The 144,179-nt window shown below is 39.2% G+C and overlaps 3 protein-coding genes across 6 annotated transcripts; 1 reads left to right on the forward strand and 2 right to left on the reverse strand.

The window, feature by feature from the left end:
- The first annotated feature begins 4,159 nt into the window (after positions 1-4,159).
- Positions 4,160-75,330, forward strand: RB1 (RB transcriptional corepressor 1). The gene is made up of 27 exons (XM_085059902.1): positions 4,160-4,370; positions 4,552-4,669; positions 14,606-14,718; positions 16,746-16,880; positions 17,792-17,830; positions 18,575-18,642; positions 20,123-20,233; positions 22,374-22,522; positions 23,260-23,337; positions 26,843-26,952; positions 27,433-27,510; positions 30,077-30,164; positions 30,584-30,700; positions 31,390-31,446; positions 31,535-31,566; positions 31,645-31,721; positions 31,957-32,159; positions 67,188-67,306; positions 67,695-67,840; positions 68,547-68,692; positions 69,255-69,359; positions 70,385-70,498; positions 70,583-70,749; positions 71,629-71,662; positions 71,980-72,125; positions 72,368-72,417; positions 73,401-75,330. Exons 1-27 carry the CDS (start codon positions 4,282-4,284, stop codon positions 73,472-73,474), a joined length of 2,763 nt encoding a protein of 920 aa, XP_084916028.1. The 5' UTR covers positions 4,160-4,281; the 3' UTR covers positions 73,475-75,330.
- LPAR6 (lysophosphatidic acid receptor 6) lies at positions 45,407-48,375 on the reverse strand. Its single transcript, XM_085059899.1, has 2 exons — positions 48,043-48,375; positions 45,407-47,969 (listed from the first exon to the last, which is right to left on the reverse strand). The coding sequence occupies exon 2, from the start codon at positions 47,722-47,724 to the stop codon at positions 46,702-46,704; it is 1,023 nt and encodes a 340-aa protein (XP_084916025.1). The 5' UTR covers positions 47,725-47,969; positions 48,043-48,375; the 3' UTR covers positions 45,407-46,701.
- Positions 75,331-76,315: 985 nt separating the features above from the next.
- Positions 76,316-108,120, reverse strand: LOC146444737 (RCC1 and BTB domain-containing protein 2). 4 transcript variants are annotated; one of them, XM_085059910.1, is made up of 14 exons: positions 107,972-108,058; positions 103,407-104,037; positions 99,814-99,877; positions 97,699-97,857; positions 97,083-97,233; positions 95,491-95,657; positions 94,652-94,810; positions 93,487-93,594; positions 91,866-92,008; positions 89,958-90,148; positions 86,893-87,019; positions 83,751-83,887; positions 82,997-83,127; positions 76,316-79,953 (listed from the first exon to the last, which is right to left on the reverse strand). In XM_085059910.1, the coding sequence occupies exons 3-14, from the start codon at positions 99,853-99,855 to the stop codon at positions 79,813-79,815; spliced, it is 1,656 nt and encodes a 551-aa protein (XP_084916036.1). In that variant the 5' UTR covers positions 99,856-99,877; positions 103,407-104,037; positions 107,972-108,058; the 3' UTR covers positions 76,316-79,812. The 4 variants fall into 4 exon arrangements, with proteins under 4 accessions (XP_084916036.1, XP_084916032.1, XP_084916038.1 ...); XM_085059906.1 differs by lacking the exon at positions 103,407-104,037 and having other exon boundaries at positions 107,972-108,119; XM_085059912.1 differs by lacking the exons at positions 93,487-93,594; positions 103,407-104,037 and having other exon boundaries at positions 107,972-108,120.
- Positions 108,121-144,179: the final 36,059 nt, after the last annotated feature.

Raw genomic sequence — 144,179 nt, forward strand, 5'->3', positions numbered from 1 at the left:
AATGAACTGCTCTGCAGAGAGGTCACAGGATGCCCTGCACCCATCTGGGGCAGAATGTACCCAGGGTTTGAAGAGCTTTGCCTGCTGGAGACACAAGGTAGTCTTGTGTAGTACCTGTGACAGCCATTCTGACAGAGAACAAGAAATGTGGAAGGTCCTTATAGGTAGATACGATTTTTTATAAATAGATAAATACAACTACCTGAGTAAAAAGAGAAAAAATGATACTCAAGTCTGAAAACTTTGATCAATGCAAAACTTCTCTGTTGGGCAAGCAAGAGAGCTTGAAGTATCTAGGAAGAGTTGAGGTTTTGCACATTGGCATCATTTACATGCAGCCATTTCTCCATCCAGTAACAACAGTCATCATGTCCTATAAGATCCCATTGGCAGTTTGGTCAAATGCTTTATTGATGGAGATCCATGCCTTAACTCATCACTGCAGTGCTGAGTTCAGTGGTGCCCTGTGTAATGCCCTGTGGAAGAGCAAGCCACAAATGTGTACAACTGCAGAGTGAAAAATACTCTTCTTATTAATAATGTCAGTGTACAGAGAGAGGCCTTGAACTGTTAGAAGAGGCAACATCTAACAAATACGTCTCAGCTTAACGGGTTGAGGTTTGTTATGGTCCCAAAAGATTTTACATCACTGACATTAGGGTCAGGCTCACCACCACCAAGGGGCACAACCAGTCAGCTTCACCCCAGTAAATCCTTTCCAGCTTCAAAGGCAGAGCTAATGCCAACGCAATCACAGCGTTTCCAGGGGAGGTGATGCTGGGAAGTGGAAAGGGCCTGTTCAAGCCCTGGCCTGAGTGTCCCTGAGGCACTCTGGCAGCAAGACTGTCACTTAGGTCTGTCTACTGCGCCACATGCTTCTCCAGCAAGGCTCTGTTTAAGGCCTGGGGCCTGTAGGGCAGCAGCTGGTGAAAAGTTGGCCTGCAGGTCTGTCACCTCCTTGCTCCTGTTAGCACTTGCGCTGGGGCTTGAGAGGGACAGCTGGGCTCCAGGTGACACTGATGGCAGGGGGCTGGGGGCTGCTGCACAGTGCAAGGAAAGTCCGTGCACAGAACAGGCTGGCCAGGAGAGGCTATGCCCCCCCCCCCCGGTTAATTCTGCCTGTTATATGAAGGGAAATGGGTGTGATTCAGGCAGACATCTTTATCATTTATACATTTTACAGCCTATGGGCTTTACTCAAGCAAAAATTCTGCCAATATTTAGTATTTGGACTAATCCAGAAGCTCCCAATTTAGTGGATTTTTAAATGCATACATTTCAGTCATGCAACTTCAGAAGAACTGATTTTACTATAATTGAGATAATGGCTTTTATTCCCACTGGCAATTACCACGAAACTATAGCAACAGTTTTAAGTGAAAAAATTAGGATAATAAAATTACCTAAGGTTGTGTAGGAGCTGGAAACAATGAGTCAGGACTGCCTGACTGGACAATGTTTCACATATGTCTATGACCTATACTCTAAAAGCAGTTGTAGCAAGACATTTAGAATAAAGATTTTGACAAGTCAGATGCAAAAAGTATCATTAATACTTTATTTGACCTTGCAGTGTTCCCTTTTTTTTTTCCCAGTAAGAGCTGATTTTTTTTCTTTCCTTTGTAATTTTATTGAAAAGTCTGAAGGCTTCATTTGAAAGATGTTTTAGAATACAGGATTAAAACATTCAAATCAGTACAGCTAAAAAGGAGGAGGGAAAAAAAAGTGCAGCAATTTAAATATGGTTTTACACAAGCATGTGCCTTTCTTTGGAAGTACATAAATACATGCTAGCTCCTCTTACTGCAGTTTGGATGTAGTTACTATATCTGAGGCTTTGAAATGGACAATTAAAGGTTATCGTTGCTTGATTCATCTGCTGCCTCCCTTCATCTCCCTCCAGTTGTAACTTGAAGCATTCTGAGATTATATTTTGGTTTTACCTGCTTATGGAGTGGAGCACTAAGAGCTTTGCTTGATGAAAAAGCACATAAAATTTGACTCAAGAAGGTGCTTCACACACTAACAATTTTAGAAAATTACTATTTACACTGAGGCTGGTTTGTGAACTCTTTAAAAGGAGCAATGCACAGAGGGCCATGAGACAAACTCTTTGCCTGCCATCTGGATGATCCAGGGCCTGGCTCTCACAGCATATTAAAGCAGCTGTGAGGGAACGACCCAGGAGGGTGTGTTTCCTTCTTGCTGACAGCTGGCAGGCTCTCCACTGGCTGTGACCAAGTTTTCTGAGATGCTTTGCTCTCATTTTAAATTCTTTTGTTCTCTTAAAGCCGGTTGTGAGGACAAGGCAATGGAGTCAGCTGTGGTTTAGGAGTTTAGCTTACTTTTCCAAGCTGGTAGATCTGTCTGCTTGTTTGCGGTTCAGCTGTAGATGACAGACAGTCCTAAACGCCAGACCTTCCACAGCATCTGGTATCATCTGAATGCAAGAAGTATTTAAATGTGCTGAGAAGCAGGGTAAAGTTATTGCCACAGTTTTACTAGAATCATAATAAGGAATGTCTAAATCCCACAACAGTCTACAACTCAAACATTTAATTTGGAGTTGATCTACTTCGATTCGTTCTGTATTCACCTTTCTGTAATTGGTTTAATTCTAATCATAATGCAGAAAGCCAGACTGTTCTCCTGTTTTAAGTTAATGAATATAAAGGAAAAGCCTGAACAAATTACTAAAATGTATGAATGTAGAAATACTAGTGAATTTTAATTATATAATATAGTAATGCTCATGTTGATTTTTATTTGGGTTTTTCTTAAATCCAGAGTTTTGACAGCAATCTCATTAAAAGTAGTTGCTTTACAGGCAAATGATAAATAAGAATCTTTACATACAAATGTAGCAAGAATCCTTACATACAAATATTTTTCCTTTTCTTTGAAGTTGTCATATAAATCTGAAAATAAATGTGCTTGTTTGCAGCAGAGATTGGTCTTCTAAATGTGAGTATGCAGAAAACAAAGCAGATTTTTAAGATCTTTGAATCAGGGCTCTGGGGATTTCAATCTCATTGCCTCAAAATCCAGGAGATGCCCACAGCCTGAACTTCTTATAATACGTGTGATTTTACTGCACAGTGTTAAAGTAAATTTCAATAAGGACTTGGATGAAGGTCAGATTGAAAGATCACCAAATCACTGAATTATTTAGATCAGAAAAGACCTCTGAGATCGAGTCCAACCTTTGACTGGTCGCCACCTTGTCAACTATGGCACCAAACGCCACCATGTCTGGTTGTTTCTTGAACACCTCCTGTGATGGTGACTTCACCAGTGCCCATGGGGCAGCCCATTCCAGTGTTTAACAACTCTTCCCATGATGAAATTCCTCTTGATATCCAACCTAAACCTCCCCTGGTGCAGTTTGAGGCCATGTCCTCTTGTCCTGTCACTTGTAACCTATGAGAAGATGCCAACCCCCCCTCACTACAGCCTTTGCTCAGGGAGTGGTAGAGAGCAGTGAAGTCTCCCCTGAGCCTCCTTCTCCCAGGTCAAACACACCCAGCTCCCTCAGATGCTCTGCACAGGACTTCTGCTACAGACCTTCCCCACCACCGTTGCCCTAATTTGGACTTTATTGTAGCTAAGAACTGGACACAGGACTCGAGATGGGACTCCACCAGTGCCAAGTACAGGGAGACAGTACTGCCCTGGTCCTGCTGGCCACACTATTGCTGACCAGGCCCGGATGTCACTGGCCTTCTTGGCCACTCTGGCTCATGTTCAGCTGCTGCTGACCATCACCCCCAGGTCCTTTTCCCCTTGGCCACTTCCCAGCCACTCTGTGACCAGCCTGCAGCGCTGCCTGGGGTTTTTGTGGCCAAAGTGCAGGACCCGGCACTTGGTCTGGTTGAACCAGTGGTCACTAAGGATCTGCAATTCCTGCCCTGCTCTGCCCTGCGTAGTTATCCGTATACACAGGTCTGAGCGTCTTCCCGCCTCACGGACAAGCTGTACGGGCTGCCGGGGCTTGCTGAGCACCCGAAGAGCCAGCCGGGGCGAGCTGCCGTCCCTGTGGCGGCCGAGGCTCTGTGAGGCTCTGCGAGGCTATGCGAGTCTCTGTGAGGCTCCGGGAGGCTCCGTGAGGCCATCCGCCCGCGCCCTCAGCCCCGCCCCGTGCCCGGCCCCCGGCGCGGAAGTGACGGAGGGTGTCGGTGACGCCGTTTTCCCGCGGTTCGGGCGGCGGGCGGGGGCCGGGAGCGGGAGCCGGAGCCGGCGGCCCCTCGTCAGTGCCGGGCGCTGCCGGCAGCCGCTCCCGCCATGCCGCCCAAGCCCCCGCGCAGGGCGGGCGCCGCCAGGACGCAGCGCTCCAGCCCCGACGGCGGCTCCGCGCCGCCCGCCGCCCCCCGGTAAGCGCCGCCGGGCCGGGAGCGGGCTGGGGGCGGGCGGGCCGCCCCGGGGCTCTCCGTGCCCGCGGGTCCGGGCTGCGCGGTGCTGTCACCCTGGGGCGGCTCCGCTGCGGGTGCTGTGGGTTGCCCGGTCGCCTCGCGGTCCGCTGTCCCCGCTGGCGATGTGCGATGCTTTTCCTAGGCTCGAGATCGGCGAAGCGGACTTCGTCGTGCTCTGCGATGCGCTGAAGGTGTCGGAGAGTGTGAGGGAGAAAGCGTGGAAGACGTACGAGAGCTTGTCGGCAGCGGATGGAGCTCTGGTGAGTACCTGCTGCTGGCACATCGCTCTGTGCTGGTGTCTGTCCCGTTCCCCAGCTCAAACACCGAGCCCTAACTTGCGGCGGCGGCCCAGTGTCCCCCAGGCTAAGCTCATACAGTGGGAAAGAGCTTTTTTCGAACGAAATAGACTGAAGTTGGATGTTGCCGTGTTCGTGTCCGTGTGAACTGGCTTCTGTAGCTTGCCCTTTTATGTTTTGTAATAAAGGTACCTGAATCCTTCTAGATTACTGACAAATGACAGTAGAAAACAGCACCATGTGATCAGCTAATTCTTCGAACTGCAAGTTATTTCAAGTATGTCTTAGTCAGCTTTGTACAGGTCATCTCATTGTGTGTTTCTGTGTATTGTTTTCCCTCTGCCTCTTTCATGAGGCTGCAGAAAGGGTATGGAGAAGACTATTGCAAAGACAGGAATGTCTGTATGTTACACTTCTTTTTTTCTGTTGCATAATGTTAACTGTGCTTATCATTGAGGCATTTCCGTTCAAAGTTAGTCATTGGGCATGTGTAAACAGATTAATAAAATGTTAGGCCCTTTCTTGATTTTTGCTTTTTCTTCTCCTCAGTATGATTGCTGTGTCAATAAGCTGACTCAGACAAGAGCTATAATACAACTAAATCATGTTGTATTGTTATAGAGTCCAGATGTAGTTTTATAATATCTAGCTGGGGTATTATTCCCACTGTGTGGACTTGCATTTATGTACTTGTTGTGACTTCTGCTTGCCCTTCTGCAGCTTGAGGTGACCTGCCACAGCCATGCTGTCGCTACTTGTTTGTTGTCTGTGTGCTTTTTGAGCTGCAGTGTGGATATACCAGCTCTTGATGCATTCATATCACAGTGTAATAATAGCATGGGAGGGACACAGTGCACAGCTCTTTCAGTAACAGATACAATTTCTGGCCATGGATGTTCATGGGAAGCATTTACCTAAACGCATAGTCGAGTTCCCCTATATGAATGAAAACAGGAGTAGCCAGTTTCCTTGACTGAAGAAAAACAAGGCAGGTTTCATTATAATTCTGCAAATTTCATTTACAGGTAAAGTTTTGTTTTCACTGATGATTACCTAGCCGTGGCCAGATCAGATACACGGTGTTTGAAACCTTCCAGCATCTGAAGATTGCTTTCTTTACCTATTCAGAGCCAGACCTTCATTATGATATATAGCTAATATCTGTTGCCTTGCAATTAAAACTGATCCCTGAGAGCCTTTCAATGTACTCAAAAAAGAATCTACATTATATTGTGTTTCAATCCAAGGTCTTTTCCTCAAACTTGCAGATGTATCTGCAGGGTGTTGAAATGAGGAAGCTGGCAAGTGTGTGCTTCCATGGGGATCTGGAAGGCACTGGAGTTGTTACTTCTAGCTGAGAGCAGGCTTCACCTGACTCTGAAGTCAAGCGAATTAACTGCCTGGCTAATTGCTGCTTCTTTTCCCAAGTCAGTCTGTTTCCATGGTGAGCCTGGCTTCTCAGGGTGGCTCTCTAGTTCAAGATGCAGGGATTCAGGACGAGGTTGCTCTTTCTCTTCTCTGGTAAAGTTACTAGGTTGGAGAGGCGGTTCCAGGGTTTGTCCTGGAAGCACCAACTGCTTGTGTTTTAATCAGTGGGGTTCAGTACTTGTGTGTTCAGTTCTGACCTGGAACAGAAGCTGTGTAGTAGCTTTCTGTTCTCAAGCAAAGAGGGAAACAGCAGGCCACCAGTCAAGACAAATATTTACCAGAACACTTCTGTTTAACAATATAGTTGGTTTGACTTGAGGAACCTTAAATCATCAGGCCATTGATGGAAATAGAGGTAGTATCTAAGAATCCCCCTCTCAAGCCTTTACAAAGTACAAAGACCTGAAACCTTACCTTTCTTGGCACACTGGCCTTGTTCTTTGTGGTTGATACTAGAATTGTGCCTGCCAAATTTTTCAGGATGTGAAGGGCACTTGTAGTGCTAACTAGGAAGCAGCGTGGCCCAGACCTTAGGTACTGTGGTGACTGGCAGATATTCAGGGTGCAGATGTGGTTTGGATGTAGTCTGAACATCTGCTGTATCTTTGCTCAATGAATATTTAGTGACTGGAAGTGAAAACATCTTGTAGTATTGTCCTTTGGGAGTCACTTAGGGTGCATGTGCAGGGACTCTGCAAAACAGGTACATGCAGCCTAAAAGTATAAAGTGATTATTTTGGCAGGCATATACCAAAAATTGCTAGAATGTGCCAGTGCTTCAGTGAGACACTTTACTGGCCAGGCAGGCATCAACCAGGAGGAGAGAACTTATCTGCTGCTCCCTGGAACGAATGCCTGCTGGAGCTACTGCTTTTTTCCCTTTGGGATGTCACACCTTTCCACACTGGTATTTTTCCTTTTGAGCATTTGAGCTACTAGTGATGATACTTCTCTCTGAAATTTCAGCTTTCTTCTCTTGCACTTTCTGTGCACTGTAGCTTTCCTTGCAGTGCTCTCAGCTTATCTGTTTCTGCAGTGTGTGAATCAAGTGTATACAGCTGCACCCTATTGCAGCTGGGCCTTGAGTCCTTGAAACAGCTGAACCTCTTTGAGAGGCCTGGAGAAGGAGAAAGGTGACAAGAGAGAGATGGTAACACAACCTTTCTGGAAAATGTGCCTGACCTGTAGTTAAAAGAACTACATCTGCAGAGAGGGATTGCTCAAAAGCACTACAGCTGTCTGTTAAATATGATGGTGTTTTCCTTCGTAGTGGGAAAACCTTAAAGCTTTCCTCTGTGATGGCCAGAGTTTAATGACACTCTTCTACAATAAAATGGTAACTCAAAATCTCTTAGAGCCCCAAACTCTGGTTCCAGAGATGTTGTACTGAATCAGTGCTCTTGGTGTATGGGGTGAAGGAAGGTGTCTGATGTGTGATCAGAAAGATACTTTCTTTTTGAATTCTTTTGATACTGGTGAACTCCCACACAAGCTTCCTGTTAAGACAGTTTTTGCATTAGTGTCATACAAATATTTTTGTCTTCTCTGTCATTTCTCTTCTTTACCAAACCAAGCTACCTAGGTAAATAGAATGTTTTAGAGTTGTAGTTTTACTGTCTTAATTTCAAAACTGTTACACACTGATTGTTGTTGGCTTAACAGCTGGCTCTGGTACTTGCTTCTCTTGTACTCTTAGTTTTTTTGTAACTCTCCTGAAATCTGTATTATGAACCAATAGTGTCTGTAAATTCTAGATGGTGTGAATAGATTTATTGGAATTACTAATGTACTTTGGTGAGCACAATGTTATTGTTGGTGTAAGAGATATTAGAAGTAGTCCAGGAAGCCATACTGATATTGTTATGAAAAAGCTCAGGGAGTTTGTTGTATTCTTCTACTGTTTGTTTTGGTAGAGAACAACAAAATGAGAATCTGAAGTAGAATATGGGGTGATAAAAGCAGAGGAAAAAAGCTGGAGCAAATTGTTGCTGAATATATTGGAAAGAACCCATGTGAAGAACAGATGACAGTGACTAAATTGAAACCAAACTTCTGCAAAGAGAATTGAAGTAATTTAGGAAACTGATAGAAATTGGAGTCTGCCAAGGACCTTATGGCATAGGGTCTGGTGTGTTTCAAGCTCATCAGCTTAGTTGGCCGTAATACATGGTGTGTGGGTAGGAGCTCCATTTTTTTGTTGGCTGTTCATAGCACTGTTTGGGAAACGTGGCTCACTGTTCTCCTGCTGCAGCTCAGCTGTTCACACTCAGGAATTCCTGAGCCATTTTTATCAAGTAATTGTCTAACCCGCTATTAAAAAATTGTCATGGTGAAAGATCTGCATAGTTAGCTTTTCCTAGTTTAGCTTTCTTTGCCCATGTATTTTTTCCCCCAAGTACTGTACTAATTTGTTTGTGTTATAGTTCAAGCCAGTGGTGTAAAATTCTGGACCAGCCTAGTCTATACTCATTTGACTGTATTAGTGCTGCCTTTTCTGTTCCCTTAGAAAGTCTCTAGCATCTGAAGACATTTTAGGCATTTTTTCTTGTTTCTAATTACTTATCTTACATTCTGAAGTTCTGTCCAACCAGTGACTTACCCTGTTATGCAGATGCTGCAAAGCACTTGATTTGTGCAAGAGTTGGACTACTTTCTTAGTGAAGAAAACGTACAAGGTAAACTGTAGCTTAAGTTGAGAAATGAGATAATGACTTCTTAGGTATGGAAGGCTGGTCTATATGGACCAAAGAGTTGTTTTTCAGCAGGCCAAGTGTCCCCAGTCCATAAAATTTCACATTTAAATTAAATCAATTTCAATTAAATTTAATCTTCTGGTTGTGGTTTCTTATTAAAAAGAGACATTTTAATTGGTAAGCCACCTCATCGTCATGTTAAAAGACACAGAGATCTCTTGCTTTTAGCAAAAGCATGAAACACATGTTAGCTAATAAAGTGTTTTCTGTCTAGACTTTGTTGTTAAATTATAGAACTGCAGCTGAACTGAACCTGAATCCACTGAAGCTTTGGGTGGATGAGCAAAATCACAGGTATTTTAGGATCCTCTGTTATTAAAAAACAAAGAGCTACTGAAAGTCCCAAAACAAACAAATCATCACTGTGGCCTCTTGCTGATGATAGTCAGTTATCTAAGCAGCAGATGCATTGCTTGTATGTGCCCTTGCACTTTAAAAGCTTGGGGGATTGGAATAGAGCTTCTTTTTAACTCATCTTCTGCCTATCCTGGGGAAAGACTGATGTCTCCTCCAGTCCTGCTACATGGAAAAGTGTAGTGGGAATTTTGCATATTAGATGAACTGTTTTCACCAGTTCAGTACTTTCCATTGACTTCATTACTTTTAGCTTGTGTTATATTTGAATTTGTTCTAGTCTGTTGACATTAATAATAATATTCCATCCCAGACAATATTCAACAGAAAATTTAAAACTGGTATTGCTGGAAAATGGAGGATCTAACTGTCTTTACTCAGAACATCTTATATGTAGGTAGTGAGTATAATGGGCACTATCAGAATTTTTTTTTTCTGGGATATTTTTCCTGAAGGTTTTTATTCTGAACAATTTTCTATTGTGAGTGTTTCTTGAGTCTATTCTCCAGTCATTTTCTACCCAGTATAATCACAGACATGTAGAATCAGAATGGTTTGGGTTGGAAGGGGCCTTTAAAGGTCACTTCATTCCAACCCCCTTGCCATGGGCAGGGATGCCTTCCACTAGACCAGTTTGCTCAAAGCCCCATCCAGTCTGGCCTTGGACAGTGTCAGGGATGGGGTATCCTTTCTGGGCCATTTGTACCTTTGTCTCACCAGCCTCACAGTAAAGAATTTCTTCTTAATATCTAATCTAAACCTGCCCTCTTTCAGTTTAAATCCGTTCCCCCTTGTCCTATCGCTATATGCCTTTGTCAAAAGTCTTTCTCCACCTCTCTTACAGCCCTCTTTAGGCACTGGAAGGTGTTGTAAGATCTCCCTGAAGCCTCCTCTTCTCCAGGCTAAACAACCTCAACTCCCAGCCTGTCTTCATAGGAGAGGTGCTCCAGCCCTCTGATCATCCCCATAGCCTCCTTTGGACTCACTCCAACAAATATCTGTGAATGTTTCTTGTACCATCAAGCTAGTTCTCTATATTGATGGGAAAGTAGTAGCTGAGATTTCAGTAAGCCAAGTTCTACATCTTCCTCTTCAAAAATCAGGTGCTTGGTATTTACAGTGAGACATCCTCTATCCCATTTGATTCAAATACCCATCTGTGTTTGCATGTTTCTCGTGTACGTTTCTCTTGACCTTCTTTTATACAACTTCATTTGAAGTTTCTATTCCTGGATCACTTTTGTAGGCTGTCACCAAAATAGTTATCAGTGCTGGCAGAAGAGTAAACATCTCTAACTCCATACTCGAGCTGAGACTTCCTGTGACTGTTTCCTCCTAGGAACTGGTTTAGCACTGGAGAACCTCTTGAGGCAGAGAACAGAAGTTATTTCTGTTAGTGCCTTTAACACCTTGCAGCCACATCTGGAAAGAAGAGAGGCAGGAATCCCATTTCACAATAGTAGGTACTGGATGAGTGTTTTAAGCCCATGACTTCTCTAGGTTGTTTTCACAAAGTTTAAGTAAACTACTCAATTGCTAAGAACCAGGTCAAATTCTAGTACTAGTAAGTCTAGAATGAGAAATAAATATTTTGAAAGAATTTACATGAGTTTTAGATCTTTTCTTACAGAAAACTAAATTGATTCAACAGAACTGATCTATATTGCCCAAAGTTACAGCATTGGTTCCTTGGAATCCTAAATAAAAGATGATAAAAAGAGAAGGAAATCTGTGTAGACTATGAGGTGTTAAATAATCTTTGGGCTAGTGATTGGTAGGTAAGCTTTGCTTCATGGTGAGTTTAATTAAGGTCACTGGAAGTCATCTTAATGAAGGACAGCCAAAGGCAGATGTTGAGCTTTTTGTCCTGCCCATTTTCTGTAGTGGTGGCGTATCAACAAAGATCTTGAGTCTGATTGGTGGAGAAGAAAACCCTCAGAAATTAATTTATGGCTATGAATTTGTCTTCATTTCATTCCCATGCATTCAAGTCCATCTGAGATGAATCATCCATTTTGGCTGTAAATAAAGCAAAATAGTTGGAAGGAGTGATGCTGCTATGTTTTTGTTCAGCAGTCAGCTTTAACTCATTTGTGTAGGAAAGAAGTGAACTTTGGGAGGGAAGGAGTGTGAAGAGGAGAGTACTTCTGAGTGTGACTTGCCAGGAAGACATCTCTTTATCTCTTCTCCCCTTCTCCCACTAGATGATGTTTATATTTGTTCTGGCTTCAGCTGGAATAGAGCTAATTTTGTTCCCAGTAGCTGGTATAATGCTGTGTTTTAGATTTAATATGAGAATGTTGGTAGTACTGGTGTTTTAGTTGCTACTAAGTAGTGCTTGCTCTAAGTCAAGGACTTTCAGGTTCTCATGCTCTGCCAGTGGGCATGTGCACAAGAATCTGGAAGGAACATGGCCAGGACAGGTGTTCTGAAGTGGCCAAAGGGATATTCAATACCATAAAACATCATGCCCAGTGTATAAACTGCTGGAGCTTGGCTGGGAGCTGCTGATTGCTGCTCAGGGATGGACTGGGCAGTGGTCAGTGTGTGATGAACAAATGTACTGAGCATCACTTGTTTCTGTTGGGTTTTGTGCCTCTCTCTATCTTTCATTTCTATTGCAATTATTATTAATGTTGTTGTTGTTATTATTGTTGCATTTTATTTTGTTCCAGTTATTAAAGTGTTCTTTCCTCAACCCATAAGGGTTGGTTTCTGATTCTCCTCCCCACTGCAGGGTTGGGAAGTGAGCAAGCAGCTTTGTGGTACTTAGTTGCCAGCTGGGGTTAAACCACAACAATACTTATGGAGTGATTTACAGTCACTGAAATCTTCATACGTGGCTATAGCAGATACCTTTTTTTTTCTGGGAAAACTGCTGTTTACCAGTGTCTTTGGTTGTTTTAACCAGCAGTAGCTGGTGGGATAATCCCAGTCTGGTGTTCTTCCACATTTCCCTATCCTTCCTCCCTCAGCTATGTTATAAGGCAGGTGTGCTAAGGTGCTGCTCACCTTTTCTTTGCTACTAGAAAAAGCCCTCCAGCCCATAATCTATCTTGGGCTGTGTGTAATTTTTCTTGTTAGGCCAGCAGTCATACAACATCTTGTGTTGAGCAGAAGGTGTCCAAAGCATCTTGTACCATCAGTGATGGGTGTGGGAGTAGCCCTGATACTGGAGTTTGACTCGCTGGTTTGAATCCTGAGCATTGCTAGGCTGCCTCTGTTACTGCCTTCTTGATTAATGGTAGAAACAAATGAGTTGTTACCCCAAACCATACTGGACAAGGAGTTAAAAGGTCATTCTTGCAAAACCAGACCTCACTCCTGTCAAATAAACCATTGCTATAGCCTTCTAGCATTCATCTTCCCAGAGCTGAGCTGGGCTGCCCAGGAAAGTTAGGCTTGTTTGGACAGGCAGCAAACCAGGATTTCAGCCCTTGGTAGCACTCAGTCGTCCTGCCCTACAAGGTATTGTATTTACAGGACAACACTGTGGTCTGAGTTTGCAGGAGCGTGAAGTGAAGGGAACTTACGTATCAAACAAGGTCAGCTGACTCCAGGGGCAGTGGTGTGCTGAGCCAGTGAGTAGTTATCCTTCTTGGTAGTTCACTAGCTAGCCTTAACCTTAAAAATTTTTTACATCCCTTTATATATCAATAAATTAATCTCAGTCTGTTAATAGCTTATTTCAAAATAATTTTCTTTTGTGCAAGGAGTCGTGATTTGTAGAAACACTCAAATAGGAGTGCAGGAAGAAAGTAGTGATAATTAAATAATTGTAGTTAATTGTAAGTTACCCCGTTGTTGAGGGTGACTGGTTACTTTAGCATTCCAGCCTGCTCAGTAACTCTTAACAATTGCACAAGCCAGTGAAACTTTTTTTTCTTTGGAGAAGACCCCAAGCCAGTCTTCCCTGATGTATAAACACTATTCCCAAGAAAGACACAGAACAATTGCAAAAAAATTATATGTCGTTGTTGGCACTGTTATTGAAATTATATCATTTATGAGCACAGCAGGTTATTGGCCACAGTTACGCTGCTGACTAGCAAGGACATGAATGGGTGCTGAGGGTGCAGAGGATTTCTGAGTAGGTTTGGAAGACCACATAAGATGGAGTGAGCTGGGTCTGGTGCAGTTTTACTCCTGTTGCCTTTGGGGAGCATCTTCTAGAGTGAGCAGCCCACTGCAACTCTCACTGGTGTTGTCTAGGAGGCAACTAGGTGGAGTGATCAGGGAAAGGGTAAAAAAGTAGGCCAGGGAGTGGTCTAAAATGAAGCAGTGTGGAAGAGCAGGAATTCAGTGTTCCCATTCACTTCTGGTGCTGTGTTTCAGCTCTTTCCTCCAACAGATGTCATGTCTGACCTAGAGCTGCTGAGAGATGTGCTCAGATCCTGCTCCTTTGCCCTGGGCTTGGGTGGTGATGTAGTTTTATTTACAAGGATGCTGGATGTCCAGAAAGTATGTTACAAGTTTGCTGTTTCTATAGTCTTGCAGGGCTGCATCCACATCTAGTTTGGTCTTCAAAATAGCTTTGTTTCCAAAATCTGGGGTATACCTGCTTAGGGTTTTTCTTTTCCATGCCTCTACAAATCATTGTTCTTCATAGGTTTTCCACTGAGATGCTGTTTTGGTGGAAGGGTATTGGAATCTTAAGTGATGCCTGTCTGGCTCCAAGTGAGTGGCTTGTAAACCATCATCAAGGGTTCCAATCCATGTGGATGCCATGTCTGTCATTGTGGGTTGGCTTCTTTTGGTGAAGGATGATTGGTTATAACTTGCACCTTCTGAGTAGCAGAAGGCAGACCGTAGATGTAGATGTATGGTAGGAAAATGGCTGGAAGGGTTTGTTACTGTCACGCTTTGCTAAGCAGAGATGGGTTTGTGGTTCAGCAGTGATGAGTGGCTGACACAGCTGTACTCAGTTATCAGTGTTTATTGCCTGTCATTGTAAAGATTTTAATTTTTTTTTTTTTTTTTTAATGGCTTGGCTTCTTATTCCTTAACCTTCAGTGTCTTGTTATGGTGAAATATGGTTACTTAGAGGGGAAAAAAAAATCATGGCTTCTGCTTTGCATAAATGCTCCATGGAACCAAAACTTGTTTTTTGAAGCTTTGCTGAATTATATGGGTAAAATTGATACTGTGTTGTAGAAATAAGAGTTGAAGTCCTTGGTCTTTCCACCTGTTTTGTAAAACCTGGAATGGTTTTCCATTGCCAGATAATTGGCTATCATAGTCAAATGTTTGTTTGATGATGTTTTGTTTAACCACTTCTAATCATGTTTGGACAAGTTAAGGCTTGCCATGCATTATCCATTTTCACTGAATAATAAAAACTGTTTCCTCTCTTTTTTTCTGAAAGGCTTGTAACAAAAAGAAAAAGGAAACATGGGGAGTATGTATCTTTATTGTAGCAATTGATCTGGATGAAGTGACATTTACTTTCACTGAGCTTCTGAAAAGTATAAACATAAGGTGAGTTTAAGTATGTGAATTTAGATTTCAGTGACTAACTCGTCAACATTTTCATCTGCCCATTATAAAGAGACTGTTTTTAAAGCACAGTGAAGCTTTATGCATATCAGACTAGTTAATTTTACAAGGTTACGTAAATTCTTTTGAAGGTTATGTAAATTCTGAATGTATTGATAAACTAAAGGTCTTGCTATCATTTTTTAATTGAGGGAGCAGTGATACTTGTTTGATTCATCTGTGGTTGGCTTTGGCTGTATCACTCAGTTCATTGTTGTTCTTGCTTATTCTAAAGTATTCGTCAGTTTAGGTTGGTGAAAATTGCACTTAAAACATTTCTTTCTTTCCCTCTATGAAGATTTTCCGTAAAACCTTTTTCCCAACATTAGACTGAGGCTAAATGAAGAAGTGGGGAAAGGAAATGTTACTCTTCAAATAATTTGCCAGCATGCTGGCAAACTTTTTCAAACATTCTAATGCCAGTCTAAACTTTGTACTTTCATACACGCTTTTTGATAGGGGAGTGTTACTATTATATTGTTATATTGTATATTAACTAAGTTCATAATACAGAAGTTAAGATTATAGTGTCTGCTTTTGAGGTAAATTTAAGTGGCAACAGCAATAGGTGTACCTTGTTTTGGATTCATCTAAGGAAAGAATTCCAGTGCCATCTGCCTATTAACTATGGAAGCATACACAGGAGCAGAGCCTCTCGATGCTCTAGGGCAGGAGGCTAAGTCCTGGCAATAACCTTGTGCTTGGGCCAGAATATCCTTTTCCTTGAAGTCATCTGTTATGATTAGACTCCTCCATGTCCCCTTTTACCTTGCATCATCTTTCAGAGTAGTGTCAGGGCCAATGTTTTGACTCAATCTCTTCAGTGTTGATTGCTTTGGAACCATGTGGCTGAAAGCCAATTGCATTTGTGCAGCGACATTCAGCATGTTCCATCCAAGTTCCACAGACCAACTTGTGCTGAAAACTGAGAGGCTTTTTCCCTTAGGGTTTCCAAGAGTAAGCTGTTAACTGCTGATCGTGATTTTCGCAATACTCAATTGCTTGTTAGCCCTGGGCTTTTTGTCAGCTGTAAGGCCAAACTGGAAGAGATTTCTACTAGTCATCTTATCCTCTAGAGCCTACAGATTTACTGAAAAGATCTTTTATTCCATGATAAAAGAGTTCTTAAATGAGCTTCTGGTTTTGTATCTGACTGGTTTTGTATCTTGCTTCTTTAATCTGACAAAGATCAGAAAGTCTCTCAGAATATTATATTCTGATAAAGATTCAAAATAATTTGATACAGCTAAAATAGTTGAATGTATTTGATAGCTTCCTCCTCTTTAATTTTTAGCAATCTGCTCATTTTAGTTATGAACATAACAAAATGCTTCCTTGCTGGCCATAACATTACATGGGTGAGTAGGGAGAACTTTGATCCCCTGTGTAATAATATTTCCAAAGGGTGGAGATGTGCTTGCCTCAATACCTGTTGAAAGACTTGAGATTCCGTATAATTCCATGCCTTCATCTCGGATTTCATTCCTAGGTCTTTCTTTAGCATGGATGGAGCCAAGGTTCATGTTCTTAGAATAGTAGGAGCATTTCTAAAGCAGAGCAGGAGAGTTGAGAAGTGTTTGTTGGATATTTGTGGTATTACCTGCAGAGCAAGAACAAAGGTGTGTCTAGTTAGCAAATTCTGACTTCCAAAGATAATATCTGTGCTAGGCAAGAAAATTTTCCTCCGGTAGTAGAGCCTGTATCGTGAGATACCTCTGGTGCCTAGTTGAACAGTATTCCTGTGTCTGGAAAATGAAAAGGTGGGGCTCAAGGTAAACAAGTAGTTTCCCAAGGCAAAGTCTCAGTCACTGGTGGGAGTAGTAAGAACATGCTGGAGTCTAGTGAAGTGAGGCAATGGGTTTTAATGAAAATGTGTTTTTATTTTCTGCTTTTTAAGAGCTATTTCACAGCTCATACTTGTTCTCAGAGTTATGATAACGTGTCATCTTTTATTTTTTTTCTTTTTTCAGTGTATGCACATTTTTTCAGTTTCTGAAAGAGGTGGATGTTAACATGGATACTGTAAGCACTAAAGTTGATAGCACTGTATCAAGGCTGAAAAAGAAATATGATGTATTATTTGCACTATACCACAAGTTTGAAAGGTAGTGTATGTTTTTTCATTTTGAAATTGATTTCTTTGTCAACATTTAAGTATTTGAATTTTTCAAACTGTGTATTATAGGATCCTATTTAGACTCTGTGTGCTAATATTTGCAGAACAGTGAAACTGAGCTGTTTACAGGCATTAAATAAACACCTCTTACATTTCACTCCATAACTATCACAATGATTTGTTAAACAATCCCCTTGTTGCAGTACAAATAGTAGTAAGAGTAGCATAACAAGTGATTGCTACTCACTTCCAAGCTTTTTACAGATATAAAGAGGATTGGTTTACTATTCGAATTTTTTTTTGTACTTAACATTTTGCCTTCCAAATCACAGCAGACTCTCAAATATCCCTCAAATATCCCCTTTGAAGAGGGTAGGAGATCACCCTTTGGCAGTTTATAGAAGGAAGGCATATATATCCTATTTTGTTTTTGCCTAAACTGAATTTTTTCTTGTAATTATATATACCTTGAATGATTTGGAAGCAAAATTACAACACAAGGCTTGCAGTGACACTGAAGAAATACTAAAGATCTTAAAATGCCCTTTTATAGAGTGTTTTGTGCGGCTGTAGCACACTTAGCTGTGTTGTACAAACGACTGAGTTACAATGTATGTACAAATCTTGTCTTTCTGGAAGAAAGCAATTTTATTGTACCAAATTGAAAGTGTTTTGCAGTCTAAGCTTTGACATAAATATGCAAACAACAACATTATTTCAGGCTTGGCAGGGCCATAGTTGATTTGTTGTCCATCTGTTCTTTGAGTCAGCTTTTTTTTAAATAAGTTACAAAAACGTTTTGTGAACTGGTGTATTTTTTAACTACATTGAAGTCAAAGATATTGCATAGTTTGCTTGCAGACGCATGTTTGAAAATAAGAATTTATTTTGATTTTCTAGGACTTGTGGCCTTATTTATCTGGAACAACCTAGTAGTGAGTAAGTTTGATTTTTTTCTAAATTGTTTGTCAAGATAAGATGTAAAACATGATGGCATTTTTGTCTTTTAACCCTTCAGGACTGACCTAAGTCGTAGTATATCATGTGTTTACTTTAGATTTAGTGTAGACTTTGAATTTTAATGAAATTACATGTTATATATATTATGTAAAAGTATGTTTTTGTATAATATATAATATTTCTGTATAAGTAAATAGAAATTACATATATAAACTATATATAAGCATATATATATAATATAAATAAGTATGTACATATATATATCTCCTCCATGAAGTATTGCCACCCAAAGGCATATGTCTCAGCATGGTGGAAGTGAACATTTGGATGGAGAGTGAGCTTCCTAATCACAGCAACAAATGAGTGTACTAAAAGATGCCTTAGCAACTCCCAAATGAGCTTGAGTCCATGCTGTAGCTGGAGAGTAGGGAATTAGTCAAAGGCACAAGAGAAAACAGCTCGTAGCAGTTCTGTGAATTGTCTACATTCACTTTCTTTTCTGAGGATGATACAGATATTTCCTGATCTTTGAATGGCTTTACAGGGACTTAAGTTTTTCAAATGTGTAATCATAATTACAAAGGGAATAGAAAGAGAGTTTTGGTAAACTTAACTAAATGGGAAATGTTGCATGTTGTTAAGTAGTTCCATAGACTGAACCATGTTTTCAAACATTGTAAATCATTACAGAGCTAGCAATGCAAAGTATTTTTGTTTCCCTAGGATTTCTGCTGAACTCAGTTCTGTATTAGTCCTAAAAAATTACTGGATTACTTTTTTGCTGGCAAAAGGTGAGTTTTGATTAAAACACAGTAATTTTGATGAATAGTTTAGAAGTGAGTTTGTTTTACATGTCCAACGTGAGACTAGTATCATTATTACACATAAGCTTTGTACAGACCCAGAATGTTTTGATTGCCTGGTTTTTGTAACTATTCACTAGTATTTCTTTTTATGCAGTTTGGCTGTTCTTTTCACTGATATACTCTGTATATAAACCTAGGTATTTAAACTTTCTAAAGGTTGTAATTCTGTATTTAAGTATATTCTGAGGTGCTTTGTAGAATGCCAGCATTTTAATAGTAGATAATTATTTTAAAAGACTGGCAGATTTTTAAAAATAGGCTTGTATATATTATAAATATATATAATTTAAATGGAAAAAAATCAATAATAAGGTATTATAGTAAGTCCCTGGCAGCATGTCCTTTGAATGGTACAAATCTTTCTTGAAAAGGTGTAAGTTACAGTTAATGTTGAGTGATGAAACACTTATAATAGTCCATGGTGTCCTGACTCGTTGTACTTCTCCTACTAAAAGGAATGAATCATATTTCTTAAGTGCTACTTACTCCAGGTGTGTGTTGTCAGTGAAGTGTACACATCTCTGTGAAGTGTACACATCTCTGATACCAAAATTGGACTTGGATCAGCTGAGTTTTGTGGAGCTTTTTCTCTAGAATTCCCCAAGGATAAACATAAAGCAAAACCCACCACAGTATTTTTAGCCTGCCTTTTCTTGAGACCAAAGAAAGCTAAAATTTACTAGAAAATAGTTAGAACTTCAGAAGACCCTGGGTGATGCTTGCTACTTCTGATGGAAAATAAACACAAAAATTGCATGTGTAAGTAGAGCACAAGTAGTGATCTGTAGCTGTTCAAAATCACTATCAACTTTCTAAATTTTTGTGGCCATGCAGGCTGTCTTGCAATGGCTCTGTAGATCTTCTCTGGCATATGAATCATAATTGAGGAAAACTGGAATAATGCAGCTTTAAAAGTGCTCTTCATGCTACTACTTGTGGGACTTTTAATTAATTTTGTATAAATTTGATCGGCTGAGCATACAGGGTGATAGCATGTTTTGAATTTCTCTTCACTGTATACTAGCAGTACCTACTTTCTGGATATTTGGCAGCTTTCAAAAAGCTCGTATAAGATCACAAAAAAGAAAACAGGGAGGAATTACACAGAAGTAAGAGGTAATTCCTTTGCAATAAAATTAAAAAGAAATCAAGACTGAGCACTGAGGACAGGATTTTGTGCACAGTAATTTTATTTGTGTGTATGCTAAAGCCATAAACTTCTTAAGAGTCATGATTTTTAGAATCAATATCCTTTAAAGAACACTGGCATCCTGTATGGTGCTTTCTGAATTCTAGTGGTAGTGTTTTACTATGTGAACTTCTAAATATTTGTTTTTCAAAATTACTTCTAAAATTAAGTCAAACATGTCAAAAAGGTTTTCTTTACCCTTTTAAATATTTGCAGGTAAAGTGTTGCAAGTAGAAGATGACCTGGTGATTTCTTTCCAGTTGTTGCTGTGTGTTTTAGATTATTTTATCAAACTGTCACCTCCTGCTATGCTCAAGGAACCATACAGTAAGAATTTTAGTTTTTTGTTCATTGAAGTAGAAAGTAAATTTATTAAGTTTCTATTAGTCATGCTAACATTCATAATTAACACAATAAAAAACTTCTTAGGTTTATTAAAATGCGTATTTTCCTGTTTTAGTTCAATGTAGATGATAGTGAACTTGAATTCAACTACCTGAATGTGGTGGTGTATTTAATATAAGTTTTGCTATGTCCTCTGCCCATACAAGTTGTTTAGGGACTCGTTAAAACAGCAGATTTAATTTGGTAGAAGAATTTAGGTTCTGGATAGATTATAACTGAGAACTCTTATTTAGGTTTGTCTTGTTCCAAAAGGAAAAGGTGGTGCTATGACTCCAATTTCATTGATGCATAACAGTATGACAACAGCAGAAATGTACAAGATACTGGACTATACAGATATTTAAAACAAATGTACAGTGGATAGCTGCTCAAAATAATAGTAGAGGTAAAATGCAGACAGGTTTGCTTTCATTATATCCTGTTCATTATTGCAAGTATCACTATTTTACGTAAAAATATGAGTCTTCTCCATAAAAACGTCTATTCAGCAGTAAGCTTTTATCCATTAAGTTTTTATACCTAAAACTTGGAAAACCTCATTGAAAAGGTGAAGAAAGTAAATGTTTGTAGCAACTTTCAAAGATGGAATTCTTATTGAGTTAACTATTTTCTTCAGCAAGCTGTGGAATTGGTACGTGGACATATTTGGAGCCACAGGATGTGACTCACAATTTATTTTTTTTTATACTAATTAGTTTATCCTCTGCTGGGTTAAGATTCAGCCCTAGTATTTTTAGTCTAAATCTATTTGCTTTATTTCTTTCTTTGGCAAATAAACACCCACTTAGGTTATAATGTCATAGTAGATAAGGTATTCACTGCTATAGTCTTTGAATTCCATGTTTTGGAGGATACTTATCTGACCTAGTAATTATTTGTTGCAGGTAAGAGCAAATAACCTTACTTTTATTCTAATGTGAGTGTGAGTAAAGGGTGGGAAAGGATGGACTTAGGGTAAGCATTGTTTCAGATGTTTTAAAGCAGATCCTTTCAAAAACCCACTGAATTGACACCATCTGTTTTGGGATTCTTTGTTCACACTGATTTATTTTCTTGTAGTGATACTCTGCAGAATAGGAGCTCATTATTAGAAACATCATATCTTAAAAAAAAGATGCTGCCACTTGAGACTAAATGACAGATATGGGTATCACTGTCCTAAGTGCAAAACATTGGGTGTCTAATGTGAAGCTGTGTATGAGCTGTCAAACAGCTCTGCTGTTTTCTTTGAGAAAATAACACAATGTATTGTTCAGACCCTTGTGACCAAGAGGCTTTGTGTTGTGCAAAATGATGTCAGGCTTTATGATCTAAGGGTGGGGGGATTAAGATGCAACCACCCCAACAGTGTAGTTTGTCAGAGTTTCTCAGAACAGTTGTCAAATACAAATGAAGTTACCTGTGAGAACAGCATGCTGATTAGAGTGTCAGGTTTAAACCAACAGTATTTAATCATATTAATGTATGTTATTAATATGATTCACATATTTCAGCCATTGAAGACATCTGTTTTGAGTTTAACAAAATGAAATATTTTTACCTCCCTTGTATTAATGCTTTTTGATTCTTTCTTCAAGGTATTTGTTTGTTTCTGCTTGTGTGTCTGGGGGTATTTGTGGAAAGGAGGAATTCCCACCAGGACCATATTCCAGGCTCCCACCAGCACTTAAATCCTGCATTGATTTATTGTCCTTCAGCTTCTTGTTTTATACTTTTGTAAAAATGGAGAAAAGAGTTACTCATCTGTCAAAAGATAAGGCTTTCCTAGCTGTGCAAAACAGATGCTCATTTAAAGCTACTTGCAGAAGGTGCTGTTATGTTCTGTGTAGAGTAGCTTCTTAAAAAGTCCAAATAGTGATACAGGAATTTAAAAATTACTTTCTTTTTGGGTATATTTTCTGCAGAGTTTTCTTAGCTAGCCTGGACAGATGAAAAGGAAAATCTATTTAAAGGGAAGATCTGAAAAAGTATATAAGAAATAGAATCTTCTAGATTTAATAACTTATGTTTCTTCTTTCTTAAGATGCCTCTAACCTTGTGATGGTCCTGAATATCTTTCCAGAGTCTTCTGTCTCTGCAGTGACTGTAAATGGTTCAGCTCGCACCCCAAGAAGAGGTCAGAACAGGAGTTCACGTACTGCAAAGCAGCTTGATACTGATACAAAAATTATCGAAATCCTTTGTAAAGAGCATGATTGTAACTTAGAGGAGGTAATGCCTGTGCTTTAAAGTCTGATAGATCTTGCTGCTAGACTCCATCTGGAATATGTATTTATTTAAATGGTCTTTTTTTCAAATGTCAGCATTTCTGCCAGCTTAACTGTTCTGTCAAGTAGTTACCTTCAGGTGTGAAGGTATTCTACCATGCTATAGTTTCTCTTATCAGTAGTTTAAAAATAAAACCAAACAAAAAACACCCAAAATAAGCACTTTGGTATGGGTGATAATTTTGCCAGGGAAACTGAATTGTGAAGAATACAATATGAAGTTACAGGCTGATCACAGCATGTAGCATGTGGATACAGGGCTGCTTTGATGGGGTTTCACAGCTTCATTCCATGATGAGAAAATGTATGCAAAAAGCTCATTGCTTCTGTGGGAGACATTAAAAGACCCCATTTGCCTTTTCCTCTGCTGATAAATCTATTTCTGTGTAAAAAGGACTGATTTTTGAATATCCAGATGGATGATGGAAGCAGAAATGTGAGAGGGCTGGAAAGACTGCAGCTCTTTTCCAGTTTAATCACTTAATATTCCAGCAAAGAATTGTATTTGCATGCTTTACATATCACTGTGTTTTGGATATATTACAAGTTTCATTCTTGCTTTATTGAAAACAAATCACAGTGCATTACAAAAATGTCTCAGTTTCTTGATTTAAAGATGCAAAAGCAATGCATGTATGGCTGACTCTCTACCTTGCTAATATTACTTTTTATTTATTTAAGGTCAAAAATGTGTATTTCACAAGCTTCATTCCTTTCTTGAATTCTGCTGGTATTGTAGCTTCAAATGGACTTCCTGAGGTAAGTGGAGGAATTTAGGATGTTTTGGTGGGTAGACCCCATCTGGGTGCCAGACACCCACCAAAGCCACTCCATCACTTCCCTCTGCAAGGGTACTGGGGAGAGAAAATAGAACAGAAGTTTCATGAGTTTAGAAAATGATGGGAGAGAGATCACTCACCAAATACAGTCACTGGCAAAACAGACTCAACTTGGGGATGTTTATTGAATTTCTTGCCAACAAAATCAGAGCAGGATAATGAGAAGTAAAGAAAAAATAGTTAAAAACATCTTCTCCTCACCCCTCCCTCCTTCCCAGGCTGTACCTCCTCCCCATCAGCAGTGCCAGGAGATGGTAGTCAGTTCATCACATGTTCCTGCCACTGCACAGGGAGACGAGTCCTTCCCCTGCTCTGGTCTGGGGTCCTTCCCCTGGGATACCATCTTCCATGAACTTCTCCAACATGAGTCTGTTCCACAGGCAACACTTCTTCATGAGCAACTCCAATGTGGGTCACTGTTTCACAGGGTGCAGCCCTTCAGGCACCTGCTCCAGCATGGGCTCCTCTCTCCATGGCTGTTCCAGCATGGGCCTCCCACAGAGTCACAGCCTCCTGTCAGGGATCCATCTGCTCCAGTGTGGGTCTCCTCCACAGGCTGCAGGTGGATCTCTGCATCCCTGTGGTTCTCCATGGGCTGCAGGGGCACAGCTGCTTCACCACAGCTGCACCAGGGGCTGCAGGGGAACCCCAGCTCCAGCACCTGGAGCACCTCCTGCCCACTTTTTTCCCCCTTCTTAATTTATGTTATCACAGAGGTGTTACTATCATTCCTGGTTGGCCCAGCCTTGGCCAGTGGAGGGTCTGTCCTGGAGCTGGCTGGCTTTGGCTCTGCCAGATGTAGGGGAAACTTCTGTCAGCTTCTCACAGAAGCCACCCCTGTAGCCCTGCCCTGGCTGCCAAATCCCAGTTTATCATGCAAATCCAATACCAACAGTTGAATAACTGTGTTTTTTACTTCATGCCAAATTGCTTAAGATTCACTTTACCCACTGATGAACTGATGAAGTTCTAATAACTTCTTCTAAAATCATCTAGCAAAATGAATGTTTTTCAGGAACGTGGGTTAGCAGGGATTCCAGTATTCATAAAGTATATTTAGCTTATACATTTGAATTTAATAAATGAATCTCCTGAGGCTAATTTAGGCTTTGCTCAAAGCAAAAAGCTTCTGCTCAAAGCAAAACATAGGAGTTGCATATCCATGACCTTGATAAGGTTGTTCATCTAAAATACATTGGAACATTACAATGTTACGTCTCTGAAGTCACTCTATAAATGCTTAAAGTCTTAAATTACACACCTTAATTTAAATATAAATGAGCCATGTTACTGCAGTGTTGTTGGAAAGATATCCAAAAGGTTAGTCTCAGTTTCACAACTTGGCAGAGTTTGGTCTGTTGTGTCTGTGCAGAATTACTTTCATCTTGCTGAGCTGTAGCCTGGATGCAGCAGTCTACCTCTCTGCAATTGCATCCAGGGTGCATTTTAATAGGTAACTTCTTTCCATGTGTTTATGTTCATCATTCCTAAAAGAATAAGTTTAGCTGTGTGTCACCAATAGATGTGGTAACCTGAAAATAGGCAGCTCTGAAGCTGATCAGAGCAGTAAGTCTGCAGGGTTCAGCCAAGCATGTTTTCAGTTTCATAGTGTGCTGGGTGGGGAACAAAGTACAGGACTCACTGAAGATCTTAATCTCTTCCTAAATTAATTTCAGGCTATCAGTAGCCTTTTTAGACTTTTTAATTTATAGTGTGTATGTATAGTTAGGAAACCCTATGTGAACTTCCATTCAAAGGTCATTATACAGCTTACTCTGAAATCAGAGGGTTTTCATCCAAGGCTGCTCAACTTAAGCATAATATCAAAATTACTAGCCTAAGACTTGCTAGTGAAAATTTATAAAAATTATGCATTTGAAGAAAAATCTAGTCATGTGATCCTTGCCTCTTAAACTTGAGTGCCAGAGCAGAAAGTTAGAGCTGTATTTCAGAGGTAGTCAGTTTATACATGTAATCAGCTAACCAATAATCATGGATGAGATCATCTGTGCAATAGCTAATAATATGACACATTTAAATTGACTTTCATTTTAATAAAAAAACACTGAGCTTTTGATAAATTTTAATGTCCCTTCCAAAGCAAGAAAAGCTTTTGAGACTTAATGTTGGTATTTTGTTTGTCTGTATCATATTTTTGCTGGTCAGGCTTTATGCACCAATGAATAGATTGATATAGAACTCTTATTTTTGACTGAAGGTTTCTTCCAAGTTAGCCTAGTACAGCTGTCTTGTCTAAGAGCTGCTGGTTTTTTTAGAAGTTTATGAAATACTGGAATATTTTAGATTAAATAAACACATAAGCCATTAAGATGATAACGTAAATTGAAAATATAATTAAGTTTTTAAATAAAAAGAATAATGATAATGAGATTCAAATTATAATCTTTGGTTTAATAGTCCTAATCTCAAAGTTTAACTGTGAGATCAGTTTGCAGCAAATCCATTTCGCAAAGGTAAAGAAGAGGGTGAGAAGCAAAGCTGTGGAGGAGGTATTTGCAACTTTCTCTCTTGGGACTGAGAGTGGACTAATTTGGGTTCATAGGCACTGTTGCCTGTTTTTCTAGCAGGAATTTGCCAGAGCACAGCATCATTTAATATGTTTAAGGGCTCAGGGAGCAGATAATTGAGGTGGCTGCCTACTTCTGCAGGACCACAGCAGCAGATTTGATGTAGAGGCCCAGATAAAAAAATTGCAGACTTCTAGTTAATGTTAGTCACTGAAAGTAAAAATTTTTAAAAAGTAATTAAAAAACCCATTCAAAAAAATCCAATAAATTTTTCCATGCTAAATGAAGTCATATCAATCTGGGATTTAGTCAATTATGAAACTTTTAAGTTATTAATAAAACTACAGTGTGGGTATGAAATAACAAGTCAATTTTTGTTGCAATAGGTGTGTTTCTTAAGAGCTACTTAAGTGCAAATATATTAATATGAGGAAACTCCTACTGAGAAAAAGAAGGTTTGAGTTTAAGTCTTGTCATCCAAACCAGCAGAGACAGGGACTGAGCCAATTGCCTGACAGCGGTTCTGTGAACAAACATTTTACATTTCCTGCTCTTGGAAACACCCCTTTTTCTGGAAGGAAAGAGTTAAAAATGTGATGTGGCAATGTTAGATTGATTTGCAGGTCTGTTTCCTACTCTAACTATCTTCACAGTTTCAAGACCTACATTTAAAAAAAAGAAATCTTACGATATGGGATTGTTTTCTCTTATAAACAGTAGTTTTCCTCTGCATATGTTTCAGCTGTTGTATTAGAAGTAACTTTGTGAGCTCCAAGGTCATTCTTTTAGCATTTCAGCATTGTAATAATGAGGTAGGACTAAGTTAAATTATTCAGTAAATTGTCAAACTTGCTCCTGTAAAATAAATGCGTGGTTTTTTTTCAATGTCTTTTTGAGGTTGAAGTTATCTTGAAACAGTATGATGAGCTCTATCTCAAAAACAAAGATATAGATGCCAGACTATTTCTGAATCACGACGAAACTCTGCAGCCTGACGTCATTGCATGGTAATATTTCCATTTACTGCTTTCATTCTGTGATAGAAAATGCCAACTTGTGTTGCTTTCTGCCCCCTTGTGTTATAAATGGAGATCTCTGTATCCCACTGGCCTATGAGGTCTGTAGTTCAGCTAAGGTATTTCTGGCATCGCCCGTCTTGCTTTGCATCATCACTTAAATTAGTAATAAAAAATAAAATAAATAAATAATAATTACAATCTCTATATATACATTAAACTGTAAACAGAATTCTAGAAAACAAACAAAGCTTAGAAGGAAACTTTATAGGTTGTCTAGTCCAACATCCTGCTCAAAGCAGATCTGCTTGGAATTTAAATTACATTCTTTAAACAAGTGGAGTAGTTGGACATCTAGATCTTCTAAAAAATCTGTTACACATTTTTCTCTTCAGATTAATAAGTCTTTGTAGAAAACGTTGTCTTTTGAATTGCATTAGTTCATCATAAGTTGGTTTTCTATTTCTGTAGCTCACAGTTGGAGAGGACACCACTGAAAAACAATCCAGATGAGGAAGTCAATATCATACTTCCACAGACTCCTGTTCGGTATGCGTTTATCTCTTAAATGTGTTCTTCTGTTTAGTATCATAGCTAGAAATATTCATCTTTAGAATAAGGTTTTTTATTTTTAAATTTTTAAGGAACTGCAGGCTTGGTTTTGTTTTTTTGCATAAACCATAGTGTGGTTCTGATCATTGGTGAGTGGTGAGTGTGTACTAAGGGGTGCTGAATGCCCTCAGTTCCTGGTGAATTGTTGGAAAACAGAGCTTTTTTGCTGAGTTGCCTAAGAATTGCAAGATGTCTGTAAAATAGATTACTGTGTTTGTTCTTATGAGAATGCAATTTCATTCTCACCTGGTATTACTTTTGTCCACTATACTTCCATCTTCCTTTCCTGTCTTTTCCCTAGCCCTGTATCTTCTGGCTTCCTTTCCTTATTCCAAATTGTATGTGCACACACTTTCCTTCTCCTGAGGAGAGAAATACTACTACAAATTAGTATTAATTTTTTTTTTCTGCATGGGAAGATTTAGCATTTCTGAGTACTTCTGATATTTCTCCTGTGTTGAGAAGATGAACATTGCGGGGTGCCAGCATACTTTGTTCTGTTGGGAAAATGGAAAGATGTATTAGAAATACATTAGAAATTGTTATTAATTGGAGATTATTTGATTTGCAATCAAAGGCAGAAAAACTGCAAGCTTGAATTAAGTCAAGCAAAGGAAAGGACATCTGCATTTACTCTTTTTCCTATGTGCTGCAAACTCTTTTGACAAAATCAGTATCAGTGCCTAGAAATTCCTGGACACAAGAAACAATCAGCAGTGTGACTGCAATGCCATGTGCTGTGTAGGCAAGCAGTGACCTCAGAGGCAGTTATTCTTAAGATGTCAGGTTTAAGGAAATCAAAGAGTGAATTTTTGCTCTGTGCTTCATGTATGAATGCCTTTCATTTTAGCATGTTGTAGAGAAGGTAAAATTTTGTACCCTTTATTATTACTTCATTTTTCTCAAATGAGTAAAACTATTTTTGTTTTCATTAATAACGCTTTTGCAGTGTTTATATGAAGAAGTGAGTTGTACTCAGGGTTTGTGCATCCACTAAATCTACTCAATGCCATCTGCAGAAACTGTTTTCTAGCCAGCAGAGCAGCAAAGTTCTGAACAATTTCTTCGTAAAAAAAAAAAAAGAAAAAAAGGAGACATGCAGCTGAGATAATTATTGATCAGTATAAGACTTTTAATTGCCTATGACTGAGAAATTTTATTTGATTGCCTTGTTGTCCTTTTTAGTCTTATGCTTCAATTTTTTAACTGCTAGTGATGGTTTTTAGCCATAAAGGCATCAGTTTTCCTTTTGATTCCCAGAATGAATGTGCAATACTAGAAACTAGATGATCTATAACATCCGTTGTATTCAACAAGAAGGTCATGGACAGCAAATCCCATTTTTTGCAAATATAGATTACCACTGACACTCTGCATTTTCAGTAGAATTAACGTCCTCTGACAGTGGCAAAAGTGCTTCATAAATTTCTTGCCATTAGGAAAGTCCAGGAGTGCGAAGCGTCTGCATTGCTAAAAATTTGAAATGTGCTAAACCAATTTTGATCTTGAGAGGAAGTCTACTTGAGATATATAGATTCTCTTCATCCACATCTGTGTTTTGCTCCATGTTTTTCAAAACAAATGCTATTTAAGGCGATTCCTGTGTAGGCCTGTTCACCAGCACTGATTTTCTGTAGCATCTGTTTTTCATGAAGCTTCAGAAGCGTCAATAGATGGCAGCAAACCTTTGATCACCAGCATAGATTGGGAGGTGTATCATTAACTTTGCCTGAATTAAACAGAACGCCTTATAAGCACAGTGCTTTCAGCATTGCTTTGAATTACCTTACAATGTTGTATTTCTGGACTTATACTCACAGGATCTGCTTTAAAGCCCCCTGAAACTGGAGAAAATCTAATAATTTTTATCAGTGGATTTGTATCTGGTCATATATATAGAAATCAGTACATAAAAATGGCGTAAGTACTAGTTGAGAGCATAATGAGAATGGGTTGTACATTTTCATTTTATGTTTTTTTCCAGTGTCCTTATGCTTTTCCTTATCATTAGTAGAGTTCTGGCAGAAGTGATTTTTTCCAATACTTTATAAAAAGTAGGTTAAAGAAAAATGCCTTTTTGCACGGCTACAGCTGTAATGATTAAACACAGTTTTCTTGTTTTTTCACTTAATTGACTGGTAATATGGGCCAAATTCAGGTTAAATTACACACAACAAATACACAAAACTCTACCAAAAACCATAGTGAAAAAATCAGATGGTAACAATGCCATGGGAAGAATCAACCTGTTTCTTAGGTGTTAAGCTATTCTTTTGGTTATTAAAATTATTACAATCCATATGTAAATAATTAGATACATTGCATTATTAGGATTCATAATAGTTATTAACACAGTGCAACAGCTTTTCCCAACAGTTTTTTTGATAACGGGAGTGAGAACTGAAATCATAAATTTTTTTTTGTGTGTGGATTTGTTGTTCAGTTTCTGGAAACTGTCAAGCCAACCTTAATGCTTATTATGTATTTTATTGTATTTTTCCAGAACGGCAATGAATAACATTCAGCAATTGATTATGATTTTGAACTCAGCAACTGATAAACCATCAGATACTCTCATCAAGTATTTCAATGTAAGTGACTACAAAGAAGATTTGTCTAAGTTTTTTGGGATTATACAGCTGTAGATCTGATGCACATATTTTTGAAGTGCATTTTTATTGGATTGGTTTAAATACAATCTCATGTTTTACAAGGCATGTCTCTCTAACTGTTGTGTCCTTTTCAGTGCTTAAATACTTCTGTTACTGGGCTAAATATTAAAATTAATTTGTGTGTATTAAATGAAAAAAGAAAGTGGTACAAAAGGAAAACAAAGAAGAGAAAGATATACTGTGCTCTTTTAAATACCCCTTTTTTATTTATGCTGATAACCTGAGAGATGTTACAAAGTGAAGCAGGACTAATGTGATTAAATGATTAAAATGTTTTTGAAGTAAAATGCCTTTTCTTTGCCTTTCCTTCCCCTGCTTTGCTTCCTGTACTTTATTAGAATTGCACCGTGAACCCTAAGGATAGTATCCTGAAAAGAGTGGAAAGTTTTGACCTCATCTTCAAAAAGAAATTTGCTGAAGCAGTTGGACAGGGATGGGCTGAAATTGGCTCACAGGTAAGTATTTGGGTTGAATATCACTTGTTTGAACTCTGCTAGTTATCACTATCTAGTGTGAGACCTGATTTACTGACTGTCCTCATTCAGTGCAGATAAGTAAAGGTAAAAAGTAACAGTATTCTTTTGAAATTGAAGCTCTGTAAAGATAGTATTTAACAAATTCCTCTTAATATATAAGAAGTAATAGGAACTGGGTGGAAATATGTTGGAAGTACTTTACTGAAGAATGGGGAAATTGCTGGCTAAAATACATTAAGTGAAACATATATTTGCATTCATTAAGCTAACTTGGCTTAAAACTGCAAAAGGTGACTCACTTCCTTATAAAATCAGAAGGGCAGCTGTGCTTTCAACAAGGATTTTGGAAAATAAATCCAACCAAGTTTGTACTCGACAGTCTCCTTCCTGTCTGTCAGCCCTGCTCTTTATCCTGTTAGCTGTGAATCAACATGAACACAGTTCATGTTGCTACACTTGGTTAAGTCTTCATGTGGTTGGGGTAATCACACACCTTAGTAACCCTTGAGGCCTCTCCAGTATTACTGGGAGATGGAACTGGGGACAGTAACTTTTTTATAGTGGCTCTGTCAAAAACTGGAATGTTCTAGATTGTTAAAACATGAGACTCTGCCTGTTGTAGTCTGTTAAAACTTCATGTAATATTCTTGAATTTCTCATTCTAACAGAGGTACAAGCTTGGAGTGCGTCTCTATTACAGAGTAATGGAATCCATGCTGAAGTCTGTAAGTTTAGAACAGCTCTCTTAGTACTGGCAGTACATCTAGAAGTACTAAGAATATTCACAAGTTTGGTCTGGTTTATTTATTTCAGGAGGAAGAGCGCCTCTCAGTGCAGAATTTCAGGTACTTGCCCCTAACTTGTTATTGAAGTCTGCTATTTTAAGTCTTGGGACACATACTAATAACTTCCTTTTTCTTCAGCAAACTTCTGAATGATAACATCTTCCACACATCTCTTCTGGCGTGTGCTGTTGAGGTTGTCATGGCTACATATGGCAGTAAGTTACACCTAAAGTCCTTGATAGCATCATTACTCATTGATGATTATTGCCATCTGTTCTAATATATAAACTAGAGTAAACAGCGAAAAACCACCCCAAAACAACCCCAAACAAGAAAATCAGCTCACTGAAATGTCTGAGCTAGCAATGATTCAGTATATTCAAAAAGGAAAAAACATGAAAAGTGTAAGAATGTTGAATTTGTGATAATTTTAGTCTGTTTTCCCTTCAGGAAATGCTTCACAAAGTGACAGTAGCGGTGCTGAAACAGACTTGTCTTTCCCATGGATTCTCAATGTATTTGATTTAAAAGCTTTTGACTTCTACAAGGTGATTGAAAGCTTCATCAGAGCAGAGCCCAGCCTAACCCGGGAAATGATAAAGTATCTAGAGCGCTGTGAACATCGAATTATGGAGTCTCTCGCTTGGCAATCTGTAAGTAACACTTTAAAGTAGTATTTGCCCTTGTATAACATGCTTACCTAGAAAAAAAGAAGTCACACCCAACTCTATAGAATAAGTTGTGGTGTTGCTGAGATTTAGTTCTAGAAAAACAAATTACAAGAGCAAAACAGGGTTAGTTTTGGCATGTCTTCAGTTTAGAAAAAAGGAGTATATCAGAGGAGGAAGTCAGCATAGCTCTGCTGATTTATGTGAATGTAAACCCAGCATCATCTTACTTGTCTGGCACAAATCATAAGGGTAATACCCTGAGCTGTGTTTTGGTACCAAAGTTGGCTATATATTCTATGCTTTTATTTGGAAGTTAATTTTTATCCAGTTGCTATTCCTACTTGGCAATAGGGCCTCAGTCCTGGGCATCTGATATATTTGTTAATTGTACTTAAAGTATTGTTTTGCATTGTCCTTTGCACTTCTGTCACCTTGGTATTTTTGGATGCCGTTAAAATAAATTGCTGAAAGGTTGAGTTGTTTTTTTAGGCTGTGTTTCAGTAAATCAAACATTGTGTCTTTTCATTGTTTGTTACTTATAAACTAGAAATCAGCTATTTATGCCACAAAGCAGGAGACTGTAGAGACTGGTAATTTTGATCAGAGAGACACAAAGCAACCATTTTAGAACCCATCCCATATCCTTTAGTTCTGGAGAAGAACGGGTATTTTAAGAGGCAGGCAGTATTTTAGGGAACTTGCAGGCACGTAGAAGGTGTTTGAGAATTGTAACCTTCAGGCATCAAAAGACAGAGATAGAGATACCCAGGTTCAACTCTCTGAGCAAGAAGTGGCTTCTGCCTTCTACAAACCAGCTTGAAGCCAGCTTACTGATAAGGAATACACCATATCTATCTGTTTCTACCCAGTAATTCCAACAATGCATGCAGGATAATCTAATTTAGACCTGGAAATTTCAGACTGGAAAATCTAAAGAGTTGTGTTTTCAAACATTATGGGTGTTGCAGGCTTTTGTGAAAGAAATGATGTCATCAACAAGCCCAAGAGTTTGGGCTGAAGAGTTACTTCAGTTTGAGTGCTCTGCTTGAATGTAATATAATGTTTTGACTCTTCTTGAGTTTCTTGAGGGACATGTTTGGTACTGTTTTGGGGTGGCTGATTTGAGTGTTAACAGCATGGAATAGCTCAGTTGGAAGGGGCCTACAAGGGTCATGTAGTGCCAGAGAAGTATGTGGGGTGGGGCCCAGTGGAGAGGATGAAAAGAAGTGCATGACATGTATCGAAGGGCCCTGCTGCTTCATTGACCTCCATATCAGCTGGCTCCAGACTGTGGGTGTCTCCTGTTGTTGGAGGCTTGGCACCAGAGGGCACAGCAGGTTTCCCTCAAAAGCTGAAGGCAGCTGTGGCAGCCAGGACAGGCACCCTGAGATTTTGTTTTGGCCTCCCATTGCCTCCTCTGGCTGCCCATGAGGAAGGGATCTACCCCTTCCTCACATCTAAATATTGTCTGGTTTTGCATGAAAAGTGTAACTTATCAGAAATGGGGGAAAATACTTCCCTGGCTGACTCGGGAGGCTGTTGAGGTGTCCCAGAAGGGCTTAGCTAGTGAACAAAAGAATATTCTTCTGCAGTTTCTTATCTAGGTATTGTCTCCCTGCAATGGTGTACAAGGTTTACAAATGTCTGCTTAATTAGCAATTCCCTCAAGAATGGGCAGGGAGTTAGAGAAGTGTAGTTCATACCAGTAAATACCTCTGAACCTCCAAACACTTGATAAAGGTGGAGAGAAAAGCCAGATGCCACCTTTTACTCATAAAGAATGTCTCACCATAAGTGGTTGTTTTGGGTTAATTTTAAACAGTCTGAGAAAGGTGGAATCTCAAGAAGGTTCAAGTTTCTTCATATGGGTAGAGCAGGTTTTTTTGTTTTTTGGGGGTTTTTTTGGTTTTTTTTCAAAAAGTGTTAGAATGAAGAAGAAAAGCATGGAATGAGTAAACCTTATGCAAAAAAAATCTAGGTTGGTGAAAAAGAATAGAAACTTTTGGAAAACATTTGGAAAACAAATATTTGTATAATCCAACTTTGTTTCCCACACTTACTTGCTATGTATTCTTGTTTGGTTCTTGCCTCCTCCACCCTCCCAGGTATTGCATTTGGTTACAAGTCTTGTCTGCTTCAGTCTTTCCTCATTCTCCTTACTGCTTCAAGAAGCAGGACTTCAATAAGAGATTTAAAAGGATTGAGCAATTTAATATCGAATAGCTTGAATTTATTGTAGTTTTACTTGTCACAGAGCTTTCGTGAGGAAAAATGCCTTGTATAATTTCTCCGGAAAAAAAGTCTCGAGTGCATCTGATCTTTACCTGACTTTGGAAGCTCTACCAAGTCAATGTAAAAAATGCTGTTTTTTACTGGTTTCTGAAGATAATACATTACTCTTTAGCTAGTCATTGTGAATATGTTTATTGCTTTTGCATAGCTAGCTGATTTAGGAAGGAAATGAAACTTTTCTAGGTCATCCTTTCTTTGACCAAAAAAAACAAGCATAGCTAGACAAACAAAATAAAGGGTGGAAACCAGTTGAAGGTTCTTCTCAATAGTCCTTAATTTTAAAAAGGAGCACGTATGTACTGACTAAGTCATGTGAAAAGTACTTCCTTTTTCTTAAATCTTTATTGAACCCTGTAAGGAAAAGTCCCATTTAACCACTCAGATATTTACCAGTGAGGTTATGATGCTTCCAGATGAAGATTGTCTGGAGATCAGCTTAGAATATGTTAATAATGCTGCATAATTTTATTTGCAAAATAGAAATACACTGTACAATATTCTTTATTTTGAGTTTGTGCTCACAGTATTTTGACGCTATTTTGATTTCGTAACTTTAAAGGGAACTGAAATTACTTTAGACTCAAAGATGCTGAATATTTTTTGCTTTGTTTTTATCATACGTACAGAAATACAATTTAAACTCTTCCATAGTTAAAATCTGTTTACTATGTTACCTTCTTGTTACCTGCCAGCCTGGGAGTTGGTGCTCAGCTTTTCCATAATTCTATCAAGTCGGCCTCCCTTGTCGCCACCCTGAAAAGTAATTGTTTTGAATATCTCAAATGAGGGTTTTGTGAACAAATTCCACAATATCTGGATTTCCCTTAGAGAAAGCCCTGTCAACTGCCAGCTTCATCTGTGACTGAAATGTTGTTGTTTGCTGCAATTTGTTTGGAATAAACAAAGATCAGGTTTTTGGTGCAGGCAAATCAAACACTAAGTCTATCAGTTTTCAATCGATTTTGAGTGAAATACCTGTGGGAGTTTTTTGGTTTTGCTGTGCTATTCAAGGAGGTAAATGACTATGGAGTATATTTGTTAAGTGTGTCTGCAAAGTAATCCAGCTGTATTTCCCTGCCTCTCAGCTTCCATTCTGCTCACAAGCTCTGAATGAGGAGCAACAAGGAAGATACTACATTTTTCATGCTGCTGCTTAGAAAATGTGCTTCCTGCAAATGCCCTTTTACATGTTCAGTACTGGGGTAGTGAGAGAGTCTTGTGCTGCTGCCCTGGAGTTGCAGGCCAGCTGCAGCCTTATCTGAAGATAAAGCAAGTTAGAGAAAGGAACACTCTGGACTTCCCTGGTTAGCTCTACAGACCATAGTGTTCTGTTGTTAACTAACTCATCCATGTGAGCACTAGGAGTATTCCAAGGGGTATTTCTCTTAGGACTGCAGTTTTAAAAGGTTGTGTGATAGCTCTTTCTGTTAACTAGGATCAGGATCAGCTGCATCACCACCTGCAACCCTCCAACAGCTCAGAACAGAATGTGAAGGTTCATTGTGGCAGCCTAAGGGGAGTTCATTCACAGCCTGATTTGGCCTGGTAGCTACAGCTGTGGTTTTGATGTATGTTTTTGTGTGAGTAACAAACAGATGTGCAGCCAAACCAGTGCATTGCACTGCAGCTATTGACACTGTAGCCTTCTTTGGCTGTATTGCTCTTTAATACTTGACTGTCCTAATTAGTGTTTGTATTTTTTAAAGGAGGAAGGAACACCAGTATTGATATGTGTTGTGATTTGGAGTTGCAATATGTTTTGGAGTTTTAATGACTGATGCAAGATCATGATGGCTCCACGAAGTTACTTCTCTTAATGGTTAAAATATGATCAGATGTAGACAAGTGTGCTTTATTTATAACTTCTTTCAAGTACCATTGCCTAAACTGTGCTCCATAATGCTTCTCCTTTTTTAGGTTCTTCTTTTCTGTGGTTTCTATTGTCAATTCAACATTTGCAATGAAATCTGCAGTATTGTTTTATCATGCATTGTTGATTTAACATAACTCAATGTTTGCAATAAGTATTTGTCAACTAACTGTATAGTCTGTGTTTGTACTTAAGTACCTCATCCCACACCAAAGACTTCTGTTGGTTTTAAATTATGCAGCTCACTGCGGCAGAAGTGCCTTTGTGCTCAAAACCATGTATTCCCAAAGAATATATTATTGTATTAATATGACAGACTCACTGAGCTGGAATAACAGCAGGCCTACTTTGATTATGCATTAAGAAGAAAAATATTAAGTAGTTATGTTTAAGATTTGCGTAAAAAGCATTAGACAACTTCAGGTCAGGGTAAGCCTGTGAGCAGCTACAGGTCAGCTTTGGAATAGCACAGGCTTAGCTATGCAGCTAAGTACTTTGGAATAGCACAGGCTTAGCTATGCAGCCTCCTGGCCTTTAACTGTACAAGGACAGTTATTGTGGAGCTCACTGTACTCAAGTGCTTAGTGGCTGTTTCCTTAGATGCAATGTTCAATTTCAAATTAGATTTCTGGGCTCTTTGTAAGGAGGAATTGAGCATCTAGAAGGGGAGTTAAATTATTTTCTTTTGGTTTGTATCCTTCTAGGTAGGGATTTCTGTTAGCTGTCTTAGGTTCTTCAGCTCCTCTGAAGGTAGATGTCTACATGCAGTTTAAAGTCCTCTTTGATTTTGACATCTTAAGTGATTCCTGTTAAAACAGGAAGAAGTAGGAATGGGCACACTGTTAACATTTTATACATTAGGTTACTGGATAAGTTACGGGATAAGGATCAGTTGCATCACCACCTGCAACCACCCAATGTCTCAGAACTTCAGTTTACTGTTGTGCTAAAAGAATGAATCTAAAATCTTGTTGATAATCAGCCAAATAAGGCCAGGCAGCAAGGGCTGGGTGTTTGGGGCTGAGTCTGTACTACTGGCCTCCAGGGGACAATAGTTTGGGTTTAAGTATTGCCCCACAGTCATCAGTGGCATTTCATCAGTAATGTGCTCCCTGGCCTGTTCTGGCATTTGTCGGCTCTCCTCTGGACAATGCCTAGGCAAGATTTGGGGCATGATGCAGCTCAGGGACTATTTTCAGCTGCTGGTGCAGATTAGCAGTGGAGAATGTGTAGTTATGTGGGTGCAAGCTGCACTTTGCCGCTTGCCCTTGAGGCTTTAGGACAGGCTGTGGCTCGCTGTGTTACCAACCACAGATGTAGTCGTGGGTTCAACCACGAGTGACTTCAGTGCTGGCAGATGAGTCACGCGTTCCTGTGCTGTCTGCCCCCTGGGCTGCAGGACCCAGACACATTTCTGCACAGCAGCTGGCTTCTCTTGGGAAAGCCAGTCTGTGTCAGGCGTACTGCTTTCATGCCTGCTAAATTTTGCCTTTCCTCAGATACAGGAGTACCTAATTTGTGAATGGTGCACAGCCTTAGGCTCAAAACAAGTGCTGAGCGTATCCAGAATGACATCATCTGCAAACTTGCTCACTGGCAGGATATAGTTTACCAAGGGAGCTTCACTGGTGTAAGACAGGCACCTCAGGAACTGCAGGCAGCAGATTGCTCATGCAGACATCACTCATGCCCTGTAGGCTTCTGGATTTTAGGCACCTAGTATCTTGTCTCATCTTGGAAGTTGCAGTGGGCAGCGATTTATAACATGGAATTTTCTAGGGCTTTTCTTGTAGGGGACAAAACATGCTAAGGGTCACCAAACGATGGTTTGTCATCTGCTCACCATGCTCCTTTCGACAAAGTTACATTCGGAGTGTGCAGCTTTAACCTTCAAAAAGGAACTGAGAACATATTTGAGGTTTTCTGTCTGTACATACTAAATATATTTCTGTGTGCATCATGAGTGTGTTCCAGAAGCATGTGGGATGAGAGGTCACGACCACCGCTGCTCCTTGGCGTGATAGTGCTAAAGGCTCATACTGCTTTTGCTGCATGTGCTGTTAAAAATGTTTTCAAGGTTATGACATTTCAGTCGTCACAGCTGTGGCTGGAAAGCCTTCTGTGACTTTGCCTTTATCATACAGGGTACATTTTTTGGAGTATGTAAGATAATTGCTTTTTGGATATTTGTGAATATACCACATAGTGGTATATATGAATATGTTTATATGCTTTTGTATTTTGAGCATAGGTACACACACTCTTTAATAAATCCTTAAATAAAATAGTTAACAGTGTTTATCCTATGCCTTTCTAGTACTTCTGAAGAGTTTCCTTTAATAAAAATCATGCTGTGCTTTTTGAGGCTTCAAACTTTTATCTGCCTGAACAGCTGAAGGCAAATTGAAAAACCAGGAAGAATAGCGAATTATAGTCTTCACTGTCTCTCCCAACACTTTGAAAATCTTCCTTGCCACTCCTATTTATCGTGAAGATGAGTCAAGCTGTTATTCATGCTTGGGTGTTACCATCTGAGCAAATCCTCCAGGCTGCTGGAAGAGAAGCCAAAACATTTTAGGCTGAGGTCCTGTGTTTCCTGCTTTTGTCTGTGTTGACAGTGTGTTCACTTCTTGGTAGGCACTCACTGAGGAAGTGTACAAAATACTTACTAGGACTGGGAGATCCTGGTTATGTTAGCACAGTGTTAACAGGTTTATCTGTTGCAGGTATACCAAGTCAGCCCAACCCCTGAGATGCTCTTGATTCAAGTACAAACATGACCAAAGGAATTACCTAAGACACAGCAACTATGCAGAGTTTTCATTCTGTGAAATTTAGATGCCATTCTTGATTAAGATTTTAAGTTTTTCCCCTACTGCATCAACTGCTTTAAAGTACAGAGTTTCTCTCATTAGGGGGATATGAGTCCTACTTCTGTAACTTAGAAGCAGTTCTATTTATTTTGAATAGGTATTTTAGAATGGGATTATTCACTTCCCACCGTCATCTGTCTCAATGGCAAACCTAAACTAGATCTACTGTGTATATTTGTTAAGGTTAGTGGAAGCAAATCATATGCTTAATTCTACTTTCCATAACTTCCTTAAAGCATGGAGGAGTGATTAGCAAGAGGTGGTTATGTAATTATAACCTAGATACTGCTTTAGGTGGCTACTTGTGCTGTGTATCTTGCCTGTAGTTACTGCTGTGTTTTCACATGGACGTCATCTACCCAGGCTGTGTCAGCATCTCTCTGGTTATAGATTTACAGCTCTTAACAGGAAGCTGGGGTTTATAGGCTGTGCTCAGTGCAGCTGCCAGCTCTGTTGGTGCAGCATAAAGTTATCTTGCTTGTCTGTACACCAGTACCAAATACAGAGCTAGTCACAAAAATAAATGCATTAACATGGTAGACTTTTCTTTAGTCCGTTTTTCTTTAAGGTTGCCTGATTATAAGCAACAAGGATAAGTGAAATAGTTTACTAGGAATCCTTGCTTTTCAAGCTGTTGGGGGGGGGGAGGTTAATTTGGTTTTTTTTAAATATTGTCCAGTGTTTTGGTGGTCATATTACAGTTGTAGGATTTTGATTTTAATCCTACTATGTTTCCAGGTAGTTTGAACTTCAGCTTTTCGTCCTGCAACACTGCTATATCTGCACTGTAAATACTTTGCAGGAATGCTTAAAGGTTGCTCATGAGGGGAAAATATATTAGAATTCAGGGAGATCTATTTGCAGTTTCTCAGTTTTGTAAAATGTCACTGAATTGCGGCGAATTTGATGTGACTGTCTCCTTAAATACAAAAGCAAATAAAGCTTGGGTTGAATTCTGTGACTGTATCCCTGTTGCTCCTTCCTTGGATGGGACTATGCTCTCCAGCTTTGTAGTTTTATAAATCTCTGTAGTGAAACAAAACAGGTGAAATGAATAGAATGAAGTTTTGGTTGGGTTTTGGGGATTTGTTTTGTTCTTTGGTTTTGGTTTTTTGTTTTGATCTGGCTTATTTTATCTGAGCCATAGTCCTGAATATCTGTCATAAGCTTTTATTACTCTTTCTTTCCTTATTGCTGTGTCATTGGACTCATTCTTTTGGTAACTTTTCTGTGGAGGATAAAATTAGCTTCTGTTAAAAAGCAAAGTAGGTGCCAAACAAACGTTCTAATGTGAAGGTTTTGGTTTTTTTCCCACCTGTGTGCTCAATTTTCAAGGTCTTAAGGTGATACCAGTATTGTGTCAAACTGTCAAATAATATATTATTGCAAGATGTTTTTGTTGCTTTGCTTGCTGCACTTTCTTTAAGTTATTGAATGTGTAAAAGCTTGGGGTTAGTTTTGAGTTGCTTGGGTTTTTTTAAGGCCAAATAAGTGCTTTTGTGCCTGGTTTATACTATATAAGTATATGGTATGTCAGTTATATATTTGTATCACCACCTTACAGTAACTTTCCAGTAATAAAAAGCCCTTGTCAGGGTTGTGGATCCCCCTGTTCATAGCTGTTTAGTGGGCATAGTGTTCCTCATCCTCCAGAAGGGCAATCCCTCTAGGTTTTGTGGGAGCTTTTCCTTTGGGGTGGGTTTGCCTGTCAGAATGGGTACAGCAGAGTGTGGAGCCTCTGTAGCTGCATGCTTGGTGTTCTCCTGAAACCCTGAGCAGAGGCTTGAGGCTCACCCAGGCACACTCTGCCTGCTCTGAACTTGGCTCAGGGAAGTACCTGAACTGCCAGTGCCTTGTCCTTTCCATTTGGGAGTCACCCTGCCCAGACCAGAGCCCGTGCTTGGCATGTTTTCTCTGTGCCTGTTGCACCTTCCAGCAGCTGGGAGGAACTCACAGATCTTATCTGGACAGCAGGAGGTACTGATTTTTTTTATTTGCATTTACTACCCACAGGAGCATGTGAAATACAATAGTATGCAGTATATGTGGTAAGCTTCCTTTCACACATAAGAAGTGTGAAATAACTCATGTATACAGGTAGACCAGCAGTTTTTGCATTTGATTTCATTAATGGAACATATTTTTTGTTAGGCTGAAAAGGCAGATACTTTGGTACTTGCTTCACCGTCTTTATTCTCATTTTTGTCTGTGTTTTGCTATGTACTTAACAAACTTTTCCAATTTAGTTCCTTTCATAAAGCAGCAGTACTTGCAGAATTCATCTAAAAAGCAGAGGAGTTAACCTAGCCACAGTTGTTTCCATGTGAGATAGACTTTATATTATTCCCAAGATGACAGCATTAATTTTGTGTGTCTCCTGTTGCTAGCATTGTTATTTAAGAATTTTGTTCTTTAAGGCAGGAACTCACTGTTAAAAAAGGTAGAGTAAGGGCAAATATTAAAGCTCTGTGTGTGGAAAAATATTCTTTTTATCTCATCATAAAAGGGTAAGAACTTCTTGCTAGGAGCCTTCCTTTGTCATTGCTTGTGGTTTGATTCTCCTGTTTAAACTGTAGAAAATGTAGCCCTTATTGCTGGACAGCTTTTAGTTTTGATAGAGCTAGAGTGGGCAGACTGCTTCTTACCTGGAAAAAAAGAACTATTTAAAATCTAAATTCTCAGCTCTGGAATTTTTAGTTTTCCAACAATGTGGTAGGTTTTATAGAGGACCAGAAGATGTGTGAAGGGTTCTTTTTGTTTTAATTTTGTGGTAAGTTCAGTTTTCTTACGGGAAAAACTGGGCTTGTTTTATAAGCAGCTGTATGACAGGAACTGGATGGGGGGTGAGGTGATAAGTCTGAAAGGCTTCAGTATCAAAGCAAAACTTCTCCATCCAGCTTCTTGCAGAAGTATTAGACTGTGCAAGCTTGGCTTTCTGAATTTGGCTCATCTTAGATGAGCCCTTATTGAGTACATTCTGTGAATGTGCTAATGCAGTCATAGTTGTGTTTATACAATGTTTTCAACGTTCTGGTAATTGGATAACAAATGCAGCCCAGGCATTTCTGTCTTCTAGATTTAGAATCATTCTGATTTACGTTTTGCCTTAGCTTTTGAAATGTATCCTCTTTCATTTTGTCAGTGGTGCTCAAATGCCAGAACCCCTGAGGTCTGAATGATAATAGTCTAGCAAAAAGGGGAACTTGTCAGGATTTACAGGTCTGCCTAGATGCAGGAACCTTATAATATTACTTTTACTGCTGGAAAAGTATGAGCAAATTGCTCTGCATTGATAAAACTCTTAGAGAATAACTTGAAAATAACTGTTAGAAAAAAACTTGAAAGAATAAATAAGGCTGTGCTCACAATAAGATACTGTGCTCAGGTGGGATTTTCAGTTACCAGTCTCAAAGTGAGTCTCACTGAGTTCTCTAATTTTAGCTGAGTTTTCTGTGTTATTCTAGAAATCTCATCTTCGGTTATGATGGTGCTTGAAATTATAAATGAAAATCACTTTCTCATTTGTGAGAGATGATGGAAGGCTGTCTGATCAGGAGTGATAGGGACAGACTGAATGAGAGTCTGCCTCTTTCAAAAGAAATGAAAGGGGCACTAATGAAACTCATGCATTTGAAACAAAAGGATGTTTGGGTTTCTTAGTTTTGTTCCCCCTACGTGCACACACACACACACACACACAGTGTGAACCTTCTACTGCTGTAAATGTTAAAAACTTTATGCACATTTGAAGACAGAACAAGCTCACAGAAGAAAAATTTTTGCTGAGCACACAAATATATCTGACCTAGAAAGTCCTGAGGTATGACTGATGAAGTGGGACAGCACTTCAGAAAGCCTTGTGTGCCTCTCCTGCTCTTATCTTCTTCCCCAGGCATCCAGCCTTGTTTGCCATTGGAGTCAGGATTGTAGATTAGCTGCATGTTTGGGGTCTGATCCAGTACAGCCATTCTTATCTTTTACCTGGTCTCAAGAGCTCTTTTTGGGTTTTTCCATTTCTGTGACTGAGGTTACTTCCTTAAGAAACAAAAGCTTGGAGGTTGATTTCAGTTAAGGATTCCTTACCTGCCTGGACTATCTTCTATAGGGATTTTTTACACGCTTTTAGATGTGCTATTTGACTTGGTGTTGGTATTTCTTTAAATGTCGAAGACTTGTATACTGAGGTGAAAAAAAAATTGCCTGGCGTTCTGTTCTTGCAAAAGCCAGAAATGAAAACTGCAACCTGAATATAGAAAGTATAAAATAGGACATCTTTTGATTTTGAAGTAGTGATATGTTGAGGTAAATCTGAGGTGTTTATAGGATTTTTTTTTTTTTCTTTTTTCTTGTCTTCTAAAACTGCTGGTTAATTAACTAGTTATCAATATCTACCTGCCTTGATTTAGATCAAAAACTTGCTCAGAATCAACTAAATTTGCCCTGCTTTTATTTTTATAGGAAGTTTGCATTTTCTGCACTCTGCAGATGAAGAAACCACACTACAAAGAGCAATTTTCTAAGTTTTGATCCTAAAACTGAGCTCCTAACTCTCCCCATGTCAGCATATTAGTAAAAATGATGCACTTTTAGGAAGAACTGGTTGCAACACATTCAGATCCTTGGGAGTTCTGACAATGTAAACCCTTTTTTATTTGAGATGTCTTGGCATGACTTAGAAACATAGCTTCTCATCTAGATTTTCATTTAAATTTTGGCATAAGACCTTACCAGAGAGACAAAGAGTTGGTATCAAAGTCAAGAGCAGAGAGAGGGAGTGCATCTCTTCAGGAATGTACCAGTGAAAGCATTGCTCCATCCACAGCTCTCAAGGATAATCTTGTTGCAGAACCAGAAAAGGTGGAGAAAACCTCATCCAGTCCTGAATAGCTGGTACCCTGTCTTTATATCAGCTTGTTGTGGGAGGTACAGTTTTACTCCCCCTCTTTCCCCATCAGTCAGACCAGGAATTTTTCAAGTAATGGTCTGATTCTCAGCATTACAGATGATGCTTTTTTGACTGTGTTGGGTTTTGTGTTAGGGTGTATGTTGGTGGTTGGTTCTTTTTCCTGTGGAAGAGTCAAAATGTTTAATAATAAAAAATACAAAGTTTGCTCAAATAGCTTCTGGACATTGAGCTATGAACTGATCAGAAAGCTATTGTACTGTGTTGCCCTGTGCTTCTTCAAAGAACAGAAGCTGCTGCCCTGGAGAATGAGTGCAAGGCAGAGAGAGCTACTGTCTGTGCTTTTCCAGGCTACTTGAGGTAATACACCAAGGAAAGTTTGGCTTAAAGGGGAGTACTCATATACGTGACTTTGTCTGCTTGTTCTGCTTTTAAGTCAGTGATGGGTTTTTATTTTTCCCCTGCAGTTTTGTAATCTCAGAGAGAGTAGCTTCTCTTTACGAGGGTGGGGCTCTGGGGTGCTCACTGCTCTAAGGCAGAGGGGTGTTGCTGAACAAGTTGTCACTTGATTAACAGCTTTGACAAGCTCAGGGGAGTAGTACCCTGGAAACATAGTCCAGCAGTGACATTAGGGGCTTTTGTCTCACTTTTCTTGGAGGGAGTCTAATATTAAACAGACTCCTTAAAGAGAGAAGCATTGAGACCTTAGATATGCATATCTGGTTTTGGACTTTGGATTTCTCAGTGGCATATGCAAAACGTACGGAATTTTTACTCATGCTGAGAGTTTTGTGCATTTTTTGAAGTTGAATATGAATCAGAAGAGCTCAGGATTCCCAGTGAAGATAATTGCTTATTTTCAGATGTTATGTGGACATTTATATCTGTGCTATCTTTGTAGCTTAAGCCCATAGTATTTGAATTTTCCTTTCATAAGTTATGTGGATGAAGACTGAAAATGCTGTTAAATTTAAAATTCAATCAACACTGGTTCCTAGCGGTCACTGAGTAACTTGGTTTCCCAGTAGTAGGAGGCAATGTATGGTTGATTAGTAAGAATTAAACAGAAGCTTTGCAAAGGGAAATAAACTCATCGAAATAACAATATATTGTATAGTTTAATGGCTCAACATGCATTTTCTCCAACATTGATTCGCTCCTCTGTATAAAGCCCTGGCATAAAAATTTTTCAGTGCTGTATCTGTGTTGCAGCTGACTGCCCTAAATCTTAAAGTCGTTTAGACTCAGTTCTCATTCTTGACTATTGTTTTTGGGGAAGAAAAAACAACACTTATTTTATCTTTTATATTTTTATTTTACAGTGATGTTAAATTAATTCTGAGGAAAATGTACACAGTGTTCTAGTAGCTGGGAAACATATATAGCAGGATGTTTCAAAGCAGTTTTGTTTATGTATTCCTGTCTGTAATACTAATATATGTAGATTCCTCCTTTTACATGGTGGTGACTTTTTCAAAGTGTCTTGGTTAATTTTGCCAGCACATAGCCCCAAGTACTTTATTTTTATACTTTTAAAAGTTTAAAGAAAATAGAATTTAAAGTTTTAAATACTCATGTTAAAAGTATTTCTAGGACACAAAAATTGAGAGGAAATTGCACTCCAAAATTACTGCATCTTGAATTTCTTTATGGGACACCAAATAGTTTCCTGGAAGAAATAATTGACTTGATGCACATGTTCATTTCTAGTTAGAAAAGGTCTTGTTTTTCTAAGAAACTGTATGTTGAGATTGAATTAACTTATTCAGAGGATGTTATTTTCCTCAAAAGTCATATTGAATTGAAGAACTTCTCACAAAAAGTTTAATAAAGTGATACTGTATCTAAAGCATTAACTTCACTCATCACAAGTTACTTTGTTTTAATTACACAGGCTTCTGAGAGAGAGGTGAGAAGAAAAACCAGTTTGGCTGAGACATTTCCAAATGCCCTAAACTACCAAAGACTTAATTGCTTTATGGGGGCCAGGCCTGTGGGGAGAGCATATATTTTTATCAGATAAACCTGGGAGAAAAAAAGTTCTTGTAACCCATTGATTGAAGCCTCCTGTGAACATAATGGTCCCTAAGAAGGAAGGTGCAGGAAAAAAGACAGTAGGGGAGGAGTAAGAGAGACAAGGGGAAATGCTGCAGCAGGCACAGTAGCTGAAGTGATATGACAATATGGGGCAGTTTTCCTGCAGTGTAAAGCAAGTAGCTTCACCCCCATCCTCAGTAGCTTGGAAACTGATATAATTATCTAATTGAGCATGTGTTTTAATTCAGGAAGGAAAAATAACCTAATTTTCATTTGTGTTTGACTTGACAAACAGTCTTTGGACTTTGGTTAACCTCATCTAAACCCAAAAGTTCCTTTCTAACGTATGATCTGTCAGAACAGACCTTTGACATAAACTTTTAATATTCTTTTCCTGTGTGCTATTATGGTTAACACTTTTACAGCCCTGTAACAAGCTTTTCAGACACGAAGGAAGCGCAACCTTTACATATCAGAACATATGTCCACAGCTGAAGAAATGTGCAGGCTTCTAATTCCAGTTTAGTCCCAATAGTCTTTTAATATAGTTTATATTGTAGAGTCACCATCAAATATTTTCATTTTTATGGTCTGAAGGCTGTGTTGAATGAAGTTTTCTGAAACTGGCCTCTCAGAGAATCTGACGTCCCGTGGTCTGGTGGACCGATTCTTTTTTATGGAATTTTGAATGGTATCTGATGTGAAGTAATAGACTATGGGGTCAAAACAGCAGTTTGAAACAGCGATGCACAGAGTGATGGGGTACATAGTCCTGACTGCTGTCACCACTGAGCAATTGACCCAGGTCTGCGTTCTCATAAGGGAGTAAAGTATTAAGGTAACATTGTAAGGCACAAAGCAGAAGCAGAATATCAGCAAATGGACAAAAATCATTTTGAGTACCTTTTTCTTGCTTACTTTATTCCGGCTTAATGTAAGCGGTTTATTCAAAGTCCGTAGGACCATAGTGGAGCAGGTCACGTTCAGGATGAGCGGGATGAAAAACCCAACGGTTTCAATGAAGATCACAATCCGGGATAGGTAGGTTTTCCAAGTGTCCTCTGAAAAGTTTTCAAAGCACGTCCTTTGCTCTGTATTGTTCCGGAGGTTTGTGGACCGGAAAAAGCTTGCTGGTGTGCTGCCTGCTAGCACAGTTATCCATACTGCAACGCAGACAATCTTTGCATTCCTTTTGGTGCGGAGAGTCTTGGATCGGAAGGGGTGTACTATGGCTAAAAAGCGATCTACGCTGATGCAAGTCAGAAACAAAATGCTCCCGTACATATTTGTGTAAAACAGGCTGACAGAAATCTTGCAGAGAATGTCTCCAAATGGCCAGTTTCTGGTTACAAAGTAATAAATCCTGAAGGGTAATGTAAACACGAAAAGCAGATCTGATATGGCTAAATTAAGCATGTAAGTTGTCGTCTCGTTTCGCACTTTTAAAGTACAAGTGAAAATGTAGATCGCAACACAGTTTGCTATGAGGCCAAGAACGAACACCATGCTAAAGATACACCCATACAAAGTATATTTAAAGGAGTCCTCAGTGGAACAATTAGAGCTTACCATTATAATGGTATGTTAAAAATTCCTGTGATTTGGAGGTTTCTCTGGTATGTTTATTGCCACTTTTTTGAAATTCCAGGAGAACTTGCAGGTCAGATGTATTTGAACGGTGTGCTGTGGCAAGTTTGTTACGCTGTGATCCTTCAGGGAAGGAAGGTGAGCTCTGTGGTAGGGGAGTCCATCTCCAGCAGTAATCACCAGGAGGTCACTCTTCTCTGCCGAGTGCTATTTGTAATCACACAGCCAGTCTGCAAAAGTCAGAAAATGCATCATTTGTGGCAGATGAGGTCGCCCCAAAGCTTGCTTAGTTCCATTTCCCACCTCGATTCAATGAAGCCATTGTAGGACTTTCTGCCTTACTCTTGGCTGCAAATATGCCGGCGAAGCCTTGTCCATCCGAGTGTACTGGGAGCGTGTGCTTTAGGAAACGATTTCCTGGACGCTGCGAGGTGTCGGCACTTGCATTTCCCCCTCTCCCTTCTCTCTGTACAGCAAGTTTCTCGGCTTGCTGGCTGGCCCCATGGGGCGGGAAGCAGAAGCAGAAGGGAGCTGCTTGCCAGGGCAGAAACCGAATTCCAGAGCGTGTTTGTTCCTGCAGCCCACAGCCCTCGGCAGCTCTTGCCAGCCCAGCTCCCTCTGGAGAGCAGAGCAGAGCGCCAGGCAATTTGTAGCATGACATCACAGGAAGAAGAGGCCGGGCGCCGGAGAATGGTTTCAGTTTGGTTTGTTTGCCTTCCCCTGTCTTTTCTGTACCTTGCAGATGTAGCTTGCAGAATGCTGCAGCTGCCTCTGAACTCTTTCCGTGCTCCCTGAGAGGTCCTTAGTCAATGTTGCTGGGGTCCAAAAACCTTTCTTTTCAAGTTATGACAAGACTTTGCTGTGTCTAAATAACACTCACGCCCTTAAGTTCCTGTTTTTCTTTGGAGATAGTAGTAATTGTGGGATTTTATACAGGACTGGACTATCATTATGCCTTTTGTTAATAGGTTTGCCTTGTAATAGAGAATACATTAATCACCAGAAATCAGCAGAGTAGCTCTGTCTAAATTCCCCCAATACACCAGTACAAACCTCAGGAGGGAAAAAATCATTGATAAGTAATTAAATAATTGCACCAAATAATTACTGAAAAAGAGAGGGATATTCACAGGACTGAGATGTGTTTCAGTGGGAGGAGAGATTTTTATTTTTTACTTGTTCCATACTAGAAAGCACACCCCAAGCTTTATTTCTCATCAGAAAAGTGGTTCTTTAAAAAAAAAAATTGACTCCAGTGTTTTTTTTAAATGTTGTGATGCAGAAAGAATTTTGTTGAATATGTAAACACAGAATTAATACAACAAAATACGTATACTGTACTGTGCAATTGTTTCTGGTAATTTAAAGGGGGACAGTTGCACAAAATACTCCTATTAGTCGCTGATAATTGAAACGAAAACATGTTGTAACTAATTACATTGTTAAGTAAATATTAAAAAAAAAGCGGCTCTTACTGCCTTTAGGGGCAGATATGAGATAACTCTCAGTTTAGACAGACTCATTTATTAAACAACAACTTGGATAGACTCACTTCTGGCATCAGACCCAGTCTATTTAGAAGTCTTACAATAACAAATCTCTTCATATCTGGCTGGGTGGCATGGTTCTTTTGAACTGGATTTTAATCAGTTGCACCTAAGCAAGGCTTTGGGCAAAACCTTTCTAGTCTGTTGTAAAGGAGAGTAAATAATAGTGCTTCACAGGATTTTGGCATAGGTTCTTGATGTAAGGTATGTCAGACAAAATTCAGAAGCATGCAAAAGTGGGTCTTGCTTATTTTAATTCAAGTTTTCTTTATAGTTTTCTGTGAAGCATTTTCTCCTCCATTTTGAGGTGAAATCAAGCAGTTTAACTTCAATAGGCTATAACCACAAAAAACCTCTTTTGACTATTCTTGAAATTCCTGCTTAAATGTAAAGCATAATGCATCTTGGACTTCTAAGTTAGCTGGAAATGAAAAGGTGAGCTTGGCAGAGTCTCTCATGTGTCCAACTTAACATGTACCTTAGCATAAAGCTGCCTTACCTGGCTTCCCTCACAAAAGAAGTCATCACACACTAAATTTTGTTTCTGTTCCTGGCAACCTGGCATGGTGAAAGAAAGGTTTTCCTGCAAAAGTTTGGCATCAGGCCATGGAAGCTCTGCTCTCAGTGTTATTGCTCCAGCTTTGTTTGCATAGGAAAATGTGTGGGGCAGGCTTCGTTACCAGAACAAAAATTTGAAATAGAAATTTGATATCACATGTCAAAGCCCCAAGCAATAATTCATGTTTAGAGAGAAGAACTAATGGAAATGAGTGTGTATCTCACTGATCAGTACTTTGGCATTTGGACAAAGGTATGGGTGCACAGAGGCAGGGTTGGATGTCTGTTCCATTTTGCCTTTGTAGAAGTGCTTTAGAGCAGTTGTAAAGGTGCATCCTCAGCCTTTGCTCCATCCATCAGAGCCTCTGCCTTGCTGTGGTGTTGCTGCTCCTGTTACAAGCAAGGACACTACTCAGAGCTGTATTTTAGGGTGATGTCTGTATGCTTGTGTTGTCTTTAGGACTCTGTTGCCCCTGTAACCTTCTGGTTCAGTACAGTGCATGCACTTTGCACTAATTGACGACCTAAGTGATATTTGTAAATGTCCAGAAATAGCATTCAGCTACAGCGTTTTTCCACCTGCTGATGACAATGTGAAACCCCTGAATTTACAGGTTTTTCCTTCCCTGCCTGTTTCAGCGAGGAGAGTTATGACTGAGCAGGCAGGCTGAGTCATTTCAGTGTAAAAGTGTGAACAGTGAAGGTGAATTGTGTACCCACCTAATTTAGATGTAGCTGATTGTTGCCAGGCAGTTGTTTTAATTTGTGTGAGCTTGCCCAAGCTGAAGAACCTGTGTTGGGGCACTGGGAGCTGTTGGGAGTCAGGAGTGGCCTCCCTTCTGGCCAGGCTTGAGCATGAACAGGGGGGAAGCTTCATTTCGCCCTCTCCTTTTGTTGGGTCATGTTTTAAGATGTTGGGCTTCATGCCGACAGGTTCGAAAAAGACTTTAGTAGCCCCCAACACCTTAAATTTTAAGAAGTTTACTAGTTATAGAGGAAGAATTGATATGGTAATGGCCTTGCTTATACTCTTTCACCACAGGCAGTTTTCCTTTAGGATGGGAAGGAGGGGGTAGGCAGGAGGAAGCAGCTGCAGGGCGGGTCTTGTACACTGAGGGGTTTTTTGTCTCCAAAGGAAACAATGCTGTTGCTGCAGGGAAATGCATATAAGTCTGCTTTTCTGCATCAGAGAGGGGAATGAGTTAGGACCTGTCACTTGTTGCTGGATGAGCAGAGCCTGCATTTCCATCAACAGGCTTCCTGTGGCTCTTGAAAAGGCACCAAAGGCAAAGTGAGCATGGGCTCCTTAAAGCCAAGAGCTGATGAGATGCTTGAGATCTCACTTCAGCAGCAAACAGGTTTTGTTCACTGCTTCAGTCACTTACCACTTAACTCTGCTTCTCTGAGTTTCAATACCTATTTAAGCAAGCTTGGATTTGTGTGGCAAACCTGTTCCACCACAGGGGGTCAGAAGGGAAAACACTTAAAACTTGGAGAGTGGCTGTGGCTGTGGGACTCTGCTCCTTACTCCCTGAGATGCCACAGAGTTGGATACTCACTCTCATTTAGGACATGGGGGCAGGATCCCTTAAACTCAGAAGTCCAAGTCGAGTGGTAAAGAAATATTTCACTGAAATAAAACAAGTATTTGAAGGCTTTCCAAGCCTTTGGAGTTGTGCTGACCAGTGTTGTAAGTTCCTCTGGTGGTACCCTCACCTACAGTGCTGGAATTAAACAGAAGTTGTGCTCAAAGATGAAATGCTTTTGAACTTGTCTAATGTACTACATTCAGTCTGTGGTGATGCTACTGCTAGCAGCTCTTCAGAGGAAAAAAAATCAACTTTAACATTAGTAGCATTGTAATAAATTCTTACAATGTTTCTGAGGTCAGAAACTGTTAAATGAGGGTTGTTGCGGTTGCTCAAAACTGTGCTGTGTAAGACCATTATTCAGTAACTACTGTTACTGCTTTTAGAAGCACACCTGTGTCATGGTGCAGACATTTGTTTTCACTTGGATTAAGCAATCTTATTGCAGAAGAGCTTGTGCTGTCTGGTGCAGTGAAGACAAATCCTGGCAGGACAATATTTTCTTTGCCCTGAGTGTTGTTATTTATCTACTTATTTTGATGGGCTTCAGCTTTTTTTTTTTTTTTGTCTGTTTACTGGAGTTTCTCTTTGAACATGTGTATGGACAGGAAAGAATTTATTATGGTTGAGAAGTAGGGCTGAGAGCCAGGAAGTCTCTTTCTGCTGTGCCTCAGATTTTCTGTTCCAATCCTGGCAAAGTTTCCTCTAACTTTCTACTCTACTTTCCCTCCACATAAGAGCTCATTCACTTCCACACTGGGATGTGAGGCTGTCTTAGTTGCTAAATACAGTTTGAAACCCTTGGATGGAGAGTCCTCTATTAAATATGATCTTGAGATAATTACAGTGGCTAGTGAATGTGTAAAAAATATAGAAAGGTAAAATTTTGTGCTTTTATATTAGATTCCAGCCAAGGCAAAGGATCTTTTAGGAGACTTCATTTGTTTCACCTCTGTAAGTGTCTGGAAAAGTAGGTATAGAGGAAGCAGGGCTGGGCATTTTGACCTTCTCAGCTGTCTTTTGGGAGCTGCCTGCTCAGCCTAAGTCACTATAAGACTGTTTCTGGGAAGTGGCTCACTGCCATCTTAAAATGCAGTGATGATGTCCACCTACGCAGATAGTGCAAAGCTGCTGTGGCACTGAAAATTCCTTTTTCCCCTCCTTTAAAAATTTCAGGTGTGGCAGGAAAGTCTTCAAATGAACATTATAAAGCCGTTAGCTTAATGCCTGTGGAATCACACATACAAATTACAAGGCAGAGTTGTGTAATTGCTTAAAAAGGCAAAAGGAAGCTCAGAATAAAACTCTGGACTTCTTCCTTCTTGTGCATTTGAAATGCTTCTCTTTTCTTTTTAGAATTGTTTCGGTTTCCTTTATAATATAGAGACACAACTGCTCCTCTCCTGCTTGTAGAAAGAGGAAACAATTTCTCTCCTTCTGTATGAGTTTTCAGGCTGCTAGAGTCCTTTGTTTCCCTCCCTCTACTCTTGGGTTGATGGAGTAAGTCTGGTTGATCTCATGGTAGGCAGGTAGAGGTTAGATAACGTGAAATCTTTTTGACCTTTAATCTGTAGATTGGTTGGTTAAAAAGGGATGGGCTAAAAAATGAAGGAAAGGATCACAGAGATTAAACACTTGAAAGGTGGATGTTGACATTCATCAGAAAGAAGAAAAAAGGAAGAAAGATTGTTTATAATCTTAGCAACATAATTTTCAGTGGATAGGAATAGAATGAAAGGAATCTCAAAATGTCAGGTAGGAAGAGAAATGCCTTAAGTAGAACAAAATACTTGAGTTCCTAAACTCTCATTTACATTTTTTTTAACTTAAAAAAAAAAGTGTTTATTCAGTTAGTCTGCAAGCATGATTGAAATAACATCAATACTTGAAATTTCTGCCTGCTGTAGATGCAGGAAATAAGTTAAATGCCTTTCCCAAACACTGTGACAAGTTCTGGCTCTACTCATTCTTATACTAAGTCCCAGGATTAGAAATTCAAAATTTAATTTGAGTTGGCAGAAATTTGCCAGATGTTCCATGGCAAAATTTTTTTACTTAAAATACTTTTCAAGTACAGAACACGACTGTTATAAAAAACCTAAAATCAATTTTAAAATAACTTGGTATAGTAAGCACATATTAGAAATTATAGGAAAGAAGAAGCCTCATGAATTATTTTGGAAACTATTCCAAGCATAGGGTGTGAAATGGTCAGGGTAACAGATTTTGTAGAAAAACATCTGTAATTTGTGTAGTTCTAAAGCAATTACTTCCTATTTTTTATGTCTTTAGTTTAAGTTTTTGCCCAACACATGTTCTCTGGGCAGGATCAAGGTGGTCTAGTTCTGTGTCAGGATTACTGGTGTTGCTGCACTGGTTCTTGAAGATATATTTTACTTTCATGCCAAATTACTTGCAAATACTGCATCCTATGTTTACAACTCTTTCAGTTTTGGCCAAATGGAGGCCTCTGACTTTATACAAAGGATTTTAATCTCTGCTTGTCAGAGGCAACACAAAGCCCACAGTCACATTCCTATACTTTTTTTAATAAAGTGTAACATTATGAAGCTATTGAAGGAATTTGCCATAGTCATTTGTTAAGATTTATGTGAGTTCATATTGTTTTAAAAAACCCAAACCCCATGATACTAATTTGGTTTCCTTCACAAAACCAGAATGTAAGAAGTTAAGGGAGGGGAATGAGGATAAAAGTTTCATAAGAATTATTCAAGCTCGTGAGCTAATTAGTTTGGGTAAATACTGACATGAAAATGCTTGTCAGGGGAGAACTGCTGCCAAAAAGCAGAACTTGGGTTTGATTAATGTGAAGAACTATTACTTTCTAAGTGTGTAAGTCAGCAAATAACCTCTTTAAATTCTGCATGATAAGATCACTTAAATGATTATTTAGCATATCATTAGTACTGGTAAACAGCAATTACAAATACTTCAGCTGACTTTCCCTTACAACTGCTCTTTCCTTCCAACCCATATCCTGAAGTTTTATGAAACCAATTTGGTACTTTATGAACCATTTTATTACACTGTTCACCACATTTAGCAGTTGCTTTTTCAATGAGGCAATCAGCTAATACCTAGAAGGTAAGAAAGGAAAGGTCAAAACGTTCTGGATGGACAAAGGTCATGCTTCTCATGTGATAAATAAATTTTTTCTACTGCAGTCTTGGAGAAATGGAGTGATGCTCTCAAATGCAAAACGTAAATGATTCAATTTTGTTGAATCTCTGTTAATAATCTTCCTGGAAGTGGTAAGGTGTTTGTGTGGGAGGCATTGGTTTGACCCTGGCAGGAGAGGGGAGGCTGGAACCCATGTCTCATACCCTGAGCAAGTGCTCTTGTTGTAAGGGATTTTCATCCTTAGCTGTAAGGGAGTGAGTCCTCTGAAAGAAAGGTGCTCCATCTGTGGAAGTATTCAAGCCCATGGGGGAATGGGGCTTTGAGCCACTTGGTCTAGGCAAGGGTGTCCCTGCCTCTGGTGAGGGTTTTAGAACTAGATGATCTTTAAGGTCCTTTTCAACCCAAACCATTCTGTGGTTCTGTGATAATGTACTTAGCGTCAGAAAAAGTCACTACGCTGTGCAGCTGCAGTTCCCAATGAGATATCCACACAATAAATATTTTGCTCCCTCAGTGGAGGTGGTGGAGGAAGCTCCAGATAGTGCTGTGCAGCATACACAGTCCTGCACACCCCTTACTCAAGTCTCTGGATTTTGTCAAACTTCCTGAGCTGTTTTCTGTGGTGGTTGAGTTGGTATGAGGTACCTGTTGTTGTGGAAAGATCACAAAGGTCCTACTTCTGCTTACAAATATTACCTTCACTTTCTTTGTACTTCTTGAATTCCTTGGGTTCTGATACAGTTTTTATGGTTGATTTAAACAGTTTAAATGTGGGCTGTTGCTCGAAGTAATCCTACTGCTGTCCATTTAAGCCTCTCTGCTTCTTCCCGTGTGCTGTGTGTACATATGCACTCAGCAAATGAGGACAACTGTTTGGTTTAATCCTAACAAATACATGATTTGCAGTCATAGCTGTGCTAATGCTAAAGCAGGGAACGAGACAAAAAGTGCAGCTGTGTAACTTGGAGAAGGACCAAGGCACTTAAACTGATTTGAGCCAGTAGTGAAACTCTGCTAAAAGTATTGTGGCAGTGTTAGACTTCGAGGCTTTCAGATCTGTATTGTTTTGACTCTTGGCTGGGCATTAGCCTGGTGTTTGGCTGTGTGAGGTTTACAAGCCTCATCTAAGCTCAAGAGTGAGATCTGTGCTTCTGGTCTGCTACCCTGTAATTTATTTTCATGTAAATGGTTTGAAATAATAATATTTATAACATAATAAAAGAAAGCCATGTATGCCTAATTGATTTATCCACAAAGCAGGATAAAAATGAACAGTAATACTGACATAGTATGCATAGTCATGCTTTTCTGTATAAGATTAATGGGGGTGATAAAGGATGACAGCTTTGTAAGGCAAATATCCGATCCAGAATGCATTGAAAATGCTGTAAGTTTTCTTACTGACTTCAGGGTGTTGGATGCTTTGGGCCAGCTGTCTTCACTATTAATACTAGTTTTCATTGTCATGCTATTGCCCAAAGACTCAGACCAGCCAGTCTGGAGAGTTAGAAAACCACAGACAAATATGCTACAGGGGCCTCATGTCACCTGCAGTTGAAATATAAAAAATAGAGAGTCAGGTAGCAGGGAGATGGACTCAGGCTGAGATTGTAATTTGTGGGTCTAACCTCAGAAATGCATTTATTTGCAGCCTCTTATTTCCTTGGAAGTAGATGGTAAAACATGTTTTGTTTTTGCTGTGGCTCAGTCATTGGTTTCTATGGTCCGGAGCTTCTATAGAAAAATGCCCACTGAATGACAAGTAAGGAACCTGTTAGATACTTAAGAAAAAGTAATAGATCAGTCTACATAGCAGAACTCCTACTGGATTGAAGTATCTTAGTTGAGGTGCCTTGTACGAGCTTTTCTTAAACGAGACATTTATGTGTAAGGCTTCTGGCTGCTGTTCTGCTGTGCTATGTGGGCTCACTTTGGGTTTTGGTTTCTCCATGAGTTTGACATCAGTATATTTGTGGTGAAAGCAGTGGAGCTGCCAATAACATCCCACATTAACCAAAAGCATTTTCCTTACAGTGAGAGTAAAGATAGCAGAGTAAAAGTGCATTCAAATCAAAGTAACTCCCTTAAATTTGACCACTGTTTCTGTGTGATCTTCACCTATCTTCCTCTGAAATATCAGAAGTGTATATATAGATGCACAGAAAAGCTTAGTGTATATACCTAAGTCTGTGAAAATGGTCTGTTTCCTTACCAGAGGCAATGTAGTGAAATTTCAAGGTCACCTTGTGTTAAGTCTTCCTTTTCTTCTTTATATTTTCTGGGGCAGGCAGGTTTTCCTGATGAAAATGCACCATAAATTTATTAGAGTTATGACTTCTTAATCTCATGTGAAAGTATGTGAGAGGCAAGTTTAGGAGAAATGGCTGAGCTGCAGTTCAGGTTTGGTTTTTTTCTAGAGCAAATATGAGAAGCTGTAAAATTCAGCAGAACTTGGAATTGACATTATTGTCTATCTAATATGAGAACTTTACACTCTGGAATTTGAGAGCTAAAGGGAAACATTTTAAGAAGCTGATTAGGTTTTCCTTAAATTTAAGGGAGAAAAACTAAGATGAAAAGACTTTAGTTTTCTCACATTAGGATGTAGAGCATAGTGGTTGCCTCAGAAACATTGAACTTGGGTTTTGTTTTGTTTACAAATGACCAAGAGTTTCTCACAATAGAAATGCTGCAGAGCTTTAATAGAAAAGCAGATTGTTAGTGGAGGATTTCACATTTTCCATTTGTGTTTTCCAGCAGGATATTTATAATTTAATGAGATCAGGGAAAACATTTGTTTTGATCATTTAGTAGTTGAATGCACCTTGTTGCCTAAGTCAGTTTTACTATTTTGTTGATATGTGCTCTTCATGTATTGCCCAATCTCATTGCTTTATTGCTCCAGGGAGAGTCTCATAAGTTCTTTATTTGTACATGGTGCAGTTTTTAATTAAATGTCAATAGAAGTACAACATAAGGGTAAGTGATGAAGGAGCAAGTGTTTCACAAAGGAAGTAGAGAGCAGAGGCCATGGAATTTTCTTGTTTTTCGTACACACATCCACAAAGAAATGAAGGGCATCAATTCTTTTACAAACTTTCAAATCCTTTCTTTTGAAATGTTGTGATTTTAAAAGGAGACTTGGCTTCTTTATTATCTTTGTGGAGGCCCAAGGCCCACATGCCTGTGCCTTGGCTGGGCAAGCTTTTGCTTTTTAGTCCCCAGCTGAGTGTGTGCTTCTCAGCATGGCTTTTGCAGAGCCTCTCTGAGGTAGCTGGTTGCACTCATGGGTTTTGCACAAAGCCTCTAACCCAAGTTCTGGCTTCAGATTCCAGAATGGGCGGGCAGAGGGGCTGCAGATGGGATGCTGAGAATGGATCTTTCACTGCATCAATGTGTAGCACAACATTCCTGTGAGGAGGGGAGGTTTTGCATTGGTGCTATTCAAATGTGAAGGAGGGGGACAGATCTGGTTTGTGGTGTTTTGGAAAAAGCCCAACCAAACGTGATCTTTATCTTTTTATAGTTGACAATTTTAAAACTTGAAGAAAATAAATGTTGCTTTCCTAGATCCCTGTGAAGTCATCCAAATAGAAATGCACTGGGTTTTAAACAACCTGCTTGAGCAGGGAGGTTGGACAAGATGCCCCACTATGGTCCCTTCCAACCTTAACCATTCTGTGGTTCTCTAATATCCCACATGGTTTTGCTCTAAATATCTGAGGGGGAAATGTTGTGCCTTCCAATGTGTTTTTCCAGAGCCTGAGCTGGCCACCACTGATCAGTCTTCATTAAAGATTCTTGTGTGGCCATGAGAAAAGGCACTCAATATCACATCTTACATTACTTTCTGAAAAATACCACCGGCCTAGTGTGCAGAAATGTGAGCTCAAACTTCTTGCAGATGTTAATGTGGTCCAAGTGTGGTCTGCATTTACCACATCCACAGGCTCACTTAGATCTCAGATACATTGTTTAGGGTTTGTGCACCTTTTTATTGTTTTTGCCCTTCTTTGCTAGTTCAGCTAAATTTTTGGTCTTAGAAAAAAATTAAAGGAGATATATTGCATTGTTTTAAAGTTTCTTTAGTCTTCTTTTTAAGGATCCTAGAATAACTTCATGGATACTCCACATGTTTTAGTGTAAGATACTTCTGACTCCCATAATTTACTAAAGGGTACTCTTACATTTGATAAAACTAGTTAAAATTTTTCTCTGCTTCAGATCTATGCAAAGCTAATGCTGGCACAGTAATTCTGCTGGCATAGCAATTCTTGCATTGTTTCTCATATAGTTATACAAATTTACAGTTTGTAGTTGTGGAAGCCAACTAATGTTGTAGATCAGTGAAATTACACTTGAGAGGAGTGGTGGGAAGTGAAGGAATAACCAGGAAAAAGCTGAGGTGGTAAGGAGAGCAGCATTATTTCTTTCTTTTCTTTGTAGAAAGCACTGTGGTATCTTTTACCCCTTTTAACAAGGACATGTAGTGACAGGACAATGATTAATGGCTTTAAACTGAAAGATGTTGGGTTTATATTACACATTAGTAAGAAATTCTTTACTGTGAGGGTGGTAAGGCACTGGAACAGGTTGTCCAGAGAAGCTGTGGATACTCCATTTCTGGAAGTGTTCAAGACCAAGTTGGATGGGGCTTTGAGTAACCTGGTCTAGTGGAAAGTGTCCCTGCTCATGGCAGGGAGTTGGACTAGATGATCTTTTAAGTCCCTTCTAGCCCAACTCATTCCATGATCTGCCTCAGAATTAGCTGCAACACTTTAAGAGAAAACAGAGAGAAAAAACATTTAGTAATTGTTAAAATAATAGATTTATGGAATTACTAAAAAGTGAATATGAAACAAATATAACATTAAAAAAATGTAGGTACCAGTGCTTTCCAAGTTTTTGTTTCGGGTCTCTTTAGACAAGTTATTGAAAAGTTTGTGATGTTTTTAGTGATTTTTATGCTCTTCTGTATCACATTGACAAAATTCAATTATTTATTTTCAGTTTGGGAAGAATGTTTTATGGGTTTTTTTAAATGAACTCTAAATAATAGCCCAAGATCTTTTTTAACATTCTCCTGTTAATTTGATTTCCAGGGCAGTCTTCCTTATCTCTATTATACTGCATTTTGGCTGATTGTTAAATAACTGCTTGTAAGGCAGAAATGTTTAATTGGACATACCTTCCTAAATTCTGCCAACTGAGCACTCAGAAGCTCTGCATGTTTCTGCTTTGAAAGCCAAGCACAGCAGGGTGACTGCCAGGTCTTGTCTGCCTTGGGCTCATACCAAGGGATAGACCAACTGAGCTTGAGATATCCCATAATGATTGTCATAAAAGTATTGGTTTAAATTGAGATCAAAACTCTTCTCAAAGAGGGAATGGGTTCTTCTCAAAGGATGGGCTTCTTCCCAAAATGTTGTGACACTGATAGTTTTGTTACAAATTCAGGTTTTTCTTTCTTCTTTGTCATGTGTAGTTTTCTTAATATTGAAATGCCTTCAGGAAATCGTTGATAATTCCATTGCATAAAATGGTTTTCATGCTCATGTTGTCATGTTTTGCCATAAAACATGACTTACTGGTTTTGGAACTCCAATTTCTCTGTGCTATTTTTCTCTTTTAGATTATATGAAGTACACTGCAAGATATTTATAGTCCCTTTTTCTTTTAACTATCACAGGCAGTCTGCTCCTAATGGTTTCAAGATTTGTACCAGCCCCTACCTAGTAGTACTTTTTCTGGGAAATTGCTCTTTCTGTGCCTACAGCTCACTCACATCCTCTGCAGATTATGTTATATCCTTTTTTGTTCAATTCATAATTCATAATTCATTGACTCCTGAGTTACATTGGAAAAAGATAATGTCCTGCTCTTTCCAAAACTGCTGTCTGCGAAGTTTCCTGGCACACTTACCACTTTCAGGTTGATAAGAGAATTGTTAGTGGTACATTGTACTTAAATTTGTCCAGCTAATGAGAAATTGGAAGGAACACAAGACTTGAAACTGAATCACAGGCTTTAACCGAAAGTCTCAGAGGCACTTCATTGTCGTGTTTGCACTTGTACCTGTGAAAATATTTCCCAGAACCACTCTTAGTTGTTGTTCTGGGAACTGGGACTGTATAAGTCAAGTAGAAATGAAACTGATAAAAAATGTGATACTGTGACAATTTGATTGTTAGAATAGTAATTATATAAATAAATTCTTTTTACCAAGATAGCCATTTTGTGACCCAGAAGTTCCTCTGAAGAAAGTAAGTGCTTGATTGCTGTTTTGCTCCCTGGTGTAAGAATTTTTCACACAGAAAAATAACTATAGAACTGTCATTTCTAGTACTGTGTGGCGTTAGTTAACATAATGGTCCCTTAAACATCTCTACTACCTGTGCTGAAAATCTTTACACTCTGTAGTGTTCTTCCAGTTTGAAGTTGTTGCTATAATTCTCAACCTCAAGATTTTTTTCAGGACTGTCTGTTACTGGTTTCTATATTGTTATTTCCAGCAGTCAGATGGTTCACGTCATGTGTGTTTTGGTTTATTGTACACAATTTCCTGTGTGGAGAGTGGCAGGAAACTGGTATTGGTTTAGTTGTCCTTGAGACCTTTGCCTCTTGACTAAAAATCTTGCGATTTGTCCAAGAATTAGTCATACTGAGGCCTGGCTGCCCTGGGGGGCTAGATAATAAACTTGCTAATTACTTCAGATACAGATTGTTTCTGCAGCAGCACTGCCACTGCAGAACACAGAACCCTCTGGAAGATGCTCATTGCAATTGCTTCAGGGAGAAAACTATGTGGCAAACGAGCCTAAAATGATATTTTCATGGATAATGTTCAGCAAAAAATAGCAAGGGTTATTGTATTTTGTAGTGCTTTCTGTACTGCATGTGCAGTTGTATGAGTTAAGCAGAAAAACCACTGAAGTGCAAGAGCTGCAAACCTTGTAGTAGCAGCCTGCCCACGGTCATCCTGAGCAATTTAAACAGAACAGTTGTGTAAAAGTGTAGTTCTGCTTGTAGACTGTTTCTCAAAACTCCTTTCAAAGTGACTTTTTAAAAGTTAGTCTCACAGGCTTGGCAAACAGGAGCAGTCCTAATGACCAGGGTTTGTTTTTTCCCTTCAGTATTCAACAGGTGATTGGTGGCAGAGCTACAAAGCAATAACTGTGTTAGAAGTTTCCCTATTTGCCAAGGATTATCACTGGTCTGTGTAATATTTTTGAATGTAACCACTAGTTTTAGTCACTATGTTGACACAGAAGGTCTGTCATCTTTATGGGTAAGAACTGTGTTCACAGAATTCCTTCTGTACTGCTAGGAAGGCTATTTTGATGATGCTCTTGTACTGCTCTTGTGCAGTGAGGTGGGTAAGAGACCCTGTTAAACATAGAGAATTGGTTAATTGGTCTTCATTTGGTGAAGAGCAATTTCAGGAGTGGAGGGGCTGAAAACTGTGGTATTGATTATTCTGAAATAATATCCACTTGCTAACAAGATTTTCCAGGTCTCTCCAGAGACTGAGGAGGAAGAGTAGATTATTGCAAAGCTGTGAGGAGAATGGATTTGCAGCATCATTTAAAGCAACACAAGTGTAAGATGTGTATTCAGGCTGTGGTAGCCTGGCAAATCTCTGGAGAGATTTGAACTCCTTTATCACTAGATAAAAAATGAGATCCTCACAAAGCTGGATGACTCTATTAGTTGATCTTAAATGCTCAAGATGAGTAGGATTGGAATAGGACTTGTATTAAACATACATACACTGTAAGGAGTTAAAAGCAGATCTGTCAGTATTCTTATATGAATTAAACTATTAACACTGTAGTTAATGTTTTTCTTTATAAATTTTGTAAGAACAAGTCCCAGTAGGAACGTAATTTATATAACACAACTCGTGTGAAATTAAGATGTGATCCTTAATTTTGTCAGTTTTTTTCATGATCAATACTATTTCAATTTAGCCTGTGAAGTCTACTTTGTTTTAGCAGGTCTGAATTATTTCAGAATTCGGGTAACTAATTGTCACATGAAACTTCTGAAAACACAGTTCCAAGCAAAAGCCAACTTTCTGGGCATGCAATTCTCCCATGGGAAAGAGGGTTGGGAAATGGCTTGTGCTGATCAGTCCTTGCACTTCCATTCCAAAGCTGTCAGTTCCAAACTGGCTTTGTTTTGCCTTGCAAAATCACAGCCATCTTTTATCACATTATGAAGAAGAGTGTTTCTTAACATTATGTGTTGTATTGACTGATTCAATTATTTGAAAACAAGCAGAAGTAAAAAAGAAGCCCAAGGCAAAAAAAAAAATAAAATCCAAGGGACCTTGGCATTAAGGTATATAGATAGTTAAGTGCTAAGTACTGCATTAAAATTTAATGTGAACAGGTAACTAAAACCTGAAAATATATTAGGAAACTATTGCCAAGAATAAAAACATAAAGCACATAGAAAACAAAGAAAAAAGCAGGTTTTTTATTAGTGAACTACTGCTAGCACTGTTTAGAGTAAAGCTGCTGAGGGCTTTCCTATGTGGTCAGTGGAGCACACCCAAACCGCAGGGTAGCTCTTCTCCGTATTTAAGGATTTAGATCTTTTGTTTAATCTTTTCATGGAAACCAAAGTCCAATTAAACATGTAGTTGGGTTAGAGCAAATACAAAGATTGGGAAGCTGGGAAGCACCTGTGTATCCTGGAGTTTCACTGTAGCCAAATAAAGAGTAGCAAATTAGAAATTCTGCCTGTTTTGTCCATAAAAGGAGCTTTCAGATGGGGAATAAAATTGCTGCAGATGCTTGTGATAGAGGCATTGCTTCAGGGAAGCATCCTGCAAAGCTTCTCTTAACAAAGCCCCACTTAATTCACAGAGTTTATCCTTGGAGAGTTAGTTAGCCCTGGGTATTGTGAGAGGGAACTGAGTCAAATTTCAGTCTTAGTCTTCATTCTGATGCCAGGGGCCTTTTGACCCTGAGAAATTTTAAGTCTTCATTGCTTTCTTGCTTTTTGCACTAATGAAATGGGGCTTCTGTAGCCATCACAGGGAAGTCTCAAACAAAAAGCAGCATTTTGCTTAATTAGTGAAAATAATTCTGTGGCTGCATCTAGTAACATTAATCACTTACTGAGCATTAAATTAAAGTAAAAACTTCAAATCTCCTGTCATGTTAAAGGAATGCGTTGGAGGTGACCTATTCACCTTAAGTGCTGCTTGAAAGCTTTAAAAAGCAATATAAAATTTGTAAAAAGATAGCATGAATAACATCACTTTAGAAACAAATTCCTGATAAACATTCCTGTTCGATTAAGCTGGACCTGGGGGTTAAAGTTCTTTTGTGACTATTACTTAGAGGACTGGTAATTGCCTGGTTAATGATGTTATGTTTCTCTCATTTGAGTGTTGAATATCAAACAGTGGGACTGAAGCCGAAGTTTGCCCTGATAAGCTTGAAAACGCCCTGCAAGCTGCAGAATGCACTTTGAATCCACTAAATAGAAGGTTTTTTCATGTTTAAGTATAAAGAAAAGAGACAGGGCTGTAATTAAACCCATCAGTTCTGCAGCGTGGGGGGTAGTTGCACTTGAGAAACCCTGCCTGTGTGTTTTTACATTGTGGCACAGAGGTTATTTTGTGAAGGACCAGTCTTGTCAGTGCAGCACTACTTCTCCAGCCATGCATTTGAAAAGGTATCAGTGAGAGTGTAGGGGTCCCTGGGGAAAGAGCACAGAGAGCTGCACCTAAAGTCTGAGGAAGGTGGAAATGGTGATCAGCAAAACACCCACTGTCAACGTCACCAGGCCTGAAAGCTAAATAACCTCTTTCTGCTCGTGCAGCCGCAGGGCTGACAGGTTTGTGCAACCAGCACAGGTGACACAGCTGTGGTTTGCCCAGGGGCACACACTGAATGAGCTCTCTCACATCCTGCCATTGCCTGGGTTGCAGCACCCTGTTTGTCTTGCCACATTTTTAACCACAGCCTCAATTAATGTCTGTGGGAACCAAAAGAAATGCATTGGACTCACTGCATCGTGCTGTTTGGTCTCCATGGGTAGATGTTTCTACATAAAAAATACCTTCTTGCTTGACTGTAGCTCATAAAGCAGCAGTCAGTTTTGTATAGTCCTGTTGGACAAAATTCCACTTGCCAGTCGGGTTATGGAATAGGTTGTTGTCAGTAAATGCACCATATCTTGTACTTTGTTTTCTCCTCTTTTGTGCTCTGCTCCCAGCTTTTGTGGTGTGGCTGCCCTGTCCTTACTGCGTGTTCTGACTCTGTGATTCTCTGCGGGGTAGACTAAAATCTGGATTTGCTTTCTCTGTTAACTTTCTGATGGCTTAGTGCCTCAAATTGACTTATGTGAAGGTTGGCTGATTGTTGAGGCTGGCAAGTGGAAGAGGAGTGGAAATGATGCAAAAACAGGCAGATCCCTTTCATGTGTAGCAAACTGCTGTGTCCCCATACCTTATCTAATGAAATCACACTCACTGTGAGCAAAATTGGAGCAGGGGTGAGCAAGGACCTGGAACTGCTGGTCTCAAGTGCTAACTCAGGAATTGTAACTTTTGCTTCTGTTTCTAGACCTCTCATTTGCTTTTATCAACCCAACCTCTTTCATCCTTCGTTAAAAGCAATACTTCTCCAGTAATAAGTCACTAAAATGTGAATTTAATGAAGCAGGGTTCATTCTTAGTAAAGATATCTCAACAATGGTTGCTCTGGGAAAGAAATTTGGATTCTTCAGAGCAAAGTGAAGTGCTGGTGGGAATAATAGAAAAGGAAGAGGCCAAGTGGCCAGAAGAATGAGAAATAGAGAAGGTAAAGTGTCTGTGTTTCCAGCAAGGGCAGCACTGAAAGAAACAAGTGAGAAGGGTGTGCACTCCTAAATGGAGGGAAAAATGATGCAAACCAGCCCAAGAGCTGAACTGGTTGAGAAATGATGGAGAAATAACTTTGTGGTTATGAATCAGAAACTGATGGTTTTTCTGCTATGCATGAAACAGCTCCAGTATTGCCAAAATCATAATTTAAAAATTGTGCTGTGTGAAAAATTGTAAATCTCATCACTCTCATCTTGTTACTCTGAATTATTTGATGCACTTAAAAAAAAGTGTTCTTTTTTTAGAAATGTCTAAATCATGAATGTTTTAATGCTAGTTTTAATTCTAGTAAATCTAGTCTAGTTTTACTAGGCCATTTTTTATTGCCTTAGCCAGGTGATGTTGCATGCTTTCCATACATGCTGTGCTCTTGGTCGTAGCTGCAGATTTGTCATCTGTGCCATTGCATTTTAATGTTGAAAATGTGCATTTAGAGGATCAAACAGACCATGGCCCATCAGACAGTTCATTGTGTACAAAGCAATGAGCTGACAGATCTTACTGTAGTCTTTTGGGGAGATCACTTGGGGAAAATGGTGCATGTTTGGTTTTGTCCACTTCATCCTGAGTCTTATGGACATTGCTTCCCCTGCCTCCCACCTTCAAGACAGCTATTAGTATTTGCTAATAAAATGTTCTTCTGTGGCTTCAAGAGCTCTGATACTGCACTGTTGAGAGGCAACATTGTGCTCAAGGATGAGTCTCCTGTTTAAAGAATTTAAAACAAACAGAAGCCATTAACCCTGTGCTTTCAAATTTATTTATAAATATGGTGCCAAAATATTTTCCCATGCAGTCTTGCTGTCTCAGCATAATTCTACTGTGTGTGTGTCACACAAGCTGGCTGTGATTTTGTTTCTGCAAGACTGCTGTTTATTACTAAAGTCAGCAGAAGGGCTGATGTGTTTTCAGCCAGAACCTTCTTCATTCCACTTACATTCTCTCTGCACCACCACCTACCTCGAGCTCTTAGTTTCAGATGTATTCCAGAGGACTTGTTTAAAGTACTGATAGTTAGCCTCAAATCAAAACAGGGTTTGCTTTGGGCTATGAGGGCAGAGAATTAATGTATCCAGAGTCACCCTAACTCTTTCCAGAGGTGGCTCTGGAACGTGATATTGCAGAGACTAAATAGTCCTCAGTGCAGTTAAGTGACTGTGGTTTATATATTATCAAATGTAAAATATTGGGTAGATGTTATAGCAGAAATGGATTGACAGTGGGTACAGCAGTAACTTTAAGTCATCAATAGGTTGAGGTTTCATCCAGCTGGTTTTTGGTGGGATTTTTTGGTTGTTGGTTGATAGGTTTGGTTTTGGGGTTTTTTGGGTTTGGGAGGGTTTTTTGGAAGAAGGTTTGGGATTTTTGTTTGTATTGGCTTGTGTTTTTTGAAATGTGACCTTTTATGTGTTTTCTTGTATAGATTACTCTTCTTTTCAGAAATTACTTCAGTAGGAATTAGTAAGGGACTTTCAAATACAACTAATACAACTATGTCTCAAATCTACAGTTTGCTGTTGAAACAGGAAGAAAGTGTTTGATGTATTTAATAGCTCACAGTTAAATGGTTTAAATTTATCTTCCAATGTATGAGTGTTCTGAAGTACTTCAAAGCTTTAATCTTCTGTTGAGGATCACATTTGGAGTTTTGTTTTAGAGAGGACGGAACAAAATTCATTCAGAGTGGTTGTCTATTCTTAGTGTAATGTTGGATTCCTGTAATATTTCTAGGGGTCTCCTCTGTTTGATCTTATCAAGCTGTCAAAAGAACGAGAAGGGCAAACTGATCAGCCTGAGCCCCCTTCGAGTCTCAATGTGCCTCTCCAGCATAACCACACTGCTGCAGACCTGTAAGTAAATGCCTGGGGTCTAGGAAAATGTGAAGTTGATATCACCCTTAATATCCAAACCCACCTGTATTCTGTTTTCCTGCTTGTTAGGCTTGGTACTTAAGTTTTGTTAAACCATTTTATTTGCAGGTATTTATTATGCAAAAAAAAAAAAAATTATTAAAATGCTGAAATATTTTTCCCCCCAACCCTATCAAACTTGTAATTGCAAACTGTTGCATTACTTCCCTAGGAATAAATAAGTTCCTATATCAGGTATTGGGGATAACAGGTCACAATAGCAATTTCTTCTAATGGGGAAGAGGGAAGAGTTCCTGCAAGTTTTATTCATATAGAATTGTTCCTTTATCCTGTGATGTTAAGTGCTCAATATATGTTGAATCTCCAGCTATCTTTCTCCTGTGAAATCTCCTAAGAAGAAAGCATCTGGACCTCCTCCAAATGCTACTTCCACTCCAGATGGTCAACCTACTGTGAACCCCCAAGCACAGAAACCACAGAAATCTACCTCCCTCTCTCTGTTCTACAAAAAAGGTTTGTTCCTTCTGTATGTGCTGACATTGCAAAGTTATCTCTTGTTCTTCATCCTTTTTGGGTTTTGGTGTCAGCATTTCTGAAAAGTTTGTTGCAGAATCTGTAGTGAACACCATGCAAACCTCTGGAAGAATGGGCAGAAGGGTGCCATCAGGGTGGTTACTGTGTGTTCACTCTGCACACTGCAAGGTCCAGCTGGAAACTGACCTGTCCTGGCTTTAGGAGTCACCATGTGGGCTCAGATGGAGAGTTCTTCTCAGATGGAGAGCATCCTTTTCCCAGCAGTGACCATAAATAGATGTCATGGGAAGCTGAATAACTGGGTGAACATAGATAGTGCTTCCCCTGGATGCTTTTCCAGGCTTGAACTTTGTCCAGCTTGGTGGCTTTCTGACCTTGTTGTGCTGTGTCTGCTTAGTAACTCTCAGCAGATTCATGTTCCAGGTGCTTGTTCAGACTCTTTGAATTGTCATGGACACACACTTGAGGCATTCTTTGGTGTGCCCTTCCATGTGTCCACTATCTCTTGTGTGAAAATCTTCTCCATTTATTTTAAACCTGCCTTCTACTACCTTCACTTGATGTCTGGTGGTTTTTGTAGTTAGAGACAGTGAATGATGCATTGCTGTCGTTCCTCCATTGCATTCCTTTTATTTTGAATACTCTTGTTCTTACAATGTCAGTTTGTTTTCCTTTGTTTCTGAAGTGTATCTACTGGCCTATCGTCGACTCCATACCCTGTTCCTTCACCTTCTCTCTGAACATCCTGAACTGGAGCCCTTGATCTGGACCCTCTTCCAGCACACACTGCAAAATGAGTATGAGCTAATGAGAGACAGGCACCTGGACCAGGTAACAGCAACAAAAAAGTTTCAAAAAGTTTAAAAAGACTGTCCTGAACAAAATGTTCCCTATACATACTTTAGCCATTAGAAATTGTACTCTGAGTTTTCAATTATCTATTGACCACTGAAAGGAGGATTTAATTTAACTGAACTCTGTCATCTCAGTTTTTTAAGCACTGGCAATTACTTAGTGTGACACCTTCAAATACCATTTTCAGCTATTTTCAAAGTAATGAAGACAGACCACAGTTTCTAATAATTAACATAAAATATAGTGATTTTCATTGAGAAGACAACATGTGTGGCTTATAAATGTTTTGTTATTCTACCCTAAAATTGAAGCATGTGGTATGAGTTTGAGAAAATACATTCAGCTCAAGTTAGTTGTTTGTCACATAGAAATTGAAGTTGCAATAGTTGACTTATGTTCTGGAAGTTCTTATGAAGTTGAATTGCCTGCTAGTTTCTAGAGCACAATCAGTAATAGAAAGCTTATTTCTTAACTTAAAATGAAGAAGCTGAATTAATTTTCTGCATTTTCAGTTGTCTTGTCTTTTTTTTTTTAATAGATCATGATGTGTTCCATGTATGGCATATGCAAAGTAAAGAATGTAGATCTTCGATTTAAAATAATAGTTTCTGCATACAAGGAGCTTTGCAACACAAATCAAGAGGTATGGAAGTTCTTAAATGTTATTCCTGCACAAAAATCTTATAAACTAATTATTTTCCTCTGAAATCAAAATAAAACAAACTACTTGTACATACAAAAGAAACCTTCTGCTTCACTGCATCTCCATTTTGTTGAGGCATAAACTGACTCTAATACTAAATATCTCTTAAACATCTTGCATAAATAGTTTGGTAACTCCTCAGAAAACAAATTTCATTCCATGTTTTGAAAGATACTAAATAGTGGTTTATGATTCTGTTTGGCATCTAGATGAAAAATTTGTGTCTAGAGCTAGTAGGATTTTCAAAAGTAACACAATTTCCATTAAGAGTTGTCCAGCTTCCATGGAGCGTTAAAGTAAGAGAAGCAAATTTCTTTCTACAGAAGCTTTTAACAGAAATACAGTTTGATACCAAATACAGATGTATGGCTATATATCAAACAGCTGTGTATGTATTAAAATTACAAGCTTAATGCTAACATGAAGAAGTTCCTTTCTTCACAGGAGCTTTAATGTACTGAAATTTTTGCACAGCACAGTAATGAAATCAATAGAAAAATCCTCACCAGTTAATGGAACTGTAGCATCCTTTCAGTAGCAGAATTTCTCATAGTATATTTGTGGATCTTGGCTAAACTCCCCACTTTTGTCTCCAAGCCTATAGAGCTGTTTTATCCCCATCAGGTCACTAATGAGTTTTTTAGCCTTCCAAGGCATGCCCAGTAGTCTAGACTTTTTGACACGTGTGTGTGAAAGCAAATTGTTCTTTAATTTGGAAAATGTTAGAACTGTGTTCCCACCAAGGGGCTGTGCCAGTTAATGAAGAAGGTGCTTGTAGTGGTGTTCATACATGTTTGGAAAAATCCTCAGCAGTTTAGAGAAGTTACAATGGCTTGCATACACTCCACATGTCATCCTGGCTCTTAATCTAACACAGACTTTGAGTGACTTTATGAGTTTGTCAAATGTATAATTTTCATTCCTTGTTTTTTAAAATCTGTGTATGATTTTCTCACCCTGTGTAGACTTTCAAACGTGTTCTTATCCGGGAAGAACAATATGACTCCATCATCGTCTTTTACAACTTAGTGTTTATGCAGAAGCTGAAAACAAACATTTTGCAGTATGCTTCCAGCAGGGTAAGCCTTTAGCTCTGTTCATTATTCAATAGACTAGAAAAATAGAGGCAATAAAACCTTATGATTATTTTATTGTTTTTATAGCCTCCCACCCTGTCACCTATCCCACCCGTTCCTCGTAGTCCTTACCAGTTTTCCAGCTCTCCTCGGCGTGTCCCTGCTGGCAATAACATCTACATCTCACCTCTGAAGAGCCCATACAAGTTCTCTGATGGGTTTCAGTCACCCACAAAAATGACTCCAAGGTCTAGGTATGTTGTTGACAAGCATTTCTTTGATTAAATTGAAGGTATTTGGGGGATTTTAGTGGAAGGAAATTGGAAAACTGCACAGTCTAGTTTGTCAGTAGTCTGTGGCTGTCATAGAATTTCTGGTTAATAGTTTTTTTCCTGTGTTTGGAATCTTTCTTCATCATTCAGTGCTTTTCTGTTTTGCTCAAGGAGTTTTTTGTTGGTTTCTTTCTCCTATTTTTTTTTTACCCCTTCAAAAGGAGTTTCTAGACCTGGTTGCTTAAATATTGTTGGCTTTGACCAACTGCATCACACTCCAGAAAAACATAGATGAGCTTTGTAAGCTTGTTTAAAGGGAAAATACTTTTTTGCAGCAAAAATGTTTGTTTAGCTGGCTGAACAGAACATTTCAAACTGTTGGTCAACTAGTTCTTAGCAGATGAGGATGACAGCAAACATACCAGTTTCCAGCAGCTTTTCAGACTAGGATCAAGTGAGTCCCACTGTGCACAAAAGTTTAAATGTTACTGTGTATTTTAGGTTGAAGTCCTGCATGATCTTGATTAGCAAGCACCTAAAGGTAAAGATGAGAGGATCATTGTCTGGGTACCCAGCACTGAAGGGTCTTCCTGCTAGTAAGGGACAGACTATGGGGGCCTCTGATCCTTTCAAGCCACAATTTCATTTCTATCTGTGCAATTCAGTTCATTTGGTGATTCAGCATTCACTGGCTCCAAAAGAAATGTCTCAACACAGTAAAGCACAGTATGGATTTGCAGTGTTAATGCAGAGAGAGAGAGAGAGACCTTGTTAATGCCTTGTGCTAAGCTGTGCATCCAGATTAGTGGATGCTTCTGTCATTGTTAAATGTATCTTAAACTTCTCTTCTTCATTTGGCAGAATTTTGGTGTCAATTGGAGAATCATTTGGGGGGGTAAGTTTTAACATTTTTAATATCTGTTCTTAAATGCATATAACTTTGGGAGGGAGAGCCTGCTCACATCTCTAGAGCCAGCCAGTGAGCATGTCTGATTTAATATAGTAATTACAGGGAAGTTCTGTTAACTCCTTTCAAATATCCAGACTTCACTTTTAAAATGTGTTGCATTTTATTGTAGTTGCTTTGGCACAAGATAAGAGTTCTTAAAACTCCAGAGTTTTATAACTCCTAATTTTTGGGGGATTATCTGGAAAGTTGGAGTGGTTTCAGGATTTACTGGTAATTCTTTCCCTATTTTCTTGTCACTTCAGACTTCTGAAAAGTTTCAGAAGATAAACCAGATGATGTGCAACAGTGAGGACCAGCGGAAGCGCAGTGCAGAAGTAGGTGCTGCTGCCCCGAAGCCACTGAAGAGGCTGCGCTTCGATATAGAGGGGCAAGACGAGGCAGATGGAAGGTGAGAGATTGTCCTGGGATTTTCAGAAATCTTGTTTATCAGGGCCTTCAGCCTAACTTCTTCCCCATCTCCTGTCTTGTGTTAATTCATGAACTTTAGCAGCTGTATCAAATGAGAGATGGTAGCATGAAGCTCCTCAGTTACATTCTTTGATGTCAGAAGCAACTCCTCTTGATTTAAAGTTTAGATTATGAGGGTAAAAGTTATTTTTATTAACTTAATCTTATGCTTTCTGTCTGCAGCAAACACCTACCCCAGGAGTCCAAGTTCCAACAAAAGCTTGCAGAAATGAGTGAGTATTACTTTTCCCATCTGCACAGCACTGAGTGCCTCAGATAAAACAGTTTGGGCCACTCACATGAAAACATTGCTCAACACCAATGTGATTTGGGTAACTTGCTTAGCTTTTGTACTTGTTGCATTTTATCTTGAAAATGCAGGTTACAAAATGGAAATTTATGTACACAGGAAAACCATATGTAGTTTTATTGTTGCTTTCTTTTATACTGAAATGTCTGAGACAGTTTTTTCTTCTACTGTGGGTTAGCATTTCTTTCAGGTCTTATGGGATCACTTTTCTGTTTTAAAATGAAACCCAAGTCTAGCTCATGAAAAGCAAAATGGCTCCACCCCCACATCTGAGTTGTATTTTCCACTCATGAGAAGGAGCACACTTGGCCTAGCCAGGCATTCTCACTCTCTGGTGGAATCTGAGCTCTGCAGCTGAGCAGATTTGCCCATTAAAAACTTCCCTTGCCCATCAAGACAGGTATGCATGTGAATCTAGTTACCTCTCCTTTATTTTGAGGTAGGGAAGATGTTTCAGTGTTCACTTACAGGAGAGGTTAAGAAGGAGAGTTCTGTCTCGTGTCCAGTGGTGTTAGTGTGTGCCACTGAGGAGAAAAGGAATTTCCTGGGCAGGCTGTCTCTGGGATGTGGGCACTGCTCAGCCCACAGCATTTGCCTGGCTACAAGGTGAAATTCCTGATGTGATATCTGCCTTCCTGGAGGATGGAAACAAACACAGCAAAGGTACAGAGACAATGAGAACTGCAGAGAACAGGTGGAAGGAATTTTATAAGATGTGCAAGACTGAGCAAGAATTGCTGGAACAATGCAAACTAGGTGTTTATCCTATAATGAGGGATTTGGTTTGTTTGCAATAGAATAATGTACTTCTACTCCTTGTGTCATTACAAATTTTTTCCAATAATCAGTCCAAAGTAATTATGAACAAAATATCTCATTGTTTTTGTTTGTTGGGGTTTTTTGTAGCATCTACTCGTACAAGAATGCAAAAGCAGAAGCTGAATGATGGAAATGATACCTCAGCCAGTGAAGAAAAGTGAGATTCTTCTCAGGACCAGGGGCTGCACCGCCAGCCCTCTTAAGATTGTTTTTGTTTTACAGCCTTCATTAATAGAGTTGCTTTTTTTAGTTGCTTTTTATTCCAAACTGCTAGTTGAAAGCATTTGTACTTTTAAAATTGTTAAATGTTTTCCAAGATACTTTGCCTTATGATGTAGCATATATACAATGTAAGCCACTGAATTTAATTTATATATTTTTTGAGGATTTTTAAAAAGTCTTGGAAAGAATCTTAATTTCCTGTTGCAGCATTACTGATTTAAGCCAGTTCAGTCTTGGATTGAATTTATGTCTAAAGATGAAAGTTAGCTAGAATGATTTGAAATGCACTAATTTTGTTTCTTAGATTTGATTTTTAGATTTTCATTACTTGCAAATTTTGAAAATGGTGGGCCATTTACTGCAAAGATTTCTGTCTCTGTTCATAATTGGCACATCAAATTCCCATTAAATTAAACTGGATAGCAGTCAGGGGGCCTTGCAGAGTTGGCGCCTCACCTCAGGAATACAACCTGAATTCCAAATGAACTCCTTTCATAGCCTTACTACTGAAACCAGCACTTAGCATTTTGTAGTTTTGCTTCCCCAGTGTAATTTCAGAGACTGTTCATCAGTTGGAATTTCATGCAATATGAAACCCACAGAGATTCATCCCAGAATCCCACACAGAATCTTCCCAGAAGGTGAAGCTTCTTTGCATATGCAGAGTAATTGACGTGCCCTTTCTTATCTTGGGAAATCTCAAGTATGAAAGAAAAATGAAACAAAACGACAAAGCTAAACCATACCTGCTACACAGATTTCAAAATTCTAATGACGTAGAATTTTCTTGATTTCTTCGAATTTTCCCCTATCTGTAGCCAAGCCAAACAGCTTGAGAAATAGCTGGAAGCTGAGTGTCTCCAGTCGGATTCCAGGTAAGAGTAGCCTGGTCTCTAATAGCACAGGGAATTTCCCGTTGGCCTTACTGCAGCATCTGCAAAAACCTGAACGTGGTGGGTGAACCATGTTGGGAAAATCAATCTGCCTTACTTTACTGCAAAGGCAGTTAGCTGGGCAACTTGTGAATGGTTGCAACTAGCAAAAAAACCCAGAGAAAAACATCCAATGCTTTTTTTCATCTTTTGTATTTGGAAGTTACTGATTCAGATACTGGAATTTCTCTCGCAACAACAAAGTGTTGTAAAATAGCCAATTAACAAAAGCACATGTTTTACTTCCAGTTGATTAAAATAAAAGCAAATAAATTGTCTTACTGTAAAACTACCCATTTTTGTGACATTTAGCTTTTGCAGCTATTAAATTAAGAACAGGTACAGTAGAAAAGCATGTTATTCATGACACAAACACTTTAAACCAACATCTTCTTCCAGGCAGCTTATTCACAGATTTTGTAGCTGATCTTAGAGTACTTATAATAGGAAGTTTTAATGATCCATTCTTGGGTTTATTCAAAGATAACTCTAGAGCCACTAAAAATTCTATGAGCAGCAAACTAAACTCAATATGGCTTCAACTTTCTTATGGAAAAAGGTACAGAAGTTTCAAGAGTACCTTATGCTTATTTTCTCTCTTTTTTTTTCCAATTTTACAGACAGGATATATGTTAACATTGGAGTACACTGACTGTATGCTCTGTTACAGCAGTCAAGGCTCTTCCTTTGGCTAGAGGGATGATACAGAGTCCAGTATCTGAACAAATTCATTATTTCTTTACTGTGACAATGTATTTTTTTGGTTAAAACAGACTGAAGGCTTTACATGAAATGTACAATACTATTTTATACAACTAATCAGTTTCTTTCCTTTCAAGATAAATAAAATAGCTTTTAAAGGATTTAGAGTCAGTAATTTTCTTACATTAGATAGGTGATTCCATATGGTACCTATGCAAATAAATCTGTATTGAAACCAATGGCTTTTTATCAGATATGGAAATCTTACTGTGTTTGACAGCACTTATCTTAGAGCAAGACCTTGCTGTACTAAAAATGGCCTGGAATATTGAAACTGTTCCAAGAAAAAGGAAAATTAGGAATCACAGCAGAAGCTGGACACAACATGTGATGGCTATTTTAGGTGCCTAACAAGCAGCATCCATTTCTGTCCATTGGTGCTTAAGGGAATTTTATCTATTGGCTTGGCTGTGTAGCCATCTGAAGGTGGATAAGCTGACTCCCAGCCTCTTCATTTGATGTTTTACACCTTAATCTCTTTGTGCTGTCCACTGTTTCCAAATACTGTTTGTTCTTTTATGTCAGAGGGACTTATTTTTCCTCCCTGCCTTTTGACTTGCAAGAGAAGAATTTCATGTTTAGGCAGTGCCAGTGCAGAGGGGCTGTACTAACCAGCAAGTTCCTCATGGGTACTGAACAGCCTCAGGCAATGTGTAAATGCACATTTCCAAGCACAGGAGTGGCTGCAGGAAGAGACCTGTATCAAATGTGAGGCAGCTGGAGAAGATTATGGCTGTGTGATACCAGTGCACAGTACAAGCTCAAATATTTTAAAATGTAAGAAGCTGGTTATAATGTGCATTTGCTTAAGAAACAATGATTGGTGTTCTGAGGACCATTTTATTAATCACAATTTAAGTCACTAGGGCATTAATTTCTTTGAAATTCTTGCACATTCTCCAGCTTACCTATGTGTTATCTGGTGGCAGTGATTTCCTGAAGAACATAAAATAGCCTTTAATGTACCTCTGTGAAATACTATCTGGTTTATTTCTTTTTCCCCCCCCACACAGTCACCTCAGTCTACAAGCATTAGACTTTCTTCATTTTTACTGAAAAGAAAGGAAAAAAATCTCACTCATAATCTTTTAAGTATTATGGCATTTTTATTAATGATCTATTAAACCAGGTAAGTTTGTAACAAAACAAAAAATTGTTTATGTTCAGGCTGTAAACTTTCTACATCATTGGGTTGTTGCCAGTGACTCCTGTCTCTTTGGGGCAAACAAATGCTTTATTTTAAAAGGAAAGCCCATGGTAATTGTTCAGATCATATAAAAAACAGCAGTTTACATAGTTACCAAGCATTGTAACAAAACTGTACAGGTGGGTATGAGATGACAATGCAGTGCTGGCTTTTAGCTTCAGTAACTTAGGAGAACCTTTGAGTGACCCTACCCAGCTAATTTCTTTTTCTTTCCATTTGACTCCTTTCTGGAAAGTGGAACACTGCTCTTTATTTAAACCCCAGACACAGTTTATGCTTGACCACATATTCACTTCTTAATAAATACCTTCTGTCTTATAGTATCCTGAAACAGAACAATACTTTATCAAGTATTTAACCTGCAAGATCCAGAAACACAAGGTGATTGCAGACTATCTCACAATGATAAATGCATCCCTAATTTCTTCTGAAATGTCCCATGTTTGGGTTTCAACCACATATTTACATCCATGCACCCACATTTAACCAGCTAAGCCAGTAAGTTTGTTGTTTTTTTTTTAAACGCTGACCTGAAAATGCATGCAACAAAAATTAAAATATTAAATAAATAAACGTCTCTATGAATGTAACACTATCACATCCAGGTCAGATGACACAGATGGCACGAATAAAAGCCAATGGTGACACACTGGATCTTTAGAATCACCCTCATTTAGTCCAGAGATGCTTTTTCTCAAAATTACAGGCTTTGTCAATTATTCTGAAATTGCAGGAAGGCTTTAATGTGTATGGTTGGTTGGAAATTATGAGCACGAAGGAAATAAACTGGGAAAAAACTGACACTTGGTTATATTAAGCTAAAAATGCCTTGTCCCAAGCAGCATGCCATTTCAGCTGCAATAACTGTTCAACTATTTTGTTACGAACTTGAGCTAGTGCAGGAGAGTGGTGTCCCTCTCCAGGGCTATCCTTCCATGCCCTAGTGTCTCCAGAGAGACAGAGAATGTTTCCATTCAGATACTGAGTCAAAAACCTCCCATCATTTCACATTTATAATTTTTGTTTGATTGTTTTGAGTAAAACAACAGAAACATGGAGAAACCATTTATAGTATACACCTTAGGAAAGCTGGAGTGACCCCTGGAAAGCCAGTAGCAGGGATAGAGGTGCCCAGCTGGTTCCATTTCCCAGTGGGAGTGGGTGGATGCCATCGTGATGCCACCAGTGCAGGACAGGGCCTGGTGCAAGCTGTTACCCAAAGGCTGGGATGGGGTTGTACACCCTCATTCTGCGCACTGCTACACTTAAGGAAATGCTGGCAGGTAAATCTGGCATCCCAGGCTGAACCAGGGATAAGCAGCCTTGGCTTACATAGAATCCCTTGTGTCCATGCTTTGCTATGATCAGTGCTGAGCTAGAGCACACAGGCTTGGCAGTAAAGTTGTGCCCTACCATGACACTTTTACTGTCTGTGTTATCCTCTCTCTGTGTGCTGGTGTCAAGTGCTTCTCAACACAAACTTAACAAAACTGATCTCCTCCCCCAGCCAAACTGTGGTTTTGATGAATCTGCATTATGTACTGGAAAGGTTTTGACCACTTCTGTTTGAACACAAAATACTGAGACAGCTGCTAAGAACGGACTTAATGCTGCTGGAGGAAGTCATACTTGTCACTGAGGGGGTGGCAGAAGGTGCTTGTTAGCAGTAGATGATCCAATATATTTCTAGTGAGAGTCTGAGGCAAATGTCTCAAACACAAATATTTACCACAGCATTTTCCAAAATATTTGCTCATCGCTCTCTTCCTAAGTAAATTCTGCTGCCTGGGATTGAAGAGGGGCACTACTCACTACTCTCTTTCTGAGTGTGGGCTGCTCCTTTTCCTCCTACTGTTCCTCAAAGAACAGGATTGTTTGAGAAATGAGTCTCCAATATCGTAAAGAACAGCTATTTCCACCTTAGAAATGAGAGTGTGGTAATTTAAGGGAATTAAGTTCTTCGAAACCACATTTGAGGGTTAGAAAAAGACATTGAAAGATTCTGTGGCACAGCAGGGACCTGCAGGAAGGTTGCATGACTAATTGTATAATTAAATTAGTGTACTGAGCCTGGTCATCCAGCTTTTTGTCTTCCCCATTTGTAAAATACTGCAGAAGGCACTTGAAGTCACTTCACTCAGTCAAAATTTAAAGAGAAATTATTTCTCAGGGTTAATTCACAGTCACCTATTAGAAAATTCAAGTAAATGCTCCATGAGCTCCACACCTTCTGTGATGGGGCAAACCTCCCTCTGTGCAGCACTGGGTGGGGTTTTCACCTTAACTCACTTCAGCCCGTTAGAAATGAAGCATCTACTCCACCTTAGCCACAATGATCAGTGCTGAGAGAGAGGTGTGGCCAGAGGGCAGCTTCTCTCCTCAACAGCCCTGAAAGGAAAGTGGTGTGGTCACCTCACAGCTCTGACCACAGGAGAATCTGAAACGCTGTATTTGGACGAGATACCTTTATCACTACCTGGAATACAGTCAGTTCACTCTTACACTTGAATTGTAAGGCCCATGTTACCACTTCAAAATCACCTTTTTCTCCATTTTTCTGAGGTTGGTATATCTGGGGAGAGATAGCAAGAGGGGAATAAATAAGCCTCCTTTTCTTGAAATCTTGTTTGGTGGTTTTCTGCACAGTAAAACTCAGAGCATGACAATTCACTCATCCAGACAAACACGGTGAGTGCTTCCATTGTGGTGCCAGGGACCATGCCTGGTGTAATGGAAAGGGAGATTCATTTCCTTCTGGCTAAACAATGAAACAAGTGCTGGGAACTCAAAACTGCAATATCCTGCTGAAGCTCCTCAGAAAGGAACTCCAAATAAACCCAAGTGAGACATATCCACCTACAAATCAGAAAGCCTCTCATCCTAGAAAACTTACATTATTTTACCATACATTCAGAAAAACAAGTTTGTATCTTCACTGGATTATAATCAGACAAAAAGAAGCCCACTATGGCATAGTAACTGAGTTTTGAGACAAAAGTACACTATGAAAGTTTTAGCAGCAAACAGGTCACTGGTTCCACAAAATCCAGAGACTGTTTAAAAAAAAATTAGAAAATTAGACAGACAAGATAATGACAAGCTTAGTTTGCTTGACTTTGAGTGGGAAAGAGTAGTTACTGCATTAGATTTTTGTGTTAAATTCTGGCTGTTGGCAATGAACAGTCACCACACATCTACACTGTAGCCATCCTTACAAAGCCTACATGTTAGTGGACTTCTACACACTCCTATGCTGATGGACACCGAGCCTTTCCTTCCGAACCATTGCACATTCTGACCAAAGAGAAGTTCTCCAAAGGAGAAGTATTTCCAGGAGGGAAGAGGATGTGCTCTTCAACTTGGTGGCAGTTAGACCTCAGTTTCGGAATGCTCCCACTCTGCTGGCTTTGCTAATGAAGTTTTTCAGGAGGTCATGGTCCATTTCTGCAAAGCCTTGAGTTTGTGTAACAACAGTCAAATGGTTTATGCAAAATCTGAAGCAAAATTCTTCCAAATCCTAGGAAGAAATTGAAATAATTTGTAATATGAATGACTGATAAAATTATTATAATTTTTGTTTCAAATCTGTCATTTAATTAGCAGAGCATATACCGGATAGTCCACATTATCAATCCCTTTTCTGATTCTTTTGATGAGATCACAAATGATAGGATGAAATTTATTCATACAAATGATTCAATAAATCCACTTCAAGAAAACCAGAGGAGCCACCTAAATCAACTCTAGAACTCCATCACATTTACTAGAATTTACAACACATTCATTAGAAAAGTTACTTGCAAGTGAAGCCATCAACTTTCCCCACACAGAACTACTAGAGCATCAATAACTCCTCTCTTTTCCTCCCTGCACTGAATTCAGTAGTGGTCATGTGAAAAATAGCAAATATCCTAGTCATGCTGAAAACAAAAGCAAAATATGATGAAAAATGTGATGATGCTTGCTGAACACAAACTGGATGTTAGGATATATGTGTCTTTTGTGGCAAACCTAGCAGCTGGATCCCTCTGTCTCATGGGATTTCCAGACAGCACAAAAGGTTCTGTCTCAGGATGGGTACAAACCATCAAGCCATACAACCAGGATTTCACACAGCAAGTTCTATCCACCCAAACTCCTCACAACAGTGGCAATCCTCTCCACGCACTGGGTCAGTCTCCTTTAGCTGGGTCCCATCCAGCAATGTGCTGTGAAGCAAAATGAGTTATCTTGTGCAGCCAGAGCTGGAGCCAGCAGCATGGAAGTCAGAATTGATCCATAAGCTATAAACTCTTCTAGGGTTACAGCAAAAAGAGGTCTCTTAACCCATGCCCATTTAACTCTATGTTAACTACACAGGCATTGCAGCCTGGGCTTAATAGTAGAAAGATACTCAACAGAATACATGTGAATTTCCCTTTGAGAATTTTTCCTTAGATTCCATGTTTCAAGATGTAACTAAAGCTTTAACTGAAGTACAAAATGCCCTTAAAGAAGAAATATGGTATAGCGACGGTATACAGAAGTAAATTTTATCTCTCATCAACAAGTACTGGGAAAGTAAGAAAAGGAATGGGAATAGAAGAAGCAAAAAACCAGAAGAAATAAAAAATGCAGACAATCAGTGACAGCTGAAGTTCCAGCAGACCTGTGAAATGGTACTGTCAGAACCTGAGCTGCTTTATGGTCAATGTGTGAACTTTTACACTAACTAAAATGAGCAGCAGCTGCCTTTTCTGGTGCTGGTATGAAGAGGACCATGGATTATAGAGAATCCTGGTCACTCATTTTGCAGTTTCAAGAAATATCGTCTTTTTTATTGTTTTATAGAGATGATAAGTCTAAAATTTGCTACAGTATGTATGAGAACTGTGCTTTAAAATAACTTGTAGCAGCAACTCTTTGTATTTGCTGAGGATAGGAAAAAATATTTTCAAGCATTTTAAGTCCTAACAGATGCATATAGTAGTCAAGTCAGTCTGCATTTAATTTTCCATGTGAATGGCATATCACACACCACTATAATCTTTCACTTGCAGTGTTCACATTTAGTGATAAAAAATTTAAATTCTATCTTCTCAGACTTTCAAAATATGAGGCCTCTTTCACAATCCTTCTTTTGAGTTTTCTACAGAAGTCCTGACACACTGCACATTCTCAAACCAGGAGTTACTATATTACTGTAGTACACTAAAAGATTCTGGCTTATTCCACAGCTTCTTAGACAGAGGTTATCCCATGTCTTTGATAAAAAAATCTTTGCTGCACTTCTCCAAAGCCATTCTACTCCATCCCTTTCTGTGGGTGTAGGGAGGAGAGCAACAAGGCACTCCTGAGTTTGGCACAAGGTGAGCCAATCCATCATCTGACAATGGTGTTAAACTGTTACATGTTTTGAAAGAGTGAAACACTGAATCATAGAAGGAAGAGGAGGATAAAATGTATTTAGTTATCCAGCCAATCCCTTTTATTGTGTCTCAGCCATTAAGAACTCTGGTACTTTGTCCAGGCTAGTTTTACTACTTCACAACCCACCTAAATATATCTTGAACTACTCTTTCACTACTTCCCTGGATACAGATTAACTAAAAATACTTCTGCTTTGAAGATGTTAAAAAATTTTGAAAGGCTTGTAAGAGGAAAAACTACAGAATAAAACTCCAATGAAAAATCTGCTGTTAGGAGAACCAAATCATTGGGTCATGCCTTCCTGTAGAGTCTTCCCTGCTATGCTGGGCTTGTGCCAGCACAGCACACCAAAAGCACAACTCCTCTCTGCCCCAGCCATCCATGCCCTCTGTTACTGATACCTGGCTTACAAATGCCTTGTACCTGGCAGCTGGTGAGCTTACTGCAGACTTTTTGAATAATAAAACCCACCACATTGTTATTTCCACAACACTACATCACAACACTAAGAAGATGAGAAAAGGAAAACTCCTTTGAAAGTATTTGTTTACCAAAAAAGCACTGGCAACAGGTTGAGTACTAGTGACACATTCCAGAATCAAGGGCAGACCAGATGACAGGATATGGGGAGAGTAATAACAATAGGTAATTTGTTGTATGTCAGCACAATTCATTGTGAACAATACTTCAAAAGTGGATCTTTTTATATAAACACAAGTGTAAATAGGGAGGGACTTTACAGGTAAATTCTCCCACTTCCTGTAACATTTAGTACCAGAATGACTGTACCAGACACTGGCAGACAAAATTATCAGGTGGAGAACTCAGGGAGTGAAAGACAGGGCAAAATCCAAAGGCAGAGATGTAAATGGCAGTGAGAAATTCATGCCAATCACTGCCATGTCACATGACAAGGAAGGAAGCAGATTAAGAACCCTGACTCACAGGTGCAAGCCAAAAGGGCAGGAAGAAAACACTAAACTGGGTGTTTTTTAATTTTGATTTTACAGCTTAATAAGGGGAAAACAAACATCTGGAAAGCCAGAAAGGGAAGTTACAGTAATCATGCCTCATCAGTTCAATAAAGTCATGTTTATATTGGGTAGCTTCATTTCTCAGAAAACAACTCTTACCTGAAGAGAAGTTCTTACCTGAGCTTCGTACTTGACAGCGGCAGAAAGAAGAGCAATGGCGTTCTCTTCACAAATGCCTTGCTTGATTGTTTGCTGGCAAAGCTTTTTTAGTCTGTTTTCTCTATAAAGTGTTGCCAAATCTAGCAGCCCTGTGAAAATTTACACAGCTTTAACTATCCTGGTGCAGAACAAATCAGTGTCTTTTCAAATTAATCAATTATGCTATTGTTTTAGGCTGAATCACTCAAAGACTTGCTCTGTTTTTTTCCTTAGAAGATGTGCATTTCCTAGATGTGTGCATTTTTTAAGGTCCCCTCCAGACCTATCAAAAAGGGAACCATTTTATTACTATGCAAGTGTTCTGTTCTCTTGTTCTCATTCTGGACCTCAATTACTGACTTACATCCTCTTAAATTCATGCAGAGAAGAGCTCCCTTTTTATTCAGGATCAAAAATCACCACAGCTACTCAAACAAGAGAAGTTTCATGATGGCATTAGTGCCTTTCTAAATAAAAGAAAGCTCGTTTTAAGAGTAACAATGAGTTATTTTTGAACACTTTGTGTCTTTGATCTCATTGCATGCCCATCACTCATTCTCCTTGGGCATGTTTCCTGCTACTGCATCCTTTCTTCCTGACACCTGCCAAACTCAAGATTTTAGTGCTAATGAAACTAAAATTAGCAAGCCCTGCTTTTTTTATCCTGTAATGACACATAGACTGAACTTTCCAAAACCAATAATTTAGAGTAATTTACATTTATGGCAAATACCTATTGCATCTTCAGGAGGGAGCCTAATGTTGTCTGTATACAGATATTCCAGGAAGGCTCGGTAAACAGGGTAAGAAAATTCACTCATTTCTATAATTTCATCATCATTATTGAGTATGGAGCGAAAATGTTCACACCTACAAAACATGGACAAAGATTGTATACTGTAAAGAGTTAAGCTTGAAAGATAAGCTGCAGCAAGAAGTTGGTAAAAAAAAAAAAAATCAGTCCTAACAGACTAAACACACAAGCAGAACCTCTAACTACATTTCTTGCTTTAAACATGTTAATTTCTTTAACCCTTATAATGCTTATAAGCCTGACATATTCGATTCAGAATTTTATTTCTGTTGTTAATATTTTATGGCAGGCTCCATTTCTACTTACAATATCTACAAGGATTATCTATCTGGTTTTGATGCCATTTTCTTAAATAGATTATACATTAGCAATCAATTTATTACCTGTCTCATAGCAGATAAAATTTACAATTAACTTAGACAATTCTGAGATTTGACCCTGATTTCTCCAACATGGCCAAATGAAAAGGGAAATTATTAATAATTTTAGATATAATTTATTCCAGTGCCAGAGTCCATACACAATTTAGCATTAATCATTATATTCAAGGATTAAATTATTGAAAGTGAAGACACTTTCACTCAGATCTTTCATCACCTTTTTCTTACAAGTCTGAATACTTTTGTGACAGATACAAACAAGGACAAAGCACTGCCTTTGATAGGTGTAATCTGCAATTTACAGTTCACAGTAATTTATAATGCACTGTAACTTACTGTTCCTAAAAAGCACCCTAACATTTGCATTGTTCTCAAAATTTTTGTTGATGTAAATGAACATCACCATCTCTGATAACTTTTCCTACAACAACCACAATTTAATCAGACTTTTTTGTACTACCCTAATTTACAACTCTCCCACGTCTGAATTTTCTCTTCTTTTACTCAAACTTTTCTATAAAAAGTAAGATGGTTTCCTTTTAATGTCTCTGAGACAAAAATACAACATAATGACAGTATCACTTAAATCCAAATGGAAAACAATTATTTAACTAATCTCTGAAGTTGTTCACATTTTACTGAAGGAATTTTTTAATCTTATTATTTTGGGACTTTTAATAGAATAATGGAACCTCAAGTCAAATTTGTAAAGAAATAAAAAGTCATTATCTAGCTTCTGCCACATCTTTTACCACATTCTGGCATTGGGAGAGGCAGACAAAACCTCATTGTTTTGCTTCCCAGAGCCTCATGTTAAGTAGTGGTGCCCATGCTATCCATCCAGTGTGGATCAGACCTTGGGAATGGTCTGTGCCCACAAAAGTCAGAGAAGGTGGTACACATTGATCCCTGAAAAATTAATAAGTAAATAAATAAAAATTGATTAGTACACATCCTCCAGTCTGCAAACTGTCTTGGAGTGATTCATCCTTTGGAGTGTCTCTCTCCCTGCCACTATCTCTCAGCAAAGACAGCCCAGACACCCAGTTCTGGCTGACTCAGTGCAGAGCTGATGGATCTCACCCACACTCTGGGATGGATTTGTTTTTGCAGGCACTGCTGGCCTCAGGCTCCTCTCACTGAGCTGGGTGTTCCCTGACATTTCACCACCATCACCAGCCAATAACCTCCAGCAATGGGATCCAGTTCAAGAATAGGAATAGTACAAGATGGAAAGAAGTCTCCTAAGCAGTAAAGAAATGACTAGATAATGAAAAGGAGCTTTTACCAGCACCACTTTCATGACAATGCTCTGGAAGAGGCCAAATGTTGCAAAATACCACTTTAAATACTTTGTTTCAGTCATATCATAACACTCAAACATTAATTTTACAGACTGTGCCTGATGCTTTATTATTCTTCCATAGTATTTTGATAATGCCATATATTTAAATCCATTTTAGAATTATAAAATATTTCCTTCACAGAATGCCATATAATCTGAGAAAAGTAAAGCAAGCAAAAGGAAATAAGAGAAAGTTACATACAGTCTGATTATCAGGAGAAAGAACCTTGGGAACATTTTGGGCATACACAAGCTTTGATGAGGTATGTGATGGAGAACACATGGCACTCCAAATGAAGAAGGTGGACTACAGGCACAAGTGTAATGCACAAGCAATTAAACCAGTAAAGGGAAGACAACAGTAATACAGGTAATCAGAGTAGTAAGAGGAGAGCAGAAAAAAAAAAACCCAACAAAACAAGGATGGGCAAGAATTAACAGGGAATTTTAACCTTACACAGTAATATGCAAGAAATCACTAATAGGATTCAGGAGCAAAAGTAGGAAGATGGAAGTGGTGATAAGCTGAGACAGCCAAGCATTTTGAGAGAAAAAATAGCAAAGAGAAAAGAATATTATAACAATGAGGAGGATGAAGCAGAAGCAGTTGGCAAGGCAGAAGAGATCTAAAGCGGTGTCTCCAGAATATTGCTGTAGAAACCATGTCAGCAGTAACAAACTAATCTCTCTGCGTGTTAATAATAATGTGATTGTTCTGTAGATCTGCATATGTCAAATCTCACCATAAAGTGGTCTTAACTTGAAAAACATTGTAAAAACAAAGGAGTAGCCAGCTTAAAAGTCAAACTCACTGATAAGAAGGTTTAAAACAAGTAGAATAAGGAATCTGTCATAAAAGGGGGAAAAAAAGATATCCTGGATAGCACCTACAGAAGTTTCTAAAGCAACTGAAGGGTGCTGTGGAAGGAAAGAGAGCCAAGAATAAACACAGCCCCCTCAAATGATTTTGCCGTAGGAAGCTAAGCATATAAAAGAGGAAAAAAATTATTCTATCTCCTGAGAAGATAGCAGAAGGAAGTGAGCCTTTTCCTTGGCAGAAAAAGGTTATTGGAAATCAAGGTCAAGGCCATGTAGGTAGCACAAAGGAGGATAAAGGTCAGATGGAAAGGGAAGTGATGGAAAGTAGGGTAGTAGAGCAACGTGTTTGATAATCACAAGGAGTGATGAAAAGAGAGTAACAGTGAATAATAGCAGATGAATCCCTGACTCAGGGGAATTTTTAAGAATAAGTCAAGAATTTTTTGTAGTGATGACTCAGGACAGTGCAGTACACCACACAGTTTACTTTATACAATTTATACAGTTTGTTCCTTACCTAATTTTGAGAAGAACTTTATGAACATGAATGTATTTTCCATCCACCAGGAACTTCAGGTCTGCAGTTTCAGGGTTGTCAAATTCCTTCTTTAGTGACTGGGCTACTGTTAGATGGTCATCAGGCTCTAGAATAAACAGGGAACTTGGACTTACTATTAAATAGTAAGCAATACAAGTATCTCCCACTCCAGCATTCTGGGTATCTGTCAGCAATTAACACTCCTAATAAATACATCTCCTTAAGGCTAGTAAAAACCCCAGCAGCCTATGTGTTCTGTATGATCCCCAGAAAAGCAAAGAAAGAACAGCTTTCTTCAGTCCTTTCTAGTTTCCTGCTCCAAGCAAACATCTCTATTAAAAAACCCATTAAGTTCTACTCCTCTAACTCATCTATATAAGGCCAAAACCCAAAAAGTTAACAGTCTCAGGAGTTTACTGCTCCATCTAACAAAAAATGCTACCAACCATTACTGAATAAATTATTTCAAATTAAACTGTTAGTTATTACAAGATCCTCAAAAGAGCAATAAAAAACATAATAAAATTCTCTGAAATGCTCCCATGAGGAGATATTATATTACAGCAAAAATAAATCTATTACAGAAACAACATACTGGTTGCAGTGAAACTGCCCAGTGCAATACCCCTGAAAGTAAATACCAACATTTGCAAGTCTATTCTAAAAGAATAGCTGTCCCTAGACTTAAAGGTGTTAGAAGCACTGTGTGTCACTGTCTACATATTCCTGTTTGTGTCATGTATCTGTATATGCCACTGTGCACATGACATTTGCATTATCAAGGTACCAGACAGCTTTGAAAAGTCATCCATTATCTGCATACAAAATTTTACCTCCTGAAATGATCCAAATCTCCATCACACAGCCTCAGAGAACTATCTTCTTACTACTAAAAAAACCAGCAACTCTCCCCATCCCAAAACCTCATTCTTAACCCTGAAAACATTTTGTCTTCTTACCATATAAATACACATTATGGGTTTATACAGATCTTGTGGGTCAGTAATTAGCTGTTCTCTAGAGAAAATTACATAAATGCTAGGTCCTGTACCTACCAAGCTATAAATAAGAATAGTATTCTGCTGGAAATGGAAAGACCTTCTCCACAAGCTCTAGAAAAAGCTTAACACTACACACACTTTGGTACTGCTGCACTTTGTTTAGCACAATCATCTTGCATTTCATTCAGAGAATGTCAGATATACCCAATTTGAGTAGGTACAGGTAAAATGCATAGGGGAGAGAAATCCAATATAGTGATGAAAAAAAAAGAAATATTTCTGAAACAATGATACTGTAAAATACTTTGTTAATTCTTATTTTGTACAATGTATGGTTTATTTATTCATTCAGACCTCTGCTATCCAAACAAGTAAGCATTTTAGCATCTAATGCAAAGCTGAAACTCTTCTTCAAAGTTAACTGGCAGATGTCCACCACGGTACATCTCCAGTTGACTTCTACAGTCAGAGGAAAACTGAATATAGTGGGCTTCAGCCCTGAAACTCTTAGAGGGAAACCAGATGCTTTTCTGTGTTACAGCAGTGCAGGGGGAACCAGAGGAAGGAAATGAAGAGGCAGTTCACACTGACGAGGCACAAAGCCAAGAAAACTCCCTGGCAGCCAGTGCTAAGAATTGTATTAGCAATGTTAGAACTGCCACAAACATGGAGAGAGGGGGAATGCCTGGGTGTGGAAGCACCAGAATAAGACAGACAGAGAAGGGCTGTAAGCAAGGCAGATGTCCATGGCACCTAGGTCAGCAGAGGTAAGATCCCAGGACACAGCTGCCTGAGGATTCTCACCACACATACATCAGATGACAAACTACAGTGAGTCAGTCCTGACAGCTTGCCAAGGTGGGGCAGGATGAAGAGGCCAGTCACCCTCAGCTCCCAGAGCATGCAAAAAGGCACATCTGAAACCAGCACAGAGTCACCTAACTAAAAACAATCCAGGAGATATTATAAGGGGCTGACAGCCACCATCCTTTATCCTAGGTCATCACAAGGAACCCTGCTTAGACCCCCTGAATAGTGCCAGGATGCTGGACAGACCACTTGGCACATATGAGAACGTGGCTTTGAAAGCGCATCTGAAACTTATTTTGTTTAACAGTGAAGTAACCATTCGGTCCTGTAAGGTTTCACCTTATGCTTTGGTACAATGTTGCTACAGTGATGTAGAATTACTTCCTGAGGAACCAAGAAGACAAGGTCAAAAAAAAAACCAAACCCAAACCAAAAAACCCCTCAAAAACTCACAGAACACACAAACAAGCACACAACCCCCCCAAGAAAAACAACAACAAACAAAAAACCAAAACTCACAACAAACCAAACCAAATAGACAAAAAACCAACAACAAAAGAAACCCCAGCAAACCAAACAAAAAAAATCCAACAACACCCCAGCAACTTTATCAGAAACCAATATGGGTTTAAATTGTAGCTGAAGAATGAGCTCTCTGGTAGTCAGTACTATATACTTAACTTTTTCTAGTCAAAGCCAGTAAGATAAATCTTAATGCTAATCAAACACCTGAGATCCAGCAAGTTGTCTCCTCAGAAGACCAGGTCATGACCACTTGTGATGAGACTGAGTGTATGTGGCACTCATAACATGGAACATGGCAATTTGGGTCCCTCAATTCTCAGTAGTCTACTTAGAGGCATCACAGAAAGCTTCAGAGCTCCTAAATGTTCTGTATGGCTTTCTCAAATCTCCAAATTCAAACTCAGCTTATGGACAATCACATACAGAGGTTACACACAAAAAAAACCCCTCCTCAAATCTGAGGCATTTCCTCATAGAAATAAACCACAGCAATAAAACAGACAAGTATTTAGCACTGCCATCAGGCTTTAACAAATTTTAACCTTCCATATTACTATTTACATATATGTTTCATGTCATTATGACTATGCTTCCCCGTGTAAATTCTTGTGAGAAACTAAGTTTAGGCTTCAAATACACTCAACTGCTTTATTTATGAGCTACCAATTCTAGTCAGAATATGTCAGAACAAACATGATTGCAGCTCACCTACGGAGAGCAGGCGCCACATGACGGCAGGGGTGGCAAAGCAGGCGAACACATCGTCAGTGCAGGCAAAGTGGGTGAGGTGGGGGAAGGTGACAGACTGCCCCCGGCACTGACCCCACATGTACACCTGGCCACTCTGGGTCTTGGCAGCTGACGTGTGTGCAGAGTGGCACGCGGCGATCTCTATGACTCTGAATTCACCAGCAAACAGAAGAAAGAAAGCAAGTCACTCCCTTTAAGAACAAAATGCAGTGAATAAGCTGCCTCCTGTCTCTCTCTCTGGTGCAAGACATACTTGTAAGCATGCATGTAAGCAAGAATGCTTTCTGGGCATACACAGCAAAACTAAAAGGGCTGGCAGTGTTTCTTCAAACAGCGTGCACTCGAAGTTTCTCTGTGGAAAAGCATCTTGGGAGCGAGCAGACACTGTGGCAGCAGAGCCTTGTATCTGCTGCAGCACATTCTCTGCTCACCCCTCAGCTCTCTCAAGCCAAGCTATGATGAGTTTCAAGTCTCTGAATGTGGTGCTGGGCAGTGAGGTGAATGGCTGCATTAAGCTGCAGAGGGCAAATACTTGGAGAAGATGAAGGAGGAAATGAGGAGGCATTAAAAAAATTGTATTTTGGCTTATAATTGAAAGTTAATGAAACCCTTTTTTTCTGTTTGCTTATTGGTAACAGTTGTAAACCAACAAGTTTATAACCATACTTCTTCTTACTCATATAATTATTATTACTTATGTTGAAAGGACTTTCATTTTGAAAATTAAAAATTAGAACCAAATAGCACTTAAAGCTGTTTCTAAGTGTCTTTTAGCTAGGCTGTGTCTCTAATCCTAAGGCTGATTTAGGACTTCAAAACTCTCACTGTGTACAGCATTACACAATCCACTGTTTTGCAGTCTGAACTACTGCTTGTTTACTTCTTTTCCCAGCTGCCTGGGGATAATGGCAGGGAAACAACTTGTTTAAAGCTGTATGCACAAACCTTGCAGGCTTTAGTGAGGCAATATTTTCACTGACACCAAGAATTCTCATTCTGACCAACAGAAGGGAAAAGCAGCATGCAGCCCTAAAACTTGTATTAAATTATTTTTGTAACATTTTAACTTCTGTCAAAGTGTCTGGAAAAAAAAATCAAGTCACATTTGAAGCAAAAACACAAATACACACAAAGAAATAACAATGTTCAAGATCAGGCCATATCTCATCACCAGAACAGAGATGCCACTTCCTCACAATGATGTACTCAGACACAAAGGTTAAGAGGGACATCTCACTTTCCTTCTTATTTACAACAGGAGGCCAAAATCAGGATTTCTGGCCATATACATATATGGCTTTACAACAGCAATAGAAATAACTGCCCCCCTACCCCTCAAGGACCTAGAGAAAAATAATTAACTTGCAAAAATCCAAGCTTAATTTTTAGGCAACAACACCAAGAAAGAAGTCTTCCCTTTCTCTCTCTCTTGGGTTATGAGCCAGATTTAATTGCAGACATAACACAAATTGCAATGTCCACTCTTCACTTTTTCTGAGTACACTTCTCGTCAAAAGTAGCATATTAAAATACAATTTATATTCACAGACAATAAAGCTTTTATTGTTGACGTCAAACAATGAAACTACACCACTGAAGGGAAACTGCAATTAAGGCCTGAAAAGTAGAGTGTGAGCCGAAGCAGAAAATAGCATATTCAGGCTCAGAATATCCAGTTTCTTTTTCACAGGGATGGTTATGGGACAGATTCAGGCACTTTCAGTGAAAAGTCTGTTCACATTAAGCAGATGAACCGTTGCAAAAAATTATAGGCTCCTTCTCCCAAAAAAATAAAATACCATAATTTTATGTCGTTCTTCTGAGAGTATGTCAACCAATGTCTGATTGCAAGACTGTAAGTATTACCTGTCCTTATCCACAATAACTGTTGTAGGGTAAGACTGGTTACTTTTATTCCCAGTACCTAACTGGCCGTAAGAATTGGCTCCCCAGGCATATATCTGACCTTCATCTGTTAGCACTAATGTATGTGCATAGCCACAGGCAACCTATAAGGAACAACAGAGAGAAGAAAACCTCATTTTTATGTAATAGTAAGTTAATACAGATAGATGGATCTTATGCTACAGGCTAATGCCATTGATTCTCAACCACTGTAAAAATTAATAATACAGAAAAGTTTATTAAAAATAGAAGGAAAGTAGATGAGGTGACTTTGAGGAAAAAATATACCAATGAGAAACCCTGACAGATAATCTCAAGAGTAGAGCAAAAAGAATAGCAGGAAACTGAGAAAGAAGAAAAGCTGTATGACAAATATGAATAACAGTGGCAAAATTACCAGCAACAGTCTTGCTCTGCAGGAGTTAAGGTAACTTAGCAGAGATAGATGGCTATGAAAAATCAATTTACATTGTTCAAAACTAGCTCACCTATCTTTGTATGATCTGCAAAGCAGACATATCGTAAGTACATATAGTCCACTGACAACCATGAAGCATGTGATGTACTTTAAAGGAAATAAATCTTTAAGTTATTTACTGCTTGGAGATCTACAATATGGTATTAATCACTATCAAGCAAATAAAGTGGATAGAAATAGGATCTAAGACAGACTTGCTGGAGCATTCACTCTCTAAATAGAAGAATACATACAGGGGAACATAATACTCACTTTATTATATTACTATCCAAAAGCAGTTGCTACTTGCAAAGCTACTAGCTGCATCCTAGGTACTGAATGTAAAATTATGTAATTAAATGAGTTTCTTTTAAAGGACTTAAAAAATCCATAGCTTCCCTGAGTAAAAGCAATAAATAGGATTCAAAGTTCAAAACACTCTTGCAAATTTTCACTAGGTTACAAAATTGATGTTTTCTAACAGATTGTATCATTTTTCTGACAGCATCCTCTATTTTGCATAAAGCAATTAAAAACTTCCAGTATCAGTCCTGCAGTCACTTTAAATATTTCTCATTAGCCAAAAGAAGTTATCAGTTTGCTGGTGGCAGCCCTGCTGTTTGGTGAAGGGCAATAACCTCCAAAGGTCAGGACTAACCACAGAATCATACCAAATGTTAGCCAAATGCAGTGGGAGAGAATTTGTTCAGACTCCAAACACCAGTAAGTCACTGTGGCTGGAGTGCAGTTCTAAAAGTGAAATTCAGTCTGCAAGACAGACAAAAGGCAGCATTTTTCCAGAAAAGAAGACAGGGGTTAATGAAGAATGGAAAACAGGAATATTTTTTAAATTACTTTCAAAGGAAAAAAAAAAACCAAAAGAAACATTTCTAATGGTCTAGTCCTCTTTAAGTAAAATCCTGACCTCACTGAAGTCAATGGCAAAATTCCCACTGAACTCCATGGAGTCACAGTTTCTCCCCCATTGGCAGAGGTCCATTTTAGGACACATGGTTTTTATTCTGATATCACTTTAAACAAAGGACTTCCTTCAAAGGCAGCACATGTCTCCAGGACCCTAGCAGAGGTTCCCAGAGGGTGTGAGGAGGAGCAGCACACACGTACCCGCTGCACACGAATGCCCTGCAGGGCTGCGATCCGGCACGGCGTGGGTTGGTTGCCGCTGCTGCCCAGCCCCAGCTGGCCATTCCCATTGTACCCCCAGACATAGACCTTCAAACAGAGACAGCCACGTTTAACTGTTTGCTACTATGCACTTCTTTTCAAAGCAATACAACTACTTCAAAGTTTGAATAATAGGAACTCTCTTCAATCTTTCTTGCCCCTCATTTTAGTACTTTATATGTAGATACAAATACTCAACACATATACCTACCTATAAAAATATATATACACACATACGTTTATCTTTAAAATACCAATTACATACCTATCTAATATTCTAAACTTCCACATTCATTATCACAATAATGCTCTTTAAAGAATTAGATTATGTAGGACTACAATACAACATTTTAATATGAAGAACAGAAAATCAGTGATTCATACGGCTGCTTGCCAGCATAGAGCAAATCCAGAATAATACTCCCCTTTTTCAAAGAGCTAATTTCTCATTCCAAAATCTTCTGACAGAAAACACACTAAAACAAGTATAAACTGGAAACAATGCACAGCAGTGTGAGTAGGCAGCTTTATGCCAAACATTAGAAAAAGGGAAAACACTGAGCTCTGGTAATTTCAGTGACATATGTTCTAATGCAAACAGTCAGTAGCTACTTAGTTGTAAACTCAAGTGCTTGGAGAAATGGAGCTAGCAAGGATGTATAATGCCCAATATCATCAGCTCATATGAATTAAATCAAGAACTCTACAAGCTCTTTGTATCTTTGCAAAGAAGTTAAAAAAGTATGAGAGAGATTCAAGATGTACTGCAGTACAACTGCAATGTACTTTTCATTTTCTTTGTTTTTTCTTAAGGTAAGTGTAGATGAGTGCTGAAAATTAAAATATCATTCAGTCATTATTCTCACATTCACTGATTATTCTCACAATACTTAAGATTCTAGTATAGACAATAATTTATTTGTCTATGAATGCTGAAGACAGCAGTAGTATAGTGACAAAGGTTTGTATGAGCAGTATAAGCAGCTAGACTTGAGTGAGTCTGGAAAGGTAAACTTCCTTTCTGAATAGCAGCTCATTACTACCATGTAGGTTTGAAATTACATGAAGTAAAATTCAGTCCAAAAATTCATTTAAAATTTCTTACCTCTCCGTTTTCCACCACAGCCATAGAGCACATCTGTCCACAAGCAATATTAACTACTATTTTATTTTGTAGGCAGCTGGTAACTCTTCGAGGAATTGGTTGATTTGCTGTTGAACCAGATCCAACCTGGCCTGAGTTATTATATCCCCATGTGTATACCTGTTGCAAAAGAATTGTCATCAATGATGGCTCTATAACATGTAGTTCAAAGTACATATTCAAAAAGAATAAAGCTGTATGCATAAAATTTTTCATTTTTTATGTGTAAGTGGATGTATGCTTTTACACATCTAGGAAGACACATAGGTTTACAACTTAATTGTTTCTAACAAAAATATGACAATCTAAGTATTTACATATCCCATAATTTTATGTTCCTCCTCTCCAAGGTAAGAGGCAACATGACAGCTGCATTAACGCTGGAAGAATACATTGCTAGTTTTCCAGAAGCCAAAGTAGAATGGCTAACTGGCACAAATGGAACCTCAAAGCAAATTCCAGGAAACTTTTTACTTTGGCAGGTAGAATTCCTTACAGTGAATGTGATTTACATTAACATCAGCTTTAATGCCATTAAGCATTTAGAGTATAGCATAAGAAGGAATTGGCTGCATAATTTGTTATTACAAGCAGATGCGGCACAAAATCAATGTTCTGCACACACTTCAAAGCAGCTACACCCTGACAAGTTCCATTTTTTTTGGAACTTTTGTGTTGCACCAGCACTGTGAGGATTGCAAGATGCAAGGCCTAATGCCATAGGTGCAGAATGTTTTCCTGTTTCTCCCATATGTAAGTTTCATTAAGAGAAAATAGGTATTCATTCCCCCTATTCTCACCTCTCCATCAGATGTTAACACCATAGAATGATGAGAGCCACAGGCAACTTCAATGACTTTCTTGTTCACCAAGTTAGTAGAGACTTGACAGGGAACGAAACCATGATTTGTTGTACCATTGCCCAGCTGACTATAGGCATTATGTCCCCATGTATACACTTCTCCTTCTACAAGAAAAATGTACAGGGCTGGTTGAAAAATATCTATTTTTCCTATTAATGCACAACATAAAATTACAAACTAAAAAGTCAAATTCAATAACCATACACACACTTAAGTGTATACATATATATCCTTTGGGCTCTTCAGCCCATGCTACATGGTTCACACAATGTTGACCACAAATCCAAAAGGACAGTATCATCACAATCATAGTAAAGGAAACATTGCTGCAAGAAAAGGGATGGTGCAATACAGAAAAGGATGAAATGACAGTCAAATTCAAATAATAACCTTCCATTCCCTTACAATATGCATATTCCCTAAGAAGGGTTCCCTCAGAACTACAAAGGCAAAATGTGCTACACTAAACCGATACTTCTCTGTAATAACTGGTTAAATCTAATTTATCCTATCAAAAACAACCTTTTCTTCAGTTCACCAACGTGAATACAAATTTCAGAAAACATGTGGAACATATAACACAGAAACATACAACAAAGTGGAAATAACAGTAATTAACACAAGAATTGTGAAACATATAACAGCCCTCTAAAAGGTAAGTTTAAAAAGGCTGTGCTAAACAAAAGCTATTAATGAAAATGGAGTTACGAGTAAAAATTATCAAGGATCAGTTCTGGACCTGCTCTTTGGCAGAACTTCATTATTGGGGTAAGGAGTATGAGTGTGTCACTGAGATCTGCCAGCAACATAGCTCAGAGGAATACAGATGCATACACAAAAAAAGCATGCAGAATGGTCTGCCACGAAGACTGAAGAAAATGGTGGAATGCAACTGAATATGAAAGAACACATTTACAACATAATTCCCCTCATCTACTTTTAGTCTTCTAATCTAGAATACTGAAAAACATGTTCTCTCATTAACAGAGAGACACAAGTGTGAATATCATCAATTAGGCTCTAACAGAACCTCACTGGGAACACAGTATTAGTAATTTGTCTTCGAGAGTAATGTAATTATGATCATAAGGGCCACTACCATGAGGAGGATAATAGAGCATTAATGCAGGAAACAAAGGCTGGGAGACAACATAACAGGTCTTTAAAGCACATCCAAAAGTAAGTATTGGAGGGTAAAGATTAATCTTAGCTAAAGGACAATGCTGGCACAAAAACCTAGGGGCATAATGTAGTCACTAATGCATTTCAAGAGTAACCAGAAGTTTCAAACTTTACTGAAAAGTTAAAAAAATCCCTTCAAAAAGTAGTAACAAGATCAAAGTAGGGCTTGAAAAACTTCTGAAAATAACAAGTTAGCTGGCATATCATACTTGCTAATGAAAATATATTGGACTTAACAGCCCAAAATACTTAAATCTGTCTCTTATGTTACCAGCCCAGACCTTTCATACCTAATGGAGTAATTAAAGTGGACTCTCTGAAAAAACAATACTCAGATAATACTTTACCTTCTGTAGCAAGAACAACATGAGGGCCACTTCCATAACTCAGGCAGGCTATCTTTTTGCCACACAGGGAATCTAACCTCCTTGGTTCTATAGTGCTCTGCATGTCTCCTGTTCCCAAACAGCCACTGCAGTTCATGCCAAGCACAAAAACCTGTTATAAAAGAATCACAGGCTCATAACTTAGGTTGTAATGGAGTACCTCCTCCAAAGGTCAGCTAGTCCACCCTTGTGCTCAACAAAGATTTAAACAGATCAGTTAACTCAAGGCCATCTCCAAGGAAAACAAATCTCACAGCTCTTTCAGGATTTAACCCCTCTAATGGCAATTTTTTTCCTAGTACTGAATCAGAACTTCCCATCTTCCAGTTTGTGTCCACTGCTTCTCATCCTGGCACTATGCACTTGCAACAAATGTCTAACTATATTTTCTCTTAATTCTCTGATGTTATTAGGAAGTCTTTAATTTAAACTGGAAATGTTTTAGCAGCAAGCAAAATAATTAGCCATTTTTGCATGCAACTTTCTCCAGGCATACTATCATAGTACTGGCTATCAGAATAACTTGATAAGTAAATGATTAAACACATCATGTTCACACACACTCCTGGATAATTACCTCATCATTTTCAGTTGCATACAACACTTCATTACCAGCACTGCCAAATACACAGGCTTGACGAATTAACTTGAGCTCTTCTGGGGAACAGAGAGAAAAAATCGGCCATTTCCCAACATCCAGCATCTTCAGGGCTGACAACAGTGTTGCCTCCAAGGCCTGGTATTACAAAAAATGCTATCAAATACCTGCACAGAGAGGAATATATGCCTTTGCATAGTAAAAAATTAGAGAAACATCACCATCTCCTTTTTTCAACCACAAGCCAGTATTTTAATTCTAGAACAATATTTGAAAGGAAGAAACTAAAATAAAACAACAAAATACATAATAATCTAGAAAGGTCTACATTCATAGAGAAAAGTACCACATAAGAAGTTAAATGGTGAGGTAATGTTTTCACTATATTCACACAACATAATTGTTGTCTTACAGAACTTAGTGTACATGATTCCAGTATAAAGTGTATATTCAAAATTTTTAATCTATGTATTTTCCCCTGGTGCTTCAAAATTCTGTTAAAATAAGAAACCATAAAAGAAGTCTGCCCAAGAATGTACATCTTTGAAAAATATACATATTTGTTTTCATTTATTACTTTTTCTACCTCCAGCTTATACAAAGATGTGTATAAATTCTAGTTTGGAGTCTGAATCATGTTATATCAGCCATAAGAATATTACTTTTTCAGTTAGTATCACTTAGCATGAAAAAATACAGATAGAAAGAAGAAATTAAGAAATATAGCCAACATTAGAAACTCAAAAACTAAACCCTAAATTAATCCTACATTAAATTCTTTAGACAAAGAGCAGCTTATCACACATTTCTTTATTATATAATTCTGAGGATGAGAAAGAAGGATTGGCCACCCTCATGGAAAAAAAAAGTTGTGGTTTTGATTCCACCAGTTCTTGCCCCATCTCCTCTCAGCAAGTAACTGACCAACTTCAGCCAAATTTGCAAGGGCAAGGGAAGTAAGATTCTGCTGACACAATCAGCTTGGCAGCAGACAGCTGGACAAACAGACATTATGTTTAGAAACAAGTCAGTGAGCAAGTAGGTCCAAGCTAATCCTAGCAAATGCTGTCTTCTGTGCACATAGCAGGGTTATAAGGGACGAAGGACCAGAATCCATATGGAATCAGTCTTCTTTCATCTGCTGTTTGCAGAATAATTTCTTTTATGTCAAGAGGTTGCCATTTATTCCATGGAAAATTTTAGGCCCTCTTAAGATATGATAATAAATACTGAAAGCATCACAGACTACTCTTCTAACTGCATCAACAAAGCTGCATCCCACTTTTGCTCAAGACGGAAGAAGCTTGAGATTCAAAAAGACAGTTCAGGGTGTCCTTTAATTTTACAGATTCCTTTATTGGAATAACATATTGGTTTCTTTACAATGAGGGCTCTAAATTCCAAGTGCTCAGTGGGTCAGAATCCATCCATCTTAAATAGAAAAGTTGGTTTTTTTGTAACCTCTTTCTACAAAGCACTCATGTCCTATCCTCATAATTAACAGGCTAAAAAAAAACCCCAAATGGTAGCATTTCTTAACACTAAAATAACACACTGAGAAAAAATCCCCAACTTATAAAAAGAGCCCAAGGAAATACTTATGATACTGATCTTAAAAAAAAAAGAAAGAACCAAAACTTTATCAGACAAAAAATATCCATAATCTAAAGCCCGTCTCTGGAATTATTAGCTACACTCAACTCAGTAAGAGATATTTTTTTCATTTTTCAAGACTTTCTCCTCTCACACACTTCCACATTATATTTTGTTTTAAAAAAATGAATACCAGCTTGAACTCTTAGCCCACCAATATTTGTATCCCATAAGTGATCAGTTCCCTCATTATATTGCACAAAGTCATGAAAGGCAGACCTAGACATGAATCTCAGATGTTATAAGAATATCCTGTTTTTCTAATATTTTGTGGATAACTTAAGCAAGACTTCTGCTAGTATCATTTGTTCTACCTATAGCTTTTGTTTTCTGTCTACCTTGAAAACTACTTGCATGCACTAAGCTACCACTAAATGGAATGAAGCTTCTTCATTTTGAGCAGAGCACTATAGAATTCTCAATACAAATCAACACTCTGACCTTGGCACTGACTCCTTGAGGAGGAGGAGGTTCATCCTCCATATGGATTGGTGCTTGTGTCCCCCTGCAGAGAGAGAACTGTGGTTAAAATCATCATATCATATTGCTGTAACAATACTTCCTGAAACTATGAATACTCAATATTAAGCCAGAACTATCTTTTTCTGTGGGGTGAGAAGACAAGAAACACAAAGCTCACTCAGTTTTGCTTTTATTTACAACTGTACGATGATCAGTTAGGCAGACTCTGCCCTTCTGTATTCTTACCTAAAATATTAGTTCTTGGACAAAACATTTTTTTTTAAACAAGTAGGAAAATTAATCAGACTGTGATTGGAAAGGAAGATGTTTTATTAGCATCATAGTCCAATGTCTTTTTATTGCAGTAAAAATAAATTGAGAACCTTGCTGACATAATTCTTTAAGACATTTCTTTCAGCAAAGAAAAAGCACTCTGCTCAGAGAATTCAATTTCTGATTTAAGCCTTCAAATGCACTTATTCCAGTTCCATTCTGAAACCAATGTTAGAAATACATTCGTGTCTATTCAGGTTTACTGAGAGTTGTTACAAAATTCATTCTGTTTCAGAAAATATTGTCAACCCTGTAAATTACTTGTATAATTTCTATGACGTACATTATCAATAGAAACAGATTTTCAGCCAGATGTTTCTTCACAAATATGCACAACTCTACCATCCTAAAATTATTTCCTACCATAAAGATATGCAACTTTGTTTTTAGTAAAACTACAAAAATGAGAAGCAGCTCTGAAGATGCACAAGCCTCTTTCACTGAACAGTTATAAAAGTTGTACACATCATTTTCTTTGAGGTACATCGGTTCAGACATAGCTAAAAATCTGTTTACTTCTCACACAAAATTACATGTCTGTAAAATTCTGACTACAGGGAGAATAACATCCAACAAACAAGATACCATTTTAATGAGCTAATTTTCAGAGAAATACCACACTAAAAGAAGTATCAAAGGTAGCTGCGTAAAACTACCTAGCTTACTACTAAACTCATCTCTTATGTAAGAATTCATGCCACAAGACCTAATCCAATGACATAAAATACATGAAATTACCATGACTTAAGTATTATCAATGTTAATCATTCAACAAGTATAACGTAACTTACTGAATAAACAAAAAAAATTTTTTCTTAAAACAAAGAAAACCCCAAACAACTGCTGCAGCTTGGCCATACTGAATATGCACAAGTGTTAAGCTTAAGCTTCAACAAAACCCACAAATCTACACACACACGGTGTATTTTATACACCTAGTTTGAGACATTAAATGATGAATTCAGCTCATGTGTGGAAGTCCACATTGTGTCTGAGCTTAATGCTCAAACAAAAACCAAACTGAAAAAACTTGAGGCTAAGTTATATTCCCCTTCAACTAGAGAAGACTAAAGGGCTGGTTCAGTTGCCCACACATTAGCACCTACTGCTCTTTGAGATGACCTTGGGGATCCCCGACACTGAATGGTGCTGGCAGATATGATACAGGAGCCATGGGATATCCACGGATCCATGCCAAGCTGGAGCAGCAGCAGCTAAAAGCTAAATGGCACCAGACAGTTCTGCCTGTGCAGCTGAGCAGAGCCCTGAATAAACACACACAGCCATTTGCCAAGCTTTACACCTTCACAGAAATGCGGTAACTTGCTGAGCTTTTGCGGTTAAGCAATTTCTTATTTTCTTCAGCACACTTGTTCAAACAGTAAGAGTTCAACCAGTTGATTTTGTGTACATCATCCCTGTCTAAAGTAGAAACAACTCACCTAATCAAGACCTTTGATTGCACTACTGATCTGCAGTTCTGAAACATTTAATTTCAAGTATGCCAGTAGTCCTACTGTGAAACTGATTATCAAGGCTATCCAATATTTTGTAGCATCAATTTCCAGCACTCCCCAGCAATGCTGACATATGTTACCCACTTCTTGACCATCCTTAGCCGACACTCAGGCCCCTGAGGGAATAAATACTAGCTATGAATTTTCTAGGTCAAACAAATGTAGAATTCTGTATTTCCTTCCTCAAACCATTTGATACAAAACTGATATCCATGATTCATCAGGTTCTAATATTTCACTTCAATCGCACCTGTTCAGACAAAAGCATAGTTTGACTTCAAAAGCAGTTGATTTGTTAGTATAAAGATACATTAGGATCTAACCACCTCAGTTACCTAATAAAAGGTGCCCCACTCTACTACTTTTCCGACTCCTGACAGTTTTGTTTCAGCTTTTCAAGAACAATGATCAATTACAAGACCTCACAACTCAAAAGTTAGAAAATATTTTATCTTATCTATAACTATGAGAAAATTACCCTGCAACTCCATTTTCAGTTTACTCTGCAAATGTAGACACTTCATTTCTGAGCAACCCCACAGGAGCACATGGGCTGACTCAAATTATACTAGTTTATTCTTTTATTCGAATTCATGTCTTCCAATAAAAGTACATACTGAGTACCACATATCTGTATCTACAAAGCCGCTCTTTCTAAAAACCTGTAATCGATTTAAGAGTATATATTTACCTAGGGATCCCAAAATTAAAGACATCAAAAATAAAATTAAGCCTGTTTAGGAACCATTCTTATCCTTACACCTTTAAAATACTAGCGATGATTCATATTTGCCTACTTGCAAAAATTTTCCTCCAGAAAAATAACCATTGTGAATGCAGTCAAGCAAAGAAAAAACAGTATTTTCAATCAAAATGAAAATACTAAAACCTGGATATTTGAGTAAATCAGGTACAGGAGAAAAACCATATCCTAGCTATTTCAGACAAGTTAATGGGTTTGTTCATCTACTTATAGATCTTACTTAAATCTTATAGTAAGTGCATAATTGATAAAACCCCTTACTTTAAAATAGCTAGCCAGTACAATAAAAAAAAAAAATGCAATATTTCCTTTCAAAAGTACAAAAGTAAGCGAGAAATATTTCTCACGCATTAAAAACTTATTACAATTTACACTAACTGTGAATCCCCCAAAAACTCTACAGTGCAGATCTAAAGGAGAAAACATCAGTATTTTACACATCCATTTCTTGAGGATGTGAACAGCCTTTTGACACAAAAATATTTATATTAAACTTTCACAAATCACTTATCTGGAATCCAAGTACAATTAAGAATCTGGACAGCATACTCTGGACAGCATACTCTGGCAGTCTGAGTTTAGGTCTTGGAAACTGAAAAGTTTCTGCAGTACAGATATGATTGAGTTAAGGAACATAAATACTAATTCTAATAGCCAAGCTCTATTAGCAGTCCAAGACCATTTAACTCTAAATATTTAAACAGGTTCACTGACTCATCTGAATGTAAACATTCTTGTAGATTCTCTCTCTAGGAACTTGGCAAGCACACAAAAAATTTCAGAACTCCACTTAGTACTTCCTCCCACTTAACATGAGCATTTATAAATCCCATCTACTGAATCAAAGGTCTATCTGCAGCTTCTTCCCCAAGGACTCTAACCACAGGCTCAGGAAAGATTAGGAAGAAAAAGTCACAGAAGAAAGGGACTTGATGAGACTTTTAGAAAAGGAACCTAACCTTCTCCAATATTTCTGATTCCTCAACAGTTTCTTACTGGAGTAACCATGACATGATGTTAACTTGTCCAAAGAATTTTGCAAGAGAGATCAGATCAGCAATATTGCCAACATGTACTCCTACTGAACAGGTAACACTCCTTTCTAAGCAGGGTATTTTCAAAATTATTTTCCTTCTTCCTTCTTCATGAAATGTCAGCACTACACCCAGTGCTGACAATAAATTGACAGAACTCAGCTTGCCATTCATTCTTCTATTGACGTGGCATTTTCCATTATCAAGAAATTGCAAACCTTGAGAAACAGTGAGTGGTTGTTTGAAAAACTTCTAACTCCAACTAAAGCATAATCTTCTCTCCTTCCCTTCTTGCTTCATGACACCAGACTGAATTCTTGGCTCCTGACATAAGTTCCACTGTGTGCTTACTGATTACACAAGCAAATCAACACATGGTTTAGTTGCTAGATTCAAGAAACTTTATTGGCTCCACCTCCAGAGGCAAAACTTCAGTCAAAAGCATCTTGTCACCTCTCTTTTGGCATGACATCTAGTTCCACCTGTTGGCTCCAGGGATGGACCTCCAGAATGACCCCACTGAATTTTCAAGAGGTTCACATGCAGAATGCATATCCTAAGTGATGGTAAGATAAGTGTTCGTGTTAAGTTTCTTTCTTTTTCTTATTTCTATTTCAGTTACTATTTCCCCTTTAGCAATATCTGTCACCATCATTGATGTAAAATGGTGGATTGTTGACCAGCCAGCAAACAAGACTAGAAGCAACAGAAAAGAATCATCATCGCACACCAGAAGGAAAATACTTAAAGGAGAAATAAAAAAATAAACCCACATTCTTTTCTCATTCTATAAACCCTACAGTCAATCTGAAAAAATAATCCCACAGCTTTGGCTATCCATCTAGTTGACTAAAAAAACAAGAAGATTTGAAGAAAGTGGCTGGCAACTGCTAAGAAAGAGAAGTATGTAACAAACAAATGAAAGACAGAAATACAAAGACAAGAAAACAGTAATATTTATAAAAAAATTAAGCCTCCGGTAGACTTATTGAAATGCCAAAGTCAGTAGCTAAAAAAGCCTGATAAGAAAATGTCAATCAAAAGACATTTTCATGTAGAAGTATTTACACTTCTTTCTACATATGCAAAAATACCTATTGAAAGCAAACAAGGGTTTCAGATCACGGAAACAACGCAAGAACTACTTCCAGTGCTGAAAAGTTTTATAGGAAGATTTTCACATAATTAGCAGTTTACTTCTACAGTAAAAAGAAAAAGAATATAATGAGCATTATCTCCAGACCTTGAGGTGTGTTAAAATAATCAAACATTTTGTCAGACAGTCTCTTGGGAAAAAGATGTCACTTCTGTATCAAAATCTAACCTAATGTAATCTGATGTAACCTATAACCAACCTGAGATGCTAAAAAAAAAAAAAAAAAATTCTGTTCAAAATTTTGTTGTGGCTAATCCAAGAGTTTCAGAAAAGTAACTTGAGAAGTTTCTTCTCTTCACTGAATTGTTAGCCAAACTCTAAATACACTTCAGTTCCTGTAATCCACACAGACACACAAACATAATAAAATACAACTGAAGCAATTGTTGGCTCTTGCCCATTTTATAGTCTACATAAAACTTAATTTACCATACAATTCATTCGGTAGAATTGAAAACTTATTCTTCATTTTGACCTTCCAACATGAGATGTCAAGGAACCAGCTTTAGGGAAACAAAATAATCCAAAGATGCAGTTTAAGAAAAAAAACTTTTTAATAAAGTTCTCCACTTCCTCGAACAGTAAATGACTCTATAACTGTCTATTTGGGTTTTTAACAGTCTTCTGGCACTGGAACTGCTGAACATTAAGTGGCAAGAGCACTGGATCAGACATAACACACAGAGGTTTCTCAACTCTTAAAAAATAATTATGACACAAAATGTTATTCTTTTGCAGTAAAAGTTTGATCATCTAACATTTAGTCTGCCCACTGCAGTAGTCTCCTTCAAACTGCAACAGATGATATGCATCATGATGCCAAGGCCATTTTAACCCAACTTTATCACTCAGTGGTCTTGTGTCTGTTATTGCCTCTACTTACATGATTAAAGAAGTTTACAAAAACAATTGTCTATAACTAACTCAGAATTACTTTTGCCCATTCTTACTGTAGAATTGGCACTTTAACCTCTTAATTTTCACTTTGCTTATCCTTTTCCTAGTCTTTATTCCTAAAATCCTTTTTGATGGTTAGAAGTTGTTTTCAATAGACCTTTTCTCATTTTTTTGGATATAAATTCCAAAGGGATTCTACCTTTTGTCATACAATAGTTTTCTACCTTCTTTACTTCTAGGGCCTTCTGGACTCCTGTACAACCAACACCAATAATTAATCCTCTTGATTTTTCCAAGTTTGCCCTTCTAAACTAAGAAATTCAAGCTTGTCTCTGTTTAGTCACCTCTTTTACTTCTATTTTTTAATCTAATATAAAATGTGATCCAAGATCACAAGCTAATAAATCAGTTTTTCCCACTGCTTACTTGAGAGCAAGTCTACAGCAATTCAGTGCTTATTTGGCAAGCTTACAGCAGTTGCATGCAAGATCATCTGGATCACTGCATGTATAAATGATGCCATCATGTGTATCTATTGGTTGTTCAGCCTGGAGAAGAAGAGGCTCCAGGGAAACCTCATTGTGGCTTTCTAGTACTTAAAGGAGGCTTATAAAAAAGAAGGAGAATAACTTTTTACCCAGGCAGATATTGATAGGACAAGGGGGAATGGCCTCAAACCACAAGAGGACAGAATCAGATCAGATCCTAGGAAGAAATTCTTTGCTCAGAGGGTGGTGAGGGCACAAACAATTTTCCAAGAAAACTTGTGGATACCCCATCCCTGGCAGTATTCAAGGCCAGGGTGGATGGGGCCAGGAGCAGCCTGGTCTTATAAATGGCATTCCTGCCCATGGCAGGGGGTTGGAACCAGATGGATCTTTAAAGTCCCTTCCAACTCAAACCATTCTGTGGTTCTGCATTCTAAGAAAGAAATCCACCTGTGACATAATTCCTGACAGTATCTCTCAGTAAGTGATATTCTTATACAAATGCAGCTCCTGTAGCCTATAGCAGACACCATCAAAAGTCCTTAAAATTTTCTTGTCTCAAAGCAATGATATGCCTGACCCTTTATCTGCACAGTCTCTTCCTGCTATTTTAAAGTCCATCACATCATTAATATCCTGCATGATTCTGTCACATTTATTTCCTGTATCTGGACAGTATTATCTCTTCTACCCACCCTTGTTGTTGTTGAGCAGCTAGCAGAGTAATGAATGCATCGGTTCTCAGTGGCAAGAAGGAATGACCTTTATTGTTTTGATTTCATCACATTTATAGAGTTCTCAAAAGTCACCCAGATTGGTCAGCCAGAAGCCTTCCCCCAGGCTTGATTGGCCAGGCCTGCACTGCCCAAGTTCTGGAACACTGTTTCAAAAACATCCAAACTTTATCTTTATTTACAAAACACAAGAAAACTTCTCATGAGAAAAACTGTGCTAGCCACACACCCTGAGCAGGACAATTGTTTCTCAACGTTTCCTTTACCCCTTGTTTGTTTCCTTTACCCCTTGTTTGCTTTCACACCCTCCAACACGAAGCATAGAATGGTTTGGGTTAGAAAGGACCATAAAGATCATCTCGTTCCAACCCCTGCCATGGGCAAGGACACCTTCTGCCAGATCAGGTTGCTCAGAGTTCCATCCATCCTGGCCTTGAACACCTCCAGGGATGGGGAATCCACAGCTTCTCTGGGCAACCTGTGCTTCAGTTGTGTGATTGCCTCACCAATCACAGTGAAGATTTTCCCCCTAATATCTGATCTAAACGTACTCTCTTTCAATTTGAGCCCATTCCCTGTTGTCCTGTCACTACACTATCTTGTAAAAATCTTGTCCCATCTTTCCTGTGAGTTCATGTACTGTAAGGCACATGGGTTCACCAGCCCGAATGGTTTCTGGTGGTGAACAAGCACCACTCCCTACAGATCTCACCCCACCAGGAGTAAAAGCTCTTTGCTGACTGTGCCTGATATTAGACATTTCACCTGCACAAGGAAACGCCACGAAATCCTCCCATCTCTCGCACAATGAATAAACGGTGCTTGGTTTCCAAAGTATCCCTTCTTTTCCTTAAAACCGTGCCCGGCCGCCCAGCCCAGCCGCTCTGCAGTGCCAGCACCATCACACCTCCGAGCACCTGAGGCAGCGCGCCGATGGGAGTGCTGACGGAAGTGGAGCACACAGCGACAGACACACAGACACACCCAGAGCCAGACACACAGACCGACACACCGCCATCCCGTTATCGGCCATTTACAGCCCCGGTGCCTGCAAAACGAGGCCGCGGGCAGCGCAGCCCCAGGCCGGCCCAGCACACGCAGCACGCTGCCCCAGCCCCGCGCCCCACGGCCGGCCGCACGGGGAAGGGAAGCACGGGGAAGGGGGGGAGCCAACCCCCTTCCCTCCCCTTCCCACCCCCGTGCTCCGCAGCTTACCTTCCTTGGCCGCAGGCGGTGGCGGCCCCGGCTCCTCCCCCCGGCCAGCGAGCCAAGGGAAGATGCTGCCGCGCTCAGGCGCCTCCTCACCGCCCAGCCGGGCCGCCACCGGGAAGGGGAGGGAAGCGGCTGGCACCTCCCAGGGATCCACCCACTGCAGCAGGATCCCGGGGAGCGGCGGCAGCTGTCCTGCTAGCCCGGCGGGAGCTGTGCTGGCTGCCGGCAGGGCTGCGGAGAGGCGGGAGCGCTGCCAGGGCCTGGCCCGTGGGATGACACGGCTGCTGGGGAAGAGTCGTGCCCAGAGCGAGCACGGCCCCGCGGGAGACAGCACCGCTTCCCGCCTCGGAATCGCAGAACCTGTTAGCTTGGAAGAGATCTCTGAGGTCACTAGTCCAAGCTATGATCCTATGCCACCACATCGATCAGTCCATAGCACTGAGTGTCACAGGCAGCCTTTCCTCAAACCGCTCCAGGACAGTGATTCCCGCAGCTCCTGGGCAGCCCATCCATCCAGGCTGTTCCTGAATACACTGTCAGCGCACACTGAGGGACACGGGGTGAAAGACTCTTGGGGAATGCAAAGTATTGCTATGCTGTTCCAACCTGAAATAATTTATTTTTTTCCCAAAGGAAGTGAGGGGATATTAATTATCCTATTTCTCCTATGACTTAAGTTTGAAATTAGGCACCCCCAAAGGGGATAGACTTGATAAGTTTTCCTAAAAGCAAGAACCTGGCAGTTTTCTTGGTTGTGTCTATTACCCTGAGTGTGATAACACCCTACTACTCTGCTGTGGGAAATATTCAGACACCCTTGCTGCCATACCCAATGATACTGTTACATTATGGCTGTGGAAACCTTATTCAGAAGGAGGAAGTTTGCTTTGGAGCTAAGGAGCTAATTCCCTATCAAAAATAGAATTCCTTTGTCTCAGGGAAGGTCTCAGTTTTTCTTGTGGAAATGACAGCATTGTAAAGATGTTTTGACTTTTTAAAGATCGATGTACTTGGATGCAAGCCCTTGGCTGTCCAAAAACTAGGTTTGTGTAAGTACCTAAAGTTGCAAAACACCTGTCCCTACAGTTACCAAAGGAGCAGAGATCCATATGTGTATGTTCTCCGTCCTTGCTACATTGCCCAGCAGTCTCAGTCGATGAGCTAAGTGTGCCTTGCATCCTATTCTTCATTTATATCACATATGAAGTGCCTGCAGAGCTGTGCCGACTGCCAGTGCTCTTCCCTAATGTGTTCCCCAATGCACCGAAACAAAGAATCACAAAATGGTTTGGGTTGGAAGGAACCTTAAAAATCTTCCAGTTCCCACTCTCCCATCATGGGCAGGGATATCTTCCACTAGACCACGTGGCTCACACAGCCTGGCCTTGCTGGATCTCACATGGGTGTATAATAATATACCTGATAATTTCAGACAGACAGACAGTGGTAGCAGCACCCAGTAGAACCTGAAGCTATTAATTTTCAGACTGGCAGTAAAGCAAAGAGTAATTGTCCCTTAAAACAAGTTTCATCTTGGGCTATGAGCAATGTATTGATTCTTCAGTGCATATTTTTAAATAATATTGGATGTTTTTCTAGAAGTCATGCTTGATTTAACTCAAGGAAGTGCTGTGTTAGGCTGCGTTAGGCACTTGGAAGCAGCGGAACAGGTGGTGTATTTGATCCTCTGAAACAAAATGCAGTTTGATACAGTAAAGTCCTTAAATCCAGAAGCAATGGATGTAGATCTACAATCAGAGAAACTGCATTCTGGAACATTTAGCTAAAGGATTGAGTTCAGTGAACAGCAGCTGAATGCCAGAGGATGTAGAAGTGAAAAAGGCTAATTTCATTCATGAATGTGCCAAGACAGTAATCAACATTAATTAAAAGGTAATTTGCATCCAGTAATTAGTATTTTAGGCCAGCTATTAGGATGCTGCACATAATGCTTCTATACATTTTGGTACGGACCTGGAAAATGGGATAGGCTGTGTGAAGATGATCAATGGTTTGAAAATAAGAGATAGCTAAAGGGATTATTTGTTTAGCTTATTGAAAATGGTTTAAAGGTAATTGCAGTTTATAGCTTCCTTACAATGAGAAAATATTAGGTACTGAGTGGCATTTTAATTTAATGGGGAAAAAGCCATAATAAGAAGCAGTGGAAAGAAATTAAAGCCTCAGGAGTTCAAACCAGAAATGGTGTACAAGTTTCTGACAGTAAAAGTGGAAAGTGGCCTCCATTTTTTATGCCTTCAAGTAAAAACCTGATCCAGTTATTTCTGCCTTTCCATATATGCCGTTTGTTGAACTCCTGTCTTGTTTTCTTCCTTTCATTTGAACTGTCCCTGAGTTGTTTTTCTTCTTTCCTATCTGTAATGCCAAATTTAGAACTCGGCAGCAGTGAATGGAAGGGAATTGGAATGGAAAGGAATGCTCATTGCAGGGGAGTTGGACTAGATGACCTTTAAAGGTCCCTTCCAACCCAAAACTATTCTGTGATTGTATGATTCTAATATGTGCCTGTCTCGTCTTACAAGCAGTTTTTAGTTCCTTCCAATATTTCAATTAAAGACTAGGAAGATGCTCATTCCATTTCTGTTTGACACAAAGCTGGGAAGGACTGATGGAGCACTGCAAGGCAGTCTAATTTTAGCTTATACAGTAGCACCACATCATTGCAAAACAGGTAAACCTCATACTGGGGTGTTCAAAAATAGTATCTTAATACAGAAAGGAAACATTGGCAGGCTGTGAGAAAATGCTACTACAAAGAGCAAGGAGAATTTTTGATCAGGGACAAAATTGAAGTGAAGGAGATTTAGCTTTGGCAGCAGGGAAAACTACTCTCACTGTGATAATAAGGAAGTTGGGAATAGATTGCCCAGTGAGGCTGTAGTTTCCATGATTTGAGATTGTAGACCAGAAATAAAGTAACTTTTGTTGTCATTGGTTCCATTGTACAGGAAATCAAATCCATTGTAGTTTCCATGTACAGGAAATGAAAAAAAAAATGCAGTAAAAGGTATAAAACCTGTAGTTAAAATAGGAACAATTAGCAGTTTTTAATCAAAGCAAAATATCTTTCATATGAGTATTGATTAATAGAGGGATTATTTCACATTAACCTAATTATTCAAAATAAGCAGTTTTAGTGGCTGAATTCCCTTAAAAAAGTCATTAACATTCACTGTTCTTTTTGGGAGGGGGTGGAATACTTTAAGAATGGAATACCAGTGTACAAGTTAGATATCAGATGGCTGATAGAACAATTAGTCTAGGAAGAATCATCTATTTTGTTTCTATATTCAGTAATTTCTTGTAGGTTGATCCTGACAAGTTTTTTTTTATATTCAAATGCCAGCTCTGTTGTGATTTTGTGATATTACCCATTATGCTTGCAACAAATCAAGATTTTCCTAGTTTTGAAAAGTTGTGATTATGAAAATATAATTCTCCATGATTTTTATTTTGAGTACGCATTTCAACAGATAGTCTCTGGCTCCTCTTCCCCTTAAGCATAATTCTTTTGATGCCTTCCATTTTACCAGTTTTCAGCCTAATTAATTTTTTTAATCTTTTCCAGATATTTTAACAGAAATGCTGTTTCACTATCAGTCTCAGTGAGCCAGGGATCAAAATTCCACTACCTTCATGATTACATTGCTTAGATACTGCCTATGAAAACTTTGCTTCAAATTATTTTTTAATCTGTGAAGTTCAAACTTTAATGATGTCTGCATAATTTCTGAAAACAGTTTTCTTTCAGAGTTACATCATACCATGAACAATGAAGAAAACAGGACAGAAGCTAGATTTGTGACTATTGACATTTTCTATAAGCACTGTCATTTATTCCTTGCAAAGTTGCTATTTCTAGCACCACAGATACTCTTTTTCCCACAAAAAAATGTTGCAGACAGGAAATGTTTTGGATAGTGTAAAAACATTTCCTGATAAACATTTTATCACAGCTTGATAACTATTTCCTGTTTGTAGGATTTGTTTTAACTATTGACATTTTGTTTGCTTTCTTGCTATAATTAACACACATATGGGATCTGGCTAAGTGTGCTCATCCTGTTAAACAAAGGTTTTGACAAGTCACACATTTAATTATAATGTCAGGCAAGATTTTATATTGTCCATTTCCCTTCATTTCAACTTTGTCTGGAGCAATAAATGAAGGAGCAATACACGTGCAGCATTCTGGGAACTGGGAATTCCCAGAAGGGTGGAGGTTCCTCAATATTCCAAATAGAGCATTGTCTGCTGTGAACTCAGTGATTTCAGTAAGCTTCCAAAATAACTTTAAATGAGAAGGTTGGACTTCATGTAGGATCTTGTTTAATGCAGACTTGGATTTGAATTGACCTGAAAAATACCAGAAGAAATTTGTCACTTTCCAAGGAGCTTTAAAGTGCTGTCCTTGCAAACTAATATTAAAATGCGACTTCATTCAAGAGCTGTACTCTGAAAATACCTTTTCAGTCAGGAGAACCACTTTTGCCATTTTCTGGTTCTCAGTCACACCAGGATTGGAGGCATATTTAGCCATGCTTCTACTAAACAGTAGATGGCCAACACACAGCCTCTCCCCCTGCCTGGAGGCATGGCCTAGCTCATGTCCAAATTAGTTAGGGCTGTCTTCCCCTTAAGATCAGATTGGCTGATCAACACTGCATCTCTAATGGCTCTGGAGCTCCCCTGTGCTGTTTGTCATCATGTGGCCTTCTAACATAACTTACTTATGTCTGTGGGGGGGTTTCCAGTTCATTGTATTGGAAAGTGGCTGTTTACTACCCTTTATTTAAAAGTTTCACCTCCACAGTTTTCTTCCCCATAGTTTAAAAAAAAAAAAAGCAAAATTAGATCACTTTACTGAAAGCATGTAGTATTTGAGGGCACAACACCTGCTGAGATAACATTGAGGGAGTCTGTAGTGACAGACTTGGAGCAGGGTTATCCATAGAGCCCACTGGAAATGGTATTTAGTGTGCACTACCCTTCAACTGTTCTAGTTGGCACAGGCCAAGTCTGCTGGGAAGTCAGCTAGCCAGCAGTCTGGGTGTTCAGAGGTCAAGTGGTCAGGCATGATGAGTTTATGGAGTCTAAACAACACTTTGCCTAAAGCTTTATTTCTGTTGGAAGGGCCTGAGGAAAGAGGAATCCAGAGGTCAAGGCTTTGGGAAAAGCCTACATGCATTAATCTGAATTTGAAAAAAAAGGAAAAAAAAAGATTATTGATGTGTTGTAGATAAGCATATTTTGCATGTACATCCTGAATATATTCTTGGAAAAATATCCAAGGAAACAGAATCTAAAAGGTGTTAACCTTTGGGGGTTGGTTTGTTTGTTTGCTTGCTTGCTTGCTTGCTTTTAATTAGACTGGAAGAGAGTGAATAAAGTATTCTTACAAAGAGTTGATCCCAGTCATGCAACCCAGGGCTGACTGCACAAGCTATTCAGGCATCTGAAAGAAGGTGACATTGATGTAATCATATGTGTCACTTGCTAGGGATGAGTGCAAAAATATGGACTGTTTTTGGAACAGGAAAACGAACTCACAACCTTGATTTATAATTCCAAAAGGAAACAAAATTGGTTGCACTGAATCCAGTAATGGTGAGGCTAAAGTAGATTGATTTTTCTATTATTGGACTCTAGCAATAAATAAGAAGTAAGGCAAAGTGAATGCTATTTATAGATAGTGTATTATATCCATTATCATCATCTGCTCTCTGTGGAGCAGACATCTTAGAGACATTGCCTTTGACCCTCATGAATAAGGCAGTTTCCTATACTAAAAATGTAAAATTTATGGTAGCACATATTTGATGAGGTGTAAAATTTTTCACTAAATTGCCTTTAGTTGTGTAACTGTGTTATTGAAATACAAGGTAATTGCTAATTTTAAGAAAATGCTTTAGCATCGCTCTCAGATATCTTTCTGGTAAGGAACCTTATAAGAGGTAATGACTTATATCTCAGGTTTTGTGGGATTTATATTACTAGGTGCAAACAATTTTAAAACAGTCTGCATTTTTTTCACTGGAAGTAATTTGCAAGTCACTCTGTGGGCTGTTGAAAAGCTAAATAAAATCAAGCAGTTGCTTTTTGGATATGTATTAAAAACAATGTTGCAGATGATAGAAGCATTCCATTTTATCAGAAGCCAAGAGCAGTATTATTTATGATTGCTATCAGAATGTGAACTTATAAAATTAATTGCCAGAAGAAGACTTTTTTTCTTTTCAATTTACATCATTAATCCTAAGAGTTCAAACAAAAAGTAGTTTTCCTCCTCCAATTCAACTTTCAGAACTTTCCATTAGAAGATTCTGGAAGTGAAATCTTTGCAGGAACAAGTCAAGGGAGAGCAATCAGCTGAGATTGCCCACAAGAGTCTCCTGCTGAGAAATCTCTGAGCTATGAATGCTCAAAGCTTAGGATAATATTTAAAGGAAGTTTCATATTTACTTACCCTGTTCTTTTCTAACTCACTGCCAGGGAACAGATTTTGTTAGAAGGCCTGACCCTTTATGGCACTTTTTCCATTCTGTGTCCTTATGTAGAGGATGTTTAATTATGTGTCTAGCTTTTGAGATAACACTGATATGCACTTTTTACTTCCTGTGAGGAAATGCTCAATGCTTTCTGGGATTGGAGTATTTTTTTGTGTTTTTCTTTTAATGGAAGCATTGTTGCTGTTTGTTGATGTAAGGATTATTCTCTATAAAGGTCAGACAGACTGAAGATTTTGGACTAGTCTAAGAAATTCCATGTAAGACCAGCTGGGCAGCCCGGCATGCCCAAACCTGCACTGAATCTAACATTGAAGGTGTCTTATATACTACTATGCTGAAACATACAGAAATAAATAGCTTTAAAAAGAAAGCATATTATATATTCTGTATAAATTTATTTTATTGCCATTAGCAGTGCTGTAGTATTATACCATATGCTCATTATACAGCATGCACTCCATATATAGATCTTGATACACTTCAAATGCTACACTTATCTGTGATATTGCAGCTCTAAAGATGACTTACAGGGTGCCACACCTAAGGGAAATAGATGACCATGTTTATTCAACAACAACATCAAAAAGTAAACCAAGAAGTTGAAATGAAGATGAATCAATTAAGAAACAAGTCTGGGTCTACTTGAGGAAGTGATTGTGTTTTGTTTTCCCAAAAGTGATGTGTAACCATTAGTTCTCGAAATACATGGGGAAAGGAAAATAAACAAGTTTCTTAGGGGAAAAAGCTGGAGCTATAAACTGGACACGGACAATTTGAGTTCTCGGCTTCGTTTGAAATATTCCTGAAACCCTTAATCTTTCCCAGTGACAGGAGTCTTTGGATCACCACAAGGTTTCAATGTTCTTTTTCGTAGCCCAGGAAATAGCTCACACTGCGCTTCACAGCTTTTTCATATGTTTCTCTAAGTGCAAGTCATGGTGTGTGACAATTCATCAGTCACCCTGGCAGTTTCTCTTCCAATGGAAAAATGAAGATGGTTCCAAAACCATGATGGAAATTCTACCATTCAGGGGAGCTTTTTTTTTTGCTTTTGGGAGAGAAGTTGAAAGACTAAAGAAGCCTTGCCAAAATGATAATTTTGTCCTAATTCTAATATCAAAAACCTTTAATCTAAGTAAAATTAATTTATTTGAGTGATAGATACAAATTGTGCTTTACAGTTTATCAATGGAACAGAATAGTTAATCTCAAATTCTTGATTTGCATAGAAAGCAAATTACTTTTTTTTTTTTTTGTTCCACTTAACTTTGTCTTTCAGGGCTATGGTTTTTCTCTTTTATTACTACTGCACATTTATATACCACATGTTCAACAATATTGCTTCCCTTCTCTTTCCTGAACACCCTACTTTTCCTGTGTTGCAGTCTCCTTGAAAATCTCACAGATGGGGTGAAAGTACTTCAGTCAAATCCTGCCTCTGGCCTGGTCATTAAATGGCCAAAGCAGGGCTCTGACCACCCTACTATAATACAAAACCCACTTGTTAAAAACAATAGACACAGAAGTCCAGGAAGCACTTTTGATATGTAAATTGCATTCTTCAGTAGAGTGGTTAGCCCAGACCTGTAATTAAGCACCAAAACAGAATTACCATTTTGGATATTACTCCTCTTTGCTGCTTATTCTGGGTCTGGGCATCATGCATGAGCACTGCTGTATGGTATAAACAAGTCTTGGGGTCAAGTTTGGGGCCCACAACTTTCTTAAGCCAATGTTCAAGGAATACAAATGATGGTCAATTCTGTTTCTTTCAGTACTGCAGGTCACATGGTTTTGTGTTCACCACAACTTTACCTGTGGTTAGTCGTGTTCTCTCTTTCATTGTTTTGAGATAAAGACAGAAGGGTCCCAGCTGGTCCTGACGATTCAAGAAATGTGTTTGAATTGGGACCCTCTGGAAGAAGTCTAATCACCCTAAGTTAAGTAACTTATCTTCCATCAGTGGATTAGTATTTCTTGTTATCTAAAACACGAAGATCCTACAATGTTAAACATCCTTGCTGTGAACTATTTCTTCTCTCTTCCTTTTCAAATCTGATACAGAGACTAAACTACAAAATGCATTGATCAAAATCACAAGGGGTTTCAGGTGCAGCCAGGAATGTAATAAGGCCTCCTGGGGAAAAGTTCAATGCCTTAAGTACAGCCTGTTCAGTCTTTCCTTTGTTTTCTAACTTCAGAGAAGAGTTATCAACATTTGGTGCACTGCTTTGTTATGTAGATTTTGGTTCTACTCATTAATTTTTGAAAAAGGCTATAATTTGAGTAATGGATCTGATCAGCTTAGCATTGAAATCCTTTAGAACTCCTGCATGTGTCCCTTACAGAAGTTCACCTCACAGACATGCATTCCACTGACTCCACTTTCAAAGGGCAGACTTGTGTCGCTGCTCCATGCCCACACCTTTCTTGTCTGTAAAATAGGTCTACCATCACTACAGGTATTCTATTCATGTGAAGGAGAACTTTATTGACAGGACAACCTTTTAGCCCACAGCTCATTAAATAATTTAATGGGGGGAGATTAAACCAACAAACAAACAAAAAAGCAAAACTAAATTAAATTTTAAAAATACATGTATAAAAGCTAGCATGTGCAACCAGATGGTAGGACTCCAGATGCCAGGTAACTGGGTACAACATCATGGTTTATGTTAGCCCTGAAGTTACTTAACCCCACCAGGTAGGAACAGTTCCCTCCAGGAACATCAGGATGCAGCTAGATCACATCTTGATTTGCTCCTTCCCATCAACTCCCATGGTCTGGGTGGATAAGCTGCATCAGGGTCAAGTGTAAAAGAAATGTAAATTCTCCTTTGGAGGAAAGGGGATAAGGAGCAGAGCTGTGCCCCCCTTTAGCTGTTTGCTCTAGCCACTGCCACCAGGCTCTTCTGGGCACAATCCTTGTAGCAGATGGAAAGGATGTGAGGAGAAATGCTCCCTTGGACACTGCCCACTAGCCAGGAGATGCTGGGACTTTGTGTATTCAGCTGTAGAAACTCTCAAATAAGACAGCTTTCCTCCCTGAGTACCCTTCTCTGTCCCCAGGCAAGGAGAAGAATGATTTTTGAATTTCAGTAACTTCTCAAAGTGCACCAAGGCCTAGTTTCTCAAGGACTCGACTGTATTTCCCCATCTGATTCCAAATGCCATTTCCAGATCTGTATGTCTGTGAATCCAATGGCTTTCTCTCAGCTGACATCTGGCGCAATGCAGACTCCTGACCTGAGCTGTGTGATTGCAACTGAGAGAAGGAGGTCTGCCTGTGAGCAGTGTAGGTCAGTACAGGCTGGAGACCTCTTTTCTGATGTCAGGGAGACAGATTTCGTTCATCTTTTGTGTCCATTTCTACTTCCCTTTTGGGATCAAGTGGACCAAGCAAACCCAAAGAATCCCTGAAATGACAATCTGGAACTGTGCCCAGCACACCAGTCTTTCCTTTTCCCTGTGAATGCTGGTCAGGATGAAAACACAGCAGAACCCAGGCCTTTCAAAAGGGCCAGTATCCAGCTGGTCTCACTTCCCCAGGACACTCATGTCTGAGGCTGGGCTGTGGATTTTTGGCAGGTTTTGTAACAATGTGGAATCAGGAACCTACATTCCATCCAGGTCCCAGCAGCAGTGCACAAGTCCCCTGAGGTTCTCCGAGTTAAATGCTTGTTACTCCTTCCTGTGCATCATTAATGGAAGTGCTACAGTTTTATGTTTCTACCGTGATAGTTTAACAAGCCAAGAGAATGAAACAAGATTACATCGGCATTGCAGGGTTTGCTAAGTCAACAAAAAAATATCAAGATGCCATCTATTTTGCTAGACAGATTTAAGGGAGTACATCAGTAACTAGAGAATAATCCTGCCTTTAGCACATTTTCAAAAGGGTTTTTTTATTTGTTTTGGAACTGCTTATTCATAAAAATGCAACAACTGCCCCTCACACACCTTTCCGCAAAAAGCCCCCACCTGAATTAGAAAAAAGGAATGTGCTATTAATGGAGAAACACAGTAACATTGCAAGCTGTGATTGGTGTTGTTGCTGTAAGAGAAGTTTGCACTGGAATATCACATATTAAGTATTATTGCAGCTACATAAAAATTTCAAGTAAAAAGCATCTCTGAGTCATGAATCAGATCCATGAGATGCTGAGTGTCATATGTTACCAGATAATAAGTTCTGATCACCTCAGAGTTGTGGCCCCTCTAATGCTTTAGGGGACATAGATAGAATATACTTGAAGAATAAATTTGGATTAAGATGCTTAGGCACAATGTATTTCTGGTACCTAATGTTCAACGTTCATGGGTGCACACCAAACCACAGCCTCTCAAAGTCTTAAAAATACACTGAAGATCTCTTAAGCTTCTGCTGCAAACCCAAAGCTTAAAGCATTTCTTAAACCTCTCCCTGGACATTCTTCCAGATGGAGCTAGTCAGGGTGCTTCAGCCATGAAAAACAACAATAACAATCAGGAGAAACTCAAAATCCAGGAGTTATCATGAGCAAATTGCACTGAATAAACAAAGAAAACTTCAGCTTTACTTAGAATGTGTAACCTGATGTCTGTGTTTGTCTTGTCTCTACCAAAGCCTACTTTTCAGGTCTTCTAAGTATTTCCACAAAATACTTAGAAAAACCCTTTAGGACAGTGGAGCCATGCACAGTTTTCTGTAAAAGCATAAAGGAAGGAAGAATGAAGCCCGGTGGTCTCTTCTACATTATAATGACAGCAAATCAACCAGAGAAGATATCCCTCATATCTCAGTCCCTGGTAGTCCTTCCTGGTCACCACATTTTGTGTCTGTTTAAAAGTCCCCTGTGTCCCTTCCCTGACAGAAATTGTTCAAGGGAAGGAAAATTTGCCCTCTGGTTCAGTGCTTCAGTGTTGCCAGGACACAGGTCCATGCAAACGCACTTTAAGCTCTTTAGGGCTAAGCAGTAATTATCCAGCTTTGCCAGCTGACTGGTTGACTTGCTGCCAGGGGACTGAAGCAAGGCTGGAGACTTCTAAGCATATTGCCTGACAAGTGACAGAACATGCAGCAGGGATAAGGGTTCAGATTAGCACAGTTCAGTGGACAGAAAAGGAAGCAAAATGGGGCTAAATGGGGTGTGGTCAAAACAGGTATTTATTCAATGGGTGCTAGCTTCATACAGAGTAGTCTGGGATGGAACTATTTAAAATTTCAAGAGAAGTTTCTCCCAGCTTCAGCTTGCCAATAGTATTTTCTGAGTGTGTTTTTGTCCCCTGCAGGGGCTTCATGTATAGGGAATGTTTTTCAGAATCTCTTTCTTAGGCCTTTATTCTCCCTCAGTGGAATTTCTTTCTAAGAAAGAGCTATGGTTACAATCCTATCTAAACCAGTTCTCTTCTATCCTCTACCCAATCTTTTAAAAGAAAACTTTAACTTCTTCTGCCTGTTTCTTTCAATCCAAATGGCTACTCAAATTTGAAATTTAACTCAGAAAAATCATTTACAGTGAAGCAAAACCGCAAACTAATATTGGTTTGCCTTTATAAGTACTAAATTAGGGATTGCAGCTTAACTTCAGAACCACAGCCTAAATTATGGAAGCTTTAAATTAGATTTGAAGCTTCAGTTTGTTCATTGCTCTGCTTGAGCAGTGGGAATCTTGATAGGATGGAGTTCTATGAAGCAAGGTAATTAGGAATTAAATATGAACCAAAAAGTGCAGTTCAAATCATATGTAATCTTCTCCGCACATGCATACTTTGAAATCTACTCTATGGGAAGATGTCTCAGAGACAGGCAAAAAATACATATGCAAATAAATATGGGTAGAAGCAAATCTGTGTAAAGAATGCCAGGCTAAAAGTGAGTAATTTTCTAATGCAGGGTATCAAGAGGAATTTGGCTCGATTCTCCAAAAGCAAGAGGCTTCACAGAAGTGTAGATGATTTCTCTTTTTAATGAATCTAAAATATTCTTTCCTTATGCTGTGAAACACCATGATCTCTTAAGCAGGGACTGGAGTTCACAGTGATGTGAGCTGAGAGCAATGTTTGTACTCCTCAGTGAGGCCACATCCAGTCCAGGCATGACAGTTGAGAGCACCTTTCCTGCCTTTAGGTATCCACAGGGTAGACCATTATAATCACCCATGAATCCTTTATAATCAGTAAAGAACAATCCCCATTATGAGGGGTGATTTACTTTATTTTACATTTAAGACAAGATGAACTAAATCCTGGCAGTGGCTCTGTCTCTCTGCTAATATAGTTGGAATTTTAAATGGTAACTTCTCTGGATATTTAAATTACAATTAAGATATTAAACAACATAAGTTAAAAAAAATCTTGGTATCTCTTTAGAACAGTGACATCAAAAATAAAAAAGACATTGAATATTATTAGTTTCAGTATGTACCGGGTTACCCAAAATGCAAATTGCTTTCTGAAAATCCTTAAACCTGAAGGTGTAATTATTGATATCTATTCTTGTCACTCACTAGCTCTCTCTTTTGTGATCATGCTAATAATAATCCAAGTACTATTTCTCTGTCTTCCTATTTTGTGGGAGTTCCTCACTGTCTAATTTTTCCTGGAGTTTTAAACCAGCTTTTCTAAAAAAATAAGGTCCATATGATCACCTCATTTGCTGACATCTCCCCCTCCATCCCCTCAGCAAATGATTTTTAGATTTCTTGTCTTGTTTCAACCAAATGAAACAGAGGGAGAGAGTTTCCAGATAATTACACTCCTACCAGATCTGTGAAGACTGACAGCTAGGAAGAGGAAAGAGCTGGACAAAGGGCTCTGCTGATGGACAAACAAACAGACCTAAGCCATGACACTGCTTTGGCCCCAATATGTAATTATTTTTGTGCTCCTTGGAGGACTCCAAGGGGACCTGGGGGGAATTTGGGCTACTCTAGGATGAGCACTTAAGTGCAGATAAAAGGAGGGGATCCAACTCAAGGCTGATTTACCTTTTACTTGAGTCATTCATGAAGCAAGCTCTCCGATTTCTCTGCCTTTTTTGACCCCTAGTTTGTTTTTCTTTACTTTACCCTGTTTGAATGAACCGATAAGAGCTTTCTAAACTTGTGCAAATACTCAAACAGACTGAAAACAGAGTCGATTTGACCTTGGTTCACTGCCTCAGAATAAGCTTTTCAGGGTGTTTTTAAGAAAAGTATGTAAAATTCCAGTAAAAGTGATCTGTGATCTCAAAGTTTTAACCTGAACTCGTTGAACTCAAAAGCAGGGCTGCTATTTCTGTGCCAGATAATGACACACACTGTGGATACACCACAATTAGTGTTACATTTACTCACTTGTAGAAGCCTCAAATGGATGGGATTGTGGCCTCTGAGCTCAATGTTTTATAAGTGCATGAGCGCAAGAGACAGAATGAGACACAAACCAAAAGTAAAAAAAACATTCAATAAAGTTTTCTATGTAGATTAGTCACAGCTAAGAACTCTTCACCAAAGTGACTGTCAGCACAAAATGCCAGTTATCTGAAATGAAAACTCCTTTTGCACAAATGTTCCAGTTTCATTATTTGCATGTGATAGGAAGAAGTCCTGGGCTTGGTCTGCCCTGTGCAGGAAGCTGTTGCTGTCAAGAAAAAACCTCTCAGGAAATTTACATACTGGGTGATGAAGCTCAGTCCTGGAACACTGATCATAACCCCCTGCCCAGATGTCCTGCTTGTGGAAGGTTCCATGTGAGCCTGGTCATGGGAGCTGCTCCTTGGCAAAGCGTGGGGTGAGCTACCCACAGCCCCTAAAATGGGCAGACCAGCACCTCCACTCTGGGGCTTGGGCTCAAACTGGGATCTCACTGTAAGAGGGACTTTACACTTTATGTGGAGGAGGTCATGATGCATCTGATACTCATATGATTTTGTACTAACCACTGGGTAAGGCTCTTAACCCTGTAAAGTTTTTAACACTTTACCACAGAACAGTCTTTACTGCATCTTGGCTGTGAAAATGAGATATTTTGAAATTCCCTCTTTGTTACCACTTGAGGCAATTGAAAGAGAAAAATAATATTCAAAAATAATATGGTTTTGGGTCTTCTCCACTTATAGAATCCTGAAATTTATTTCTTAAAAATTCATTATCTGGTATGAGGGTGGACTGGGTAACTTGCTGAGTAGCATAGGATCAAAGACTCATAGAGTCATTTAGGGTGGAAAAGACCTCTGAGAACATTGAGGCCAGCCATTAACCCAGCACTGCCAAATCCATCACTAAACCATGTCCCTATGTGCCACAACTACACGCCTCTAAATACCCCCAGGGATAGTGGCTGGGGTTGGTAGGAGCAACACAACCTTCTAGTAAAGCGCTGCTGATTTTTGAAGCCTAAGTACCCCTTTCCTATTGTTCTTTCCTAGGAGTACTTACAGTGGTTTTAAACTTAAAACTGGGCTATTTTGCAAAAAATGCAAATAAGCTATTTTTTTCTGACAGTTTCATAGATTATAATTACTTCAACACTCACAGTATTTTGTTTTGAACCACAAATTGTAGGGCAGATCATTGTGTTTGGACTGATGGCCACCCAGACTTGCAGTGAACCAAGGAAGACACCGTGATTAATGAGTTTCTGACCTCAAAATTTGCATCTGGGTTGGAAAAGAAAGCCTAAGGCAAAATTTGGAGAAAGAGTTAGTGTGGATTAGCCTGTTTAAAATAGAGGGAGGATTATGGAGAAAACTTCCTAATTCAACTCCTCTTTTTGCTGGCAGTTTTTTTTCAAGGAGTGGCAGAATTATTCCCCACTCCTGCAATAAACAGCTGACATTGGCTAGTTCCTGTGAATTAAGACAGTTTGCAGACTAATTTTAGATGAGTTGGAAGGGAACCAAAGAATCAGGAAGTTGTTGCTTTCAATTTTGTTGTGGGCCTCTTCTCTCTTAGGCAGAATCACATGATATTTATGCATTTGTTCATAGCAAAGTACATCAGATACATGGTATTTCATCATCTCTGGTCTCATAGACTAAATGCCAGTGAAAAATATTTATGGACATTGGTTTTGATGGCATTTATGCCCAAGATGCTAGGCCCAGCACCTGTGTTCCTAAACAGGCAGGGAGGGATGGAAAGGCACAGCTCATGGGATCTAAGCAATTGAGGCACACAGGAAAAAAGAGGGAGCTCATAATGTCCTTGCAGTCAGGAGCAGTTCTGCTGGTAACAACCAATTCCTGCTCCTTGGGCTCTGCACCTCCCCTCTGCCTTTGCTTTCAGCAGGTTATATAAGCACAATCAAGCTTCTATTTTCATGTAGGCATAAGCTTTTGATATCAAGCTAAACCTGTTGTGTAGGAGCCTTCTGATTAAATTGGACAGTGTTGTGTCGGTCTATGTTTGAGCTGGTTGTGACTCACTAGACAGGGACAGTGGTGTTAGAGCCTGATTCCTTTTTAAATGTCTGAAATAGGTCAGATGCACTGCCTCAGATATTGTCTGCTCACTTCCTTTCACTGTAAAGAAAGCATGTGATGTGAGTAAAACTACACAGATTGTAACTTGTGTACCGTGCAGCACTAATAGGAATTCTATTTCAGAAACAGTGCCACCTAACAACCAAATTTTCATTTTTGATATTACTATAATAGTGTCTTCCAGCTTGCTTGGAATTCACATTAAGACAGAGTTTAGATTTGAATTGCCACTCAGAATTAAAAGGCACATTGAATGTTTCCTGTGACCATAGCCAATGCTGTATGAATTGAATCAGATAATGGACGTAATAAGATATTCAATCTGAAATAACTGAAAACAAGAGAGCAGTGCCAATACCTAGAGCTACCATGGAGGAAGAAATTACTGAGTTGAAGCAAAATGGTTTCGAAGTTTGACTCCTGGCCACAAATTAGCCAGTAATTAGACCATGGAGAAAAATTCTGACAGACCATAGGTGGATGTAGATTCAGAAAATAAATAAAGGAAGAGGTAAACCTTAATTTTACTAAAGCTTCAAGTCTGTAATTGGTTCTAGATTGTATTCTAGATTGTCTGTAATTTAATAATTCCCATTGTGTTCCTGGAAGAGAACAAGAAAAGCAGGGCAGATAGATTGCATGACACTTTGCCCACTGTGTTGGCTTTGTGAAGCACAGCACTGCCTGCTATACCAGTCTCTTGGTGTTGTCATGTGTTAATATCTGTGACTTGTCACTCTGTTTGCTTATATATAATGGGAGATGTTGGAAATAGAAGCAAAATCATCTTAAGGTATCTTTTATTCCAGTGAAACTTCATCAAAATAGCTTGCTATAACATGGCTGTTTTCCTAAAATAACATTAGTAACCAAAGGTTTAACTCAAATATTCATACTCAAGTGTGTAAAGCATTGCAGCAGCTAATTGCCTTAGTAGAAGGAACTACAGGAAGAATGATACTGTACGCAATTCAACCCAAAGACAGTGATATTTATATAATTATACTCTATCAATAATGTTTCCTTATATGGTTGTGTATTTTCCAGATATGCTGTGATGTGTCTTCTCCACTCAGAGCTGCAAGAAAAGGGGAAGATGAGAAGTGGCACCTCAGCAGCAGCTCTGGCCAAAGGCATTTTGCTGGTGGTGCTGCTGCAGGCTGAAATTTTCTGTGGCTCCTGGGAAAGCTCCCTTTCAAGCTGCTCAACATTGCTTTTTAGAAATGAATTCTACATCCTCTCTGGAAACAGCTGTACTTGAATTAGGGGACTTGTTTGTAACCTCTTTTCAACCACACAAAGAGACTATCTCCATTCCTTTAACACAGTTACAGAGCAAGGGGCATTCAAGCCACCCTTCTTCCTCTCACAAAAACTAAAGGAAAACCAGAATCTAGTCATCACTGAGATATTATTTCCTCTAAAAATCCTTTTCACTCAGGTATGTATTTATTACCTGATGTTACTCCTAAATATACTGTGTATTATAATATACCCCGGCATATTGTGTTTAAAATAAGAGTTTGCATGAACTAAAACCTAGCTCACATATTCACAGAGCAATTCTGAAGTTTAAAGAAATCCTGCATCCAACTGAAAACTGAAAATTGAAAGGTAGCAAAAAGGAAAAAGGCCAAGTGTTATGACTGGTCTTTGATTACCATTTTGGCCAATAAGGTGAGACTGATGTGCTTAGAACTAGCAATCTTAGAGACAGCCTGAATACATGACAACTATCTGTACACCTTGCACACCAAGCTATGCTAAAAGACCATGAATGCTTTGGACCCAAGCTCTAAAAATGTTAGGAAATGCCAGAAGAAAATGCACAAGCAACCTTAATTTTTTCCCCTTTGTACAGACACATTATAATATGGGCTTTAGCTGTTACTTTTCCTCCAAAGAATTTCTGCCTTGATCTGCACGAAGAGGAAGAATGCTGATTGTTCAAGAGCTCCTCCTCAGCAGTTTGTTTTATCCTGCTTTAGCCTCCAGCCTCTGGCCTGGTTTACTGCCACTGGAATTAGAGGACAGCTGTCCAAAGCTCCCTCTGGAGTCAGTGGTGAGACATTAGTGCTTCCTCCCAGTTTTTCAGTTCAGTGTAGATTCCGAGTTACTTTCTGGAAACATTTCTTGCTCCCATTTCTGCATCAGGGAGCCTAAGGTGAATAAGCACTTGTATCATGCACTTTAAATGAGCATTTATTTAGGTTAAAAGAAGCTGTTCCATAAGCTTTGTTCACAGAAATTGTTCTGTTCCTTTTCTCTGAACAAAGGCTAATTTCCCTGTGTGGTTTGCCATGACACATATTGCTTCAGTATCTCAATGCTTTGCAAATTATAACTTTTTCTCGAGGTCCACTAAAGTGAGGGAATAACACAACTCCCATTTGTCTGTTGAGAGCTGATATTCTGAGTAACAATAAAAAACCCTGTTAATTTTGACTTCCAACTACCAGGCATTTTATATAAATTAAGTGGGAGTTCTCTTTGCCTTTGGCTGTAGCTCTGTGTCGATAAAGGATGTCCAGATCACCTCACAGGATTCAGGGCATGTCCAGAAAAATGCACTTTGTGAGCCTCTGTAAGTGGTCTTGAGTAGATGATCTGCCCAGGACCTTTCAGGATGCTGTCTTCTGGAAAGAGTAGAGTTTCCTTCTCCACAGCATCTTTCCATCAGCTGAACTACATGGCTTTCTTCTATTTCCCTTACTTCATTCATCAGTTGTCTTACACTTTCTGTTAGTTCAGGTCTTCCTGCTCCAGGTCTCCCTTCCTCTTGGCCCTCTTCACTTCTCCAGCTACTTCAGTCTGGGCTTTCATTCCCCTGAGCCACTTCAGGAAACTTCTCTTCCTCAGCTACCTCAGTACAGGGGAAGAGTCTCCCAGGAATAGCACTTTACAGGAATATTCTTCATAAAGTTGTCTTGGCATTAAGTAGCCGTCTTGGCTCCTGTTTGAAGCTACATCTGAAATGTAGGATATCCAGCAGTGCATAGGTCAGCTCCAGCACAGAGCTGAGACTCTGGTTCAGATAAATTATCTTCCACTTGCAGTAGTTTTTCTTGTCACATTTTGGCTTTGCTTATAGGGTTCTCATCCAAAGAAAAGTCTGACCTCATTAAAATGTTGGCCCTATGGACTTTGTGTCATGTCATGACTGCTATTACTTTATGCTTACCACAGGGGAAAAGAGCGTGCCAGCCTTCAAAGTTCAGAGGTAGAATCAAACACAACTGCCAGCTTTCCTACATTTCAGGTTTTCCACATCAACATTTTGAACCAAGTCTGAATGTTTTGAAAATTCAGAGACCAGAAAGTGCGGAGTCCACTTTGGATTTTAGTTTAATATCCATGCTCTTGGAATTAAATGTGCAGAATTCCATCTGATTAGATTGAGTTTGCACATAGTGCCAACAAAACACTTACTTTAGTTAGGAATGATTTGGGTAACTCATTCTGAGAGTGTAACACTGAAGTTAGAAGCTTAGTTAAACAGACATGAAGAGGTAGAGTTAATGTTTATAATTGTTACAATATATTAAAATAAAATCACAAAGAATAACTTTATATTAGCTTATTATGTTTTTCATGCTCAAAAGCTGCTTTTCAGGCCAGGAGAAGAGAAAGAGCAGATGTGGAGGCAATGAGCTTGTGTGGGCATTCCCACAAGCACTCCTCAGCCTTTAAGGCCCAAATTATCCAATTTTCTGGATATTTTGTTGCTATTTCCCACAGGTCAAGCATCAGTTAATTTATATCTATGTCATTAGGGCATTGCTATAAAAACATCTTGAAAGCTCCCAATGATGTTACACATGTCTCATGAGAGCTGCTGCTTCCAAGACAGATGGTTAACACCATCTAATACCTTCCAACACCTCAGGCAGGGTCTCAGCCCCCTTGGCCTCTGGAGCTGCCCTGTGTGCACTGCACAGTGACCAGCTGAAGTGGTCAGCAGTGTGCAGCTCAGAACCACAGCCTCGTCAAGCCAGGAATTTGGCAGCCACAGAGGGAGATGCATCCTACTTGCATACTTTCACTCAGCTACTCCCACGCTGCTGGTAAAGCTGTCCCTGGTGTTTCTAGCAGCTAACTCTGTGAACCTACATGACCCAGTAATATGGCCCTCATTAAAGGCTTCTGTCTTGGGTTTTGCTGAGTGAAGGAATGCACAAGGCACATAAATCACACACAAGCCTTCTGATAAATAGGCATTTAAAGCTTTCCTTGTTTAGTACCATCTTGTCTAAATGTTCTGTACTGGAACCACAGATTATAATACTTTTATGTTTTCTTTCTCTTTTTTTAGCTAATTTTTGGATTGAACACATACTATCTGAGCAACATGGATGTGCAGGCAGGTTTTGAACTCAGAAATTATGGCCTGTCTAGTCTTGTGGAAACATGCTAGAGACTTTCTGCCACAGTTATGAAATTTGTTGACTCAAACACACAAAAGGAGTAGAATCAAACTGGAAGCAATTTGAACCCAAGCAGATGTCAGATGGAATTTAAACCTGAAAGAGGGCATCTGCTAAAGCCCTTGATTTGTCCTGTATAAGTGAAAAGACAGAATAATTTCTTTCCTGAAAGTGGAGCTAAGAAAAGCAGTCTTCTGTCTTTAGCACAACAACACACGAAGAAGAAGAGAGGATTGTAAAACTAAAGATGTGTGTGTAAAAATACAGCTCAGGTAGATGCTTTCAAGACATGGCAGTTGGAAATAGGAATTCCCAGCTAATGGGAAATCTTGGATAGTTCATCCTCTGGTTCCTGGTGATCAGACTAGTTTGAGCTGTGCTATGGCTCATCTGGTCTGACCTTTCTCCTATGTTGCTCTATTAGCAGACAGGACAAGCTGCAGCTACTGTGTCTCCTTGTAACACTGATGCCATGCACCATCTCCCTCTTAAATAATGGGAAGAGACTCCACACATATCCATTATACACTTGAGTGGCAACTGTTGTGTCACAAGGTTCAATAGTGTCCAAAATGTGTGTGAAAACCAGACTACAAAAGGATATAATCAAGAGTTACTTTTCAACATGTCACCAAAACCAATGCTGTTCTCCACCTTTTCTCTCCTATCTGGAAATGGTTCCTCATCTCTCCTAAATTGGTTGCTGTGAGAAAGAAAAAGAAAAGAAAGAAAGAAAGAAAGAAAGAAAGAAAGAGAGAGAGAGAGAGAGAGAAAGAAAGAAAGAAAGAAAGAAAGAGAGAGAAAGAAAGAAAGAGAGAGAAAGAAAGAAAGAAAGAAAGAGAGAGAAAGAAAGAAAGAAAGAAAGAGAAAGAAAGAAAGAAAGAAAAAGAAAGAAAGAAAGAAAGAAAGAAAGAAAGAAAGAAAGAAAGAAAGAAAGAAAGAAAGAAAGAAACCATCATTCCTCCCCCAACTTCTCCCTTAACCTACCCAGCAGCCACAGCTGTGGTGCTCCCAGTGACAGGAAAAGTGGGAGCAGGAGCTGCGTAAGTCTCCCCTGAAAATTCCTGCTTCATGGGGGAGAAACATCCAGGGTCTAAGTCACATGAAAAATAAGTGTAAAAACAGGATTGAGACACCTCTAAGTGTTTTTAGAATCATGGAGGGCTGGAAAAATGGAGAACACTTTTCACTGAAATGTGTCCTTGTAATTCATAAAAATACTGTGCATGCGAAATGCCTTTTACACTCCTTAAACTAGGCTGAGCTGATTTTTATGCTCCACATCACTTTTTTTTTTTTTTTTTTTTGGTGTGTGTTTTATTCCTCTTCTAGATGGCGCCAGTGTCTCATTACTGAGATGCCTCTTTTCTCTCCATGTATTTTCTTTTTATGTTTTTATTTTAATGACTGCTTATGTAAAGGACTGAAATAGGTATTTGTCAAGACCCAGTTTTGCATTCTGTTCTGCTAACTATTGCCAGTAGCCATTATTTTTCACACAGTCTTGACTTTATGGTATGGCATGCTTTCTGCAGGTGTTCGTGGTTTTGGGGGTTTTTTGCACCTGTTTTATGCCTTATCATTGTTATATGGAACATGCCATTTAACATGAAATATGAAAGAAGCTTAAAAATATTACTCTAATTTTTCCATACTTCTGGGCCCTCAGGAGAGCAGCCCTGTGGTAACAGACATTCTCTAAGAGCAGAATGGAGCCTGTGTGCACTGAGGCATCACAGCTCATGTGAAAAGGAGGAAATCACGGGGTTTGTGGTATCCTTTGACATGGAGCTGCTGCAGTTCAGTTTGTCTTCTCTATGGCACTGAATTTCAAATGCTTTACTACCTAATGTAAATTGGTGCTTCCTGCAGGATGCATGTCTCTGGTTACAAAGAAATGTGATTTTCCACGCTGAGTTGTTTCAAGAAAAGCTGATGCTTTTTACTTTCAGATGAATCGTTCAAAGACCAAAAAAACCCGAATTGCTAGGTAAAAAGAGCTATTCCTTAAAGTAATGTTTTTTGTTACAAGGATGATGTTACTTTCTAATGTCTGGATCAACATTTTTTTTTGTCTACCCACCCTGCCTAATAGATTTTTTATTATATTGCTTTACTAGTGAAAATCCATACCTGTCACAAGGTTTTCTACAGCATGTGTCATACGAAACCCAAAATGCCCTCAGCGGCACTGGGATTTTCTGACTTTTATAGTGGGAATGTTGAAAGAAGAAGGATTTTGCAGCATACCTGAAGATTAAGCATGGTTTTTATCATTTTGATTTCCTTCAGGATTTCATTCCCCATTGGCAATCTTCAACTGAAAACATCTGTCTGTGACTCACTGCTTTGATGCTGAGATTTGTTTCAGCAGCCAGTAGCTGCCTGGGTGGCACGGAGAAGAGGTAGTCTTGCTGTAGCAGGTGTCTGTGCCCTGGACTTGATGCTTTTCTGCTCAGCTTCTAGCATGGGTGTTGCTCTGCCCCTTCAATACCTCAATACCACTGCCTTGGGAGTGCTGAGGGCCTGCTGTTTGCTGCCTTGCAGCCTTTTACTCCCAGCTCTGCAACCTCTCACCACAGCTGTTGTGGTAGCAGATTTCAGAAGTGATGCTTTTCCCTTGTTGAGCTCATGCCCTTGTAGTTTTTCATGCTCTTTTCATGTTTTTTTACCTACAAACCCAGACATTGTTTTAATGTATTTTCACAGGAGACAACTACCACTGGCAGGAGTCTGATGCCTTATTTCCCCTTTTTCCTTATCTCTCATGTCATAGACTTTCAGTTTGAACCAGAGAAAACCAAAACATAGTTTGTAGTAAAGTAGATAGAAATAATTGAAATACTCAATGAATATTGTCCAGTAATTTACACGCAATGCTTGCACCAGAGGAGGATGCTCACCTGTGTCCCCATCACTGCTCTTCCTGGTCTGACTGGTCACTCAGACTGTTTTCACTTTCTTCCTCCTCTGTCCTGCCGTGTTTTTTTGTTTCTTCCAAAAACTAACTTTCAGCATTAAAGTGGATGTCAGCCACGAGCTGCAGACCCTGCAAACAGAACTGCATGTGCACCTCTCCAAACATTCTTTGTCCAACATAAGCACAATGTTGGCAGTCCTTTACCGTCCTGCAGTGCCACTGTGTGCTGTCCCTAAAAATAGCCCACATGCTTAACCATGTGAAAGAGCAAGACTCCCAGTCTCTCTTTCGACAAGTATTGAGGAGAGAAAGAATACAAGTATACATAAAAGCGAGTTTTGAGTTCAGACTGAAAAAGGCTTCATTGAGGAATTTTAATCCTAAAGCCACTTCAGTAAAAAAAAGTACTGTTTTAATCCAGATGATTGCAAAGTGTCATATGAGCCACTCTACACGTAAGAACTTGCTTTCTTCCTTTAACATGAACTGGCAGGGACTTTTGCTAACTCTGTAGATATAAATGGAGATCAAAGAATGCTCACACCCACAGATCACACATAATTCAGCAGATTACTGGAAAAGTTAAAAACCCCTTAATCAAATAGCAAATGGCAAAATTATATGACAAATAGGCATCCATTAAGAGACTGCAAGAACCAGCATGCCTGAAATTCTGCTCTCCCTATTCACACAAGACAAATTCACTTAGCAAGCAGATTGACACCTCTTTGAGAAGTAATTCCAAGTCAGTTTTTAGGTATTTTTAGTATTTCTATAACACAATTGCTCCTTTTTCCAAACACACAAGTGAGAAGTTTGACCTTTTCAAAGATGAACTGAAGCTTCACTGTGAACAACTCTGGCTAATAGAGGCTTTGCCATCCCATGTCTTTAATTACATCAAATCTGTTGGGGGAAGCTAATAAAGTCAGCTACAAGAAGGGGCAAGAGGCTTGTGGCTAACAAGTTACCCAATTTTATGTGAGGTATTTAAGGTTGTAGGGACTGTGGCTGCATATGCTGGCATCCTACCTGTATTTACACTGGTACCACCCCGTCAGCAGTACCCCAGACCAAATCCTGCATCATTCCAGCACTGCTGTCCAAGTGCTGTCACACACCAGAATAGCTGAGCTCCTCTCTTCTGCTGTCAAGGACAGAGTTTCCCAGTAGGACCCAGCTTGCACATCTGGCCTTGCTCAGACCTTGCACCACCCCTCAATGGCATCTCCTGCCTCAGTGCTGCCCCACTGCCAAGGGACTCAAATTTACCTCACAACAGGTATATGCCTGAAGAGATTTTATGCTTGAGTAGCTGCTGTTTGCAGCCACAGCTTGTCCTGGCTTGAACGTGTGTCATCACCCTCCCAACATTTTGACAGAGACAGCACAGATAGACAGGCCTTCAGGGCACAGAGCATTGCAGCACATGGCTAGATTTAAAGAGCAGATGGAGATAGAAAACCCAAACAACAGCACTGAAACCCATTTTTTCCCTTGGTGATTTCCCCTGGAATGTTGGTTGAGTGTACATGTGTCTGACTTCTCCCACAAGTCCCACTTGGGCAGACAGGGAAGCGTGCATCTTTCTTTGGGGAGCCTCAGTGTGCCCCGGAGCAGGGATACAGTGAGATCTGTGGGGCTGTGGCCATCAAAGGTTCTCTTGATGCTGCTTGTCTCCTGCTGAAGTGCCCTGGGCAGGTTCCCCTTGGGCACTCAGTGCACCAGACTGCAGACACAGGCGTGTGTGGTTTTCTTGGTAGGCTGTCCATGAGAGCCCCAGCTTTGCCTGCAGTGTCTGTGAGTAAGGAAGGTGAGAAAACGTGTTAAGCCTGGCAGGGGAAGTGGAAATAAAAAGTGTGTTGCTTGAATGTGTGTGCCTTGCATCCTGACTTCTGGCATTAGAAGTCACACTTTGTCACACTCAACTACAAATCCCTGAAGACAGTTGTTCCCACTCTCCCATGACCTAGGCATGTGGTCTGTCATGTCCAAGGGTGCTGGTGAGTTGTGCTGCCTTTGTCTGAGGCTTGTAAGCTCCTTCTGTGGAAGAAGGCATTCAGGCCTTTACCCCATGCCAGAAGAAGCCCTCACTGTGTTGGTGGTTCATCTGTTTCTCTGCATTATCTCATGGCCACCTGCTTTTGTTCTCTCTTGTCTTGTGACAGGAGGAAGCCACCTTGATGAAAACAAAGTTTTCATATGCTTAGGCACAATAGGAACTAATAGGAATGGAGTAAACCCTTCCCAGTACCTCCAAAATAAGTTAGGGTTTAGAATTTTACACAGAAACTATATCTACTTTTTGTCAATGTTGTTAGTAGATCCTGGCCAAGAGGCACATTTGACTTCTAGATATAGCATGGATAGCTTGGACTAAATTTACTTTAAAACATTAACATTTTAAAGTTCTTCAGAAAGTGTGTGGTGGTAACAATTCACTCCTAAAAACAAGAAAGAAGAAATATACAGTGACAAGTGACAAGGTGAAGAAGGCTTGTATCCTTCAAGCCATCATCTTTTCTGAGATGTAAACAAGACATGTAACAGCTTCTAGGATATAACACACTTATTGACCTGATCAGGAGAATGAGAGCTCCAAGATTAGCTGAATAATCTAAAATCATTTCAGTATTTTTGTTAAATTTTGTCAGAATTAACTACAGGTAAAAATTTTTCTTTTTCATTTCTGGTTCCTGTAGAGGGTGTTGAAGTACTTCTTAATGCAGTGTCTGCATGTGCTTGTTTTGGTGGTTCATAAAACTGCAGATACGTTAAAATATGTCTCCTGAAATCTCAACTCTACTTTCATTTCTTTGCTGAGTCTTGTTTTTCAGATTTTTTTCCTCTGTCTACATGGAGATATTATTGAACTGGAGACCTGAAACACAAGGAGGCCACCATGCACTTTTTAGCCCTGTAAAATTTAAGTGCCACAGTCTAGTTTCTTTGGAACACTCAGCTCTCCTGGGCTACTCAGTTCAGGGGCTGCAGCCCAGGGATCCTGTCTGACTGACCTGAAGACTCTGTCCCTTCTGACAGTCAGGGACTTGTCACCTCTCAGATTGTTCTTGACATATCATCTCTCACCCACAATAAAGCCAGCAAAGCCGATCACCCTTCATTAGCACCTGGCCAGGAAAGATAGCAAGCACGAAACAAACTTGGTGCACTTTGTGGCATTGTCCTCAAGCCTTGGCTTGGGAGCTGATGTGTTGGGCACAGTATAACCATTATTTGCAATAGAATGGTACCAGAGGGACTGTTTTAGGTGCCATGTAATTTACCCATAGTTAGTTATCAGAAACACATACAATTGAAAATAAAATTCTGCATTTGAGAATCAGTGTCTCTGTGCCTTAATTAACACTTCTGTATTTTGCAATCTTCATCTTCCTGAAGAGTTCGGGTAGGCAGTGCAGTTACCAATATACCAGAGTGTGGGAAGGAAGCACTCCAAGTGAAATCTCTTATAGATATTTCCCTAAATAGATATATTTTAGCTGTTTCTTGGCATTTTCCAGACTTATTTTCTATACCTTTATGGAGATGGCTGCTTAGTGGAAGTTCCTTCCACAGGTAGGCTGGAAAGGTAAGATCTATGAAGTACGTCAAACATTACTCTCTTCTGGCATATAATCATAATGAGACAACAGTCCAAACTTATTTCAAAATTAATAACCTTGCCTTTTATTCACTCTCATGATTTTCTCACTGATGAAGCCATGATTTTCATGTGTGTCAGAAATAGGTGCATATTGATTCACTTCAAAGAACTATTGTTGCTGCATAGGTAAGTAATTTTGCCTTAAAAAATGAACCTTTCCTATTCATCCATGCATGCACTGGAGATCTGTAGTTTTACTTTGCTGACTGCTTAGATCAAAGTCTTCAAGCCATTTTCTAAAGGCTTTTTTTTTGCTTTTGCTAATAAGTTGCCAAGAACAACCGGTCTTAAACCAAAAAAATTCCAAGTGAATTTCAGTAGACAAAGATTTGGTTTAGCGTAGGTAGTCCAGCTCCTCAGTCAGATGCACTCTAAAATAACTCAGGCTATTCCTTCAGCTTATTTTGGGAGTTTTACAATAATTTATATAAGAAAGCCATTTGCACTTAGTAAACTTGGGTTTGTGCACATAGCCTGCTTAGTGAAATATCACTGCATCACCTGAAAAGAGGAGCAGTACCAAAGACAAGACATCAAAGTGTCAGTTCAAGACTTGGTCTGCAGTCAAAATGAAGGTTACATTAATAGAATACCTGGTCTTTCAGACACAATAGACACAGGTAGGTGGGTTGTAAGACTAGTAATCATTTTCCTTTGTGCACATTTTGCTTATACTTCTGTGATGCTTTGCTCAGCCCAGCTCTATGGGTTACCTTGGCTCAGGCAAATTATTCTTTATTTAGACCTCAAGCAGCAGCACCTTATGCCAACAGACAAGTATTTCTGCATCACCAAAACCAAAGTACAAACAGGCACCCTTTATATTAACTGGAATATTGTCTATCTATTCTGATTTTGTTGTTTTTTCTGCTGCAGTGGAATCAAACAAGTTCATAGCCCTGATGGTGTTCTCTGCATGTTTGTTGCACTGAGGGAAAGGGGAATAGGGACTCACTGGCTAATTCATTCATCATCATGTATTTGAGGGACAATTTCGTAATGTCTCCCAAAAAAAGCAACTCATTTGGCAAAGCCTCTCTTCTCCTGGACATCTTCACGTAGGTTTTCTCTTTTGCCTTTAATGGGAACTGTTTCAAGTCCTGTAACTGCTGAATCAGTATGCATGCCTGCCAAGTGGCAGTGGTTTTGTAAAATCTCCTTGTAATCTACTCCATGGACAAGATATTTATATTAAAAATAGGAGTGCTCAGTTCATTACAATTAGTGTTGATGCCTTTGCATGGTAGGCAATTGTTAGTATATTTTTCAAAGTCTTTTCCCTGCTTTGGGAGCCACCCTAAATTGTTTTTGCAGCCAAGAAACCTCTCCCTCAATTCGAATCTGTCTGTTTTCTTATAAATTCCTTTTTTCATTTACTCAGAAATCTGCTGTTTCCCAACAATATCGTGCCTCAACTCTTGTCCTGAATCTTTGAATTACCAGAGAAGATGAGTCTGCTCTGGTAGGTATTTGTCATTCCTATTTTTCAGCTCACTTCTCAGACTATCTCAATTCCCATGGCTCTGGCTATACTAATAAGTGTGCTGAACCATCCTCTTACACTGAGCTGAACAGCCCACATGCACATTGCAAAACTTTGACTGCTTCAGTCTTTATGACCCTCTGTTTTCCAAATGACTTATCGTAATGACCCTGGTAACTTCCAAAATGTATATGGAAATCGGGAGACCCCAGGCTGGCTCTCTCAGTACCAGATTGTTTTAACCATTTAGCACTGTAGAGTATCTTGGAACATTTCTGACATCTGAGAAAGTCTCTGGGCATGTATCATTTTATTCTTCTAATTGTAGCCTGCATGTCTTAAAATAGCTTTTTCATAGACTCCTGCTCTTCCTAGGAATATCCATTAATGAGTGTTTCCCAATGGGGATTTCTCCAGAAATGATGTCTGAGGTTAGCATTTTTTCTACTGCAAATGCTACTAATGTTTACTGTTCATCTGAAATCCTAAATACACAGAGCCATTGGTAATTGCTGTCGGAACCTCCTCGCCTCTGTTTGAGGAGATCGCAGGGAGAGTTTTCAATGGACACAGTATGCTGATAACCTGTTGACAGCCTTTCCCTGCCTCAGAAGCAGAGGATATTTCTTTGCTCACTGTATTCCCCTGGTGTACCAAGTCCTCTCTATCTGTTGCAGACTTTCCTTGATATCCTTCCTACAACTGGATGAAGTCTCTTAGCAAAACTATTCTTTCCTTGGTTTCCTGATTTAAGAGGTTACCGTCAACAATTTATATACCTTGGGTCTTGTCCTCCTGGGGGGCTGAATTTTACCCATGCAGCAGTTGGATGCTCAAACCCAAGACAAACTTCAAAGAACCTGATTCATCCTCCTAATGAATTAATCTGGTCACCAAAGGCCTCATACCATCCCAGCACTATTTTGAATGATAGTATCCAAGGTTCCACCAAATCCAGCTTCACCAGCCCAGTTTCTGGGAGAGGAACAAGTGTTTGCAATCTCTATATTCCATTATAGCTCTGTTGGTAACAATCCATCTCATTCTATTGCTGTCTGCATTCTATTAATACTTTTCCAAGTATAAGGAGGCATCATTACTATGAACAAACCATAATTCCTACAAGACAATTTCTTGTCTCTGTCGGTTCAGGCCTTAGAGTTGATCTGTGTGCTTCCCTCTTCAGCCTGCCTTTATCTCTTGATTAGTGATGCCACTTGGTGAGATCTCTGCCCACCTTCTGAGCCCTTCCAGCCACAGTCTGACAAGTACTAAACATGTCTGAGTTAGTCATCTTGTGCTATTGAAATGAAAAAAATCCACCCTTTTCCCTTTATTCCTTTTACCTCTTCCTGTGCTTCAAGAAGCGCCCTTGCAGTCTTTCAGAAACCTTCAGTCTTAAAACCTTCCCTTTTTTGGCACGGAGTTTTAAAGTCACTTAGGAAGGCATTTCATTTCCAGTACAGCCCAAGTGTGGGCTACCAGCTGGCCTACTGGCTTCTATAAAAACAGATTCTTCTACATCAGACATATAATTTTCAGGTTGAAATTAATCCCCTGGTCTTCAGTTTGAGGAATTAAGTCCTTTAATAAGTCCTTAAATAACTCTTTCAGGAGTAACTTAATACTGAAATATTTCTACCTTATGGTGGAAACCACAAGAAGATGAATCTTCTCCCAGGGGTGCCCTGATATTGCTGTATTCCCCCTACTAATCAGAACGAAGTAGCTGCCATCACTCCTTTCCCTCCCACAAGTCTTATATATCAGAAATAAGCTGTTTGCATAAGGTTAACCCTCTGGAGACAGAGATACACACGGAAGGGAGGAAAAACTGTAGCAGTGGCCAGTTTGATTATCACCAAAATAAAAAAATAAATAACTGAGCTCACAGCAGTGTCTTGCTTGCCAAGTGCACCTCAAAGTGCATCTGAACCAGCTTCTAGGAAATACTGGAGAGGTGTTGGTACTTGTGACCTATGCTCAGCAGGAAGCTGAGTATGAGGCTCTCTCTGGCTGTACTGCTCCAAAGGCTTCTGGCACACTGTGCAAGGCCAAGAAGAGGCAGATCTGAAATTCCAGCTGGGGAGAGACAGTCAGGAGGGGCCAATGGCTGTGCAGGGACACATTGGCTGAGCATTGATCAATGGATGGTAAGTAAATGTATTGTGAATCCTTTTATTACTTTATCATTTTTTATCTCCCTTTTCATTACAAATACTATTAATAGTAGTAATATGATTTTTAACTTTGTTTCAATTATTGTACTGTTCTTATCTCAGCCAACAATGTCATAGTTAAATCACCACACCATATTACATTATTTTCTGGTATAATATTGTTATTAAAAAATAATTAATAGTATCGCAGAACAGTTGTGGGCACTTCTGGATACTGTCTAGTTCAGTTGCTCTGCCTCAACTAGCATAGATTACCTGGGACTTCATGAAGAATAAGATTAGCATATAGGGACTGTTACTGTGGAAGAGCCATTTGGTAGTTGTGACCCTGATGTACTTGAATTTACAGCATTTTCAGGATCAAAAGAAGCAAGAACACTCAAAGAAGCAACAATCCCTTACAGCTTTTAAATTTTGCCAGTGGGAGCTGTACAAAGGTGAGAATGCTTATTAAGAAGGTGTTTACAAGGGCATTGAATCTCTGCACACAATTTTAGTACTGGGTAAGAGTACCACAGTGGTGGAGCCAAGCGAATGCTTTCTGCTAATCAAAAAAATATTTGAGAAAGCACAGAAGGAAGGCAGCATACATAGACACCATTGAAAGGAATGCTGTTACAGACAAGAACACTTCCTCTGAGCAGCTGAAGTTGTGCCCAAGTAGGGTGAATGGGAAGATCTGTTTGCTGTAATTAAGTGCAAAAGTGTGACAAGGCCAAAAAACTTCCTCCTAAACATCCCCTCCCTTCCAAATTCAAATAATCCAGGGAATTATTTACTAAAATCAATTAATAAATCCTAAAATCATGTCAGGAGCAGAAAGCCTTTCAGGGGTTTGTTTCAGTAGCTCAATTATTGGAGTGTGAAACATGCAGGCAAGAAAAAGCCTCAGACAGAAAAAAAAAAGCATTCATACTTTTTGGATCTGCCCACTGAAGAAGAGTCCGGGTAGCCCTTGTTGCAGAGAATGTATCAGAGGACATGTCTCTATTTTAACTAAAAATGTCTTGGAACAAGAAGGCAGTATTAACACTAATGAGTCCCCATTACTTGATGGTTTTCATCCAAAGTGAACCCAAGATGCTCCAGGCAGAAAGTGCTGCATTTCTCACTGTAATGTATAACGTTGCACTTACAGCTGTCTTACTACCAAAGCAATGGAAGAGAGTTAATGTGAAAAATTAAGCCACTAATTCGGAAATCTGGCATGTGTACTGAGCAAATTACTAGCAATGCTCTTAAAGAACCGTAGAGAATTAGTGGAATGATGCATAAGTCAGACAGTGTGAGGAAGAATTTGTTTTTAGTGAGGAAGAATTTCTTCTAGTGAGGAAGAAATTTTAGCATGGTAAATTGTGTCACAAAAAATATATTGGGTTCCTCTGAATGAAAAGTTATGAGAATAAAGGAGGTCTGGATTCAGCATATCTGATGATGTCTAAAGAGAATTGAAGAATCTAAATGTAAACCTTTCAAGCAATTGAGCAGTTAGTGCACAGACATGAAGGTTCTTGTGTTAATAATCAGGAGGAAGGGTAGAAGAAAATAATAATTTTTTAGGGCTAAAAGGGGTTGCTACTGGTGTGTTCCAGAAGAGTTTGCTGGGACTTAACTGCTCCACATAATAAAATAATCTAGAAAAGGAGGTAAAAGTGAGGAGATAAAAGTTGAAGATGATACACAGAATACTTTGCTATTCTACAAAACAGCAAAGATGAGATTGACTTTGAAGAAGTGCAAAAGCACCATGTGAGTATGAATAATGGAGCAATTAAATGACACATGAAACTCAGTAGAGACAGATGCAAAATGATGCACATCAGAAGCCTCCATGTTCAGTAGTTTTATCTTTATCCCCAAGTTGGGGAGCTCTGAGCTCACAGGTGCCTCTCAAACACAAGACCCCATTGTATGAAGATCTCAGAGTCTGGGAGCAGACAAAACCCACAAGTTACTACACCACTGGGTAAATTTAGAGCTTTTAACATTCTGTGCAGCACTGAGCTCCCTAATCACTTGCTAATGCTCAGTGAGTGATTATTAACTCCAATAAGGTTTACAGTTAAAAATGACCAAGGTGAGAATCCTGGCTTCTATACATGGAATGAATGTGTGGGCTGGGACCCTCCAGCCTGCCAGAGATGACATGGGGTTTGTGTGAAAGGGTGATTACAAATCAAATGTACTCACGTCAAGTTTGGAAATAAAAGGAAGTCTTCCACCAATGTTAATGCTGGGAAGATGCATGTTACTTTCAGATGCACCACAAATTTCTGTACTGGCTCAAAGGGCCCACAAACAAAGCCAGTGGGAGCTGTGTTCAGAGTAAATTAAATTGTCCATGCTAAAAATAATTGCATGGTGGGAAAATACTAAGGAGAATAATAGTATAGAAGTCTGTCTTGTTCCTTTACTTTTCTGTCACCTCATTGGAGACTGGATGCTGCTCTAGGTGTATCCTCATTCTGAGCTAGCCAATGTTTTCTTCATATGGAGGAAGGAATAATTTTTTCCAATCCTTTTTCAGTGGAAGAAGCAAGGAGCCTCAAAGAAAGGTGACAGCCAGTAGGGTCAATAGAGATGAAAGAATGTGACTTTCATGCAGGAAGTTCTAATGTACATATGTCTAATATACATGACCTAATTCTGCAGCACTTATTTTCCATGATAGTCAAAGGATTTTCTGTGATAACATGCAAAGGAATTCTTCTGTCCATGATGCTGAATTGCCAGAGGTTGACATTCATTGAAGGAAAACCCATCAAGGGTTATTAAATATCCAGACTCTTCTGCAGCAAATCCTTAAGCAAGAATTGTAGACAACTGAAAGACTGTTCTAGGGAAGCATTGCTACATAGCTGTTTTTTATTGAGCTGCTCCATAGACATCCTTGATTCGTCCCTGTCACAATCAGAGTGCCAGGCAAAGTGAACATCTTGACTGATTTTGTGTGGCCTTTCTTGACATCTGATTTTCTCTTGCAAAGATGTGAAGAATGTGTGTGTACATCCATAGGTTTGACCTTCCAAAACCTGGTCTTCAGGATAAAGCTTACATCTTCTTGGTTTTGTGGGACTTTTTTTGTTGGTTTGTTTGTTTTGTGAACAGTCAGCTGGCAGCAGTGTATTGGATCTCTTTTATTTTCATCTCTGACACTATAAAAAGCTTTTTTTCCCAGGCACACACAAATTGCTGAGATACAAGGCTAATTCTTACTGTACAGCTTATCATTCTGCATAGTTTAAATAAGGCTACTCTTGTGCACTATCAAAGCAGTAACTGCTCTCTAGCTACAGTCTCTCCTGTTTCTCTCCTGATGCTCACCCAGCAGTGAGTCAATATATATGGACCAGCTCTCCATCAGTAGTTCAATTTCTTTTTTCTTCCTATTGAATAGTTGCATAAAGGGAAGCAATATATTTATGTTTTTATGGCTATGACCTGAAGACATTGTATATTGTAACTCAGAAAAGAACCAAACATTATTTGGATGGTATCTTTATAGATGTGAATCCTAGCTGAGGCTAAGATTTCTTGTTCTGAAGCAAAAGAAGCTTTCGTTTTAAAATATTTTAAATTGTGTTAAGTTTACTACAGTTTGCCATTTCAAATAGAAAAGAGCCTCTATTGCCCATTTGCAAACCCTTGACACAGTAAAATTGTGCTTTCATCTTTTGGATAATTCCAGCACTTTAGTCTTACAATTCCCGTTCTAATGTGTGTCAGCAATACAAGTGATGGATCTAAGCACTAGAGAGATGAAAAATGAACAGAAAACATCCCTAAAGTGGGAGCATGCAGTTTCCTCAGCCAATTTGCTTACACCAGCAGATGTTTTCAGGATTGCATGTCAAAGGGAAGCAGAATTTTCCAGTGTTATATCTGGTGGATATTGTACATAATGCTGCTTTGCACAGATGCAAGCTGAGGATACTTAGACCTAGGAATTTTGCTTGACAAGGGAATGTTGCTGATATGTAGAAACTACTCTATTACCTACAGAGGCTGTAGTGACCATGTTTAATTATTAAAAAGAAAGTAAGACATTATACTGTTGGCAAATTAGAAGATTTGTTTTATTGGCAAAAATTGTCTTTGATTAGTGGTGAAATGAAAGGTTTAAATTATAATGTAATGATGCTAATATAATATAAGTGCTGATACAAATTTGCTAGGAGTAATTTAGCTAGCTCATAGGAATTATACTTACTATCCTACTGAAGGCACTTAGGAGATACTTGGGAAATTAAAATGTAGAATGGAGCAAATGAAGTGCAAAAGACATATTAAAGGTCTTGTTCTTTGGAGCTTTCCTTGGTGATGTTTTTTAGAGCCTGCAGCATGCAGTTCTATCAAGTCATTATCAGATACAAAAGGTAAGTTGTTGCCTTGATTTTAAAGCATATTAACGTCATCTTGTTTCTTCATTACATAAGCCTTTGACTTTCTGTATTAACTTTAGTGTCACAAGAAAACCTAGCAAAGTTTGAGCATCTCAAGCAGATGGGATGGGCCTCAGTCCCACTCTTGTCCTGTGCATGGGTACCAGTGATTGTAGCAAGTAGGAAAAATTACATTGCTCATCGCTGAGAAATGCAAAACATCCATTTGTCAGTCAGAGACATAATTTGCACTGATAAGAGCTTCCCTTACCCCAGCAGGGTGCCACACACATCGCACAAGTGGGTCAGAATCCCAGCAGACCTGGGAGGGGACTCTTGGCTTGCTGGATCTCTCCCCTTTCTGCTTGGCAAGTGATGTTCTGATTGTAGGGAAATCGGTTGAGCCCATGAGAGCTTCCAGTGGCAGCAGTGCTTGTCTGATGCATATGAGGGTCTCGCTGGGAGAAAGCACAAGATCTGTGTGAGAAAAGCTGTGTGAGATTTCATCTGAATTGGAAATCTACTGACAGCCTGCTGTGTGTTTTGCCTCTTGTCTCTCAGCCAGGCAAGATGTTGTTAAAACCAGTCTAGCATGTGGAAAGCAAGAGCGGGGATAAATGTGCTAGGCAAATACAGCCTTCACCTGGGAATCCAGGATCAGCCTTGTTGCCAGCAGAGTACAGATGACACCATGGAAAAGGGATGGTTACTGATGGTGTCTCCAACAGGGCAGAGTACACAGACCCTTCCCATGGAACCACTTCATCTGCCTGGGGATATGGATTTTATGGTGTTGCAACACAGATTCAAAGCCTGAGGGAGCTGAGTGGGCAGATGTTTTGGCTCAGGTTCCCACTTTAAAGTGGCTTCTGCTTTGCAGCCATGAAAGTGTGTTAGCTGAGCTTATAAGATGCCTGAGTAGAGAGGAGGAGTCTGCGTATAAAATGTAGTCACACAGTCCCCCAGTGGCCCCTCCTTGTCCTAGAATTAGCTGACCAAAGCTTCATGTACCTGGTTCTGTGAAGAGCCAAGAAGAGCTAATTGTGGCACAGACAGTGAGTCCTGCTGCAGCTAACTAGGGCCAGAAACAGTACATTTTCATTGTGTCATTCTCTTTAATGAGAAATAAAATACAAGCTAATGCAGGAGATACTGGGCAAGAGAAAGCCTTATTACATAT

Source organism: Lichenostomus cassidix, chromosome 1 (genome assembly GCF_008360975.1).
Source record: "Lichenostomus cassidix isolate B80296 chromosome 1, HeHo_3.0, whole genome shotgun sequence".
Taxonomy (NCBI): Eukaryota; Metazoa; Chordata; class Aves; order Passeriformes; family Meliphagidae; genus Lichenostomus; species Lichenostomus cassidix.

Coding starts and splice junctions, on each gene's coding strand:
- LOC146444737 (XM_085059906.1), bottom strand. CDS start 99,855: ATGGAGGATGAACCTCCTCCTCCTCAAGGAGTCAGTGCCAAG. Junction 97,858..99,813: donor CTCAAGGAGTCAGTGCCAAG/GTCAGAGTGTTG, acceptor TTGTAATACCAG/GCCTTGGAGGCAACACTGTT. Junction 87,020..89,957: donor GTGGCGCCTGCTCTCCGTAG/GTGAGCTGCAAT, acceptor TGTTTATTCTAG/AGCCTGATGACCATCTAACA.
- RB1 (XM_085059902.1), top strand. CDS start 4,282: ATGCCGCCCAAGCCCCCGCGCAGGGCGGGCGCCGCCAGGACGCAGCGC. Junction 16,881..17,791: donor CTATACCACAAGTTTGAAAG/GTAGTGTATGTT, acceptor TTGATTTTCTAG/GACTTGTGGCCTTATTTATC. Junction 68,693..69,254: donor GAGACAGGCACCTGGACCAG/GTAACAGCAACA, acceptor TTTTTTTAATAG/ATCATGATGTGTTCCATGTA.
- LPAR6 (XM_085059899.1), bottom strand. CDS start 47,724: ATGGTAAGCTCTAATTGTTCCACTGAGGACTCCTTTAAATATACTTTG.